The sequence below is a fragment of the Lutra lutra genome, chromosome 3, assembly GCF_902655055.1.
Source record: "Lutra lutra chromosome 3, mLutLut1.2, whole genome shotgun sequence".
NCBI classification, from domain to species: Eukaryota; Metazoa; Chordata; class Mammalia; order Carnivora; family Mustelidae; genus Lutra; species Lutra lutra.
The window spans coordinates 140,137,643-140,244,046 of record NC_062280.1 but is presented as its reverse complement, the minus strand read 5'-3'; the positions used below and the strand labels follow the sequence as shown (position 1 = coordinate 140,244,046).

The 106,404-nt window shown below is 40.0% G+C and overlaps 1 protein-coding gene and 2 long non-coding RNA genes across 7 annotated transcripts; all 3 read right to left on the bottom strand.

Moving 5' to 3' along the window:
* Nucleotides 1-2,977: 2,977 nt before the first annotated feature.
* Nucleotides 2,978-22,424, bottom strand: LOC125096405 (uncharacterized). 2 transcript variants are annotated; one of them, XR_007126174.1, is made up of 4 exons: nt 20,945-22,424; nt 17,805-18,087; nt 6,675-6,967; nt 2,978-3,171 (listed from the first exon to the last, which is right to left on the bottom strand). It is a non-coding gene; the product is annotated as an uncharacterized LOC125096405 (long non-coding RNA). The 2 variants fall into 2 exon arrangements; XR_007126175.1 differs by lacking the exons at nt 2,978-3,171; nt 6,675-6,967 and adding an exon at nt 16,489-17,714.
* An 11,942-nt stretch (nt 22,425-34,366) lies between these two features.
* Nucleotides 34,367-63,455, bottom strand: LOC125096404 (uncharacterized). Of its 3 annotated transcripts, none has more exons than XR_007126172.1 (4): nt 58,697-59,848; nt 54,054-54,183; nt 44,466-44,517; nt 34,367-34,971 (listed from the first exon to the last, which is right to left on the bottom strand). It is a non-coding gene; the product is annotated as an uncharacterized LOC125096404 (long non-coding RNA). The 3 variants fall into 3 exon arrangements; XR_007126173.1 differs by lacking the exon at nt 34,367-34,971 and adding an exon at nt 63,369-63,455 and having other exon boundaries at nt 44,253-44,517; nt 58,697-58,853; XR_007126171.1 differs by lacking the exon at nt 34,367-34,971 and having other exon boundaries at nt 44,253-44,517.
* A 13,478-nt stretch (nt 63,456-76,933) lies between these two features.
* SPRYD7 (SPRY domain containing 7) lies at nt 76,934-93,391 on the bottom strand. 2 transcript variants are annotated; one of them, XM_047723360.1, is made up of 6 exons: nt 93,259-93,391; nt 92,931-93,083; nt 92,549-92,665; nt 90,091-90,257; nt 82,797-82,899; nt 76,934-79,404 (listed from the first exon to the last, which is right to left on the bottom strand). In XM_047723360.1, exons 1-6 carry the CDS (start codon nt 93,362-93,364, stop codon nt 79,307-79,309), a joined length of 744 nt encoding a protein of 247 aa, XP_047579316.1. In that variant the 5' UTR covers nt 93,365-93,391; the 3' UTR covers nt 76,934-79,306. The 2 variants fall into 2 exon arrangements, with proteins under 2 accessions (XP_047579316.1, XP_047579317.1); XM_047723361.1 differs by lacking the exon at nt 92,931-93,083.
* Between the last annotated feature and the right edge of the window lie 13,013 nt (nt 93,392-106,404).

The following is a 106,404-nucleotide window of genomic DNA, read 5'->3' as shown; positions in this document are numbered from 1 at the left end:
AGTCAAGAGGCAAATTCTGGTGACATTCTTCAGCTCTAAATCAAACCTCACCTGAGATTGGAACACTCCATGAATTTTTCTATCTCTTTTTAATTATATGAATGAATTAATTCCTCTCTTAAAAATCTGTTTGAGCTTCAATAGAAGGACCCATAACCAATGTATCATCTTCTTCAATCACTACCATCCCCATTCAGCCAAAGGGATTTTCTCAGAGGTGTACCTGTGACCTGAGCCAGTCTATTCAGAGTGGATCTCAAAACTTCTGTAGTAGGACAAAAAAAGACGCTCTACTGGACTTGAAATTGGGGAGACATGAACTGGGAAATCCTATCCCCAAGGTTGCCAGAATCTACCATACAGAGTCCAGGGAACCTACTCAGCCAGGGGAAGGTAGGGCCAAGAGATGCAGAAGAACTGAAACCTATGACAGCATTTCAGTCCTGAATCCTTCTCCGTACCTTAAGTCAATAAATTCCACTTTTTGGTTAAGTTTTATCATTAGTGATTGAAAGTTCTAAACCACCCCTTTAATATTTCTCAATTCATTTTCTCCTCTCATCTTGTCTTAATTCTCGTTGACATCCCTTCTTTATGGGAAGCCCCAGTTATCCATTGTTGTCTTACAAAAACCCTAAAATGGAGTAGCTTAAAAACAGCAATGACTTATTAGTTCTCCTGATCCTGTGTGTTGCCCATGGGCCAGCACTGGGATTTATTAGTCGGCTTTCCCACAGTAACAAATGACTCCCTGAGTTGGCTCGTAACAACCAATGTTCCTCACTCTGCAATTGCATGTTCCCCACTACATCAGAGAAAGCTCTGCTTCTGCTCTCCATGTGTTTTCACATTCTGAGACCAAGCCTGCAGAAGTAGCTCCTATCTGAGACACCATTCCTATGGCAGAATGGAAGAAAGCAAGACAGTGGATGGAAAAACACACAATGGCCCATCCTGTCACACCTTACTGATCAAAGCAAGGCCCTGGCTTTGAGGGCTCCCCATTAGCTGTCAGGGTAAATTAGGTTGACACTCCAGGTTCTTTATGATAGGTTAAGTAAGATAAGATAAGGAGATACATGTACACACATAAACACAGAAAGGAGATTTTGTATGTATAGGTGTATACACATGTAGAGTATGTATACCACTTTTGAGATACACACACACATATGTTTGTAACTCTGGACTTCCACATGGAAGGTTGAATGTCAGTCTCAATCTGAGATCTGGGACCAGTCCTTTTCCAATCATGGAAAATTGGGGGAAGTCCCACCCAAACAAGTCAAGCTTCTCTTGAGCCTGCTAAGATTGTAGGTCTTTGTTCTAGTAACTAAGATTTAGCTTTTTTTTTTCTCTTTTCTTAATTGTAGTAAGAAACACATAACATGCAATTTACCATCTTAGCCATTTTTAAGTCTACAGGACAGTCGTGTTACACATACACTCTTGCACAACAAATCTCCTGAACTTCTTTGTCTCATATAACTGAAACTCTACACCCATGGAACAAGAACTCCTCATTTTCCCGTCCCTCCAGCCCTAGGATCCAGTCTTTTGCTCCATTTGCAGGATCACAGAAGCTCTGCTGGACTTTCCTGGCACCAACAGCCCACCTGCCAGGGATGCTTGGCTCCATGCTGTCTTCATACAACCCTCATCCCAGAGCTTCTTCTCAAAGTCTACTACTGGGTCTGCCCCCAAGTACAGCCCTACCCATGAGCCTCTAATTTCCACCTCCGTGCTGGCTACCAGTCAGGAGCAAGGTAATAATACTGGTAACATAAAATAATAATAGTATTTATCCTTTATGCATATGTCCTATGTCATTCTAGATGCCTGACAGATATGCTCTCTAATCCTTACATAACCTAGAAGTACTGCTATTCCCAGGTGTGTCTCTGTTTTCATCAGGCACCATTCTTGATGTAGATCTCAACCTTTGTTCAAATCCTCCAGAACAATCCACCAGCACCAGAAGTATTTGTAAGAAACTGTGGAATTTACTGAAGACTTCCCAGAGTGGAGCAGAGGTTTACACTGCATATCCAATAAAAGTTAAAATCCTCAACAGAAGTGACTTTTCTCTAATGTTCTCTTTTGCTGTGCTATCATCAAGCCTCCTCTTCCTCCCACCTCCAGGGTTTAGCCTCTTCAATTTTATGCTGAGTGTACAATAAAGAAACAGGTAACAGAATATGTAAGTAAATATAACTTAAACAATAAAGTTTATTATCTCTGGAGGTATCATTTTCAGGCTTGGTTAATTCAGAAGTGCAACGATGTCATCAAGCACCCAACTCAGGTATTTTCCGTCTTTCCCTCTTTGCCATCCACAGCCTGTAGGTTTTCATCCCGAGAGTTGTCCCTCATGGTTACAGGATGGTTGCCATAGCTCTAGGAATTATATCTGCAGGTAATTACACCTAAAGATCAGAAGAGGAGTGTTTCTCCTCACTCCCTGCCCACCCAACTCCTCCCACCACACACACACACACACACACACACCCCACAAAGGAAAATGTTTCCCAGAAATATTTCGGAACATTTACCTTTAAATTCATACTTGTGCCTTAATAAGACAAGCTAACATTGGCATCTTTCTTCTCTAGAGTTGGAAAGTAGGTTGTGGCAGCAAGGGTGAAGGGTGGGAAAAAAAGGGTTGTTGACAAAGAGCCACCAATGTCAGCCATACAGAGCACCTCGGTATCTTTGTGCTCTAATGCACACAGTCTAGCTCACAGCCATCTAATACTGCTCAGAGAGGCTTCTTAGAGCCCGACCCCTGCCCCTAAACCCTAGTGGGATTATCAAAACACAGGTTATGAAAACTCTTCCTTCAGAGGACATCTCGGAATCCCTTTACCACCATCTCTATACACACAGCAATTCTGCAGATAGAGCTATTACCTCATTTTACAGATTTGGAAACTGAGCAGAGAATTTAAGTGACTCACCCAAAGTCAAATAACTATCAAACTGTAGATCAGGGTTTGAACCTAGGGCTGTCTGTCTCCAGTGTCCTTGCTGCCAGTGAAAGCAGAACAAAGCACGGAAGAAGACCAAAGGGGCTGCAACTGACCAGAAGGGTAGTAAGGTTCTGGGCCCGGCGGTGACTGAAAACCATCACAAGGTTCTAAGGAGGAATGTCTTTTCGGTTCTCAGCTGTCTCTAAAAGATAAGACAGAGCAGTGCTATTAGCCCTTGGCTGAGGACATGGAGGCATTTGAAAGCATCTGAATGAACACAAGCCTTGCTTCTGAGTTCCTGGCACCCAATCCTTTAAGTGGGGCCTGGGGAGATCTTCATTCAACAGGAAGCATTTATTCAGGACCTGGCCCTTGCCCTGAGAAAGGAGGTAAACACATATTTTTGGCTCTGTGTGGTAAGTGCTATTATGGAAGGCTGTGGGGGAGCTGGTGGGGAAGAGGGGCAGGGAGGATGAATGTTAGAAAGCCCGAGATCATCATCCCCCTGACTGAGGTCATCCTGTGTTTGAGGACAGTGCAATCACTCGTGTTCAAAATAAAGACCCTGAGTCATAAGGAAAGACCTAAATTGGACTAGGTATATACACCGTTACACAAAGTGGGGCTGAGAAATGTTTTGGAAAGATTTCCTTTCAAAATGGTTTATCAGAAAACATTTTAGAATCCTGAATGTCAATTTCAGGGCTATGTTTGTTTTGAAGCTTGGTTTATGAGCATTTCACGTGGCTTATGTACATTACTTCATGAATGTAGTCAGTAATTTGCATACATTATCTTGTTTAAAGCTTACAGTAATCCTGTAAGGGACATAGTCCTATTTTCCCACTTGAAAATTCAAAACTAATTGTTTATACTTCCCACACTCTTTCAGGTGCAGAAACTAAGGATGAGAGGGGTTAAGAAACTTTCCAAGGACTCTCAGTTCCTAATTGCTAGAGCTCGATTCAGACCCTCCCTGCCACAAGACCAAGGTGCCTTCCAGAGATTTCACTCCCAGAGAACACATCTCATAGGAGAGGTAGTTACAGGTTAGTACACTGGATCCAAGTACAGAGTAGGTGTCCTGTAGAAAATCAGCTAATGTAGTGATCAAGGCTGAATGATCCATCAGTAGGAAGGAGAGGAGAATCATTTTTTCTTAAAGGGATATTATACAGTGCATATATATGCATACAGTACATATATTTCTGTAACAGTGCATTTATTAAGGAATTCAGCTTTAAGTAGAACAGTTTTGCCACTTTGATCATCTGCTCAGACTATATTTTCTATAACCTGGGCAGATTTACAAATGCACTCCAAAACATTGAATCTAAACCCTTGCCACTCAAAGAATTGTCCATCTCCTTATTGCTTTTCAGAAATGCAGATTCTTGGGCCATTCTGCCAACCCCTGCCCATCCACAAGGATCCTCCAGGTGGTTTGGTGCACTTAAAATTTGAGGAGGGTGCTGCTCCCAATAGAAACCTTTCCCTGACATTCTCCCACCCATCTTGGATAATGTTCTATGAGTCTATGAAAATCAAATGTAAGTAGGTCTAGGGCTCTAGAAGACAAATTTTATATCAAGGCAGCATTTGCTATCTTCTAACTGGATTTGTTTTTACTTTAACTTAATCTAAGAGCTTCTTTTGAATAGATTTTTAGAGAGCTCTCTGGTTGTGCAAGAGGAGGGGAAAAATAATGGGGAAAAGAAAATCATTGGGAAGGAAAATGAGGGTGCCTGCTGTGGTTTCCCAATGACATGGACTGATCATGCCAAACCCTTGATGTCTTACCAAGTTTCTACACAGGTCAGGTGCAAAGCCTATTACCTGAGGTGCCCGCTGGGTGGTCTGGATTATGAACAACAGCCCCTCCCAGCTAGAACCCTTTGCTATTTTGCAAATGTTTCAATGGCTCTGCTGAAAGCAGTGAAACAACAGCTGGTGAATAATCTCATTTTATATTAATAGAGCAGTGTTGCCCCATCCTGGTCCCTCAGTACTTTATAAACAGAACATCCTTTCTTTCCCAGGGCAAGGAAGGGAAGTCTCAACCTGTGTGCATTAGAGCACAAGTAGGGGCAGAAAGGGTCCTTTCCTCACAGACAGAACTCATTGCATCCTTTTCAGATGAAAATCAGGTTAGGGCAAGGAGGGTGGGAGAGAACACCTTCATTAAATCACCAGGTTTTACTTTTGCTGAGAAATAGCCACAAAGAAGTCTCTTGCCCCAACGCTGCCTCGGTTTTCTTTATGTGACGCTCTATCTATGGAAGCAAGGTAGAGATGGGAAGTTAGGTGACAACCCTGAAAGCTAAATCTGGGCTATTTTTAATGCCGGGGCTAGCTGGTGGCTTAATATTATCGGAGTCAAATAAAACAGAATGTGACAACACTACTGGTTAATCAGCGCTCCTGCCTGTGCCAGCAGCCTTTTCAACACTGTAGAGAATTGCAAAGGGATAAAATATAATCTGTGATTTCAAGGACTTCATTTGGCTGGAGGATTTATTCAAGAGAAATGACTAAAGGCAGGGTTGTAAGATATAAACAGTAAAGATACATCCCTTAGCTGGTTATATACTATCACTGATGTATATGGGGTGGGGGGTAAGCTAAAATGCTTTGAGATGAAGCAGCATTTCTGAGGATTTTGTGAAAACTTTCTTTTTCTCCAGGAGAAAAGTAATGCTTTCTTTAACATTATTTAACATTTACTAAAACCGAATTGGGAATTCATGCCCCAATTCTTTCAGTGTAGAATAGATGGAAGTTGCTAGAAGGGAGTTGTTAGGCAGATTTTCTACATGTCACCAAAATAAGTAAGCTATTCTAGGGCCAGGCACAGAAACTGGATGAGCACAGGACCTGACTAGAGAGAAGGAAGGAGGATGGTGGAAATTTTTAGGTGTAGTTCCTCATCTCTACCTTTTGTGTGGGTCGGGATTCCCGTGATGGTTAATTCTATTCATCAACCTGACTGGGCCATGTTGCCCAGATATATTCTCAAACATTATTCTGGATGTTTCTGTAAGGGGGTTTTTGACTGAGATTAACATTTAAGTAAGTGGACTTTGAGGAAAACATTGCCCTCCATAATGTGGGTGACATTCATCCAATCAGCTGAAGGCCTGAATCAAACAAAAGACTGACCTCCCCCAAGCAAGACGGAATTTTCCAGCCCAGCAGCCTTTGGACTTGAACTGCAGTACTGGCTCTTCTTAGGTCTCCAGACAGCCAGCTCTCCCTGAAGATTTTGGGCCTCTGTAAGCCATTTCCCTAAAATGTGTGTGTGTGTGTGTGTGTGTGTGTGTGTGTGTACACACACATCCTATTGGTTCTGTTTCTCTGGAGAACATTAAGTAATGTGACCCTTTTGTAAGTTTTTAGAAGGAATATTTATTGAATGCCTTCTATGTGCCGAACTGTGGACCCTCTTCCCAGAAAATTGTGCACAAACACAAATTTTACATAGGGTTTTCACGGAATTACCAATCTCTTGAAGGACATCATGGACCTTCTCCCTCAAATCAAAAACCCCTGAGCCTCTGGCTAGTAAGAGGAATATAACTGTATACTTCCCTCTCCAGTCTTCCTGTTCCCAAAGAACAATTACCACCTGGCAGGTGGAGAAAGGAGGGAGCTGCAGTTATACAAGCGCCAGCAGAGTGTCCCGCCAGAAATCTCCCTCTCCCTCACCTCTCTGAGGGACCATGGACTTCTACTGTCAGCATTCACCTTCTGCGGTGGAGGCTTATTAATGTAATTGGACTAAGGCATTGCTACCTCACATGGTGTAGCTGACACTAGCTGGTTATTCTTAAACATCAGCGTGGCCTTCCTTGGTCCTCTGCTCCTTGACTTGTTCTTGCTGATGGAATGTGGGTCAAGATGATCTGGGCCAGCTTGGGTTAGAAGCCATGGAGATGCCTTTTCACAGTTTGTTCCCTTGAAGTACACCCAGGGAAGGAATTGATGACAGAAGATGGAGTCTGCAAGAGCAAGAGGCAGATGCCTTTCTCCCCCACACTCATACTGGATTATGATGGAAGCAAGAAACAAACCTTCATATGGTTAAACTATGAGATCTGGCAGTTGAAAGCCTATCTTGACTAATACATATGGGAATATTATCATTGGGAGAAAGATACTAGCAGAAATACTAGAAAAATACCCATTTAAAAAACTGATATGATTTACACCATTATTACCCATTGACCTTAGCAGAGACTGAAAGCAGGGTACTGAGGAAATAGCCCTGGTTAAGACTAAGGAGCCCAAAGTAAGTGATGGCATTAGGTGACTAGGCTCCTGCTAAGGGCTTCCATGCTGCATAAGTCCAAGGCCACTATTCATACAGGCTCTCTATATCCCTGGAGTTGTGCAGTGCACAGCCTCCTCAGCTGGACAAAGTAGCCCTGCTCCTGGGAGTGGGAGAGCAGTAGGAAAGAGGCAGGAAGACCTGAGAGAGACAGTAGGATGGTGGTACAGAAGTATTGTATGTCTCTCTTGTGGTTTCTTCCTACACCCAAGCACTGGCCCTGGTCATTGCTGAGGTACCTGAAAAATCTACCCACACCTCAACTACTCACATTGAAGCTAAGCCCTTTTATTCATGAAAAGAAGCCTATCTTCCCTAGTTCTTTAGGGTCTCCTGTAAGTTATTGGTTAATAAAGGAGAAACTGTGCAAATGATGACTTATTTATTGGTCTTATAGTTAGAAAATAGGGATTATTATTTCCAGTTGTCATAGAAAATCTTTCTTAATGACTCCTGTGCACATGAGCATCTCCCCAACACACTCTTTTTTTTAAACTTTATATTTTGAAACATTTCAAACATACACAAAACAGAGAAAATAGTGTAATAGACCATCACCAAGCTTCAACAATTATCAACATATGAAAACTCCATTCCACGCATTCTCCCTGCCTTTACCCCACTGGGTTATATTGAGATAAGTCCCAGATGTCATATAATTTCATCCATACATTTTAGTATTATCATTTTAGTATTGTATCTCTAAAAGATAGGGACTTTAAAGAAAAACAAATGCATAAGCATAATGTTGTTATCATACCTTTAAGATTTTAAAAATATTATTAAATATTTAATCAGTGTCAAAATTTCCCCAATTTCTTCATAATTTTTTACAGGTTGTTTTTTTTTAAAGTTAGTATCTAAGCATGACCCACACATTGCAGTTGGTTACTGTATCTTCTACGTATCTTAATTTAAGGGCTCCCCTGCCTTCTTTTCTTTTTCCTTATAATGTATTTTTTGAGAAACTGTATCATTTGTCCCATAGAGTTTCCCACATTCTGCATTTTGCTGATTTTTAAAATGTGTCATCCAACATATTTCCCTAAGCCCTGTATTTCCTGAAAAGTGTCAGTTAGATCTTGAGTAATTCAGGTTCAGGAGGTGCCTGGCTGGCTCAGTTGGTAGAGCATGCGACTTGATCTCAGGATTGTACGTTCGAGCTCCATGTTGTGTGTAGAGATTACTTAAAAATCTTTAGTGGCACCCGGGTGGCTCAGTCAGCTAAGTGTCCCACTCTTGGTTTCAGCTCAGGTGGTGATCTCAGGGTTGTGAGATCAAGCCCCACACTGGGTTCAGGGCTCATCAAGGAGTCTGCTTGAGTTTCTCTCTTGCCCTCTGCCCCTCACCCCCCTCAAATAAATAAATAACTCTCAAAAAAAATCTTTTTAAAAAGTTCAGTTTCCATTTTTTGAGAAGGATACTTCAGAGATGGTTCTGTGGACTTCCTACTGCATCACATTAAGAACACATAATGTCTGATTGTCTCCTCTTTTGTGATGTTCAGATTGATTAATGGATTGAGACAAGGACAGCTTGATCCATTCATTTAAAGTTTCCCTACAAGCTAAAATTTAAAAAAATTAAAAAGAAAAAAAAATAAAATTAAAAAATAAAAATAATTTAAAAATAAAAAATAATACAATTTTTATAAAAGATCCTCATAAGCTCCCCCACATAGTTTTTTTTTCTTTTTTTAAGTAGGCTCTATGCCCAATGTGGGACTCAAACTCATGACCCTGAGATCCAGAGCCACGTGCTCTACCAACTGAGCTAGCCAGATGCCCCTCCCCTGATAGTTTTTAATAGCCATTGAGGTATCACAGATATATTATTTCATTAAGGATTACAAAATTATGATACCTTAGTTCTATCATTTCTCCATCTATTAGCTGGGACGCTTCTAAAAGAAGAACTTTTTCCTCAACAACAATTTAGCTATCCTGAGATACAGTTCATATAGAAAAGACAAGACAAATGCTCGATTCTTTCCCTTTTTAAACCAGTTTTCAGAGTAATGAGTTGGTTCCCTAGCAACCTGTAAAGGTGACCTATGAGGGTTTTTTTTTTTCTTGGTATAATTATAAACTCATGGGTTTTAACATATTTGATGCACTTCAATCCACTGCAGAGAGTCAGATTATTCCCGTCCTTGAACTTGGGGAGTCTCTTTACACTGGCTCTTAAGCTAATCTTTTGGACACAACCCATAGTCTTTGAAAGCTTCTTTGCCTTCTAGTATGACAGAATGTCCATTTCTTGCCCCAGCTCTGGGATCAGTGATTATCCAAAGCCCCACTTGAATTTAGAAAGCAGAATCTGAGTGCTGGGAGTATTTATTGTTCCAGGGATTGCTACAGTGTGTAAGCCTTCTCAGTGGCCAGAGCCAGACTGGCTCCCTTTCTGATCTCCTCTCCTCCTAGGGCCCTCTGTTCATTCCATTCCAGGCACACCCTCCTCCTTGCTTACTGTGCCTCTAACAGGAGCAGAGCAGGCAATCCCGGGAGGGCCAGAGTGAGGAGGGCATATCCTTGCCTTTGCAGTTCCCCATGCCAGCACCCACCGCCCCAGACACCACTGGCTCACTCCTCGTGTCTTTGTTCAAATGTGTTTGCTCATAGCAACCATCCCTGAACATCCTATCGGACTGTGAACACAGAACCGCCTTCTCTCCCAAATATTCTCTATCCTTCTTCCCTGCCTTAGATTTCTCAGCCTCTAATATTATGTAACTTACTTGTTGATATTTTGCTTGCCATCTGTTTACCCACTGGAATGTAAATTCCAAGAGAGGGGAGGCTTTTGCCTATTTCGTTTGGAGCTGTATCCCAGACACCTAGAACAGGGTCTGGCACAGACTTAACACCTCGGCAAATAGCTTGTTGAAGAAATTAATTGAGAGGGAATAGGCTATCGGAACTGACCTAAACCCACCTGGTCTTACAATGACTGGACTCTCTTTGCAAAGATCTGTACCTTCCAAAACGAGAAGCTTGTGGGGGATATAAGCCTCTACTTCCCCATTATTTCACTATCAAGCCTGGGACAGGACTAAATTCAGTCGCACATCCAGTTGCTAGACTCATAGGTCATTGTAATGACTGGTGTTTGGGCTGATCCAGAGATGGGCAGTGTGAAAGATGGGAGGGAAGGATGACTCTCCAGGGTCACATTGTTTTATGTTATTATTGTTGTTGTTATTGCTGAAGCCAAAACTTCTAGAAAGGAGTTGCCATTTACTGAAATGGGGAAGAAAATAAGAGCAAGAGGTTTTGAGGGGCCAGTCATGTTGGTTTTGAGAAGTTAGTGAGATATCGGAGCTGTCAAATGGGCAAGTAGAAGGGTTTTGAGTTCAGAGGAGAGATTCTGCCTGGGTAGATAAATGTGGGAGTCATCCATGTAGAGATGGTATTGAAAGCAGTGAGACAACAGAATGAGAAAAGACAGAAGGAGATGAGGTGTGATCCTTAGGTCCCTTAGACACCTAAAGGTCAGGAAGAAGAAGAGGAGCCAGCAAAGGAGGCTGAGAAAGAACAGCATGAAAGGAACAGGAGACCCCAGGAGGGGCTGGTGTCCTAAAAGTATTCCAAGGAGAACGGACTGAGCAACGTCCTTAGATGCAGCCAATGAGGCAAAGAACACGACCACCGAATTAAAGACAGTAACTAACCATCTGTAGGGTATAGATCAAAACCAATATACATATACATCTCACTCCCTAGGCTGCTTTATCTTAAAGTAAATCACAGAGAGTATGCTAAGATTTTTCCCGTGGATTTTACTGGATGGGATGGTGGGAGGGGCAATAGCATGGCCCCCTCTGACTTGGCCCAGAATGAGGACCATGCTGCCTAGTCTCTCCTTTCTTTAAGGTAACATTCAGGTCACTTCAGGCATTAGAAAACCAGAGCATTTCCTTCGGCAGGAGTTAGAGAAATGCCTTTCAGCCCTGGGAACCCCTGAGGGCAAAGGGGAGGTCAGGCAGCTTTAGAACAGCAGGTGAAGCAAAAGCTGCCTTAGGGTAGGGGTGTGGCCCTACCTGTCCTGGGGTGTGGCCCTACCTGTCCCGCTTGCACACTACACTCTCTGGAATCTGCCTGCACTTAATACCTCTCCTTTCCACTTTCTCATCCCCCCTCACCTCCACGCCCACCGCGTTTCTCCCTGGAGCCCTCCTCCTCACATCTTCATTTGATCCCACTTTTCCCTAACCCTTGACTGCCTCTGCCTCTGCCTCGCCACAGGGGAACAAAAGGTCAAGGGCTTAGAGGAAACTCATGATCACTGAAAACAATTATTTCCTTGATACAGGTAAAAATTGAGAAAAATCTCTCCGTTAGTGGAACACATTTAATTTCCCACCTGGATAACTTGCTCCCCTTTCCCTGGGCTGAAGTGTCTATAAGCTCCAAAAGTAAGGAGGAGGGGGCCCTGCCTTACTAGGAGAGAATATTCTTTCATGAGAGCTGTCTCCTTGAGCCTCTCATATAACTGTTTGTTATATGTTTCCAGACAAGCATTTTTGTCCTAAGGTTTTACTCATAAATCTACTGTAAGACTATAAGACAGTGGGACATATCATCTGAAGTCATGGTTTGGGAAGAGGCCTGGACCTCAACCCCAACTGGTCCATCCACACAATCCAATACTCTCCAGCCACAAAAACTTTTAGACAGATCCACCTGAAGAGACCCATCGCCTAGATACTAAGGTGAAAAACAGAGTATTATGTTACCATTTGTGTAGAAGGAAAAAAAGAAAGAGCTTAAATACACAGAGGACATTTCTGAATCTGCAACAGATGGGCACTGAGATAAAAGGGAGACATATTTCACTCTATACCTTTAGTAGTTTTGTAATTTTTAGAATGTACATAAATCATCTATTCAAAAAATTAATTAAGAAGAACTGAAGAAAGCACTTAGGAAATCAATACTATCCAATTGACTGATTGATTTTGGCTTTCCAAGGAGGATTAGTAGATGGGAATTGAAGAAGGGTGTGCTTAGGGGAATACATTCGTCTCCTAGGGAAGGTTTTAAAGCTGGAGGGGCTGGGGATGAGGAAAGTGGAAAAGGTGTCAATAGACACCCAGAGACAATTGTACTTGAAAGAACTTGTGAAGTATTTAAGTTTTCTGATGCTTAGATTACACCCTAGCTGTGATACCATTAGAAGATGTGAGAATGTGCTTGTTTAGAAAGCCCAGAGCCGTTTACTCCTGGTCCTGGAGACTGTCCAAGGAGGCTCTCTGCAGTCTTGAACAGTTGTGCCAACTCCATGCACATTTTCAACAGTGGCCATTTGTCTTTTCCTGGTAGGGGTGGGGAGGAGACTCAAAGGTTCAGAGGCCAGGCAAAGTGAGGAGATGTTGGGAGGGAATCTCTGGATCTGTGACACCTTATCTCCAGTATTTGCCATCTTGATGGGGAGTGGGAGATAGAGAAGAGTTTGGTTTATTCTGCAGATATGTCCTGTGGCTGTCCCACAGTGTCAGGTCAGCCTGAATTTGGGATTTTGTTCTGATAAAATTCTATTCCGGGAAGAAACCTCCCTCTAGTTGTTTCTTTTCTGGTTGTTCATTCTAGAATTGCTCTAACCATATAAAAACCAGGCTTGCCACTGGCTTCCAAAAAGGAGGGAAAGATATTCATTGGTTAAAGCCACTGATTGCTTACAGCCTGCCCTTCACCTTGCCCCTCCTTAGATTGGCTTCCCTGATCAACGGCATTTCTAAAGATGGCATTTTGGGGTGGGAAAGACCCAGGTTAGCATCCCAGCTCCTATATTAGTGGAACCACCATGGGAATTCACACAAACACTCTGAAGTAGTATCCTCCTTGGTAAAACAGGGGAGACTAATGGCTAGTTTTGTGTTATAGTTAGGATCATGAGAGCCTTTGTGCAATTCAATAAGCATTTTTTGAGTACCTATCCTGTGTTAGGAGGAGGAATAAACCTGTCCTTGTGCTAAAGGGCCTCAGTGGTGACCTGTGGACTAACAGCAAGGGGATGAGAAAAGGGTGGTTAAAAAAAAAAAAATTGGTGGGGGGAAGGGGCAGAAGGAGAGAGAGAAAATCCCAACCAGACTACACCAAGCATGGAGCCCGACATAGGGTTCCATCCCATGACCCCCAGACCATGACCCAGACAGAAACCAAGAGTTGGTAGCCCAACCAACTGAGCCACCCAGGTGCCCACAGGGGGGCAAGTTTGCAGAGAATCAAAAAAGTTTCTGTTACAGCAGTTAAAGCAGATTCTCAGATTCTCCCCACTCCTGTAACCCTCTACCATATTGCCCTACTTCAGCTTCTTCACAGCTCTTGTCATCATTTTGTTTTTATGCTAGGGCCAATCTCCTCCCGCTAGCATGAAATCTCCTACAGAGCTAGTGCTCTACCTCATTCCCCTCTAGATCTCCAGCACCTAGAGTGTCTCTCTTCCTTTTCTCTGCTCCCCTTTCTTTTGTTCTTTTTTTGTTTGTTAGTATCTTACTTGAATTTTAAAATTAAGATAACTTCATAAAATGTTTCAAGGATTTTTAGGGTTTTTTTCTGTTGTTGTTATCCTAATGAGCTAAAATAGTTTAAATAACATAGAAATTATACACTTACTAAAGCAATGCTACTCAAAACGTGATCTGTAGACATGAAAATGTAAATCAACCTTGTCACTAAATATATTGTTAAGTTCAGCTGACTTTCTCTCTTTCTTCTTTTTTTTTTGCCAGAAGAAAGTGATATTATTTATGAAACCATTGTGATAGTTCTGGAAGAGATAATGAGGGTAGTGGCGCAAGGAACGGACATATAGTTGTTTTCTATTATGATATTTACGGTATTTAAAAATTGAAGATACTCAAATTATTCACTAACATGGAACTGATTGAAAAAGTTATACTACATCCATCCAGTGGAATATAATTCAGTTATTATAAATGATGTAGATCAATTTTGACATGGAAAGTCATTCACATTTTTAAGTGAAAAAAAGCAGATTACAAAATAGTTTGTATACCATTTAATTTGGAGGATACCAACTGCCCCATGTCTGCACTGTATATTTATTTATACAAGAAAATTTCCTAGAAGTGTATATTCCAGAGTGCGTGACTCTGGGTGTGTAAATTAAAGGTGTTTTATCTATTTATGTTTTTAAAAGATTTTTTATTTATTCATTTGAGAGAGAGAGTACAAGAGCATGAGCCGGGGTCGGGGGGAGGGTCAGAAGGAGAGGGATAAGCAGACTCACTGTGAGCCAGGAGCCTGACAAAACATGGGGCTCTATTCTAGGACCCCAGGATCATGACTTGAGCTGAAGGCAGACTAACCAACAACTGAGCCACCCAGGCACTCTATAGGTGTTTTAAAAAAATATTCTTCACCCCAACCTATAACAATAGTAATACAAAACAAATTGAGACATATATCTGTCTCATCAGCTTAGGATATAAAAGGGCTACAAAATATTTAATACTCAAATATTCACTTCAAAATACATATCCCAAGGTGTCTGGGTGGCTCAGTTAGTTAAGTGTCTGCCTTTAGCTCAGGACGTGATCCCAGGGTCCTGGTATAGAGCCCTGCATTGGACTTCCTGCTCAGCTTCTCCCTCTCCCTCTGATCCTCTCCCTGCTTGTGCTTTCTCTCCCTCTCAAGTAAATAAATAAAATCATTAAAAAAAAAAAAGAAAATAAATATCCCAATACATGAAAAGTTCATTTTTCTCCCAAGGTTCTCTTCTCTGATATTTCCTTGGACCCGTAGGTTGACTTACTAAATCCAAAGGGTTCAGTTCAGGACACCATTAATAAAATCAGCTGGCTTTTTTTTTTTTTTAAAGCAAAACTTTATGAAGGAAGCAATATGTTGATTTATGTTCTAGTGTAAGCTCTTTACCTCTTGGCAGGCTGGTAATAAACAATTCCCTGACTGGCTACTTGAATAACACTGCATTGAAGGATAGAGTGAACACAGTCCCAGAGTCACCTGGGCCTGCTGCTTTTTCAAACATTAGATTTAAATTACTCTTCTAATCTCTTCGATGGGTATTGATCTGTTTAGCTTTTCTTCCTTTTCTTGAATCAATTTTGGTAAATTATATTTTACTGGGAAGCCATCGATTTCCTCCATATTTTTTAACGTAGCACTAGAGCACAGCACATATTTTCATCAAGTTCTCCAAACCTGTTCATATCTATTTTGATTCCTAAGGACAACATGGAGGAAGATGCAGTAGAAGAAACTGAGAAAAAGGGCTCAAAGATGAGAGGTGAACCAGGAGAAGTGAGTATTACTCTGGGCGCTGCAGATGCAAGGATACTCCAGTTCTCAGGGGTTTCATATTTTCTCTTGTAATTATTCTGAATTAGTTTCATTACTAATCACTATTTGAAGAAGTAGAGATTGCTCTTCTGCTTATGGAATAGTCTAGGTAGAAGTTGGTCAAAGGGTTTTTCACATGTTCTTGTTTGTCTTGTCAAAGCATTTTATTTATTTATTTAGAGGTGGGGGAGGGGTAGAGGGAGGGACAATATTCAGCAGTCTCCATGCTCAGTGCTTAGCACAGAGCCTGACACAGGGCTCGATCTCATGACCCTGAGACCATGACCTGAGCCAAAAATCAAGAGTCGGATGCTCTGAATGGATAAAAATATGGCATATACACAATGGAATACTATGTAGACATCAAAATAAATGAAATCTTGCCATTTGCAATGACGTGGATGGAACTAGAGGGCATTATGCTGAACGAAATAAGTCAATCAGAGAAAGACAATTATCATATGATCTCCCTGATATGAGGAATTTGAGAGGCAGGGTGGGAGGTTGTGGGGGGTAGGGAAGGAAAAAATGAAACAAGATGGGCTTGGGAGGGAGACCAACCATAAGAGACTCTTAATCTCACAAAACAAACTGAGGATTGCTGGGGGTTGGGGGGGTAGGGATAGAATGGCTGGATTATGGACATTCGGGAGGGTATGTGCTATGGTGAGTGCTGTGAAATGAGTAAGCCTGATGATTCACAGACCTGTACCCCTGAGGCAAACAATACATTATATGTTAATAAAAAAAAAAAAGAGTCAGATACTTAACCAACTAAGCCACCCTGGTGCTTTAAAAAAAATTCTTTTTTATTCAAAAAATGTTTAGGAAAGAATATAAATAAGGAAATTTCTTTTGCATTCAGAGAATGACCTTAAGATTTATAGAGTATCTTCAGTACTTATATATTACTAACTAATATTATTAATAACTTTAAGTTAGTTTTGGACCTAGAGAACAATTCATCAATTAGTTAATCCAGATATTACAATTACAGTTGACCATTGAACAATGTAGGGCTTAGGGGCACTGACCCACCTAGCTCAGGCAAAAATCTGCATATAATTTTCGGTTCCCCAAACACTTAACTACTAATAGCTTATCGTTGATGGGAAGCATTACTGACAACACAGACCATCAATTAACACGTATTTTGTTTGTATATATATTATATACTCTATTCTTACAATAAACTAAGCTAAAGAAAAGAAAATATTCCTAAGAAAGTTATAAGGAAGAGAAAATACATTTACAGTATTGTACTGTTTTTATAAAAAATAAATCTGCATATAAGTGGACCTGCACAGTTGAAAACCATGTGACTCCAGGGTCAACTGTACTCATTAAAGTTGGTTCAACTTGGATTTGTAAACATCTTATCAATCTTTAAGAGGCATTTCAAGTTCCATGTTTCCATAAGGCATTCATTAGCAGTTGTAGTCTGAGGTAATTTCTTTCCTCCCAAATATCTAGAACAATTATTATCTCTACAATTGGTCATTTAAGTGTATACTTCACTGGTGTATCTCTTTTCTCTTCTCTTCTTTTCTTTTCTCTTATCTTCTCCTTTCCTTTCTCTTTCCCTTCCTCCTTCCCTTCCTTCCTTCCTTTCTTCCTTCCTTCCTTCTCCAAGACAAATTTCAGCAAAGCGTAGTCCTTGAAAAGGGACACTTTCAAAGGAAAGTGAGTCTCCAATATCTAAAATGGAAACTAATGATGAGAAAACTAGGATGGGGATTTGAATCCACACAACCCAATAAAGTAAGTGTTGTCGTCGTCATCAGCATTATCATTGTTGTGGTCATCTTTATTTAAAGTTCATAATCAGGAGAACAAGTCCTCTACCCCAAATCTCTGAAGCCCCTGCCTCCAAATCCTGTGCTCCTTTGCAATCTGTCCAGTTTATATCCACTAATCATTGAAGATTTTCTTCTCGTTGGTAGAAGTTAGAACTGAGATATGCATTGCCCCTGATTTTGGTTTGTTACTGGCTCCTCTCATCTTTTCTTGCTCCCTTCTGTACTGCAGGGAGTTTCCTCATGCTTGGGAATTCACCTATAAATTCCTTCTCCTTTTTCCCGGATATCTGCAAATCTACAAAAGTTATATTGCAATAGAAAATGTTGCTGTTGTCGCTGGGAAAAACTTTGTAGAGTAACTTTAAATTCCAACCCTCCAGGTTACCTTGTCTTTACCTTTTTACTAATTGATGGTACGTCTTACTTCTTCCTCGGACTGCTTCTCAGTCCTCTGGAGCCTCTTGAGCTCTCATAAGCCATCCACCATTGGATCATAATTATATGACATAGTCATCAAGATGTAAACTGGAACTCTTACAAATTTGTTCACTCAGTAATATTTATCCCATAGGGGTTTCCATTTACAAACAGTTGTGTTAGATAACTTAGATAACAACTTCAAAGTACTGTCTTTCCCCTGTAGGACTTGCATATATAGGAGTCAAAGCCTTTTGGAGGGGCTAAAAAACAAAACAAAACCTGTCAAAGGTAGACTAGTAGGCAGAAAATAGGTAGCAAAAGCCTCTAGAGGGTATTAACAACCTTCCCGGTTTCTTTGAAATTATACTGATTTCCTACCCTGTGTATTCCTGGAAGGAGGGGCCCTAGATACTGTAGCTTGATGTGTCCACTGTATCCTCCTATGGGACAGTGCCCAAGGTCAAGACTTTCTCATTAATATAAAATCAATTCTATGTTTAGTTTATGAACATTCATATTCAGTAGTATGTTCTTTTTTTTTTTTAAGATTTTATTTATTTATTTAACAGACAGATATCACAAGTAGGCAGAGAGGCAGGCAGAGAGAGGAGGAGGAGGAAGCAGCTTCCTGCTAAGCAGAGAGCCCGATGTGGGGCTCTATCCCAGGACCCTGGGATCATGACCTGAGCTGAAGGCAGAGGCTTTAACCCACTGAGCCACCCAGGTGCCCCTCAGTTTGTTCTTGAGTTTACCCAAGTGTAAGAAGTACATCTCTAGGTTCTCATCCTATCTGCCACCGACTGCTAAGTAATTCTGGGTAAGTTACTCAGGCACTCTGAGCCATTAGACTTCTCTGGCCCTTCAATTTCAGTCTCTTTTGCTTTCTATTCTCTTTCCTATTCCTTTGTGCCAGTCCAGACCGGTTTGTCCTGAATCCCTTCTTGCCCGGCCCTATGCCCTGCCAACAGCAATCTGATCCCTAAAGGCTGCATTTCCTAGGTGCCCACCTCACCTGACTTCAGGCTGGATTCTGCCAACCAGAGGGTGGACGACAGCACTCAAGCAGCTGAGCATCTCCTCTATGGTTCCAGCTCCCGCTAGACAGGCCCCCTGTGATTCTTCCGTCTTCCAGGCTCTACTGGCATCACCTCTGTTCTTAGTCCCTCCTGCCTAGACGTCGGTGGCTTCTGACTGGTCTCTCTGCCCCTCTGTGGGCTTCTCACTTCTTATACTGCACATGTAACTACTCTGAATACATTCCTTCATTTTAAAATACTCAGTGCTTTCTAGTTACTTGGTTGGGCCTTGAAACTGAACTTATTGATAGTTTGTTTAGGAAATGACCCCAAAGAACAGGAGTAGTGTCTGGGTAAAAGTAGGAAGGAGGGAGAATGATTCCAAGGCTGGTACTTTTAAGCCAGTTGCGGTTCTGAGTACCTGGGAATTAATCCTGTTGGGGACTCTGAATTGGTGGGGAGAATGGACCTCAGAATTGCCCAGATGCCCCAAACATGGGCAACTCCCTAGTACTTCCAGGTTTTCACTCATATCTGAATAGCTCAATAGGTCCCCACAGGCATGCCATATTTTAGGCCACACAGTAAGCATCAATAATTGGAAATTATTTTTTATATATAAATATAAATCAAAAATTGGAAAATTCACAAATTTGCCAAAATTAAACACATTTTTAAATGCCCAATAAATCAAAAAAGAAATCACAAGAATCAGAAAATACTTAGACATGGATGAAAACTAAAACAAAACATACCAAAATGTATGGGGTGCAGGGCAAGCAATGATAAGGGGGAAGTTTATGGCTGTAAATGCTTACTTGAAAACCAAGAAAGATTTCAAATCAACAACCTAACTTTACAACTTCAGGAACTAGAAAAGCAACAAATTAAACCCAAAGGTAGCAAAAGGAGGAAATGATAAAGATTAGAGATAAATGAAATAAAGAAAAGAAAATTAAACCAAAGGTTGGTTCTTCACAAAGATCAACAAAGACTGGGAGTTGCACATATTATTTTTGTAATCCACTCTCTCAATCTTAATCCATGGCCACACCCAGCAACTAAGGAGGCTGAAAATGCAGTCTTTATTTTGGGATTCCTGGTGCCCAGATAAAACGTGTACTGTAGTGTGAGTCTATTGTAATGTGAGGGGAGAGGTGCTAGTGGGAGAACCAGCTCCTTCTCCTGCAGTGACCTTTCTGGATGCTTCTCTGGATCGTCATCCAGCTGTTCCTCACTCGAAAACATGCTGTCCATTTTGCCACGGTCCCCACCTTGTGATCATCTCACTCATGGATGTACCTGACTGGGCTCTTTAGGCATCTGAGGTTCCCACCCCCGTGCTAAGGAGATTACAGCTGTCCCAAGACAGAGGAGACTGGTCAGTGAACTGGGGGGTGGGGGGGGTTATGGTGGGGTGTTGCTGTTTATCTTGGTTCTCCTGTATTTGGCATAGGGTCTGACATGTAGGTGATTGAAAGGATTCAACCTCTTTCCCAGCATTTAACTTTGAAATGGGTCCTATGCATGTTTTCAGCATTCATTTGCTCTCCGGTGGCTTGAGAAACAATACCCTACATCTTTTGTCTTTTTTCTGCACCATATTTCTCCTAGCCTTATTTCTTTGGCTTGATTCTTTTTTTTTTTTTTTTTTAATGGGACCATTCATAAAGTCTTCCAATATTCAACATTGAAGGTTAAGTTCTACCATTCTAGAAACATAGTTTATCCACTTGGTTTGCAATATTGTAATACTGACTTTTTCCCAAAATTTTATTAGGGAAAATTTCAACTCTGCTCCAAAATTTTCAAATTAGAAAGGGAGACAGAGAATAATGAATCCCCCAACATGTGTGTCATCTATCATCAACAATGATTAACTTACAGCTAATCTTACTTCATTTATTCCTCCACCATCTCTTTCCTACCAACAGATTATTTTAAGCAAGTGCAAGACAATATAGAATGTCATCCCTAAATATTTCAGCATGTATCTCTGTACCCGTTATCTGCAAACTGCCCCAAAACATAGTGGCTTACAGCAACAGCCCTTTATTTGCTCACACTTCTGCAGTTAGGCTGGGCTTACCTGATGATTTGCAGTGGTCTCCGCTGTGGTGGTTCAAGCAGGCATCCAGTGGCCTGAGGGGGCTGGGCCAGTCTAGGATTGCCTTACTCACGTGTCTGGGGTCCCCGTGCTGGCTGTCAGCTGGGGCTCTCTCTCCACGTCATGTCTCTCCCTTCAGTAGTCTAATGCTTCTCCTTACATGGTGATGGCAGCCATGTAAGAAGAGGGTAAAAGTGGAAACTACCAGACTCCTTACTGTCTGGGCTTCAGAACCCAAGCAACCTTACTTCCATTTCATCCTCCTGGCCCAAAGAAATCACAGGGTCAGCCTAGGTCAAAAGGGTAGGAAAGGGGCACCTTCCCTTGATGAGAGGAATTGCGAAGTCCCGTGGTCAGGCATTTTAATCTATCACAATCTCTACAAGACAAGGACTCTTTTGAAACAGAATGATTCCAATGTCAAACCTAAGAAAAAAAGTAATAATATTAAATGATTTATGATCGACTTGTAACTCCAGAATTATAGAATACAAATAGTGTTAACACAAAACAGTGGTGTTTGTGGATAGTGTGTGTGTGTGTGTGTGTGTGTGTGTGTGTCTTGTGTTTTGGTAGATATTATTAATGGGGATTTGAACTTGAACGGAAACACAGTAATCTCCAGGATTTAGATTCTAATGTGTCTAACTGGCTCATTTAAAAATTATTTTTCTAACTTAAAAAAATTAAAGTGTTTTATGATTAAAGGAATAAGGAGCCTCTTCAGAGAAATTATGTATTTAATTCACTACAGTTTGCTATCTAATTTGCTGAATAATAATGCAAATGGACCATTAAAATGTTTCTCACATTGCAATTTCTGAGAGTTTGGAGATGGAGAGAAACTAACCAGGTCTGAATCCCTGACCTCCTCAACAGTGATCCTAAATGTTGCCTCTATGATAAGCCAGGGCAGCTGCAGACCCCAGCAGCTGCCAGTCTATCAGTGGCCCACAAATCCCGAACGCCAGGAAGTTGGCCAGGTACAGGCTCTGTCCAGCTCACAGGGCTCCCTCCAACTCTTTAAATTGTAGAGTCACTTTATTATCAGTCAAGGTCATGAGTACATAATTAGTCTTATGAAGGGCAAAAAGATTTTTAGAAATGGGATTTGGAGCTCATTTACCAAAAAAAGAGAAATAATTTACATATAAAGAAATAAAGTCTAAGGAGATTATGGGCTTTTTGGAGGGCAGAAATCCTCAAGGAACCTGGGAGGCAGTGCTGAATTGCAGGAATCATAAAGGTTAAGAACCCTGGCTTTAGAGTAGGCAGCTTGGCCTCATGTTACTGTGTGACATTAGACAAGTTACTTAATCTCTCTGAACTTGATCTTCCTCATAGTGTTGCTCTGAGAGTCAAATGAGATGATTTGTACAAAGTATTTAGTGGCAAGCCTGGCACATTTACGCATAAGATACATAATAATCATTATTGGGGGGCGCCTGGGTGGCTCAATGGGTTAAAGCCACTGCCTTCCACTCCGGTCATGATGCCAGGGTCCTGGGATCAAGCCCCACATCGGGCTCGCTGCCCGTCGGGGAACCTGCTTCCTCCTCTCTCTCTCTCTCTCTCTGCCTGCCTCTCTACCTACTTGTGATCTCTATCTGTCAAAAAAAAAAAGTTATTATTATTATTGGGAAGCATGTATCAGTCATCTTTATATTCCCAGATTTTACCAAAATGCTCCGTTCAATGTAGAAGTTCAATTAACACAAATGAACTGATTGTGATTGTGCTAAAGATGTGTGTTATCTCCTGACCAGTCACATTGTTTTCTTGCAAAACCTACTCCTGCCCCTTCTTTAGTCCATGTAGTCCCATGGCTGCCTGTTTAGATAAAACTGATTTGCCAGAGGGCACCTGTGTAGCTCAGTTGGTGAAGAATCTGCCTTCATTTGGCTCAGGTCATGATCTCAGTGTTCTGGGATAGAGCCCAGGGTGGGCTCCCTGCTCAGCAGGGAGTGTCCTTCTCCCTCTCCCTTTGCACCTCCCACCCACTGGTGCTCTCTCTCTCAAATAAGTAAATAAAATCTTTAAAAAACAAAAAACCAAAAACTCTGATTTGCCAGGAGTGGATCCCAGCCTCAGCCTTAGCTCACTAGAGCTACCGGGTGGTACTGGGTTCTGGAGGTCTGATAGGGCAGAGTATTGGGCTGTGAGGTCTTATAGGGCAGAGGTTGGCAAACCACAACCCTCCAGCCAAATCTAGCCCACTGTTGGATTTCATAAATACAATATTTATTAGAACATGGCCCTGGCCCTTCACGCAGACATTGCTCACAGATGCTTCTGCACTACAAAGGCAGAGTTGAGGTCAATAGTTGCAACAGAAAGCACAGAGCCTGCAAAGCCTCCGGTGCTTACCGCCTGTCCCTTTATAGAAAAGGTTGGCCAACTTCCTGTGCAGACCAACAGCTGGCAACCAGTTTTTACCATTTGAATATTAAAAAGCAAGCCATGGGGCACCTGGGTGGTACAGTCTCTTGAGTGTCCCACTCCTGGTTTCAGCTCAGGTCATGATCTCGGGCTCCATCCTCGACGTGGAGTCTGCTTAAGACTCTCTCTGCCCTCCCCTCTGTGTGCTCTCTCGTGCTCTCTCTGTAAAACAAATAAATCCTTAAAAAAATGAAAAGTTCTCTGCAGAGAGAAGGGGGAAAATGGCATAGGCAACAGAGCATTTGGCCACGGAAAACAAGGGAACAGACAAAGGCATGGCTGAGAAGAGAGAGACTTGATGAGGACTGGAGGAGCCATTTGGATGAGGGCTTGACCTTCTGGTTGGTAAGTCGTGCTGGCTGTGGGCGGGAAGCCTCGGTTCCTCCTTACCTGGACCTCAGAGATGGCCACTGGCTTCCCCCGGAGTGAGTGACCCAGAAGGGAGCAAGGGGGAAGCCACAGTGTCTTTTCTGACCTAGCTTCAGAAGCCACACACCATTGTTTCTGCAATCCTGTCAATTACACACAGATCAGGCCTATTCGGAGTGGGAGGCCCCACACCAAGAATATGTGGAGGGGAGCATCCCTGGAGGCCATCAGGAGACATTCCAGGGTCTCTGAGGTCCCTCTGATCTCCCCCCATGGGAATAAGTGAGATTCTTCTTACTCTTATGACAACTGTCTTCCTCTTCTTCACTTGAGATAACAAGAGCATTTTAGTATCCCCACAATTAATGAACCCTAAGAAAGTGATGAAAGGAGAAAAGGACACTGTTATTTGAGCCACTGCCTCTTATCAAAGTGGAGGTCTCTGAGGTCTTGCCCTCCTGAGGGCTTCCTTGGTAGCCTCATGTCTCTCCCTGGCTTGTGGCATTCCACACCAGCCCCTCCTCATCTACATAACAGGAGTAACTGTCAGGCCCTGGGGACAGGCCACAGACAAAATAGGAAAAGACCCTGCTCCCTGGAGATGACATTCCAGTGTGGGGAGACAGATAGCAAAGAAATAGACATGCCAGGGGCACCTGGTGGCTCAATTGGCTGAGTGTCTGCCTTTGGTTCAGGCCCTGATCTTGGGGTCCTGGGATCGAGCCCCACATCAGGCTCCCTGCTCAGCGAGGAGTCTGTTTCTTCCTCTTTCTCTGCCCCTCACCCCCAACATGCTCTCTCCCTCTCTTTCTCTCTCAAATAAATAAATAAATAATCTTAAAAAAAAAAAAGAAATAGACACACCAGATGGTAGAAAGTGTTACAAAGATAATTAAAGATAAAAGGGTGTGTGTGTGTGTGTGTGTGTGTGTGTGTGTGTGTGTGTTATTTTATAAAGGGTGGTCAGAGAAGGCCTCTCTGCTGAAGTGGCATCTGAGCAAAGGCTGGCAGGAAAGAGAGGAAGTGAGCCCTGAGAATCTGAGGAGAGAAGGCCCAGGAGTTCCCTGGGGAGTCAAGATGAGGACAGTCCACACAAGGGTGTCAGGATCAGGGGAGAGTCTTTTAAAATGGGACTAGGACAGGTCCTGGAGCCACAGAAATTCGTGATTCAGGGATGCAGGGGAGAGAGAGATAAGATCCAAAGGCTGAGGAAAGGCAACCACCCCCACCTGCTCGGACCGTAGCAGAAGGGAGAATGGGCTGTGATGCAGATGGGAGAAGGTTGAAGACGGGAAGATGACCAATGAATTTCTGGCAATGCAGAAAGTAAGCCACTTAGGGCAGGGCTTCAGAATCTTGAATATGGGATGAGTCACCTGATGACTTTGTTAAGATGCAGATCCTGGTTCAGTAAGTCTGAGTGGGGTCTGAGCATCTGCGTTTGTGACGAACTTCCTGGTGATGCCTGCACTACGGGCCCAGGACTACCTTTTCCACAGGAGGGGAGGTAGAGTCACAGAGGATTTATGGGCAGTGTGTAGGGACCTTTGAGGTTCATGGCCATTGATTGGAGTGCGAACAGACACCCCAGCTGGTGTTCTTCTCTCACTACTTGGGTGCAGGGATGGAGTCCGGGGGAGAGTTGGGTCTCTTCAAGGCTGAAGACAGAGCCAAGGAGTTAGTGATATTTGTGAGGAAGCACTTGTAATGATGGCCAATTTAACCTAGGCTGGGCCGAGTAGGAAGTGAAAAACAGGTATGACAGATGATGAAAACAAGGACAGGGCCGCTGAATTGTTGGAATGGGGACATTAGAGGCAGGAGCTAAACTGAGATGAGGCGGACAGGAAGTGAGGGGCTTCAAACTGAGGTTTAGAGGAGATGACAAGGTCAAACGTCAGACATCCAGACTGGGCAAGCTGAAGATCACTGGAGCTGAGGAAGTCAAGAAGCGGAGAGGCCCAAGTGTAAGAGGGATCATTCCCCAAATAGTGACAGACGTGGCTGCTAAAAATGAAGATTGTGAACCCAATACTCAAGTCATTAAGGAGCAAGGAGCAATAGGCTGGCAGATGAAGGTAGGGTTTTTTGTCTAATGGCATGAACTTTAAGAGAGTTTTATGCCAGACTCTGCCAGAAGCTGGGAACAGGAGACAGGCACAGTCTGTGTCTGATGTGCAATGGAGGCCAGGGAGGGTTTCAGACAAGTGCCACAGACTGAGTGTGCACCCTGCCCCCATCCTATGTTAAACTCCAGTGACCCAAGAGGGCAGATGGTATTAGGAGGCAGGACAGGTGCCCGGGGAGGTAACACTCTTTACAAAACATAATTACCACCTGCCATGGGCCACCACTTATCCCCACCATTTCATGTGACCAGTAGGCATCCTGGGCACCGATACTGCCATCTTCATACAGCAGATGAGGACACCGGGCCTGGAGACCCGTGATGGTCAGACCCACCCTTGCCTCTTGTCCTGCTTCCCTCTGAACACCGTACTCTCCCTGCTCTGCAGCTCTGATGGGCACCGAGGCTGGGGGAAGGGTCCTCAGCCAGAAATGGGGAGAAGGAAAGGGTGTAAGGTCTGAAGATTGGATTCTGTCAGCTTGACCCAAGGCACGGGAATTGTTCTGTATACTTTCTGCTCTTTTATTATGACTTTCATTGACAAGCACCTTTCAAGTGTCTTTACTCTCCATGACATCTGATAATATTAGATATTTGTGATGGCATGTTTGAACAGAGATGTTAGAAGAACAAAGGGCCCCAGGATGGCATCCCTCTGTCTACTGACCTAGAGAACAAATGTGCAAGGGGTGGGGGCAGGGAGGCTGTCTCGTCCCTGGGGTCTCTTTTCCAGGGGTCTCAATCCAGGTCATTTTGCACAAGGACAGCATTATGGCCAGTGAACGTTGGTGTGGGCAGCTGAGATATTAGAGGAGTTTCAAGGCTGCTGCAGTTGATGACACTGGATGAGGACAGGAGAGACTGGACAGAGCTGGAAAAGGAGCCGGTGTTCCTTATTTCACAAATACACAAGCCAATGGCCTGGTCCACAGGCTCAGCACTGGTTAGAGCAACAGAGAGGACAGGAATACCTGCCTCGCAGCTGTTTCTCTAATCTCTCTAATCCTCTTAAAAAGAATTGCTACAAAACCCGAACAAAAAAGAACTGGCAACTTTTGGATGAGCATGGCCTTCATTAATGAGAGTTTTTTCAGTATGTTCTTGGTGCCTTTTCTCCCATGAATCACAAATGTCTTGTGGGCAAAGCCCTGGCCAGGTACACCTGTCCGTGTCTTTGCATTGTAGACTCTGAACTGTCACAGGATAGATGGATGGGTGGATGGATGGATGGATGGGTGGGTGGGTGGGTAGGTGGCTGGATGGACAGGTGGGTGGATGGATGGTTGGTTGGTTGGGTAGGTGGGTAGATGGGTGGATGGATGGGTGGGTGGGTGGATGTATGGGTAGCTGGGTGTGTGAATGTATGGATGCCTGCAGGAAGGAGTTGGAGAATATTATCTGGACAGCTTCAGAGTACAAATTCTGTGACATAAAATGATAGAATTAACACTGGTTAGTTTTTCTGGCACAGAAGACTGTGTCTTGGTGGAAAAACTCTGCTGTTGCCTAGCAGTATAGATGTGAGTTACTAATTAATGAGTTATTAATTACATGTAGTCACTACTGTTTTTTTTTTTTTTAATGTGTCCTGACTCCCTCAATGGAGAGGCAGTAAATAATTAAAACACTTGCTCTTAAACAGTCCAAAATACTCATTTGGAGTGGCTGTGAAAATCACCATCCTGAGAGATAGAGAAGGAGAGAGAAGAATGAGAAGGAATTAACCCTTAGCACCTTCCCTTTCAGAATACATCAAGCAGTAAAAAAAATCACCAGTGGATGCCTAAAGTGATAATGTCTGTGGCTGTCAGGACAGCAGCAGGTTCCAGGGACAAAAAGGAAAGTATTAATAAAGGCTGTGTTGACTCTCATGCTCCTGGGTCTTCTGCTGGACATATGACTAGGTTTGCAAGTCACTAGGCTTGTCTGTGGAGGGCTGGACCCAAAGGTGTTTTGCTACTTTTGGAATAAGGCAGACCTGGGTGCTAATTTCCCCAGCTTTGTGACCCTCGACTAGTATACTTAACCTCCCTAAACCTTAATTGACTCATTTGTGATTAAGAACAAGATTGTCCAGATTAAGTGATGTAGCACCTGGGTGTCAGGGCGCGCTCAGGGAAGCGCTCACAATGCGGGTCTTCCCGCTCCCCGCTTGCTGCAGGAAGCGGTCACCGAGAGGAAGGACTGCAGGAGACCAGCCCTCCCAGCAGCTTCCTAACTCGCTCTCTGCGGTCCCTCTGCACGCAGACCAGTCCAGTCCCAGGTTCTGGAGACAGCACGCCCCCTAGAGGCCGACCTCAGGAACAAGGGTTCCTTCCAAGATAGGGCTGATTTGAAAAGCTTTGATGGCGCCCTAGGCTAATGCACAAGGTGGAAAGGGGGTTAATTAAAGAGAGCGCCGCTGTTGATTTAGTTTTCTGTAGACCTAGAGAGTTTCCTGTCCGTCCTAATATGCCTCCTCAGGCCGTCGAACTGACAACCACAGTTGGCTAAAGCTGAAAAAGCTATTTTGTTCAAGTGGCAAAGACTCAGTTTCAACAACATTTACTGAGCACCCACTATGTTTCAGTCTCTGGACTGGGTGCTTTCACTTACATTATCCTGTTTAAATTCAGCAACGCTTTGAGGGAGGGTTTATCCTCTGTTTTTCTGACCCAGTAACTGAAGCACTCTAAGAGGAATGATGTGCCGGTGGTTGAAACATGGCTACACCAGCATTTGTTTAGTTTGTTAGGGTTGCAGTCCCAGGCTGCCGCAAACTGGTGGCTTAAACAACAGAAACTTACTAATCACAGTTCTGGAGGCTAGGAGTCTGAAACAAGGTGATGGTAGGGTTGGTTCCTCTAAGCGCTGTAGGTGATGGTAGGGTTGGTCCCTCTAAGCGCTGTAAAGGTAGGATCTGTTTCGGACCCTTCTCTTTGGATTGTAGATAGCTGTTCTCACGGTCGCATGGAATTCAGTGTGTGCGCAGATCTGCCCCCAATTTCCGCTTTTTTATAAGGACACTAGTCATATTGGATTAGGGTCTACCCGAAGAACCTTGTTTTAACTTGAAGATATTTGTAAAGATTCTATCTCCAAATAAAGTCACTTTGTGAGGTGCTAGGTGTTAAAACTTTAACATATGGATTTTGGGGGACTCAATTCAACCATAATGGTATTTAACCCAGAACTGCTGATTCGAAGTCTAGAAGGGACTAGCATGGTTCTTATACTTGGGTGTACATTGGGTTTACCTAGAGAAGTTAAGAAAAGTTATTGATGCCTGGGTTCTATCCCCACAGATTATGATTTAATTGAGAGTGTGTGTCTGGACATTGGGATTTAGAAAATCTGCCCAGGTGGTTGGAGCAGCCATGCTTAGAACCACTGGCTTAGAGCCTCTTTCCATCATCATTTCTGGCAGCACTCTCTCCTTGCTCTGTGATCAGGGAAAAAAGGTCAAATTTGTCTTTAATGTCCCATATTAGGCCACACTTCTGTTTCCCCTTTTAATGTTTTAGGAACAGTTGGTTCTCATACCTGTCACAATCAGAACCTAGCACAGTGCCTGACACACAGCACATCTTAATAAATGTCTGAAGAAGTGTGGGAGGGGAAAGAATCATAAGGGAAGAAATGCAAAGAGATGGGATATAGAATTGAGAAATTCTTGAAAAAGAGATATTTCTGGATAAAGGATATTTCCTAGTACCCACTGAAGGAGAATGTCAGTACAAATAGTGACCAATGACAGATACTCTGTCAAGGATGTACCTCCCAGTGATATCAAACGAGGGCTTCAGGTCAGAGTCCCAACTTTAGATTTAATAGTTGTGCTTAAAGTGAGGATTAACTAACCTTGGGTTGTCAATTTTCCTTCCCCTGCATACCCCTCAAGGCTGGTGAATTACCATCCAAGAGGGTCTTCTCCTAATGTTGAATCTCCCTGGAAGACAAAGAATGAAATCCTGACTTCATTGTCTTGTGAAGTGGAGAGCAAGTGACCTGGTTTTCTTGTGCCCTGGCTACTTTCCCTACCCTGGGCTTAATCCATCCCCACCCTCTGGGCTAACTGGGGCCCGCTGAGAATGAACTAATTAGGACAGGTGTTCCCTTATATGCATTACCAGACAGAGTACCTACCTCCAGGGGAAAATGAATTCACATGTCAAAGTAACAGGAGATATTTGACAAGCACAACTACTTGAAATGAAAAATAATCTATTAGATTACAGAACCAAGTATATATACAAAAATAGATGAATCAATAATTGACCTAATGGCCAGTTTTGGCCTAATAAGCATACAAAAGAGATTTAAAAATATATGGCTATTAAAAAAGGAACAAGAAAACAAACCAATAAGAAATCTTAGGTATGAAAAATATAAAAGTTGAAATGAACACATCGGATAGATAAATAACAGAATGGATAGAGATGTAGAACAAGTTAGGAATTTGGGAGACCAGGTAGAAGAAACCTCTCAGAAGTAAGAAGGTAAGAACAAAGAAGTATAAAATATAAAGAAAAAAAATCAAGGTTATTTGGAAGATAGAAGTACTACCGTGTGGGTAAAAAGAGTTCTAAAAAGAGGGAAAATAAAAAGAAAGAGAAAGAAATGTTTGAAGGAAAACTGAGATAATTTTTTGTAATTATAAAAATATGAAAGATTGAAAGGGTTATAAAGGAGAGATAAGGAAAAAATCCACATCAGGACATTTTACATTAAGATTAAGAATTTCAAAGAAGCGGGTGCCTGGGTGGCTCAGTGGATTAAGCCTCTGCCTTCAGCTCAGGTCATGATCTCAGGGTCCTGGGATCAAGCCCCGCATCGGGCTCTCTGCTCAGCAAGGAGCCTGCTTCCTCCTCTCTCTCTGCCTGCCTCTCTGCCTACTTGTGATCTCTGCCAAATAAATAAATAAATCTTAAAAAAAAAAAAGAATTTCAAAGAAGCAAGGAGAATCTTTAAAAACTGCAGAGAGAGAGAGAGAGGATCATGAAAAGAACACAGAAGTCAGACTGACATCAGATTTTTCAACATGACCAACTGATTCAAGAATATAGTAGAGTGGAATTTTCAAAATATTGCAGGAAAAGAAATTAGAATCGTCCTCTATCCTTATGTCCAATCTGCCATTTAAAGGCAAGGACATCATAAAAAAAATTATCAGGCAGTGAAGTCTTCAGAAAACGTATCACACAAAGATTACACTGGAAACTGTTTTAGACAAAGGGCCTAAATAGGGAAGAGAAAAACCTAGTACTACATATTGCAAGGGATATGTGAAGTAAAGATGATCAAGTACATGGGTAGAATTTGTTTGACTTAAAAGAATAACTATGACTAAAGAAAAAGAGGACACATATCCACAATAAGCTGGCATTAAAATATAGGTAATAACATAAGGAGGTTTTGGGGAATAGAGATGAAGAGATATGAGTGTATAATAAAGTTTTGTTCTTATTAAGGGAAGGATATAGCTATTAGCTTAAAAAATGGGTAAATAACAACTATAAAAATGTAGGTCAAATAAAAAATAGGTGAAATAAAAAATTAAGATGGCAGAAAGAGTCCAAATATAAAAATAATTACAATAAATATACATGAACTAAATTTATCAAAGACAAAGAGTCACAAATTGGACTTTTAAAAACATATTTTAAAAGATTTATGTATTTATTTATTTGAGAGAGAAAGTGCACGAGCAGGGAGAGGGGCAGAGAGTGTGTGGGAGAGAGAATCTCAAGCAGACTCCCCCCTGAGCATGGATCCTGACACAGGGTTCCATCCCACAATCCTGAGATCATGACCTGAGCCAAACCCAAGAGTTGATTTAACTTACTGAGCCACCCAGGTGTCCCAACAAATTGGATTTGTTCAAAACTGTGTTACTAACAAGAAACACAAAGCAAAAGGAAGTAAAAAGGTTGTAAGTACATGTATGAAAAATGGTATATCAGTAAAACACTAATTGAAATAAAGCTTGTTTAAAAAAGTAATATTAGACAAAATGGACTTAATAACAAAAAGCAAGAAGATACATAGCATGTATGTAATGCATAAAACAAAAGGATACAAAATTTATGAAGCAAAAACAGTGGAGCAATAGACAGAAATGGGTAAATCCACTATCATAATGGGAGATTTCAACATTTTTCTTTCGTTTATTGACAGGTTGAGCAGACAACCAGACACGCTTTCTCTTTCCAAATATATTTAAAATTCACTGTAGAAAATAGAAGTAGACATAATTTAGATCTTGGGGTAGAGGAATATTGTAAAGAAGACACAAAAATGTTGACTATAAAAGATAAGATGGATAAATATCATTATATAAAATTAAGAACTTTTGTCCATCAAATGTACCTTAGAGAAAGTGAAAAGTTATATCTAGAAGATATCTGAAGTGCATAAAATTGGTAAAGAATTAGCATTAATATATAGATTAGTTAAAAAAAACAAGCATAAACAGCCAAGTAGAAAACTAAGGGAAAAAAATGGAAAAAAAATTTTTTCACAGAGGAGGAAAAACATGGCCTGTAAACACATGTAGAGGTATTTTACATAATTCGTATTCAGGAAGCATAAATCAAGACTATAATGACATAAAAATTTTATACACATTCGGTTGGTAAGAATTTAAATGGTCTGATAATACCAAGTCTTTAAAAAAGTTTTTTTTTAAATTTTATTTATTTATTTTGTAGGGTGGGGGAGAGCACAAGCAGGGGGTAAGCAGCAGAGGGAGAGGGAGAAGAAGGCTCCCTGCTTAATAGGAAGCCCGACGTGGGGCTGGATCTCAAGACCCCAGGATCATGACCTGAGAGAAATGCAGACACTTAATGGATGGAGCCACCCAGGCGCCCCCCACTCCAATAATACCAAGTCTTATTCGATACTGGTGGGAGTGTAAATTTTTGTAATTACCTGGAAAGCAGTTCAACATTTTTTCTAAATTTGGGCATTTATATACTGCTATGGGCTGAATTGTGTCCCTCAAAAAGATATGCCGAAGTCCTAACTCCTGGAAACTTATAGGGACTTCGCAGATGTAATTAGCTAGTTAAGATGGCATCATACAGAAGTAGGGTGGGTCCTAAGTCCCACATGACTGATGTTCTTAGGAGAAGAGAGGGGACAGAGACAGAAACACTCAGAGAAGAAGGCCTTTCTACAGGCCTAAGATTGGAATGCTGTAGCAGAAGCTAGGAGAGGAGCATGAAACAGATTTTTCTTCAGAGCCTCCAGTAGCAACCAACCCTGACAACACCATGATTTTGGATTTTTAGCCTCCCAAACTATGGGAGAGAATAAATTTCTGTTTTAAGCTACCGGTGTGTAATATTGTTACAACAGCCCACGGAAACTAATACACATAACCAAAACCCCAATAATTTTCCTCCTAGGTATAGACACAAGAGAAATGATTTCATATGTGCAGAAGTAACTATATAAGAAAGTTCACAGTATTTTTCAGAAGTCAAAATGAATGGACCATAGCAACACTCAAAAATATGGGTGAATCTTAGCAATGTATTAAGTAAGAGAAGTCAGTGCCCAAGGATAAGATACAGCATGATGCCCTTTTAAACAAAGCTCAAAGTGACTAAGATTCAAATATTTCCTTTTGATGAATATAAATAGATTTAATTAAACTACCTAAAAAGAAAGGCGGGAAAATGGTTAGCAAGGAATTCAGCATGATGGTTACCTTGAATGGGAAAGGCAGAGAGAGAAAATGGGAGAGGCAACCATATACTTAAATTTAGGTTATTGTCAAGATCTTAATTTTTCTTTTCCATGTTGCTTATCTACATCCATATCTCCATTTATATCTCTATTAATATAATCATTATCAATGGAAGAGGTTACTTAAGAACCACTGAGGAAAACATAACAGACACAGGATTACGATTTATCCTAATTCATTCCTGTGTACCTGAGGCTACTCAGTCCCCCAAATAGTTGGACTTGTCCAGATTGGTTCATGATTCTACAAATCTCCTTGGCTTATTTTACCAGCTGACTTAAATTTTCACAAGTGTCTGGAAGTTAGGACCATTTTCTCCAAGCTACCTCCTTTGATGAGCACCACGTTTTTGGCAATCCAGATCAGGTCTGGCTTGTTCACAATTTATTTTAATATTAGAAAGCATAACTGATTGAAATAAAGGAATCTAGACACTGAAACTCATTGAGTTAAGTGGAATCAGTTCAGTGGATGGGGAAAAAAGAAAAGAGAAAAACAATCAGTTCCTATGTAACAAAGAATGTAAGTTACAGGTGCGCCTGGGTGGCTCAGTGGGTTAAGCCTCGCCTTTGGTTCAGGTCATGGTCTCAGGGTCCTAGGATCTAGCCCTGCATCGGGCTCTCTGCTCAGCAGGGAGCCTGCTTCCCTTCCTCTCTCTCTCTCTCTCTGCCTGCCACTCTGCCTACTTGTGATCTCTGTCTGTCAAATAAGTAAATAAAATCTTAAAGGCAGAATGTAAGTTCCTGGGACCCTCTTAGATATGTAGAAATGGGAAGTGGTAGCCAAAAACATGAAACCACACCCTGAGAAAATGAGCATTAATCAGGGGTTACAGCAGGGAGAAAAAACAAAACAGGTGAAAGAGAATATGCAAATTGCCTCTGCCCATGGATCCGAATTCAATGTTTTGGCTTTGTTCTCTTGTTTTTGAAGTGATGGAGCTGCTTTTCCACTTTAAAAACAATGTATTATAGACACCTCAAGTACCCCATATTCTGCAGGCAAAAGTGAAGACAGAGTTAGTAGCACAAATGTGTTTCATTTGACTGCATGAGGGAGGTTCAGATTCTCCTTTAAAGGCCTGGCTTGTGCATTGTTCAGAAGCAGTGCTAACACAGGGGCCTGGGAGGCTTTGGGGGTACCCACATCCAGACAGTGGTTTGCCAAACAAGGAGCACTGAATTGTAATGGTGTAAATTTGCAAAACTTGATATCTTTTGTGATGTGACGTGGGTCTTGAATTTTAGGGCACAGTACATTTTCTTCTCATTGTAAGGAAAAGGATATGAGCAAAGATAAGATAGTATAAGTGTGTTTTTCCTATTTCTTCCCTCTTCTGCTCTGTAAATAAAAGGGCAAAGATATTATTGAGCAAATGTTCTGTAGAAAAATTTGATTTATTTTCGTGCTTAGAAATTTTGCTAAAGGGATAGTCACTGCTACCGTTTACATGAGACATTCCTACCGGGAAAACTGAACTCTGAAGTATTTACTATGCTTAGATAAATCACATATTTTTCCTTGTGAGTACAGCCTGTTCAGGTTTATACATACCATGTGTAATTCCCCAAGCACTTTTTCAGCTTAAAAGTATGATGTTAGATGCATTTGTGGAAGTTGATGTGAAAATTCTTTACTCTGAAATACTTGCTAACTGGCCTATTAAAAGTATGCCTTGTTACTGAATTTGGCTTTCATTGGTATTGGCCCCAAGAATACTGATAAAATAGGAAGGAAAAATCAGCTCCCCACGCCCTCCCACCCCGGAAGTTGAATGGAGAAGCCCAAGACTAAGGATGGGACATTTGTCATAAAAATAGCAAAATCCTATAAAGAAGAGATTCACAAATGAAAGCAGCTGAAGAACCCAGAGACTTCTCTGGTTTCTGCCATCATGAGGCTTTGACTCATGTAGTACTCTAATACCTTTCCGTACCTTCCCGTTGTGCCAGAAAATATCCAGACAGTCCACAGTATTAGGAAAAAAATTAGTCAGTTGTGAACAGAGGCCAGAAGATGGAATAAAACATTTCTTTACTGTTCTCATCATGTTATTATTCAGTCCTGCCACCCAACGACGCTGCACAGCAAGAACAGCACGACAGAACACCTCTCTCTCTCTAAAGCAACGGAGAAATGCATTAAGAGTGGAGCCCTTGCAAACTCTCTCAAAGGACAGTCCTGTGGCTGCTCTGCTTGACAGGCCAGGTGGAAGATATGGCCACTGACACAGCCTCCCCAAGCCCAGTGGTGATCATGGGACCTTACAGTGGAGGGGAGAGTGGCCACATTTAATCACTGGAGGTAGAGGGGGTACATCTACTGTGGAGGGTCATTAAAAGCCTTCACCTGATCTTTGATGGTGGTTAATTTCTCATGCTCCCAGAGTGAAAATAGATGAGCCATCTACTAGAGCTGCTTGATCTATATAAGAGGAAAACACTCGAAGTCTGGTAGCCAAACACCTGCCTTGAGCCACCACTGTGGGCAGTCATGGCCTTATACTGGTTTCTAGACTAAGTCAGTTTACAGACCCAAAGCTCCTTGATTACAGAAGAGGCAGGTTGGCTCCTACATAACCGGAATCCAGAGGTGGAAATGGGAGTGTCTCTTCCTAGTATTTTACCTAATAACTCACTTCCAGTTCGTGTTTGCTTCTCATCCTTGAGTTCTGCTGGTTTGGAGATCTTCGTCCCCAAAGAGGAAATCTTTCCACCAGGGAAAACAACAACGGTTCTATTAAATTGGAAAGTGAGACTTCCATCTGGCCTTTCTGGGCTGTTTACACTACTGAGCCAACAGACAGAAAAAAAGTCTGATGGCTGCAACAACTGATCTTAACTGCCAAGGGGAAGCTAAATTGCTGCTACACCTTAGGGTTGAGGAGAACTTTGTCTGGAACTCAGGGGATTTTCTGGGGTGTCTTTAGTATTTCCATGCCCAACGTTAAGGGTTAATGGAAACCATAGAAACAAACAAACAACAAATGCAAGATAACTGGCTACTCAGTCCTTCTGGGACTGAAGGTTTGTGTTAATCCACCAGATGAAGAATCCCCACCAACTGAAGTTCTGACTTAAGGTGGGAGAGATACAGGATGAGTAATAAAAGAAAGAAGCCATAGATATCAACTATAGCCTCATGGTCAAATAAAGAAATGGGGAGTATATTACTTTGCATATTTTCTCTTTGCTTGGTATATGTAGGTTTTTATTTGCATATATCAACCATTTTCTTCACCTTTTCCTTCTCATTTTTATTTTTAAATATAAGTTGTTGGAGGTTAGCTTTATAGCTTAGTCTTTAGGATAAGAGAATAGCAAATTGAATTGTGACAAAACTTGGGGATTAGTTAACATAACCATTGTTGGATACAGTGACTGTTTGGACCTTGCCTCTCTTCGTTTTGAGGAAAATGTGAGAACTTCTTCACTTGGAAGGATACCTCTATCTTATTAGTTAGAAATATAAAGTTGCAGGGTGTCTGGCTGTCTCTGTTGGTAGAGCATGTGACTCTCGATCTTGGGGTTGTGGGTCTGAGCCCCACATTCAATGTAGTAAAGTTTACTTAAAAAAAATTTTAAGGCACCTGGATGACTCAGCCAGTTAAGTGTCCGACTCTTGGTTTCCGATCAGGTCATGATTTCAGGGTCCTGGGATTGAGCCCTGCATCAGGCTCTGTGCTTAGCAGGAAACTGTTTGAGATTCTCCCTCTCCCCTGTCCCTCCTCTCTCTTTAAAATAAATAAATAGGGACACCTGGGTGGCTCAGTTGGTTAAGCTGCTGCCTTCCGCTCAGGTCATGATTCCCGGGGTCCTGGGATAGAGTCCCGCATTGGGCTCTTCGCTTGGCAGGGAGCCTGCTTCTCTCTCCTCTCTGCCCGCTTATGCACTTGCTCTCACTCTCTCTCTCTCTGACAAATAAATAAATAAATAAAATCTTTGATAAATAAATAAATAAATATTTAAAAAATAAAACCTAAAAAACCCCCATAAAGTTGCTTTGCTATTTTATATAACTTGCAATGTTTGTAGAAAGATGTATATGGAAACTGTGTAGCCAAAGCCAAAGGTACAAGTTGTGTCAATTATCAACTGATTGCCTCTCGGCTCCAACATCCATCCTTCATTGCCTGCTCTGTGATAATGGAGATGGACCCTATAAATATTTCTCCTTTGCCTGCTGAGATGATGCTTAGTGTTGTTAGTAAAGGGTACTGCAGAGGGGCGCCTGGGTGGCTCAGTGGGTTAAAGCCTCTGCCTTCGGCTCAGGTCATGATCCCAGGATCCTGGGATTGAGCCCCACATCGGGCTCTCTGCTCAGTAGGGAGCCTGCTTCCTCCTCTCTCTCTCTCTGCCTGCTGCTCTTGTGATCTCTGTCTGTCAAATAAATAAATAAAATCTTTAAAAAAAAAAGGTACTGTAGAAACACTGGAGGAGGGAGGGTTTTGATTACTGATTCTAACATGCTTACATAAAACTAGGCTCCTGCAGTGAGGGTGGCTGGTCAGGCTGGTCTGAGCACGCAGGGGTGGCCAGTGGCATATGGCACATCCCTATGGGCAGCTTCCCAACAGAATGATGCCACCATGGCACCTCCCTGGGAATAGCCAGGCCTTAGCACTCCGGAAAGCAGATTAAGGCAATTGAGAGACATGACACCTTCCTCCACACGACGTGCTCTGGCACCCAAACAACCCCTAGCCAGGAAATCTGGCTGGCACAGCACCCTAGCTACATAAGCCAAAGAACACCAAGGATTGTCAGAAACCACCAGAAGTTAGAAGAGGCAAGGAGGGATTCTTCCTTTAGAGCCTTTGGGAAGAGAATGACCCTGCTGACACCTTGATCTTGGACTTTCAGCCTCCAGAACTGAGAGGCTTCCCCCTACCCCAGGCTCCTGCCCGGTGTTCTCTTCCTTAGTCAGAGCATTACCTAGAGTCAGGGGTAGTGGGACAGAGTACATTACAGTGCATCACCTCTAGGAAGGGATAGCGTGACAAAGATTTTTTTTTTAAGATTTTATTTATTGGTTGTTTGTTTACTTATTTATTTAGAGAGTAAGTGGGTTGAGGGGCAGAAGGAGAGGGAGAGTGGAAATCTCAAGCCCAATGCGGGGCTCATTCTCAAAACCTTAAGATCATGACCTGAGTAAAAATCAAGAGTTGAGGGGCTCCTGGGTGGCTCAGTGGGTTAAGCCGCTGCCTTCGGCTCAGGTCATGATCTCGGGGTCCTGGGATCGAGTCCCGCATCGGGCTCTCTGCTCAGCAGGGAGCCTGCTTCCCTTCCTCTCTCTCTCTGCCTGCCTCTCTGCCTACTTGTGATCTCTCTCTGTCAAATAAAAAAAAAAAAAAATCAAGAGTTGAATGCTTAACCCACTGAGCCACCCAGGCACCCCATGACAAAGATTTTTAAATGTTTGTTTAAGATGCTCAAAGAGAAAAATTAAGGCATCGTAGCTATAAAAAAATGAATGGTGAGAAACTATTTATTATATCTTTAGTTTTGGGATGCCTGGGTGGCTCAGTCTTTAGGCGTCTGCCTTCGGCTCAGGTCATGATCCCAGGATCCTGGGATCGAGCCCCACATGGGGCTCCCTGCTCAGCAGGAAGCCTGCTTCTCCCTCTCCCACTTCCCCTGCTGTGTTCCCTCTCCTATTGTGTCTCTCTCTGTCAAATAAATGAAATACAAAAAAATCATTCAATCAATTAATCTTTAGTTTTTCTTATGGGACCTTACTGCATTTGCTAATTGGCAGGAAAACACCTTCAGGTTCGGATGCGTCCAACCCTCAGGTTCGGACTGCCAACAGACTGCTGATACTTGCGAAGGGCTCTCGGGTATCCATCAGGTTACCTACATAAGGCACGTATAAGATATTCTTGCCACATTAGAACTGGACTGGATACAACTTCCTCTTGCTTCATTGTCACTAATACTGCTCTTTTCTCATGTGTCCTGTCCCTGTGTTAAAGAAGAAAATACATTGCTACTAATAACCAAGATGTTAAATGGTGATTACAACGGACTAATAAGACTTTTTAAAAATATTATCTTTTTATATACAAAAATGTGTACATATTTGGAACTGATATGAGAATTCATGAGAAACTCCTCTGTACCCACTTAAATGATATTGCATAACAAACACAGGTAGCAACAGATTCCATTTTCATTTCCCTGTGATTTTTATTTAAGACAATGACCTATGTAGATTGGTTATTTTCCTACTTTGTTTTGCTGTTATCTACTTGGTAGATCCTGTGAGATGTTATTTGGCCTAAATGACCCGAGACTTGAAGTGATCTTTTGAGTTTCTGTGACTTGGCCAGAAGGCCTTTGGCACTGAATTAGTTTTAATTTTCCCTGGGGGTATTCTACCTCAGCATTAGTTTATATGACTTGATGCTGTGACATAAACTTTAAGGTATGTTTTGGAAATTTTGCTGATTGGTCTATGTTTTATTGCATAGTGTAGAACATGTAGAAAGCTTGGTTAACCTGTATATAGCTAGTATATATATATATATACATATATATGTATATATATATATACCAAGCTTTCTACATGTTCTACACTATGCAATAGTATATATACATACTATTATATATATAATAGTATATATATTAGTATATATTAGTATATATATATTAGTATATATTAGTATATATATAGTATATAGTATATATATAGTATATTATATATAATATACTATATATAAGTATACTATAGCTAGTATACTTAGGATTGCCTGTAATATTTAAGCTGCTTTTTGATGTGTATAGTGGTAGGAACTTATAATTTTGTACATGATGTTTTCTAAGATGTTGCCTTTTTTATTTTACAAATACTTATACAAATAGAATTCAAGTGTGCCTTTTGCTTCTGTGGGGACTAATTTGGAAAAGACTTAAATGACACTCCACTGATTTCAGATTTCTCTTGAAATTGACTTCAGTACATTGTCCTATATATTCCAAGAAACCCCAAAACTGAGAAATTATGAAAGACAAGCAGGCAGAAATTAAACAAGAAATAGTGGGTATCAAAAATAGTGAATGGGAGATAAAGAATAGAGGCAGCATGTGTAGACAGCTTTTTGGAGAGGTTTTACTGCGAAATTCACATTCATCAGAGATGAATGTAAATAATTGTGTGTGTGTGTGTGTTTACGTTGGAATGGGAGTATTTTAAAGGACAAGGGATGCTGGAGTTTTTCTTCTGATTGAAATACACGCCCTGTGATTCAGTGATTCTATTCCTAGGGGTAAAACTGACCAAAGGATTGCATGTACACACAAAAAAGTCATGCACAAGAATGTCAGAGCAGCATTACTGCAGTAGCTCTAACTAGAAACAACCCAAATGTCCATCAATAGAATGATTAAGTAAATTGTGAGATAGTAAAAAAAAAAAAAAAGGAGTATATACAACAGTGAAAATGAATGAATTATAGTTATATGCATAACATGGATAAATCTCACAAACATAAATTGGGACAAAAGAAGCCAGACACAAATAGTGGTTGCCCTTGGGCAGGATAGAGGGTTAGTAGTTGGTAGAGGGCATCAAGGGGGCTTTTGGAGTTGCTGGTCATTTTCTATTTTCTGCCCTGTGTGGTGATAACATGTGTGTATTCACTTTATGATAATTAATTGAGTTCCCTTTCTTTTAAAAGTTGAGGTAAAATTCACATAACATAAAATTGACCATTAGCTACTTTAAAGTGAACAATTTAGTGTCATTTTAGTATATTCATAGTTTTGCAACCAACACTTCTATCTAGTTCCAAGATGTTTTCATCACCCCCAAAGAACACCCTACACCCATTAAGCAGTCACTCTCCATCCCCAAGTTGTTCGTTTTTCTACACTTTTCTACAAGCATGTTTTACTTCAGTTAAGACAATTTTTTTAAAAGAGTGAAACCAGGGAAGTCCACGTGTGATTTTTCTCCAGTGACATTCAGCTTCTTAGATTCAGGCATGAAAGAGCTACTCCAGGGTTGAGGATCTGCCATGGAAGAAGAGAGACAGGCTGAGGGATGAAGTGGGTTGATAAGGAAGCAGCTATGGTGGGCCACGGGATCTAGGCTGGACAAGGAGAATGGAGTCATGAGGAAGCTAATGAGCATCCACCAGGGGTGCTGGGCATTAGAGATTTTGCTAAGTGTGAAGAAATACGGTACTGGATGCACTTGAACAAGTGACCTGGAAGGAAAGGTGTGGTACTTAGAGGGAAGAATGCTTAAAGAAAGATTTTAGTGGGGGGATCATTCCTGGTGGTCCTGAGATGTGACTGTGTGAGAGAGTCGCTGAGGAATGGAGGAAGAGGTCATTGGAAACATTGGTTTAAAGCCCAAGAGGTCAGAGTGTTGAATGATTCAACTACATGGCGTTAGGAGGTTCCAACTCATCAACGCTGAGGTCACAGAGAATGGTGAGAATGACATGAGCTAGGGAAGAAAGGAAGGCAGGAAGCTAAATGTTCACATCTCTCCTGCATAAAGAGGTATAGCCACGAGGTAATTAACAGCTTCAAGAAGGAAGTCAGAGATAAATGACCTGATCTTCAGAGGAACTAGTGTTCTGGAGGTGGGAGGAGGGATGGGAAGCTGTACTACAAGCCAAGAGGATACTGCCTGGGTACCACAGGGTCCTCAGGAATAGTTGGGTTTTGGTGAAAGTCAGAGAAGATGTGGTGGGGGTGGGAGAGTGTAGGATCATAGAGAAGAGTTCCTGAGAATACAGCAGGGTGTAGGGAGACGTGATGCTTGTGTCCAATGGGGGGACACACATGACAACACAAAGACGGGGCTGGTGGGGATGACCGGGAGGTCTGCCCTGCTGCCAGTGACTGGAAAATAGCATGGAGGCAGGATTCGACCTGAGGATTCTCTTGCGGTGAGGGTGGCACCCAAACCTGATGTGGTCTGTCCTGGCGATTTCTCCCCAGGGAACGCAAATGCTTTGGGTTAGAGCAACTGCCAGTCACATAGTGTTAATAGCTTATAAAAGTTTTTCTTTCTGATAAACTCTTGTCTTAACCACTGTTAGATTACCTCCTGAGGAGGCACGTGCTGCTATGATCAATGCAATAGTGGTTAATTAACTTATCTTTTAAATTATTTTATTTATTTGACAGGGAGAGAAAGAGAACGAGCACACAAGCAGGGGGAGCAGCAGACAGAAGGAGAGGGAGAAGCAGACTCCTTGCTGAGCAGGGAGCCTGATGCAGGACTCAATCCCAGGACCCTGAGATCATGACCTGAGCCAAAAGCAGACGCTTAACTGACTGAGCTACGCAGGTGTTCCCAGTAGGGATTAATTTAGAAAGATTATCCAATCACTGAGGACTTTGTATTAATTTTCTCAATTACCAAGATAATAAAGTCACAATTTTTATCATGGCTCTTAAGACTTTTCTTTAACATTAAAAAGTGCTCTACCAAGCATTTATTTGATGAAGGACCTGCATCTAGAATATACAAAGAACACTCAAAACACAATAATAAGAACACAACTCAATTAAAACAGTGGGTAAAAAGTTTGAATAATACTCCACCAAAAAAGGTATAGAAACTGCAAACAAGTATGTGAAACGACCTCAACATCATTAGTCATCAGGGAAATGTAAACTAAAACCACAATGAGATGTCACCACACACCGATCAGAACCGCTAAAATTAAAAAGGCTGACCCTGACAAATTTTGGTAGCAATGTGGAGGGACTGGAACTCCCATAAGTGGCTGGCAGGAATGGTACATGGCTGAATGTTGGAAAACAGTCTGGCTGTTAGGTAAAAATAAGGGTACACCAATCATATGATCCAACCGTTCCACTCATAAGTATTTACCCTGAGAAATGAAAGCGTATGTCCACACAATGACTTGTACACTGATGTTTACAGCAGCTTTATTTATAATAGCCCTAAACTAGAAACAACTCAAATATCCATCAGCAGGTGAACAGATGAAGAAATTGTAATACACCCATTCCAGATAATACTATTCAGCAGTAAAAAGGAATGAACTGTTGATACACACCATGACATGGACGATCTTAAAATAATTACGTTGATTGGAAGAAGTCAAATCTCATCCGCCCCCCCAAATGAATACATATAGTATAATTTGATTTATATAAGATTCTAGAAGATTGAAACTAATTTGTAGTGACACAGATCATTAGCTGTCTGTAGATGAAGAAAGTGGGACAGAAAGAGATGAAGAAAGGGATTACCAAGGGGCAGGAGGAAACTTTTCAGGGTGGTGGCTATATTCGTTAAATTGAGGGTGGTGATGGTTTCATGGGTGTATGCCCATGTCAAAACATGAAATTGTATGCTTTAAATATGTGTAATTTATCATATGTCAATTATACCTCAATAAAGCTGGAAAATTAATAAATAAAATGCATTGTTACTATATGTCAGGGATTGCACATGCTCTTTTAATTTTTTTCTCATTTAATTCTTATATAGCCCCTCTGAGTTAGGCATTATCACCTTCCATTTTACAGATAAAAAAAAAAAAAACAAGTTTTCTCCAAACAGTCCCTTTCTTTTCAATGGGACCTGCCAACTTCAGAGGATCCTAAAACTCTTTTGGGTGGAGGCTGAATTCCCTCTCACACCAAAATACCTCAGGGTCAGGAACTGGGGGTGGTGCCCCCTCTCTATCCATTTTACCCTTCCAGACTGTTACTCTTCATAAAACCAGTTTATCTGGGGTCAGTTTTTGAACAGAAGTCCATCAGATGTTACAGCACATGCTCTTTTCCCACCCTCTACCTGCGAAGTTGAGCCAGCAGTGGGGCCAACTCCAGTGCTTCTACCTCCCAGACAAATGTACCAGGCAAGTCCTGGAGCTCTCGAAGCTTCGCGCATCTGTAAAATGAAAGTATACCAGCTTTGTGTGAGTAAAAAGGGAAATGAATGTGAATGGGTCAGTTGCCAGGGAGGGTGTGTACATACTGATTAAGGAACCAAGCTCGACAATTAGAAAGATCAGAGTTCAAAGGCTGGCCATGACAATTCTTGGTTGTGTGACCTCGGGCAAGTTGCTCAACCACCCCACACTTGACTCTGCCTTTCTTTTGACCCAACATTTTACTATGAAAATCCTCAAACACATAGAAAAATTGAAATAATTATACAGTGAATGCTCATATACCTACCTTCTAGATTCTACAACCCACATTTTACTGCTATCTGCTTTACCCATATCTGTCCTTTCCTTCATCAATCTGTTACAAATGGAATATTTGTGTCTCCCCCAAGATTCATATATTGACGCCCTAATTCCCAGTGTGGCTGCATTTGGAGATGGGGCCTCTAAGGAAGTAATTAGGGTTAACTGAGGTCTTTAGGGTGGGGCCCTAATCTGATAGGATTAGTGTCCTGATGAGGAGAGATGCCAGAGAGCTTGCCCCTTGTCTCTCCACAAGAGGTCCTGTTGAGCACATGATGTGGTCACAGCTGCCTACAAGCCCAGAGAAGAGTCCTCAGAATGAATGAAACCTACCTTGTCAGCACCTTGACTTTGAACGTCCAGCCTTTATAACTGAGAAATCAATTTCTGTTGTTTAAGTCTCCCAGTCTGTGGCATTTTGTCATGGTAGCCCTAGCAGACTAATAAAACATCCACTGATCCAACTTACTATTTTGATGCATTTCAAGATAAGTTTACAGATATCAGTACACTTTACTCCTAAACATGTCAGCATGCACATCACTAATGGAGTTCAATGTTTATTTACATATTTCTTTAATCCTATTGAAAATAAATATATATTACTTAATTGTTAAAAATATATATGTTGTGTGTGCATATACACAAATATACAACACATATATTTTTAATGACTATATAATTACACATATTTGAATACACAGAAAGGATATCCACTAAATTATTAACCTCTGAAGAGAAAAGTGAGGGAAGCAGATGATACTTTTACCTTTTATTATTTAATAATTAGAAAACAATGAATTTTCGGGACGCCTGGGTGGCTCAGTTGGTTGGGCGGCTGCCTTTGGCTCAGGTCATGATCCCGGCGTCCTGGGATCGAGTCCCGCATCGGGCTCCTTGCTCATCAGGGAGCCTGCTTCTCCCTCTGCCTCTGCCTGCCATTCTGTCTGCCTGTGCTCGCTCTCTCTCCCTCTCTCTCTCTGACAAATAAATAGATAAAATCTTAAAAAAAAAAAAAAGAAAACAATTTTCAAAGATGGTGGTCATTATATGTACTATTATCCACCTATTGACAGTTTAATGTTCTTCCTATCATTTTTTTCTCTACATAAGTGTTCAAATTCTAATTATCTTTTCCATGTCAAAATGTTTTTTTATGACTTTAAAAAAATAAGGATTCAAATAAAGTCCACATGTCACAGTTAATTGTAAGTCTTTTAAATATATCTTTAAATTATATTTTCTTTTTTAGCTGTCTCTTTTTTCTTCTTTGCAATCTATATGTTGATGTTGGGTTATATGTCCTGTAGCATTTCCCATACGCTGGACTTTGCAGATGTATCCCTGTGGTGTTGGTGGATATACTCCTCTATTTTCAAAATTTCTGGCAAATTGGTAGTTAGGCCTAGAAGATTGATCAGATTCATGTTCAATATTTTTGACAAGATGACTCAAAGGTTCATGGTGTGTTTATTTGACAAACTTAAATTAAGAATTTACAGAGTGAAGAGCTTATATACAATAGAGATTTTTTTAAAACTTCAGTTGGAAGAAACAGAGCTTATTAGAACTACACTTGTTGGTTTTGACACTTTCTGGACATCATTAACAGCTGAAGCATGATTCTATGGAGTGGGAATTGAACTAAGGTCCAGAGACTGGATTATCATGCTGGCGTGGTCAGATCTTTACAAGTCCATCAACTAGAAAATTCTAATACCTAGGATGCTCCTTCACCTTTTCAACTTATTAAGTTCAGGTTCATTCACTCAGTTATTTAATTCATCGAGTAATTGGTTTTAAAGTCTCTGGGCCCCTCATTTGCATAGGCCCTTCTAAATCCTGGCAAAGACTCTTGCAACGTATTCACATGGTCATGTGTTTTCATAAAATTTACAAAAATAAGGAGGAGTCAAGATGGCGGAGAAGTAGCAGGCTGAGACTACTTCAGGTAGCGGGAGATCAGCTAGATAGCTTATCTAAAGATTGCAAACACCTACAAATCCAACGGGAGATCGAAGAGAAGAAGAACAGCAATTCTAGAAACAGAAAATCAACCACTTTCTGAAAGGTAGGACTGGCGGAGAAGTGAATCCAAAGCGACGGGAAGATAGACCGCGGGGGGAGGGGCTGGCTCCCGGCAAGCGGCGGAGCAACGGAGCACAAAATCAGGACTTTTAAAAGTCTGTTCTGCTGAGGGACATCGCTCCAGAGGCTTAACTGGGGTGAAGCCCACGCAGGGTCAGCGTGGCCTCAGGTCCCGCAGGGTCACAGAAGGATCGGGGGTGTCTGAGTGTCGCAGAGCTTACAGGTATTAGAACGGGGAAGCCGGCTACAGAGACAGAGCCGAGGAGTAAGCTCTAAGCTCGGGGTTACCTTGAACCAGTCGCAGCCTCGGTCAGCTCGGAGTGTGGCCGGAGGCCAGGGTGATGGGAGTAATTGGGCGCTATTCTCTGAGGGCGCACTGAGGAGTGGGGCCCCGGGCTCTCGGCTCCTCCGGGCTGGAGACTGGGAGGCCGCCATCTTCATTCCCGCCCTCCGGAACTCTACGGAAAGCGCTCAGGGAACAAAAGCTCCTGAAAGCAAACCCGAGCGGATTACTCAGCCCGGCCCCTGGTAAGGGCGGTGCAACTCCGCCGGGGGCAAAGACACTTGAGAATCACTACAACAGGCCCCTCCCCCAGAAGATCAACAAGAAACCCAGCCAGGACCAAGTTCACCTACCAAGGAGTGCAGTCTCAATACCAAGGAGAGCAGCGGAATTCCAGAGGAGGAGAAAGCAAAGCATGGAACTCATGGCTTCCTCCCCATGATTTTTTAGCCTTGCAGTTAATTTAATTTTTTTTTCTTTTTCAATTTTTTTCTCTACTGCTAAATTTATTTAACTTTTACCCTTTTCTTTTTTAACGTTTTTTAACTAGTTTATCTAATATATATATATATATTTTCCTTTTTTGTATTTTTTCTTTATTGGTTTTCTCTTTTTAATTGTTTCTTTTCTTTCTCTCTTTTTTTTTTTTTCTGAACCTCTTTTTATCCCCTTTCTCCCCCTTCACGATTTCGGATCTCTTCTGATTTGGCTAAAGCATATTTTCCTGGGGTTGTTGCCACCCTTTTAGTATTTTACTTGCTCCTTCATATACTCTTATCTGGACAAAATGAAAAGGCGGAAAAATTCACCACAAAAAAAAGAACAAGAGGCAGTACCAAAGGCTAGGGACCTAATCAATACAGACATTGGTAATATGTCAGATCTAGAGTTCAGAATGACGATTCTCAAGGTTCTAGCCGGGCTCGAAAAAGGCATGGAAGTTATTAGAGAAACCCTCTCGGGAGTATAAAAGCTCTTTCTGGAGAAATAAAAGAACTAAAATCTAACCAAGTTGAAATAAAAAAAGCTATTAATGAGGTGCAATAAAAAAATGGAGGCTCTCACTGCTAGGAAAATGAGGCAGAAGAAAGAATTAGCAATATAGAAGACCAAAAGACAGAGAACAAAGAAGCTGAGCAAAAGAGGGACAAACAGCTACTGGACCACGAGGGGAGAAGTTGAGAGATACGTGACACCATAAGACAAAACAACATTAGAATAATTGGGATTCCAGAAGAAGAAGAAAGAGAGAGGGGAGCAGAAGGTATATTGGAGAGAATTATTGGAGAGAATTTCCCCAATATGGCAAAGGGAACAAGCATCAAAATCCAGGAGGATCAGAGAACCCCCCTCAAAATCAATAAGAATAGGTCCATACCCCGTCACCTAATAGTCAAATTTACAAGTCTTAGTGACAAAGAGAAAATCCTGAAAGCAGCCCGGGAAAAGAAGTCTGTAACATACAATGGTAAAAATATTAGATTGGCAGCAGACTTATCCACAGAGACCTGGCAGGCCAGAAAGAGCTGGCATGATATATTCAGAGCACCAAATGAGAAAAACATGCAGCCAAGAATACTATATCCAGCTAGGCTATCATTGAAAATAGAAGGAGAGATTAAAAGCTTCCAGGACAAACAAAAACTGGAAGAATTTGCAAACACCAAACCAGCTCTACAGGAAATACTGAAAGGGGTCCTCTAAGCAAAGAGAGACCCTAAAAGTAGTAGACCAGAAAGGAACAGAAACAATATACAATAACAGTCACCTTACAGGCAATACAATGGCACTAAATTCATATCTCTCGATACTTACCCTGAATGTTAATGGGCTAAATGCCCTAATCAAAAGACACAGGATATCAGAATGGATAAAAAAACAAAACCCATCTATATGTTGCCTACAAGAAACTCATTTTAAACCCGAAGACACCTCCAGATTTAAGGTGAGGGGATGGAAAAGAATTTACCATGCTAATGGACATCAGAAGAAAGCAGGAGTGGCAATCCTTATATCAGATCAATTAGATTTTAAGCCAAAGACTATAATAAGAGATGAGGAAGGACACTATATCATACTCAAAGGATCTGTCCAACAAGAAGATCTAACAATTTTAAATATCTATGCCCCTAACGTGGGAGCAGCCAACTATATAAACCAATTAATAACAAAATCAAAGAAACACATCAACAATAATACAATAATATTAGGGGACTTTAACACTCCCCTCACTGAAATGGACAGATCATCCAAGCAAAAGATCAACAAGGAAATAAAGGCCTTAAATGACACACTGGACCAGATGGACATCACAGATATATTTAGAACATTTCATCCCAAAGCAGCAAAATACACATTCTTCTCTAGTGCACATGGAACATTCTCCAGAATAGATCACATCCTCGGTCCTAAATCAGGTCTCAACCGGTATCAAAAGATTGGGATCATTCCCTGCATATTTTCAGACCACAATGCTCTGAAGCTAAAACTCAATCACAAGAGGAAATTTGGAAAGAACCCAAATACATGGAGACTAAACAGCATCCTTCTAAAGAATGAATGGGTCAACCAGGAAATTAAAGAAGAATTGAAAAAATTCATGGAAACAAGTGATAATGAAAACACAACGGTTCAAAATCTGTGGGACACAACAAAGGCAGTCCTGAGAGGAAAATATATAGCGGTACAAGCCTTTCTCAAGAAACAAGAAAGGTCTCAGGTACACAACCTAACCCTACACCTAAAGGAGCTGGAGAAAGAATAAGAAAGAAACCCTAAACCCAGCAGGAGAAGAAATATCATAAAGATCAGAGCAGAAATCAATGAAATAGAAACCAAAAAAACAATAGAACAAATCAACAAAACTAGGAGCTGGTTCTTTGAAAGAATTAATAAGATTGATAAACCCCTGGCCAGACTTATCAAAAAGAAAAGAGAAAGGACCCAAATAAATAAAATCATGAATGAAAGAGGAGAGATCACAACGAACACCAAAGAAATACAGACAATTATAAGAACATACTATGAGCAACTCTACACCAACAAATTTGACAATCTGGAAGAAATGGATGCATTCCTAGAGACATATAAACTACCACAACTGAACCAGGAAGAAATAGAAAGCCTGAACAGACCCATAACTAGTAAGGAGATTGAAACAGTCATCGAAAATCTCCAAACAAACAAAAGCCCAGGGCCAGACGGCTTCCCGGGGGAATTCTACCAAACATTTAAAGAAGAACTAATTCCTATTCTCCTGAAACTGTTCCAAAAAATAGAAATGGAAGGAAAACTTCCAAACTCATTTTATGAGGCCAGCATCACCTTGATCCCAAAACCAGACAAGGATCCCATCAAAAAAGAGAACTACAGACCAATATCCTTGATGAACACAGATGCAAAAATTCTCACCAAAATACTAGCCAATAGGATTCAACAGTACATTAAAAGGATTATTCACCACGACCAAGTGGGATTTATTCCAGGGCTGCAAGGTTGGTTCAACATCTGCAAATCAATCAATGTGATACAACACATTAATAAAAGAAAGAACAAGAACCATATGATCCTCTCCATAGATGCTGAAAAAGCATTTGACAAAGTACAGCATCCCTTCCTGATCAAAACTCTTCAAAGTGTAGGGATAGAGGGCACATACCTCAATATTATCAAAGCCATCTATGAAAAACCCACCGCAAATATCATTCTCAATGGAGGAAAAACTGAAAGCTTTTCCGCTAAGGTCAGGAACACGGCAGGGATGTCCGTAATCACCACTGCTATTCAACATAGTACTAGAAGTCCTAGCCTCAGCAATCAGACAACAAAAAGAAATTAAAGGCATCCAAATCGGCAAAGAAGAAGTCAAACTCTCTCTCTTCGCAGATGATATGATACTATACATGGAAAACCCAAAAGACTCCACTCCAAAACTGCTAGAACTTGTACAGGAATTCAGTAAAGTGTCAGGATATAAAATCAATGCACAGAAGTCAGTTGCATTTCTCTACACCAACAACAAGACAGAAGAAAGAGAAATTAAGGAGTCCATCCCATTTACAATTGCACCCAAAACTATAAGATACCTAGGAATAAACCTAACCAAAGAGTTTAAGAATCGATACACAGAAAACTATAAAGTACTCATGAAAGAAATTGAGGAAGACACAAAGAAATGGAAAAATGTTCCATGCTCCTGGATTGGAAGAATAAATATTGTGAAAATGTCTATGCTACCTAAAGCAATCTACACATTTAATGCAATTCCTATCAAAGTACCATCCATTTTTTTCAAAGAAATGGAACAAATCATCCTAAAATTTATATGGAACCAGAAAAGACCTCGAATAGCCAAAGGAATATTGAAAAAGAAAGCCAAAGTTGGTGGCATCACAATTCCGGACTTCAAGCTCTATTACAAAGCTGTCATCATCAAGACAGCATGGTACTGGCACAAAAACAGACACATAGATCAATGGAACAGAATAGAGAGCCCAGAAATGGACCCTCAACTCTATGGTCAACTCATCTTCGACAAAGCAGGAAAGAATGTCCAATGGAACAAAGACAGCCTCTTCAATAAATGGTGTTGGGAAAATTGGACAGCCACATGCAGAAAAATGAAATTGGATCATTTCCTTACACCACACACGAAAATAGACTCAAAATGGATGAAGGGCCTCAATGTGAGAAAGGAATCCATCAAAATCATTGGGGAGAATACAGGCAGCAACCTCTTCGACGTCAGCCGCAGCAACATCTTCCTAGGAACATCACCAAAGGCAAGGGAAGCAAGGGCAAAAATGAACTTTTGGGATTTTATCAAGATCAAAAGCTTTTGCAGAGCAAAGGAAACAGTTAACAAAACCAAAAGACAACTGACAGAATGGGAGAAGATATCTGCAAATGACATATCAGATAAAGGGCTAGTGTCCAAAACCTATAAAGAACTTAACAAACTCAACACCCAAAGAACAAATAATCCAATCAAGAAATGGGCAGAAGACATGAACAGACATTTCTGCAAAGAAGATATCCAGATGGCCAACAGACACATGAAAAAGTGCTCCATATCACTCGGCATCAGGGAAATACAAATCAAAACCACAATGAGATACCACCTCACACCAGTCAGAATGGCTAAAATTAACAAGTCAGGAAATGACAGATGCTGGTGAGGATGCGGAGAAAGGGGAACCCTCCTACACTGTTGGTGGGAATGCAAGCTGGTGCAACCACTCTGGAAAACAGCATGGAGGTTCCTCAAAAAGTTGAAAATAGAACTACCCTATGACCCAGCAATTGCACTGCTGGGTATTTACCCTAAAGATACAAACGTAGTGATCCGAAGGGGCACGTGCACCAGAAAGTTTATAGCAGCAATGTCTACAATAGCCAAACTATGGAAAGAACCTAGATGTCCATCAACAGATGGATGGATAAAGAAGATGTGGTATATATACACAATGGAATACTATGCAGTCATCAAAAGAAATGAAATCTTGCCAATTGCGATGACGTGGATGGAACTAGAGGGTATCATGCTTAGCGAAATAAGTCAATTGGAGAAAGACAACTATCATATGATCTCCCTGATATGAGGGAGAGGAGATGCAACATGGGGGGTTAAGGGGGTAGGAGAAGAGTAAATGAAACAAGATGGGATTGGGAGGGAGACAAACCATAAGTGACTCTTAATCTCACAAAACAAATTGAGGGTCGATGGGGGGAGGGGGGGTTGGGAAAGGGGGGGTTGGGGTTATGGACATTGGGGAGGGTATGTGCTATGGTGAGTGCTGTGAAGTGTGTAAACCTGGTGATTCACAGACCTGTACCCCTGGGGATAAAAATATATTATATGTTTATAAAAAATAAAATTAAAAAAAATTTACAAAAATAAGAATTCTAACCACAACTGGCTAATGGCTATGTCTTTTCCACTCCAACCTCCTCTCTGTTGTGCTTCTCCTGTGCTGGGTGGTGTTGGAATGGCCATACGCACTTTGGGGATTTGGCTAAGAAGTGAATTGGGTTTCTTGGGAGGCATCTATGTGGTTCACAGTCATTTCATATGTAAAGTTACTGTGAGCTGTCCAGATGGAGGAGTGCCTCCAGACTTTCTCCATCTATGCTCTGTGTCAACTTACTGATACTCTGACATGAAGAAATATGGCCAGAGGTCATATTGCTTCATGAAATGTATTCACGGTGCCCACTACCAGAAGTATATGGGTATGAAAAGAGAAGGAAGGTTTGAAACACAGCACTGGAACCTAATCTGTGGAATACTCTGATCATCAAGATGAAAACTGTGGGTGGAGAATTTGGTTCTGTTGATTGGAAGGTTCTTTCCAACTAGGAGGAACATGCTTGATTGTGCCCTGAAATCTTACAGGGCACATGTGAAGAAACATGATAGGGTTTCTCCCAAATTCTATGACAACCCTAAACATTTGCGAGGCATTAGGAAACAATGAGTTGCGAAGCTGAAGGAAACTTTTCTAATTTACCAACAATAAAAAACAAATTTCAATCAATTATGCTAGAGAAAAGACTGAATACCTTTCTCTTTTCTCTATAAAAATGACAATTCAAATACTGTCATCATATAAACGGGTGATTAAAGACTATGTAGCCTAAAAATGTAGAGAAAAGTACTATAGAGGCTATTTAATCATTAACAAACACAAATTTATTTTTTCCCACAATTTATCATGTAGAGGTGATTTAGCTAGTAACTAATAAAAATATTATGTTATTTTTCTGAAATTTTGTAATATTTATAGTATTTGTAAGCTTTTAAAAATTGTATTTTTTTCGCATTCTTAATACTCACTTTCATGGCGAATGTTGTATACTTACTTGTAGTTTTGTATTATTTTTCTCAACAAGGGTGCCCCAGATCGAATAAGTTCTTCAGAAAGTCTTCAGAATGCTGGGTCTGTCCCTCAGAGTGAGCACCATGCAAGACAGTGACCTGGTCAGGCCATAGCTGTCAAGGAAAATGCAGAAAGAATTGTGAGATTTGATAGTCCCACTGGCATCAGTATTATTAATGGGTATTCAGTTTTTGTTCCAGCTGCATCCTTTTTCAAACCAGGCAGTGAAAGCTTCCCCATGCTAGCTTCAGTTTGCTGAGGGACTAGCCTGGCCTCTTCTGGCTCTAACGTGTTTGTTATTGTTGCTGCGGTTATGATGAGTGCTGTGTGCCAAATTCTGTGAAGCATATTACACACAAAACCTCATTAACTGTTCACAACAACCCAGGTAAGTATTAACTTCATTTTACAAAGTTAATTCATTCAAAAACATTTAACTGAGTACCCAGGCAAGCCAGGCATGGTGCTAGGCACTGGGGAAAGGTTTTTGGACAAAAACAGACATAGTCCCAGCAATCCTGGAGCTGAAATGTTAGTGAGGGAGGCAGACATTAAGAAGTAGGCAGTGAAATGTTCAGGAAACAAAGAGATTCAATCTGGTCTGTGGAACGAGGGAAGTTGTCCCTGAGAGGGTGAAAAGCAGACACCTTGTCCAGGTAGAAGACAGGCAGGCAAAGAGGGACAAAAGTCATCAAAGCTGGGTGATCAGCATATGCAGAGGCCCAGATTATACAGGTAAGGATGTCTAGGCTCATTTATTCATTCATGAGTTCAACCAATATTTACTGAGCACCTGTGATATGCCAGGCATTGATCTTGGTTCTCCAGAAACAGTGGTGAATCAAGGTTACTGCCTTCAAGGCACTTAAATTTCAAGGGAAAAAAATAAAAATAAAAGACAAAGAAGTCTGTGAATAACTATTATATAGTAGTAAATGCTATGGAGGAATAATATAAGACAATGTGTTTGGGGGTCTGTTTTTGATTAGTCTTCAGAGATGGTAGCTCAAAGGAATAACATTTCCTAGTGAGCTGTAACTTGAATGACAAAAGGGAGCTTTCATAACAAGACCTGAGGGAAAAGCAACCCAGGCAGAGGAAACAGCAAGTGCAAAGGCCCTGAGATGGGACCAACTGGGCATGTTGGAGGAACAGTCTGGTAGGGAGCAGAGTTGGAGAGGGAAGCAGGGGTCAGCTCCTGAAGAGCAGAGTTTCCTACCTGGACTTCCCACATGGTGGACCTAGTTCTCCAGCCAGTCTAGGGGACAGCCAGAGCTAAGTACAGCCTTATCTGTTCTCTCAGGGTTAGGAATTAGGAAGGGATTCTGGGGACTGCAGGAGGCCTTTGGAATGTCATATGCAGGGAGTAAACGGGGTTCTGACTTTTGAAGGCCACTGTGGCTGCTCTGTAGAGAACAGACGTTGAGGTAAATGGCAGTGGCCCAGAGCCCATTTACAAGCCTACTGTTGAAGAAGCTAGAGATGCTGACAGAAGTACAGACAGAGACATGAACAAATTTGGGACATTTTGGAGGTAAAGTGCATAAGTAATCTGTCCAAGCCTATACAGCCAGCAAGAAGCAGTGCCAGGATTTGTGACATCTGAGTTACATTCAGAGGGGTTCTCTACTGAAATGATTACTTAGACTGAGCAGAGACAGTGTTCATCACAGTTAAGGGCCAGGGCATGAACCTGACTCTGATGCCGGCCAGGTGTGACCTGGAAGAGGTGCTTAACCGTATTGTGCCTCTGTTTCTTCATCTGTAAATTGGGATGATAACAACAGCACCTCAGAGGATTATAGTGAGAACATAGAGCACGCAGAATACTTCCTGGCACATATAGACAGTGAATAAATGTTAGCTATGGGGAACCTGGGTGGCTCAGGTCATGATCCGAGGGTCCTGGGATCGAGTCCCGCATCGGGCTCTCTGCTCAGCGGGGAACCTGCTTCCCTCTCTCTCTCTCTGCCTGCCTCTCTGCATACTTGTGATCTGTCTGTCAAATAAATAAATAAAATCTTTTTTTAAAAAATGTTAGCTATTTTTTAGAAATGGACATAACATAAAATTTACCATTTTAGGTGTATGGTTCAGTGGCATTAATATATTCACAAGATGTACAAATATCACCACTCTCCATTTCCAGGACTAGTTCATCTTGCCAAACTGACATTCTGTACCCATTAAATAATGATTCCTCATTGCTTCTTCCCGGTCCCTAGTGTTCTGTATTCTGCTTTCTGTCGCTGTGAATTTGCCTAGTCTCAGTACCGCAGATAAGTGGAATCACATAATATCTGTCTTTTTGAGTCTGGTTTTAAGTCTGGTTTATTTCACTTATTATAATGTCTTCAAGGTTCATCCATGTTGTAACCTGTGTTTCATGACTTTGAAGGCTGAATGATATTCCATGTTTGTATATACCCCATTTATTTATCCATCATCTGATGATAGGCATTTAGATTATTTCTAAATTATTATTAGATTATTATTTTTTAAAATTTCTTTTCAGTGTAACAGAATTCATTGTTTTTGCACCACACCCAGTGCTCCATGCAATACGTGCCCTCTCTAATACCCACCACCAGGCGCCCCCACCCTCCCACCCCCCACCCCTTCAAAACCCTCGGATTGTTTTTCAGAGTCCATAGTCTCTCATGATTCATCTCCCCTTCCAATTTCCCCCAACTCACTTCTCCTCTCCATCTCCCCATGTCCTCCGTGTTATTTGTTATGCTCCACAAATAAGCGAAACCATATGATAATTGACTCTCTCTGCTTGACTTATTTCACTCAGCATAATCTCTTCCAGTCCCATCCATGTTGCTACAAAAGTTGGGTATTCATCCTTTCTGATGGAGGCATAATACTCTATAGTATATATGGACCACATCTTCCTTATCCATTCGTCCGTTGAAGGGCATCTTGGTTCTTTCCACAGTTTGGCGACCGTGGCCATTGCTGCTATGAACATTGGGGTACAGATGGCCCTTCTTTTCACTACATCTGTATCTTTGGGGTAAATACCCAGTGTGTAATTGCAGGGTCATAGGGAAGCTCTATTTTTAATTTCTTAAGGAATCTCCACACTGTTCTCCAAATTGGCTGCACCAGCTTGCATTCCCACCAACAGTGCAAGAGGGTTCCCCTTTCTCCACATCCTCTCCAACACACGTTGTTTCCTGTCTTGCTAATTTTGGCCATTCCAATTGGTGTAAGGTGGTATCTCAATGTGGTTTTAATTTGAATCTCCCTGATGGCTAATGATGATGAACATTTTTTCATGTATCTGATAGCCATTTGTATGTCTTCTTTGGAGAAGTATCTGTTCATGTCTTCTGCCCATTTTTTGACATGATTATCTGTTTTGTGTGTGTTGAGTTTGAGAAATTCTTTATAGATCCTGGATATCAGCCTTTTGTCTGTAGTGTCATTTGCAAATATCTTCTCCCATTCCATGGGTTGCCTCTTTGTTTTGTTGACTGTTTCCTTTGCTGTGCAGAAGCTTTTGATCTTGATAAAGTCCCAAAAGTTCATTTTCGCTTTTGTTTCCTTTGCCTTTGGAGACATATCTTGAAAGAAGTTGCTGTGGCTGATATCGAAGAGGTTACTGCCTATGTTCTCTTCTAGGATTCTGATGGATTCCTGTCTCACGTTGAGGTCTTTTATCCATTTCAAGTTTATCTTTGTGTACAGTGTACGAGAGTGGTCGAGTTTCATTCTTCTACATATAGCTGTCCAATTTTCCAGCACCATTTATTGAAGAGACTATCTTTTTTCCTGCTTTGTCGAAGATTATTTGACCATAGTGTTGAGGATCCATATCTGGGCTCTCTACTCTGATTTCAAGCTTTACTACAAAGCTGTGATCACCAAGACAGCATGGTACTGGCATAAAAACACCCATAGACCAGTAGAACAGAGTAGAGAGCCCAGATATAGACCCTCAACTCTATGGTCAAATTATTAGATTATTTTTGGCTATTATGAATAATGCTTCTATGAACATAAATCTATAAGTATCTGAGCCCCTGCTTTTACCTCCTTTGGGTGTATACCTAGAAGTGGAATTGCTGGATCATATAGTGATTCTATGCAATTTTAACTTTTTGAGGAACTGCCTAACAGTTTTTCAAGTGGCTGTATCATTTTACATTCAACAAACGATGCACAAGTGTTCCGACTTCTCTACATCCTGGCCAACGCCGATTATTTTCCAATTTTTTGATGATAGCCATCCTAATGAAGGGGAGGCAGAAAAATAATTTTTAAAGGAAAAAAATGAAATTTTCCCAAAAGATGTTTGCAACCTGGCTGTTGGCAGATGCCTTTTGTCTGGCATTGAAAGGTTTTTTAAACAAGAGCCAACATTTTAAAGTCAGATTTCCTTCTCTCTGTCTCTCTCTCTGCCTGTCTCTCTCTCTCTCTCTCTCTCACACACACACACACACACACACACACACACACACACACACACACACAGCTTCTCCCCAGACATCCCATAGACACAGGCCAGGACATGTGGACATGGTTGTTATATTTTTGCATATGTGTTCTGTGAATCTTCTTTTTTTTTTTAATTTATTTTTCTATGAACCTTCTTACTGGACTAACCCACTTTACCTTTATTTCCATACTGGATTTTTTCCTCTCCATGGTGGCGATGTGCAATCAATCTCTCTTTGCTGTCCACATCGCTTCTTCTGCCTGGCCACATTCTCCTGTTCAGCAAGGCCTCTGTTCTCACCTTTCCCGATGTCTTGGTTCTCTTCAGCTCCCTCTAGGTCAAGGAAAGAGGTGACTGGCAACACTGTTGGTTAGGGGGAGCACCAAATGTCCTAAGGGGTCCCTGAGCATAGCTGGAATGTGGTAAAGCCCACCAATTAGGGATTCTGAGTCAGTTTCTGATGATTACCCAAAAAGACTAGGCAGTAGCTTTGTGAAGTCTCCCAGCCCCCACTCCAGGACTACACTGACTAGTATCATTCATGAATCTCCTCCAGGTATTCTTCCCCTTCTATTATGTCTTCATTCATCCCTTGATCTAGTATGCATTCACTGAGCACCCATCATGTGCCAGACATAGGCTGTGAGGATACAAAGTTGGTTCCTGCTCTTCCCAAGGACTGATGGGGGAGCTCCTAGAACACTGAGACTAGTTGGGTCATTATTATTCATCACAGAAACCACCAGGAAAAGAGGAAAACCAACTGGTAGGATTGCTTGGGTTTATTCTAGCGCAGTGGTTCTCAAACTTGAGTTGTGCATCAGAATTACCTGGAGGGCCTGTTAGGACAGGTTGCTGGGATCCATCTTTGAGTTTCTAATTCAGTAGGTTTGGTGTGAGACCTTTGAATTTCCAACAAGTCCTTAGAGGGTGCTGATGCTGCTGGTTTAGGACACACCTTATAAATACTCTTCTATGAAAATTATGCCAGGGTTGTTCTAAGAAATTTCATATGATAACCATTGCTATTAAATGTTATGGGAGGACTGCTAAAATGACTGGCTGTTGTGATCACAATCCCAGATTTTAACTGTTGGGGCTAGAAATGAGCTATCCCCTTGGCTGGGCCCATGCTTGGGGAAAGGAATCTTACTTCAGGATAATGAACCAGTAACTTTCTGAGTTGTTACTTCGGCATGCCAGGGATCCTTAGAGAAGACTTTTAAGTCTCAACCTCGCTGAAGTCAGCTTTGAATCTTTCCCTGAAGGTGAAGCTACTGAGGCTGCTGTCACCAAGACCACTTACTAGAAATGGTGGCTTGCCCAACATAGTCACTTATCTCTGCAGAAACATCCGGAGTTCTAATCACTGGGGTTATCAAAGGGTCACTTATCTTCTCTTTTTCTGGGCCACGAGGCAGCTGTTACCTTGTTGATTCAAGAACTGAATTCTACAGTCTCCTTTTATTTAAATTTTTGCTAATCAAGAAACAAGCAGTTTTTTATGTATTCCCATAGTCTGTAATAAAAAAGGAGCAGAGAAGGAGAAATCCCTAATCGGCTGCCCTTTGAAAGTATAAGTTAGTATTTGCAGTGCATATGTCTCCAACTATGGTTCTCTTTTACTTTCAATTTGGATCTGTCCTATTTTGAGGGAAATCATTGCTTTCACAGTGGTAAAATCCTAAACAGTGTTCTACCTAGAGCTGTGGTTCTCAGGCTTGGCTGCACATTGGAATCACCTATGGAACTTTTTTTTTAAAGTAACATATAATGTATTATTTGTTTCAGGGGTACAGGTCTGTGAATCACCTATGGAAAATTTATGAAGTCTTGATTCCAATGGCCAAAGCTGGAACAATTTGAGCAACAAAATTAAGTAGTATTGGATTATAACCTAAAATAGAAAAAAAATATTCATGGGTCCATACTGACATATAAAAATGCCTGAATAAAAAGACAGGGAATATAGGCAAATCTTCCATGCAGAAGAATTCTAAATAAACTATATAGATAGTCTGTCCTCCAGGAGTCTTATCTCCAGGAGGTAAACTGCATCTGTTCCCTCCTACAACCAAAAAGGAGGCATAAAGCTTGGGGGCCTCTTTGGATTTTGGAAGCAACATATTTTTCACTTGAGTGTGTTATTCCAGCCCATTCACCAAGTGACCTAAAAAGCTGCTAGTTTTGAGTGGGGCCCAGTACAACGAAGGCTCTGCAACAAGTCTAGACTGATCTACAAGCTGTCCTACTGCTCAAGCCATATGATTTCAAACCCCAGATCCGATGGGGTTTGAAATGTCAGTGACAGATAAGGATGCTCTAGAAGCCTCTGGCAGGTCCTTATAGATGAACAGCAGCACATGCCCTTAGGATTTTGGACCAAAGCTCTGCCATCCTCTAGAAATAACTATGCTCCTTATGGGAAACAGCTCTCAGCTTGCAACTGGGCCTTAGCAGAGACTTAATGCTTAACTATGGGCCACCAAGTTAACATGAGACCTGAGCTTCCCATTGTGAACTGGGTGTTATATGACCCCCTCAAGCCATGCACAGCAGTGCTCCATCATCAAATGGAAGTGGTATATATGTAAGTATGCACAAGAAAGTTACATAAAAAACAGGACCAAATGCACTTGGTCTCATTCCTGGTACACCGTCTTCTCTCCCCAGCCTGCATTTATAGACTTATGAGGAGTTGCCGACAATCAGTTAAGCGAGGAGAAGACTTGGGCCTGGTTTACAAACAGTTCTGCACACTATGAAGGCACCACCTGCCAGTGGACAGCTGCAGAACGATAGCCCCTTCCTGGGATATCCCTGAAAGCAGTAGTGAAGGGAAACCCCCCAGGGTGACAGAACCTCAGATGGTGCAGCTGCTCGTTCACTTTGTTTGGAAGAAGAAATGGTCAGATGTGTGATTATAGATTGCTTCCTGGACCGTGGTCAATGGTTTGGTTAGAAGGTCAGGGAAGAAACTGATTGGAAACTCTGTGACAAGCTAACTTGGGGACGTGTATGTAAAAAGACATCTGTGAAGGGGGGAAACATGACTATACTCGTGTTCCATATGAATATTAACCAAAAGGTGAGCTTAGCAGAGGAAGATTTTGATTATCAAGTGGATAGGATGACTCATTCGGCTTTCCCCAGGGAGAGGCTCTGTCATCACCCAGAGGTCTCACAAATGAGTGGCTCTGGTGGTAGGGATGGAGGTTATGCATAGACTCAGCAACATGGACTTCCACTTACCAAGGCTGACCTGGCTATGGTCACCACTTTGTACCCCATCTGCCGGCAGCAGAGAACAACACTGAGCCCCCAGTATGGCATTATTTCCCAGGGTGATCAGCCAGCTACCTGGTGGCAGACTGATTACATTGGACTGGTTCCCTCATGGAAGGAGCAGTGTTTTGTTTTTACTGAACTGGAAGTTAAGACTGCTGCCCAGCCACTTTGAGCTCCTCATGCTTCTGAACCAACAAGCAAAGAAGGGAGCTATTATGTTGCCTGGAGTGACTGATCTTGCCTACCAAAGAGAAATTGGACTGCTACTCCATAGTGAATGTAAGGAAGATTATGTCTTGAATATAGGAGATCGCTTAGGGTGTCTCTCAGTATTACCATGTCCTATGATTAAGGTAAATGGAAATCTACAACCCAATCCAGGCTGGACTATTTATGGCCCAGATCCTTCAAGAATGAAGGTTTGGGTCACTCCATCAGGTAGAGAACCATGACCAGCTGAGGTACTTGTTGAGGGTAAAGGGAATACAGAATAGGCAGTGGAAGAAGATATTTATAAATACCAGCTACCACCATGTGACCAGTTAGAGAAACAAGGAGTATAATTTTTATGAGTTTTAAAGTTACAGCATATCAAGGAGGAGAGTAAACATTACTCAAGGACTTTATGTCCTCTTCTGGGTAAAGAGTTAGTGTGTTGTCTGCTGTATGCAAGCTAGTTGTATCATATTATGTGGAATTATGATTTTTCCACTGTCTTTATTTGGAGATTAAGTATGGTTTAAGAAGGTGCATATGGATGCCACATTTATAAGATATGGACTTGTGATGGTTAATTATGTTTCAACTTGCTGGGCCATAGGGTTCCTAGATACTTGGTAAAAATTTATTCTGGATGTTTCTATGAAGGTGCGTATGGGTGAAGTTAACATTTAAATTGGTAGTCTGGGTAAAGCAGACTGTACTCCCTAAGGTAGGAGGGATTCAACCAACCAGTTGAAGGTTGACCTTCCTCCAAGTAATAGAGAATTCTTCATATCTGACAGCCTTTGAACTGGGATATAGGCTTTTTCTTGCTTTCAGACTCAGACTGAAATAGTGGATCTTCCTTCTCACACCTTCAGACTCAGACTAGAACTATACCATCAGGTCTCCTGGGTCTCCAGTTGGCCATCTCACCTTGCAGAGCTTGGGACTTGCCAACTTCCATAATTTCCAATTCCTTATAATCTCTTCCTCTCTCTCTGTATGTATTTCTTTATATCATATCATACCTGCCTACTTATTGACTATTGTATCTGTTTCTCTGAAGAACACTAACTAATGCAGAGAGAATGAACATATCTCCCACGCAGAATTCCAAATCTATTCTGCTGACAAGGAGGTAGAACATAACTCCCCACTCCTAAGTGTGGGCTATGCATGGCAAATTCCTTCCAAAGAGTACAGTATGGAAGGTGAGGGGTGGTGGAAAGAGTAATGTTATAATGGAGAAAGCTGACAAACACTACTGCAGCTAGGTGACCAAGATCAACAACAACAGCAACAAGTACTGCTAATAGTATGTAACCTTGACATGATGTGATGAAAATGGCACTTTACCTCTGTGGTCTTACTTCCCAGGACCCATAACTCCATGGGTCCAACTTCAGGAGCAGGAGCAGAAGCATGGAGGAGTGGTGACTTGGGTCCCCCATGCTATCTCTTTCTTTTTTTTTTTTTTAAGATTTTATTCATTCATTTTACAGACAGAGATCACAAGTAGGTAGAGAAGCAGGCAGAGAAAGAGGAGGAAGCAGGCTCTGCGCTGAGCAGAGAGCCCGATGCGGGCTTGATCCCAGGACCCTGAGATCATGACCTGAGCTGGAGGCAGAGGCTTTAACCCACTGAGCCACCCAGGCACCCCCCCCCCCCCCCGGCCCACACCATGCTATCTCTTGGCACTGGGAAAGACTGCCCTCTACATCTATCAGCCTGGGAAGCATGGTCTCAAAGGGGATGGAGTGATCATCTGGAGAAAGAAGAGATAGATTGTTTAATACTACAGATTGGTGAAGAAGGTTATATTAGTTTTATTTATATTTTTCTCTCTTTCCATAATTAGTATGTAACATTTTTGCCATTTTATTGGTCACAACTTTATTGAAATTTAATTCATATACTATACCTCTTACTCATTTAAAGTGTACAATTCAATCGTTTTAAATTTACAGAGTTGGGGCGCCTGGGTGGCTCAGTGGGTTAAAGCCTCTGCTTTTGGCTCAGGTCATGATCCCAGGGTCCTGGGATAGAGCTCTGCATCGAGCTCTATGCTCAGCAGGGAGCCTGCTTCTTCCTCTCTCTCTGCCTGCCTCTCTGCCTACTTGTGATCTCTGTCTGTCAAATAAATAAATAAAATCTTTAAAAAAAAATTTACAGAGTTGTGTAACCATCAGTACAATCCATTTGAGAATATTTGCAACCCACCAGAAAGAAATGTTCCCTTTAATAGTCGCCACTCATTTCCTCCCTAGCACCAGGCAACCGCTAATCTGTCTCTGTAGATTTGCTTTCTCTGGACATTTCATATACATGAAATCATACAATGTGTAGTCTTTGATGTCTGACAGGCTTCTTTCCCTTAGTTTAATATTTTTAAGGTTCATCTCTCCTGTAGTATGTTGCCAAATAATATTCCACTGTAAGGATATGCCACATTTATTTATTCATTCATCAACTTATGGATTGCTATGGACTGACTGTTGTGTTCCCCTCAAATTCATAGGTGGAAGACTAATCTCCAATGTGTGGTGGTATTTGGAGGTGGGGTCTTTGGGAGGTAATTAGGTCATGAGGGTGGATTCCTCTTGATAGGATTAGTGGCCTTATAAAAAGAGACATACAAGAACTTCCTTCCTCTCTCAACACCCTAGAAGGATAGAATGAGAAGATGACCATCCGCAAACCAAGTAGAGGATTCTCATCAGAATCCAACCATGATTTTGGACTTCCAAACCTCCAGAACTCTGTGTAAAACACTCAGTTTTTGGTAATTTGTTATAGCAGCCCAAACCAGACATGGACCTTTGGGTTGTTCCATTTTTTTGACTATTATGAAAATGTGTCTATGGGCAGTCATGTACAGGTTTTTGTGTGCACATGTTTTCAATTCCTCTTGGGGTGGGTGGATTTGCTAGGTCATATGTTAGTTCTATGTTAACCTTTTGAGGAAACTTTTTCAAAGCAGAGCACCTTTTAATATCCAAAGCAGTGTTTGAGAGTTCCACTTTCTCCATACCTTTGCCAACACTTGTTACCATCTGTCTTTTTTTTTTTTTTTAAGATTTTATTTATTTGACAGAAAGAGAGACAGCGAGAGAGGGAACACAAGCAGGGGGAGTGGGAAAGGGAGAAGGAGGCCTCCTGTTGAACAGGGAGCCCAATGCAGGGCTTGATCATTGGTCTTTGGGATCATGACCAGAGCCAAAAGCAGACGCCCAACCACTGAGCCATCCAGGTGCCCCTATTATCTGTCTTTTTGATTATCGCCATCCTGTGGGTGTGAAGTAGGATCTCGTTGTTTTGATTCGCATTTCTCTGATGGCTGATTATATTAATTGTGAGTGTTCTTAGAAGTTATGGATAATAAATCTTTCTTTTAGTGAATTTTTTTAATAAAGCAGGTTGCAGGCCCTGTTACTCTTCTCTCACTTTCCAGGAATTAAGGCACTGACTTAGACTATTAACATCTCCAGGACGTTGGCCATAGCCTTCCATTGGTCTCCCTGCCTCTACTCTTACCCTACACCAAACCACCATCCACATGGCTGCTGGAATTATTTAACTATCCTTGTGTAAAACCCTTCTTAAGGATAATTACCTTAGCTGGAATGTAAGACTGGATTCAGCTACTGGATTCAGCTGCCCTTTGGCATTCCCCTGGTGCTGCTTGCTGTTCCCTGACCAGACCTGGTACCTGTGTCCATTGGCTCCTCCACTTGGAATGTTTCTCTCTCAAAACCCAATTTTCTTCCTCTTCCCACCCCAAGAAAGAAAAAAGTAACTGCTCTTCGCTGTATCCCCATTACACTTTTCTTTTACCTTCACACCATAATGATCTCTTTCTCAAGTCTCTAGTCCCAGTGACTCTGTAAGTAACTCTGAGGCAGAGAACATTACTTCTTATCAAGCTACTTATATATCCAGGACCAGCCCAGTGTCTCACACTTCCATGGTTGAGACTTAGCAAAAGCTTATGGTCAGACCAGCTGAAACAAATTCATGGAAATGTTTCTTTCTGGTAATAGCCAGAATCATGTTCACTTTTCTTAATCGATTGAGCCAAGTATGTATTATAGTCAATAGATTGAATTGAAACCTTAAAAGACATCAGATATTCATTTGTTTGTGCACTGGGCAGGTATGGGTATGACATCCAGTCAGGAGGCAACTGCAGTGATCTGGGAAGAGAGACAATGGTGATTTATTTTAGGAACCTTGAAATAGCAGGTGGATAAAGATGCTGAAGCATCCATATCTCTTCCTTGTATATGAGACAAAGTAAAGAACTCACCCCATCATTTCCATACTAAGTTCCTATGCTCTCTACACTGATGATAAAATGATTATTTGGTTTCCATCCATTAAGCCTATGACTCAGTGAGGAAAATGGACAATTATATTAACTGAGGGAAATTTTTCTTGGGATTTTTCTGTTTCTTTATGAAAAGCTCCGTTAAAAAACTTCCCTTTCGTGCACTCTCTGGAGCTGAGTCTTTAAGCAGAGGCTGAAAAAAATTATTTAGGAGCTCTCTGTTGGAGTCCTCCCCAACCCTCCACACCACAAATGTCAGCTTTTAAAGGACAAGAACCATGTGTCTCTTTTTATATCTCCTTGCAATGCTTAGCCCACTCAATAAATGTCAACAAATGATCACATTCTTACAGATAGATGGATATGGAAGAAGCCAGAAATCCTTTGTTTAATTCATTGGATTTAATTGTCAGATGAGAAAAGTATTCTATTGGAGAAAAACAGAAGAAATTCTATCTGATATGAGTTAACAGAAATCTCTAGAATCATCCCGAGACAATATAAAACCATACTTAGGAGTATGCAAAGCTTAAAAGCTTACATATTTAAGTAAACTGATAATGTTCTGATAACACCTTAGTGATGTAGCACTTCCTGAATTAGGAACAATCAACTTCCAATATCTGTACAATGAACTGCTGTCTTGTTTCTGCTGCTTGGCCACCACCACCTTCCTTCCTGCCTTTCTGGAAGTATCCCTTGTACTTTTTGCATGTTGAGATGAAAATTAGGTGATAGTCATGATCTTTTTGGAAGGTAAGAGAAAGAGGAGCACAAAGTATTATTTTATTTTGTAAAGCCAACTGCACCATCTCTGTCAATGGGACTTCAGGGGAAGAGATGAAACATCTGTTGAGATTCTTCCATGTGGCCAGGTAGAAGATGGGGAGGCAGAGTTATTTAGGTCACAGCTCTTGTCTGGTTTGGTGAGGGAAGGGGAGAGGAAACCTCAAAGGGGATGCACAGGGCCAGGATGTGAGTGGGGGCAGCATTCCAAAAATAGAAGAGCCTGCAGGTAGGGGGTGGTTAATAATGTGAAATGGGGGTGGAACAGGGAAGGGGCAAAGGGGAGATGGGATCTGCTCTAGATGACTGGTAGAGGTAAAAGGAAGGTGCTGAGGGCTTACTGGAGGATTTGTGGGGATGAATAAATAAGCATAAATAAGATAGCAGCATCAAATAGCAGAATAAGGCTTCAAAAATCTGTCAAGGAGTAAAGAAGGGAAAGTACAGTTAGGAGCTAATGCATGGATAAAGAGAGAGACCGAAGGTGAGGGGCAGCATTATAGGACTGAGATGGTTTTGAAAGAGAGATCCCTAGCCCAAATGTTCATCTTGAAGAAAGTCTGAGTTACTTAAAATGCACTTGAAGAGAATCACTGCCTGAGAAGACCCAAGATTGAAAGAAGACTGAAAGGAAATTATGTAAATGAGTGAAAAGACCAAATATCATAAAATGTCAATTCTTATATTAATTTAGAGTTTTAACACAATCAAAGCCCTAACAAATTTTTTGTTTTATTTTTGGAACATGACAAATTATTCTGCAGATTATCTAGAAAAATAAAAAAGTGATAATAGCTGTGAGAATCTAGGAAAAGAAGAGTAAAGTGGGTACAAGCCCTGCAAGGACAAGAGAACATTCTAAAAAGCAACAATAATTAATCCTGTTAACACTGGTGCAACATTAGATAGCTTTGGGAAGATCAGACCTATAACTGATTAGTTAAGAAGAGTGGGTTTGAGGGGCGCCTGGGTGGCTCAGTCCATTAAGCATCTGCCTTCAGCTGGGGTTATGATCCCAGGGTCCTGGGATTATGCCCCCGAGTCGGGCTCCTTGCTTGGCAGGGAGTCTGCTTTTCCCTATCCCTCTGTCTGCTGCTCCCCTTGCTTGTGCTTTTTCTCTGTGAAACAAACAACCAAACAAATAAATAAATAAAATCTTTTCTTAAAAAAGATTTTATTTATTTATTTGACAGAGATCACAAGTAGGCAGAGAGGCAGACAGAGAGAGAGGAAGGGAAGCAGGTTCCCTGCTGAGCAGAGAGCCCAATGCGGGGCTCGATTCTAGGACCCTGGGATCATGACCTGAACTGAAGGCGTAAGCTTTAACCCACTGAGCCACCCAGGCGCCCTTAAGTAAATAAAATCTTTAAAAATTTTTTAATTAAAAAAGAAAAATAAGAGTGGGCTTGAATTCTCCAGCCACTTCTTGGCCACATGAACTTGGACAGTTTCTGCATCTGTAAAATAAGGATGATTATAACTTGTTCATAAGGTCTTTCTGAATGTTAAACAAGAGAATGCACGTCAGGTTCTTAGAACAGTGGCTCACACATAATGCTCAATCCATTTTATCTTCTTTTGTGGTCCCTTGGAAATGCTGAAGGAAGTTATAATATTTATACCTACAAGCAACTTTTAATTATCTTCCTAAATAACCCAAATTTACCAGATGAGTACTGGCCAAAGTATTATGCAACACTCTGTTACTAAGAAAAGGAGTTCTTTGATTAAATGTTTAGGTAATGTTATACATTCTATCTCACTCTCTTGGTCACAAGCTAGTTCTCTAAAGTACGTAGTAAATAGACATGTTTCCTAAAGCAGTTTGGCCCTTGAATCATTTTTGCACAATATCCACTAACACCCTCGAGAACAGGTATTCTCTGAAACACACTTTGGAAAACTCTATGTTGACTAGATATAGATTAGTAGAAAAGCTTAACTACACATTATCTCAAAATAACAAATGGCCAATTTTAATGGCCAATAAAACTGATCAAAATACATTTGTATTAACATATTGAATCCATATTTTATTCCAAGGCATATCTACCAGACCTGAATCAGTAGTCATTTTTAAATAATCAATATGTAATGAAGATTGAAGCGGTTACTCAGATAATTAAAGCAAAGGTAGAGAAAGAAATTGTGCTTGTATAGAGCTGCCTTTTGTGGGCTTTAAATCTTTATTTTTTCCACTTTTTTAATGGCAAAAACACTTAAAAAGAACTGCTTCTGAAAAATTTATCTGCAGAAGGAACAAAAAAGTTCTTCAAAGTAAATATGGGGGTTAATGACACCACAGAAATACAAAGGATTGTAAGAGAATATTATGAAGAATTATGTGCCAACAAATTGAACAACCTAGAAGAAATGGATAAATTCCTAGAAACATAACCTACCAAAACTGAAGCAGGAAGAAATAGAAAATTTGAACAGACCAATTACCTACAATGAAACTGAATCAGTAATAAAAAAAAAAAAAAATTCCCAACAAATAAAAGTCCAGGACCAGATGGCTTCACAGGGGAAGTCTACCAAATGTTTAAAGAGGAGTTAATGACTATTCTTCTCAAACTTTTCCAAAAAATAGAAGAGGAAAGAAAGTTTCCAAATTCATTTCATGAGACCAGCATTACCTTGACTCCAAAATGAGATAAAGACATCACAAAAAAAGAGAACTATAGACCAATATCCCTGATGAACATAGATGCAAAAGTCCTCAATAAAATATCAGCAAACTGAATCCAACAATATACTAAAAAAAAAAAAAAATCATTCACCACAATTAAGTGGGATTTATTCCTGGGATGCAAGGATGGTTCAATACATGCAAATATATCACATCAATGAGAGTAAGGATAAAAACCATATGATCCTCTCATAGACACAGAAAAAGCATTTAAGAAAGTACAACATCCATTCATGATAAAAACCCTCAACAAAGTGGATTTAGAGAGAACATATCCCAACATAATGAAGGCCTTATATGAAAAACCCACAGTTAACATCATACTCAATGGTGGAAAACTGAGAGCTTTTTGCCTAAGGTCAGGGATAAGACAAGGATGTCCACTCTCACCACTTTTATTCGACATAGTACTAGAAGTCCAGCAATCAATAACAATCAATAAAAATAGCAATCAATAACAAAAAGAAATAAAAGGCATAAAAATTGGTAAGGAAGAAGTAAAACTCTCACTTTCTTATACCACACACAAAAATAAACTCAAAATGAATTAGAAGAGAGCACAGGCAGTAATTTTTCTCACACTGGCCATAACAATACCTTTCTAGATATCTCTCCTGAGGCAAGGAAAACAAAAGCAAAAATAAACTATTGGAACTGCATCAAAATAAAAAGCTTCTGTACAGCGAAGGAAACAACCAACAAAACTAAAAAATAAACTACCGATTGGGAGAAGATATTTGTAAATAACCTATCTAAAAAGGATTAGTATTCAAAATCTATAAAGAATTTATACAACTCAACTGAGGGTTGCCAGGGGGAGGGGGGTAGGGAGAGGGTGGTGGGGTTATGGACATTGGGGAGGGTACGTGCTATGGTGAGTGCTGTGAGGTGTGTAAACCTGGCGATTCACAGACCTGTACCCCTGGGGCTAATAATACATTATATATTTATCAAAAAATAAAAAAGTAAATAACATATCAGAAGAAAAAAAAAAGAATTTATACAACTCAACACCCCAAGACCAAATAATCCAATTTAAAAATGAGCAGGAGACATGAATAGACGTCTCTCCCAAGAAAATAGATATATGAAAGGGTGTTCAATGTCACTCATCAACAGGGGAATGCAAATCAAAACCACACTGAGATATCGTCTCACACCTGTCGGAATGGCTAAAATAAAAACTCAAGAAACAAGTGCTGGCGAGGATATGGGAAAAAAGGAACCCTTGTGCTCTGCTGCAGGAATGCAAACTGATGTAGCCACTGCGGAAGACAATGCGGAGTTTCCTCAAAAAATTAAAAATAGAACTACTCTATGATCCAGTAATCATACTATGGGTATTTACCCAAAGAATATGAAAACACAAATTCAAAGGAGTATATCCATCCCTGTGTTTATTGCAGCATTATTTACAATAGTTAAATTATGGAAGCAGCCTAAGTGTCCATCAATAGATGAATGGGTAAAGGTGATATATATATATATATATATATATATATATATACACACACACATATATATGCACACATATATATGTGAATATATATACACACACAATGTATGTATATATATGTATATGTATGTGTGTGTGTGTATGTATACAAACACACACACACAATGGAATATTATTCAGCCATAAAACAGAACAAAATCTTGCCATTTGCAACAACATGGATGAATCTAGAGAGTAGAATGCTAATAAGCCAGTCAAAGAAAGACAAATATCATGGAATGTCACTCATATGTACAATTTAAGAAACAAAACATATGATCAAAGAGAAAAAAAGAAGACAACCTAAAAAATAGACTTTTAATTATAGAGAACAAACAGAGGGTTACCAGAGGGGAGGTAGGTGGGGAGATGGGTGAAGTAGGTGAAGGGAATTAAAAGTACACTTAATCTCGATGATGACTGAGTAATATATGGAACTATTGAATCACTATATTGTACACCTGAAACTAATATAACACTGTATGTTAACTACACTAGAATTAAAATAATGAGTAAATGTATATATATATATTTATATATAGATATTGGTTAACAACCCAAATTTATCAAATAAAGATGTATAAAATAGGGCACCTGGGTGGCTCAGTGGGTTGGGCCCCTGCCTTCGGCTCAGGTCATGATCTCAGGGGTCCTGGGATCGAGTCCCGCATCGGCTCTCCGCTCAGCAGGGAACCTGCTTTCCCCTCTCTCTCTGCCTGCCTCTCTGCCTACTTGTGATTTCTCTCTGTCAAATAAATAAATAAAATCTTAAAAAAAAAGATGTATAAAATAAATCCTAAGGATTCTAGTCAACTGTTACCATGAAACATTTTCACCGTGATGCTGGTAAAAAGTCTATGTAAGTTTCCTTCTGTTACTGCTGCTAGAATAAAACTGCAGCAGCACCATGAGCACAGTCGAGCACTTCCTTGAAAGTGAAGACTGTTTTACTCATCTTTGCATCACCAGCCCAGCCTTGCGCTTGCCACATTATAGATGCTGAAACATGGTTATTGAACAAATAAGCTCAGTCCTATAAAAACAATCAAATTTACCGTATCATGAGATTTCAAGAGCTTACTCAGTTTCCACCATCATTTCTGAAAAGAGCTATGGATCACTTAAGTTATACTGTCTTGTTTTTCAAGATTCCTATCCAATAGGTAGGAACAGTTTTATTAGTGTGACAACTGCTTAAAGGAAGATAATATACTTCTAAAATGTTGGAAAATTGTTTTTGTGATGAGCTTAAACCTTTTCCTTGTAATTTATATTATTATATTTGCTTTAAAGTGTTCTTCAAAAGTAAAAATAAAAAGGAGCTTTAGAGTCTGAATCTTCATAAAATCTGAATCTATAAAATCTAGCTAATTTTATTTATTTTTTTAAAAGATTTTATTTATTTATTTGACAGAGATCACAAGTAGGTAGAGAAGCAGGCAGAGAGAGAGGAGGAAGCAATCTCCCCTGCTGAGCAGAGAACCCGATGCAGGGCTGGATCCCAGGACCCTGGAATCATGACCTGAGCCTAAGGCAGAGGCTTTAACCCGCTGAGCCACCCAGGCGCCCCCTAAAGATAATTTTTTTTTTTAAAGATTTTATTTGGGGGCGCCTGGGTGGGTCAGTGGGTTAAGCTGCTGCCTTCGGCTCAGGTCATGATCTCGGAGTCCTGGGATCGAGCCCCGCATCGGGCTCTCTGCTCTCTCAGGGAGCCTGCTTCCTCCTCTCTCTCTGCCTGCCTCTCTGCCTGCTTGTGATCTCTCTGTCAAATAAAAAAAGAAAAAAAAATCTTAAAAAAAAAAAAGATTTTATTTGTTTATTTGACAGAGAGAGATCACAAGTAGACAGAGAGGCAGGCAGAGAGAGAGAGAGAGAGAGGGAAGCAGGCTCCCCGCTGAGCAGAGAGCCCGATGCGGGACTCGATCCCAGGACCCCGAGATCATGACCTGAGCCGAAGGCAGCGGCTTACCCACTGAGCCACCCAGGCGCCCTAAAGATAATTTAAATAGGAGGAACAGGGTCTAGGAAAAAATTCAGAAATGACAAATACAGAAGATATATCATAGCTTACTTCATTAAAGCATTGTGGATTTTCCAAGCTTCCATGGACATATTCCAGTCTAATTACAAGAATATAACACAAGGGGCACCTGGGTGGCTCAGTGGGTTAAGCCTCTGCCTTCCACTCAGGTCATGGTCATGGTCTCAGATTGAGTCCTGTGTCGGGCTCTCTGCTCAGCAGGGAGCCTGCTTCCCTTCCTCTCTCTCTCTCTCTGCCTGCATCTCTGCCTACTTGTGATCTTTGTCTGTCAAATAAATAAATAAATCTTTAAAAAGAAAAAAAGAATATAACACAAGGAGAAGAGTCAAATGTTTCCTTGTTATCTGTCTTTGAGGCCACACCTCCATGTCTGCACAGGACCCAGGGATGAAAGTGAGTAAATCATTAACTGCTGTTTATTTATGCTAATGGAAATGTGTCACAAAGACAATACAAAAAGGTAGATATTTATTTCATCATTTCTCACAACCATTAAATAAGGGTAATCAAATGTCAATCTACCTAATGGTCTAGCCTGGTCTTTGTCTCAGACAGTTGTATCAGGGTATGTTTTGTAGGATTGCTAAACTGTCTTTCATGCTGTCAATGTTAAAAATGATATATTCCTAAATTTCTAGCTTCCATCAAAAACCCTTTAGAAACCTCTAGAAATTGTTAATGGATTAATCTAATCGCATGCCAGGGTAGAATGAACTTTGTACAGTGCCTGAGTGTTTACGTTTACGTAATGAATGTTGCATTACCTGGATTTTGCTAACTATGTCACCCTCCAGAACACCTAATTTCTCTTGGGTCACTTTGCCCATGTGGAAGTAAGAATTTGCACAAATGGCCTCCAGTCTGTCTGTTGCTTAACAACTCGGTTTCAAAACTATGTCTTCCTATAACACCTCTGGGTGGAATGATCCATTTCTTACATAGCATAAAGTTTTTCTGCCTCTGAGTATTTCTTTTTTAACTTTCAAGGGTTGCTACCTTATTTATTAGCACTTAGGAATCTGGTCAGTAAATCCAAGTTTAACCTACCCATCCATACTCACCCTGATTTTATAGATTTGGGTAATATTCATTCTCAGTCTTGACTTCCAGACTGACAGGCCTACTTGTCTAGTGGCTGGCCTTCTCTTGGTCACTTGTGACATTCTTCCTTGGGCTTTCTTCAACTTACCCGTTCATCTGCAATGCAGTACTAAATCATACATAGGTAAAGAGAGACAAATTTTGTTTTGTTTCTTATAATGGTAATATGCTCTGCTTAATTTTCAAAACCCTTCCTAATAGTAGCATTTTATAGACACTTTTGATTATGACCATACCCTGGACTGGTAGCTATAGAAATCTTTCTGAGCTTAAATAATATGTAGGAGACCATGATTGCCTTTCCTGAAATACATTTGTGAGAATCACACACATGAACCTACAGAACTTTTTGGCTTTATTTCTAGTCTCCTTTTTTCCTTTTTTTTTTTTTTTTTAAAGAGATTTTATCCATTCATTTGAGAGAGAAAGAGAGCACATGAGCAGAAGGGCAGAGGGAGAGGGAGAAGCAGACGCTCCCGAGTCCAGCCACAGGCCTCAATCCCAAGGATGACAGGATCATGACCTGAGCAAAGGCAGATGCTTAATCGACTGAGCCACCCAGGTGCCCCTCTAGTCTCCTCTTTATAATGATCAGCATTTCACAAATCACTGTGGTTTCAATAGCCCAGTGAAATGAGTATTTTCTCCTAACAGTCTCATAATCATTCATTCATTCAGCAGCCTGATAGCCTTCACTATTTTATCACCATCCTTTTAAACAACGTAGTGTTTACTAGAACTGGTCTACTCCGTATGTGGCTTCACCAGCACTAGTACTTTCCTGGGTCTAGGGATCAGGTTTATGCTGGTGCCTGTCAAGGGCATCAACTAATAACTTACCAGATAAATTTATCAATAAAAGATAATTCCCTGTAATCTTATTTCTAAGATATAATATTTATTATACAATTGTTTTTTAATGGTTTATATTAAACACTGAAATGTTTAACAATTTTTTTTCCATTTATCAATGTATCTTGGGAATTCTAGAGCCATACTTATGAATTGTAATTAGCGAGCTCCTTGAGAGCAGGGACTATCTTATTTAAGTATTTATGAAACACAATACACAGATGATACAATTACTGAATGACTGCATGGTAATGATTCCTATGTAAATACAGATTACACATTTCAGCCAATACTGAGACAATTTTTCCTTTAAATTTCTATAGAATTCTTGGATGGTGTGTGATTTCATTTATATTGTTAATTATATTTATCACTATTCTGTGTTATACCTACTTCAATAATTTTGTCCCAGTTATTTTAAAAGAGCAAGTTGAAGCGGAATCGTGTATCTTATTCAGCACGTGGAAGAACGACAGTTAATTGATTCTACTATTATGTTTCCACTCATTGACGTGAACAGACCAATTAGCTCCCAACAGTATTTCCTCCGCCAGGTTGCATAATTAATGCAAATTAAAGTGGTAGTTGATTATATCCCATGTATGAATACTATGTTTGGTTATATCTGTGTACAGGGAAATTCTAGTTTTGATGAGAGATTTCTTCTCACAATCATATCTAGTGTTTTTGCATTATCTAAAAGAAGTTGATTTAATGTATTTTATCAAAACTTGTCCAAGATCTCACTTGCATTTCCAGATATGCTTTTGCTGTCCCTAACTACTTATATTAGAAAATAAACATATACCAACAAATCATACATGTCTGTTAATGATTTAGAAAAGCCCTAATTCAAATTATTTTATACCATTCTGAAGTTAATGTGTAGTAGTCTGTAATCCAAGTTTAAAATATGTTCATATTATCTTAATGAATGAGCCAAAGGCAATTAAAAGCCAAATTTGCTTTTTCTGGCTTTTAAGATTTTATTTACTTGAGAGAGAGAGACAGAGAGAGATAGAGCATGAGCAGGGAGGAGAGGGACAAGGAGACCTCCCGCTGAAAAGGAAGCTCAATGCGGGGCTCAATCCCAGGACCTTGAGATCATGACCAGAGCCAAAGGCAGACGCTTAACCGATTGAGCTACCCAGGCATCCCTTTTTTCTGGCTTTTAATATGTAAACTGATCAAAAGATTTTCATTGGTTTCACATATCTAACATTACAAATCCTTTGCAATATTTATATCATTGAAATAACATGGATAATGAGTAATTTTGTCTAAGGAAAATTGCACTAGTATGAAAATATGGATTTTTGCAATATACAGAATCAAGACATCTGTCTCTTCAGCCAGGAACAAATGTAGGTCTTTGTGTGTTTTATGCCCTATCTAGGTCTGTATTTCCCTACCATGAACTATTTAAGGTATGGGTTTATACCGTACTAATATTCTTCATGACGAATTCATGATGACTTCATGATTTCATTTTTAAATTTCTCCTAGCTCAATGTAATTTTTTTAAATGTATTTAATCTCTACACCCAACGTGGGGCTCGAATTCACAATTGCAAGATCAAGAGTTGCATATTCTTCTGACTGAGACAGCCAGGTACCCCATCAATGAAATTTTTTAAGACTTTATTTTTTTGAATAGTTTAGATTTACAGAAGAATTGAATAGTACAGAATTTCCACATATTCTCTCTCCCAGTTTCTCCCATTATTAACATCTTAAGAGTAGGATACATTTGTTACAATAAATGAATATTGATACTTTATTATTAAAATCCACAGTCTATTCATACGTCCTTAGTTTTTACCTAATACCTTTTCTCTCTTCCTGGATGCCATATTACATTTACTTGTTATGTCCCCTTGGACTCAGTTCCTCTTGGGTATGATAGTTTCTCTGACGTTCTCTTTTTTTGATGACCTTGACAGTCTGGAGGAGTACTATTCAAGTGTGTTGTAGGATGCCCCTCTACTGGAATTTGTCTGTCTTCCTTAAGATTAGACTGAGGTTACAGGTTTAGGAAGGTAATTTTCCCAAGAGGATTAGATAACTTCGGATTAAAGACACATCTATACTTCATCAAACTGTTGTCACGGACATGGCACAACCCATGTATCATTTTAGTACTGTGCCTATTCCATAAGACTAGAGGCAGAAAAGATAGTCTTGAGTAAAGAACAGAATAATTTAAAAAAATTTGGCTTAAAAAAAAATAACTAAGAGGTAGATAACATTATAAAGACAGCAAACAGTAGTCATTTCAATTCGCTTTCCAAAGTAAGCATGTTCTTTACGAATTAAGATTCAGAAAGTCAGACAAAAATGCATAAATAATATCATTCAATTCTGTATCTTCAGAGGTAAATATGGGTTTTATGTAAATAAATTTACTCAAGTATATTTATGTTTTCAAAGCATATTGTCACATTTTCACCTACCAAACAAACAATAAACACTGCAGGATTCTCTTGCCTATGGGTCAAAAATAGTCTTAAATCCTTAGAAAATTTATAGTAGGCAATCATTCTCTCCTGAACAGTGGTTCTCAAACTTTAGCATGTATTACAACACCTGAAAGTCTTGTTCACAGCTTCCTGGGTGCTATCCCCAGCGGTTTCTGATTCAGTGGGTCTGGGGCGGGCCTAAGAATATGCATTTCTAACAAGTTTTTGAGGTGGCTGGTCTGAGGACCCTATGAAAACTACTGCTTAAGAGTCAACAAGGAAACTACATTCTTAAGTGCCTATGGTGATTCAGGTATTTTACATATATTACCTTATTTAACTAGTTACAGAATCTTACCAAGCAAATATGAGTATCCCTTTTATAAATGGTGAACTTGAACTCAGGGATGCTAAAGAACTCAGCTGAGGAGGTAACGGGATTAGAGGCCAAAATCACAATTCAGATTTCTGATTCTAATGCCCATGGTTTTCTAGTACAACATACTTCTCCTTGTTGACAAAGGAGTGAAACATACATATCCTTGGCTCACTAGCAAAGGAGACTCTACCAGAGTGTGTACAGTGATTAGTTCAGGTCAGTAGGGTATAGAAGAAATCTTTACTGAAGACTTGGCAGAGGCTCAGGGTCATGGAGAGGACTCACTTTCTCTGAACTTCTGAAATAATCAAGGATGAAGTGAATTTAATGTGTAATTAACAAAACAGGAAGAATATGTATTTAATATAGTACTAATTAGTTACTATTATTTTATTATTCCTTACAGAAAAACATACATTTAAATAAAAGTTCTTAAAAGAATAATCTCATTTACAATTAAGTTTAAAGCATCATACTATTCTAAATGTCTGCCAGTGTATACGACATTGACAATCAACCACTACTTACTCTGGTATTGAACTAACACAGCATGACGGTCTTCAACAAAACACTCTGACAGTTACCAAAACATTCACCTCCTTTCACAAAGCAAATTAAAAACAATGACATACAAAGTAAGCAATTTAAAGTTTATGAAAAGTGGTACACTTTACTGTAAATAAATCACCAAAAAAGAAGTTGCCAATAATATATTTTCTATCTCTTTGTTATACTCTATATAAAAAAGCACTCAGACACAAATTAGACTGCAGACTTAAAACAGTTAATGAGGTCTAAATTTCAGAATGAGAAAAACCCACGCAACTCTACATCTCTATTATAAAAACAAATATTTTATGTAAGAAAGATTCCCTTTTAAATATCTATATACATATTTCCACTTAATACTGTTAATCAAACCCATAGTTATATTTATTTAAATAAGAATTAAATAAACTGCCCCAAATGCTGATTTCATCTCACAAAACAGAAGTATTTCAAATCACAACTTCCAGATGGTATCTTGAATACACTGGTTCCTTGAACAATATTAACAAGCATATTTTTAAGAATATATTTTCATCTACAGGTCAGGTAAAGCTTTATTAAATGGTAAACACTCTTAAAAGTGCAGAAACACAAGTTTCAAAAACAAATACATTCAGAAGATCTGCTGTTCAAATAATATTTTTTCAAAACCAGGTGGAGGAGTATGATAAAATTCACTGAACTGGCAATCCAAAATTGCACTGTCATCAACTAAAGACAGAAAAAGAAAGAAAGAAATTAGAAGCTAACACCTTAATTCACAAGAATACATAATTATAAAAGACTGTTACCGTAATTCCATAGTATTAACAGACAAAAAGAATAAATACACCTGCTGCCCAGGTTATAAAACATCATCTTATTGGGTAAAAAGATACACAATAAAAAATTAAATTAAAAACACTGAAAGGATATAACATCAAAATATTACTAATAGATTGTGTGAATGTGAGTACTTTTAATTTTTTCCTTATTTGCCTACCTCTATTTTCTCAATTTTACATATTAAGATGTGTTACTTTTTAAAAATTGTTTTGAAAAATTACAGATTCAGATAAGGTTGCAAAAATAATAGCGTTCTCTATACTCTTCATGCACTTTCCCCTAGTGGTAACATCTTACATTAACCATAGCACTATATCAAAACTGGAAAACTGACATTGATAAAGTACAGTTTAATGAGACTGTAGGCCTTATTTAGCTTCTACATCTTTTTACCAGCATTTATCAAAGAGAAATAAATGCATATAACCAAACAAAGACCTGTACATAATGTTCACAGCAGCTTTATTTGTAATGGCCCCAAATTGGAAACAACTTAAATATCCATTAACAGGCAAAAGGAAAAACATTATGATAAAAGCAGACAATAAACCACACATACTACTTGGCAATAAAAATGAATGAATTATTGACACATTCTACAACATGATCAATCTTAAAATAATTATGCTGAGACATGCCACACAGAAAAAGAATACAAATTTTATGATTCAGATTATCTGTAGTGACAGAAAGCAGATCAGTGGTTGGTTGGGGCTGGGGTGGAGAAAGTGAGTAGGAAGGATTATAAGGCAACAGGAGGAAATTTTAGGGGTAATGAATATATCCATTATGTTGACTCTGGTAATGACATGAGTATTCATAGCTACTTGTTAAACTGCACACATATATTAAATGCACATCACCAAATATTTTATATTTCATAAATGCAGAAAAAAGTTAAGTACTGGATTTGACATTTATGAAAGCAGTAGAGATTTTAACAAGGGTGGTTTCAGTGAAGTGGTGGTAAACGCAGTGAGATGCGGCTGAAGAAAAACTGAACGATACAGTAAGTGGTACTATTAGTACTGCAGCTGGATAAAGAAGGGCAAACATAGGGCTACTGAGGCTAGGAGTTTCGTTGGGATAAGGATGATTCAGAACATTTATAGGCATTGAAGAGAGATGTTCCTTATGTGACATATAAGTGAAATAAGTGGCAAAGTGAAGTCCCAGAGTTCAGGAATTTGAAATCTAGACTGTAGTGTTTTTTTTTTTTTAACATGAAGGATACCACTTCGTCTAAGATGGGACAGAAAGAAGGCAGGATTGGATTTGATTGTGAAAAACTTCAGGAGGGCTGGGGTGAGAAGATGGAGTTCACTATTAACAGCCTGTTTCTTTATAGAGTAGAAGGTAAGGTCATCTGTGGAGGCTGAGGAGAGAACTCAAGAAGTATGGTGAAGGTCTGGAATGTGCAGAAATGTAAAAGAATTGCCACAAATGTTGAGAGCTTAGGTTGTAATAAGGCCTAACTTTGTGATGACACTTTTCTTCAGTGTGATATGGCTTTTTCTCTCCATAGTATGAGTCTAAGAACTGACAAAATGAATAACTGGATGGATCTAGGATTAGGGATGGGATGGAAGATAAAAGGTAAAGGAATTAAAGTTTATTTTTGTGCATGTATGTATATATGTAAGTATTTATTTATTAATAATCTCTATACCCAACATGGGGCTTGAACTCACTACCCCTAAGTAAAGACTTGGATGTCCTATTGACGAAGCCAGCCAGGCATCCCTTAACTTTAATTTTTATTTCTGATATTATTAGACCATTAAAATACTTGGCTTAATTTAACTGATTTATCAATGTCAATTTATGAAATATACTTTGTATAATTTACTGTCTATAACTTTACTACATTAAAAATTATGCTAAATCAAAGAAACAATCTGGAATAAAATTGTATTTCCTATACTCATTTGTATAATTTGATATTTATCTCATTTCTCAGACTAAATTATTTAGAATATTAAGCTACATTTCCATTTAAGTAGTTAAAGAAATTATTTTACCCAATATGGCAAAGAAACTAACCAAAATCAAACTTAAAAATGCACTTTTATATGCAAAGATAGTGGAAAACCACTGAAAAATAATTTTTGGGAGAAAAGACTAATGAAAACAACTAAAAAGTAAAGCATAAGCTTTAGTTGTTATTATCATATTATTATTTTTGTTTGTTATGTGTATAGTTTTCTGACATCGTAGCCTATCGCACTAACACTGCTACCTTTCTAGTAAATTACTATAAAAATTAATAATTAGTTCTTATAATGGCTTAAATCTAAGAACTTAAAGTAATTAAATGAGAAAATATTTTTAAATTACTAAAACCATAGGCAGAAAAACACAGCTGTTGATTTAAACTTGGTAACATAAAAAATAAAGCAGAATAGAGGGATAAAGACACTGCACTTATTTTTTTTTTAATAAAGAGACACCTTATTTTTTAGAGATACATATAAAATACTTATGAATAAAATGATATAACATCTGCCATTTGCTTCAAAACAATCCCAGGAGGGAAGGTGAAAAACAGAGGAGTAGTAGCATTAGGGGATAGATGAGACCTGACAGGCTCCAAGCTGATACCTGTTTGAAGCTTGGTGATGGGTACATGAGGGTTCCTTATACCATTCTCTTTACTTCTATACATGTCTGAATTTTTCTATAATAAAAATTACCATAATTAAATGGTATAGAGTCATCTCTTAAGTAACCCAATTCTTGGGAGGACGCACTTGTACAGAAATTATAGTACATACATATACATAACCACCAGAAGTAAAACTATCAATACGAAACTGTTCTAATTATAATTTCTCTCAGAAGTGTTTTAAAACTTAGGTAACTTTATAGAGATAACTAATGCTCAGTCTATATAAAATTCCCATCCCTAGCTCCAAAATATTCTTTACAATTACTTTTCCTGGTCACCTAAATCTCCCTAATAACTGGAAGAAAGAGCTCTGTAAACTCAGCAAAGCTCTTTGGAACTTTCTAGAATATAAGACTACATGATTAGAAAAGGGAGTATGGTTATTGCATATTTAAGTATAATCACTGTATTTGGAAAAAAATGTTTAATACATGGGGAATAAAAAACTTATTCCTGCAAAGTGAGATTCTAATATCCTACTGAGTACATTTCATATAAAAGAGGTCCTTATTAACTTGTCCAGATTTTTGAATGATAGAAAGTTAATGGAAATGTGAAGAAAAAAGTTAACAATCCAATAATAATAATATTTAGAAATATTTTAGCTTACCATAAACAACTGGATACACTGTCCCTCGTATACCTGATGCTGGACAATGCATATTTTTTCCATTCAAATATACATTTAATTCTACATGGTCATATGTAATACCCTAGGAAGGAAAGAAAATATTAAAAAATAAAATTATAAATGTTCCATAAAAATCTTAAATAGAAAGCACCCACTGAAAAGCATGGAAAAAACTTCATAATTATAATTGTGTCACAACAGCTTTCATTAAGGGTTTACAATTTGATGGAGTTCTGCTTGAACTGAGATTAAAAAAAAAAATTACTGGTGATTATGTCGGGGAAAGTCAGGTAAAGTTCCAAGAGTTCACATCAGAGTAAAACAAATGAGAATAGTCTGATGCCTAGCATTATATTCAGATAATATGAATTTTATTTTGTGAACATTAAGATAATATAAGTACTGCCTGTCATGTACAGAGAGACCTTTTTTTTTTTAACTTATTTGAGAGAGAGAGAGCAAGTGCACTGGGGGGAGGAGGAGAGGGAGAGAGAGAGAGAAAGAGAGAAGCAAACTCCCCACTGAGCGCAGAGCCCGGTGCAGGGCTTGAGACGTGGCTCGATCTCACAACCCTGAGATCATGACCTGAGCCGAAACCAAGAGTCAGACGCTTAGCTTAACCGACTGAACCACCTGGGCATCCCCAGAGAGACCTCTGAAAATCATACAGAAATCACAGCTCTCTACAGAATTTGATCTTAACGGGAAAAACAATGAGGTTTTCAGCATTGGGGCTTAATACCTGTCACTGTTATCAAGTTGTGAAGAAGTGTCTTCATAGAACTTATTTCTGAAAAGAAATACATTTCCATCTCTTTACCTTGCTTTCAAATTCATCAAATGTATTACACCAAGGTAAAGCTAGTGTTTACAATAGAATATAATTGTTAGCTAGTATCAAGTTGAAAAACAGAAAATAGCTCAAAAGAGTAAAAAAAAAAAAAGAATAAAAATAGATAAGTCTGTATATCTGAAAGTTATTAAAGGTGCAAAAGTCAAAACTAATAATAAAGTTATTATTATTAAAATGCTGGAAAATACTTTGAAAGCCTATATTATGTACCAAGCACTATTCTAAGTACTTCATATTTAGTCCTCACAACAAGATGGGTATTATTATTATTACTATTATCTCCATTTTACAGATGAGGTAGCTAAAGCACAAAAAGATTAAAATAATTTATGTAAGGTTACAGAACTAGGAAGTAGCAGAGCTGGGATTTAAACCCATGCAGTACGGCTTCAGAATACTACTCTATTTGCCATGCCATACTACCTCTCTTTAAAACTTTATATAATAGTTACTAACTACTGGCAGAAAGTCTTAATTTGAAGAATTAAGAATAGACAGCAGAGATCTTTCAATAGCGAAATCATCACAAACCAAGAACACCACTCCAAGGATTTCTGACTGTGGATATATTGTATCAACTTTAAAAACTTTTTAGAGGTAGATTAGGACATCTGGGTGGCTCAGTTGGTTAAACATCTGCCTTTGGCTCAGGTCATGATCCCATGGTCCTGGGACTGAGTCCTGCATCCGGTTCCCTGCTCAGCAAGGAGCCTGCTTCTCTCTCTGCCTGCCTGTACTGCTTGTACTTGTACTCCGGTGCTTTCTCCCTCTCTGGTAAATAAATAAAATCTCTGAAAAAAAAAGAAAAAGAAAATTTTAGAGGTAGAAAAAGATCTTACAGATGATCTAGTCTTAACTCCTTCACTTTCTCCTTAAAACAACAAAGGCACCCAGGCCCAGAAGAGTCAGTGTGTTAAGCGCTATAAAAGATTCTCCTGGGGCTCCTGGGTGTCTCAGGTGGTTAAGTCTCTTGCTTTCAGCTCAGGTCATGATCTCATGGGTCCTAGGATCAAGCTCTGCACTCTGGCAGGGAGTCTGGCTCTCTAAAACAAATAAATAAATCTTTTTAAAAACTCTCCTCAAATCTCAGTAAAGCCAGCGTTAAAGAATAATTTTTTAATAGTTAAGAAATATTGAGAGAGACATTGTTTCATTTCAGTTTATGTATTTAAATATAATAAAACTAACTGATGGCTGGGATTAGTTTTTGTAATGAAGAGGCTTTTTTTCATTTAAAAAAACAAAAACAAAATCAGACAAAAACAATGTGTCCTCTCTCTATAGGAACCACCTTACGGGGTGTCTAGCGCAGAGCCGAGGTTTGTTATCTGGCCACCCTTCACCACCTAGTGGCAGCATAACCTACTGCAAGCAAGCAGGTATTAAAAGCCCAATCTGCAGCACCATGGCAAAATCACAGCACTAAAGAAAGAAGTGAGAAAGGATGTAAGAACCCCCAATTCCTACTAGCAAAGTTTAGTTCAAGTATTTCTAACATAATCTGTCCTTTTATATGATCCAGAAACGGTTTCATTCTGCCACAATGATACCAAAATATCTGACACGTTCAAGGCATTTATCAATAATTGCTTGCATGTTCAGTGAAGAGAATCTGTAATTAAGCTGCCTGTATTATACTCCAGGATCCCTCCATAAAAGAAGTTACTTAACTTCTCCTAATCTATGAAATGGTAATAATAATACTATCTATTTTATAGGGTCATTACAGGGATTAAACCAACTAATTAATCCCTGCCAGGCATTTAAAACAGTGCCTGGCCCATAATAAATGTGAGAGAAGTGTTTGCTATGATGATGACGATGATGATGACGACGATGATGATGGTGTAGAATGTTAATAAAACTTCTCTGAAATTAAACTGAAAAATGCAATTTTAGACTATAATTTCCACTTCTCAAGACTATGTATAAAAGAAAAAAAATAAGCATAACCCAGGTATGCCTTCCTAGTGCTACAGTAGGCCCTGTGGGTACTATAGGATTACTGCATGAATATAATAATTTGGTCAGATGTTGAAAGCTTATTTTTCTTGTTTTCTCCTCAGGGAATGGTATATGACTGAAATTCCGCACATATGAGAATGTTTTTCCTGTCTTAAATCCATTCTACTTTTCCTATGCCACCGTCAGCAATTTGGTGAAATTTGTTCTCAAGTGTTTGAACTAGGAATATAAAGGTAATAAGGTAGGGTAATCTTTTATTTTTCTTGACTCTGGATATATTTCATCCTTTTAAAAGTCCTCCTTTTATCAGAATGGATATGAAAACTCAAGTTTAATTTAATAAAGCTGATCATTCTTAAATCTCTCAATTTGTGGTATCAGTTATCTCAATAAATGAGATAGAAAGACAAGAATAACACACATTAGAAGTTCAACAACAAAGAAAAACATTTGTTACTGATTATCCTTATGTCTGAATTTTATCTTCATGTAAACAGGCTGAGAGCATCGACTTGACTTCAAGACTCTCCTTCAAGAAATACCCATTTGAATAAAGGTGTTCCATATTATGGACATCTGGCAGTGATCTACAAATACAAAGCCAACTATTCAAAAAGAACAGGAAAAAGCAGATTTTAAAAATGGTTTATACCATTTGTCTCCTAAAACAACTTTTTTTTCTTTTCCCCTAAAACTCAACAATTTACCTATTTAAAAACTAGGGGAGCATGGATGGCTTAGTTGGTTAAGTGTCTGACTCTTGGTTTTGGCTCAGGTCATGATCTCAGTGTCGTGACATCAAGCCCCACATCGGACTCCATGCTGGGTGTGGAGCCTGCTTAAGATTCTCTCTCTCCCCGTCTCTAAACAAAACAAAACAAAACTAAACTAAACTAAACTAAACTAAATGTTCTTCATAGTTTTTAATTTGCAGAAAAGAAAAGAAAGATCACGGGCATCTGGGTGCCTCGGCTGGTTAAGCATCTGACTTGATTTTTTGCTCAGGTTATGATCTCAGGGTCATGGACTGAACCACCCATCTGACACTGTGCTCAGCAGGGAGTCTGCTTGAGGGTCTCTCTCTCCCTCTCACCCTCCCTCTAAATAGATAAATAAACCACCAGTCTCTTCCTAAAATAAATAAACCTTTAAGAAAAATCAAAAATCTTGGGGTGCCTGGGTGGCTCAGTGGGTTAAGCCTCTGCCTTCGGCTCGGGTCATGATCCCAGGGTCCTGGGATCGGGCCCCACATCGGGCTCTCTGCTCCGCGGGGAGCCTGCTTCCTCCTCTCTCTCTGCCTGCTGCTCTGCCTACTTGTGATCTCTGTCTGTCAAGTAAATAAATAAAATCTTAAAAAAAAAAAAAAAAAAAAGAATGACCTCACTTGGTCCCACCAAAAAAAAAAAAAAAATTCAAGGTCTGTGGCAACCATGTGTTGAACAAGTCTATTGGTGCCATTTTTCCAACAGTGTTTGCTCACATCAAGTCTCTGGGTCACATTTTGGTAGTTCTTGCAATACTTCAAAGTTCTTCATTATTTTGTTAAGATGACCTGTGTTCAGTGATCTTTCACGTTACTAGTGCAATTACTTTGGTGTGCCACAAACCATGCCCATATAAGATCATTCAATAAATGTGTGGGTTTTAACTGATCCACTGACTAGGTGTTCCCATCTCTCCCTGGCTCCTCTGGCCTTTTTATTCCCTTAGACACAATATTGAAATTGGGCCAATTAATAACCCTACAATGGCCTCTAAGTGTTCAAGGGAAAGGAAATCACATGTCTCTCCCTTTAAAACAAAAGTCCAAAATGATTAAGCTCAGTGAGGAAAGCATGTAGAAAGCCAAGACAGGCCAAAAGCTAGGCCTCTTGCACCAGACAATTAACTGAGTTGTGAATACAAAGGAAAACTTCTTGAAGAAAATTAAAGTGTTACTCCAGTGAATACACAAATAAGAAAGCAAAACAGACTTACTGTTGATACAGAGAAATTTTGATGGTCTGCTTAGAAGATCAAATCAGCCATAATATTCCCTTAACCCAAAGCCTAATCCAGAACAAGGCCCTAACTCTCTTCAATTTCTATGAAGGCTAAGAGAGGTGAGGAAGCTGCAGGAAAAAAAAAAACAAAACAAAACTGGAAGCTAACAGAGGCTGGTTCACGAGGTTTAAGGAAAGAGGCCATTCCCGTAACACAAAAGCCACAAGGTGAAGCAGCAAGTTATCCAGATCTAATCAAGTGAAGGTGGCTATGCTGAAAAACAGATGTTCAGTGTGGACAAAAATAGCCCTATCCTGGAAAAAGATGCCATCTAGGATTTTCAGAGCTAGATTCTAGAAGTCAATGCCTGGCTTCAAAGCTTCAAAGGACAGGCTGACTCTCATTAGGGGCTATGTAGCTGGTGACTTTAAGTTGAAGCCAATGCTCATTGACCATTCCAAAAATCCTAGGGCCCTTAAGAATGATGTTAAATCTGGGGCACCTGGGTGGCTCAGTGGGTTAGGGCCTCTGCCTTCGGCTCAGGTCATGATCTCAGGGTCCTGGGATCGAGCCCCGCATCGGGCTCTCTGCTCTGCGAGGAGCCTGCTTCCCTCTCTCTCTGCCTGCCTCTCTGCCTACTTGCGATCTCTCTCTGTCAAATAAATAAATAAAATCTTAAAAAAAAAAAAAAAAAGAATGATGTTAAATCTACTTTGTGTGCTCTATAAATGGAACAATAAAACCTGGACAACAGCACATTGTTTACAACATGGTTTACTGAGTATTTTAAGCCCACAGTTGAGACCTACTGCTCCAGAAAAAGGACTTTTTTCAAAATATGACTGTTCACTGACAATGCATCTATCTGTTCACCCAAAAGCTCTGATAGAGATATACAACGAGATTCATGCTGTTTTCATGCCTGCTAACACAGCATCCATTCTGTAGCCCAGGGATCAGGAGTAATTTCAACTTTCAAGTCTTAATTACTTAAGTTTCGTAAGGCTCTAGCTGCCATACACAGTGCTTCTTCTGAAGGATCTCAGCAAAGTAAACTGAAAATCTTCTGAAAAGGATTCACCATCTAGATGCCCTTAAGAACATTCATGATTCAGGGCGCCTGAGTGGCTCAGTCAGTTAAACATCCAACTCTTGGTCTCAGCTCAGGTCTTGATTTGCGGGGTTATGAGTTCAAGACCCGTGTTGGGTTCCATGCTGGGCATGGACGCTACTTAAGAAAAAAAAGGAATATTTATGATTCATGGGAAGAAGTCAAAATTTCAACATTAACAGGAGTCTCAAAGAAGTTGATTCAATCCTCATGAATGACTTTGAGGGTTTCAAGACCCCAGTAGAGGCATGAACTGCAGAGGTGGTGGAAACAGCAAGAGAACTAGAATTAGAAATGGAGCCTGAAGATGTGACTGAATTGCTGCAATCTCATGAGAAAACTTTAGTGGATGAAGAGGTGCTTCTTGTGAATGAGCAAAGAAAGTGGTTTCTTGGGATGGAATCTACTCCTGGTGAAGATGCTGTGAAGACTGTTGAAATGACAGCAAAGGATTTAAAATATTATATAAACTTAGTTGATGAGGGAGCAGCAGGGTTTGACAGAACTGACTCTAATTTTGAAAGAAGTTCTACTTCGGGCAAAATGCTATCAAAGAGCATCATATGCCATAGAGAAATTGTTAATGAAAAGAAGGGTCAATCTTTGCAGCAAAATGCACTGTTGTCTTCTTTTAAGAAATTGTGAGGGCCACCCTAACCTTCAGCAACCACCATCCTGCTCAGTCAGGAGCCATCAACATTCAGGCAAGACCCTCCATCAGCAAGATTATGACGCACTAAAAGTTCAGATGATGGTCAGCATTTTTTAGCAATAGAATATTTTAAAATTAAGGTACATCCATTTTTTTAAACATAATGCTATGTACACTTGAAAGACTACAATGCAGTGTAAACATATACACTCACTGGGAAACCAAAAACCTCATTTGACTTGCTTTACTGCAATATATGCTTTATTGCAGTGGTCTAGAAACAAACAACAGTATGTCCGAAGTATACTTGCAATAAATGTCAAAATTTTCTCTAAGAGATATTTAGCTGCAAAAATACCGAATATTTTCTAATATGAATGTCAGCAAAGTTTCAAAATTATGGGCCAAGATTTCTCTGATGTGAGAGAAGCAAGAAATGCTGATAAGCAGCCAACCTGTCAAAATTCTCCTGAATGGAAATAAGGGCTTATACTGATTTTCCTGGCCAGCAACAGCTCTAGAAAGGAGAGTAGTTAGGTAAGGTAGCAGAATCTACACCAAGTGCTCTCTTTGGAATATGTACCACCTCATTAGATCCAATCCCAGTGCCTTAGAATTCAAACCACAAACTCCCAGGCAAAACTATACACACTAAAAGCAGTTTAACTTTAATAATTTACAGTGGAAAACAACTCCACAGTAAACTTACCACCACATCTCCCTCCTGTGGAAGACTGTTTGCTGGCAGCCTATTTTTCTCCTCGTTGTTGTGGTATAAGGCTCCATCATTCCTCATCACCAGACTATGCACATCTCGGCCAAGAGGAATCTGATTCAAGTTAACTTTCTGAGTTGCAACGCCAATACCCCATATTCCTAAAAAAAATAATAGTTTAAATGCCCCCAAAATCTGAAGAATACAAATATGAAAGAAGGGATTGTTTTTAAGAGTGTAAGTTGTTTTTAAAAGAAATCGTGTACTTAATCACTAAACTATTTTTTATTAATTTTTTTAAAAACAAATCTTTTAAAAGTAGTTTGCGAACTACCCTATGTTCTCTACAGATGCAGTACAATGTAGGAGATAAGAGTGGGTTCTGAAGCTGCACAGCCTAGGTTAAACTCTGGCTTAACTAGGTGATCTGGGGCAAGGTATTTAACCTGTCTCTGCTTCCTCACCTGTGAACGTGAGGTTCTAACAGTACTTACTTCAAAGGGTTATTAAAAGATATAGCAAGGTCACTAATACTTGGAACAGTGTAAGTATTCCCCCCAAAATTGGTTAAGCAGAGCATTTTTAAAAAAGATGTTAGTGATTATCGTTACTATTCTCTAAAAGACATTTTGAAAAAGCACATAATTAAATGGCCTATGGTTCTAGTCAAGCACTACCTCAGAGAAGTGGGAAATTAGTTTTTGCATCTATAATGTGTGACAAATAACATAGATCTGGTCAATACTACAAAGAGGAGAAAACTAATGATGACGTATAAAATTATTTTCTTAAGGAAAAGTGAATTGGGGGAAATCAGAGGGGGACACGAACCACGAGAGACTGTGGACTCTGAGAAACAAACTGAGGGTTTTGAAGGGGAGGCAGGGGAGGGATTAGGTGAGCTTGGTGGTGGGTACTAAGGAAGGCACGTATTGCATGGAGCACTGGGTGTGGTGCATAAACAATGAATCTTGGAACACTGAAAAAATAAAATTAAATTAAAAAAAAAAGAAAAGAAAAGAAATTTTCTTACCCGTGCCTTAAATCAGTGAGTTTTTAAAACCTTTTGGTCTAAGCTGATTTTAAGCAGGCAGCTCTCCTCTTAACCTGCCAAACAGAATACCTAGAGCTCTGGATTTTGTTTCAAACTGTTTCCTTCTCAGTTTTTATCAAAATCAGTAAGGAGAAAATCTATAAATGGAAAGTTTGGAGATCATGTTGCCAATCAATTTTTCTGAATTAAGCAAAACTATCAGAAAGTTGCATTCTGGATATCACTGTCTGGGCTTCCTAAATAATCTTACAACATAATTTATCCTCCAGAGTGGGACAATTTTAAGAGTGACAGAAGGGGATAGTACTAATTTCATGAAACAACAGTTCTAGACAGGGTTACAGAGTCTCCTTACTCCTAAAGAACTGTGCATGCTGTGATACACTTTGGCATAACTGCCTCAAGCTTTCACTGAGAGATCAACTTACAAATTCCAACAATATATTTATTTGAGAGACGTCACTGAGAATGCCATCCTTTACAGAAAATCCACATAAAAATTTGTCCTGGATTTAAGGATCAAGAAAGTATTTGCTTCTCTTGAGAAAAGGTAGGCTGTACTTGAGAAGATTTTAGCTACCAGAGACATTTTGCAGCTAACTTATAAAAGAATGAAATGGAAGACAGTTTCATATCTATTCCATATACTTAAGAAAATCAGTATTTTAAATTAATTTAGAAAACAAGCCCCAGAAGGATGTTTTATATCAATCAAGCTTGTTGACTAAGAGTATGATTTACTTCCCTTTAGTTTTCCTATTCTACACCTATACTTAAATTATTCATGCTCTATTTCACTAGAAGTTTTTTTTATAACAAAGCTTTAAAAATACATTTCCCCACATTCAATCCAGCTACAAGTTAACTAATTGCTATTCTAACACTCAAGCAGAACTGTTGTAGGATTCAAAAAAACTCTGTAAATTTTTTAACGAGAAATACAGACATCAGAATTCTAAATGTGCTAACTGCTTCAGAAGACAACGAATTTGGGTATTTTAACAAGAGTTATGAGAAAACATTCAGGATAAGACTGGTTTTATCCCAAGATAAAATAGCAAGAATCTACACCTTTAATGCTTGGCCAAATGAAATGGAGCATCTAACAGCCCTTCATAACGCTAGTGTCTTACACTGATCGTGTAAAACGCACTCATAAGTATAACCAATGTGAAGGAGGAAAGGCAGTTCTTGCAACCCCATTTTATAGATAGCAAAATTGAACCTAAAATAACTCAATAACTAAATTAACTACTTTAGCCAGGATCACACAGGGGGAAAAAGTTCTTCCAAATAAGTTTGGTGCTTTTCTATTGCCTCGTTAATCTTTTTCACACACGAAAAATTGCTCTTAATATTTAATTAGTACTTTTAATAGTAAAGGACCATTATACCAACCTGTGGACTGGATTTTGAATTCAAAGTAGCTTTTGTTTTGATGTAAAGGGGCACTGGCTAAACAGCCTCCCGTTCCACATATTCTTCTTCCATTTTTTACAATGACAACATCTGTTCCTAAACAAAAAATGCAGAGACCGTGTAAAGTTTTTTATTTTCTTATCCAACAATCAAGGTCAATTTGTTTCACTTCTCTTAGTCAAAAAATAGCGATGCTGTATTTACTTTGAAATACAGAAATGCTGATAAAAACAATTTTTAGTTCACTATTTTTTCCCCTGAGAATGTTTATATTTGATATTAATTTGTGGCTAGAAATCTTGTTTAGAAACGCAATTTAGTAGTAATTCTGTAGGAGGAGCACCACAGGCGCTCCCCTCGCCTGGGGACAGCTGACCAGTCTCGGGAGGCGGCTGCTCCGAGATTCCGGTGAAAATGGGTGGGTAGGTGCACACAACCAGCTCCCGATGACAGGAGCAGACAGGGCTGCGTAGCCTTGAACACAGAACAGGGCCGAGGTGCAGCCGGCCGGCGTCTGAGAGAGATCCGCGAGACAAAACGGGGTCGAGGGCAGCACCTCAGAGCGAGGAGCGGGGGGCGGCGCCCGGAGGGGCAGGGCCGCGCGTGGTTCCTCCGACCTCGCACTGCCCGCGACCCGCCGCGCCACACCCGGCGGGGGCCGTTGGGTCTGGGGAAGGGAGGGCGCTTACCCATGTGCTGCGTGTCCAGCTGCACCGCCGGCATCTCCTTCAGAGGGATGTGTCCCGTCCCGCCGTCCCTGCAGCACCGCAGGCAGCAGAATACCGACGCCGCCATGGCGCCAAGACCCCCGACTCCGCCGCCGCTCGCAACCCGCCGCCTCTAGACCGCAGCGACTCCGCCCCCACGCCTCCGCTCCGCCTCCCGCCCCCGCCCGAGCGCCAGAGTCTGTGTGGAGCGCGCAGACCGGTACAGCGACGCCCCACGCCGGGAGGGCGCAATGCAGGCAGAGGCATATCCGACCCCGGATGGAAGATGTAGAGGCTGAGGCGGGGAGGGGCGGGGCCCAGGAGGGCGGGGCTAGAGGCGGAGCGGGGCGGAGGGCGTGACGTGCGGGCGGGTCGAGGACCTCGTTCTCTGGTGCGCGGGTCCTTTTTCTCTTGGCGAGTGTTCACGACCGAGTTCTCACGTTGAGCAGTTCGTAGGGAGTCGGCACTCTTCGGACACTGAGTAGTCGTAGAATGCTGAGTTTGAAAAACTGCTCCCCCCAACCTTGACATTACCTTTAGGGATGAATTGACAGAAGCAAGTCATGCTGGGGGAGTGAGAGCTGGTAAAGGACCCTGAGGTTTTCCACAACGCCCACCACCGTGCGCCCAAGGCTGAGAGAACTTTGCCTCCACCAAAAGCCTCTGTCCGCCAATGTGGCTGGTTTCTGAAGAATTTCCTCAAATTCTGAATAGACGCACAGGCCCCGAGAGTAATGGCTGTTAGTGATTTCACGTGAATGCGCACCTGAGGTTCTAAGTTGGCCCTGGTACATCTTAGGTGCATGGATGCGCGTTCCGTGGCCTTCGGAGCCGCGCAGTTGAGGAAGCCCAGGAGCGGGGGATACTAGTGTGGCGGGGCGGGAGGGCGATGTGCGACCCGCCTCTGCCAAGCTAACCGTCCCGGTGGACTGGGGGTTTCGAGGAGTGTGGAGGGAACTCCGGAGGCAACGAGGAGGTCGTCCGGCCTCCCGAGGGGAGCCCTCATTTCCTACCGCCTGCTCCTATTTGCTTCCAAGTAGGAGGCCCATAGTGTGGTCACCTGTCATCTCCTCCCCTACTTAGATCATCTGTCCCTGGTCGATTTTATTTAATACACCTTGGGGCCCGGAGATGGTCTTCGGTGACCTCTAAAATTAGGCTGGCTCAAACGTTTATTCCCAAATAAGGCTTCGCCCGGGTTCAGGTCCTGGGAAACCGACGCAAGACACCCACTTAATGTGTAATGGGTTTTCTACACATAACATTCTGGTGACCTCAGTGTAAATCTCCTTAATGGAGGATTTTTCCCCCCGACAGAATAAGAGAATTTTTTCAGGGTCCTGGATCTTTGCTGTCTATACAAATGGTGTTTTCATTACAATAGGGAAAACCTCCAAGTTCTGTACTTTATTTATTTAGTTACCAGAGAATTAATAACTAAGGTGATTTTTGAAGTGACTGAGGGTAGACTCTCAGTCTATAAAGTACTTTCTTGGTGATCATTTTACACATGACATTTTTCTTTTACTGAAAACCTCGACCTTTATTCTGAGAGTTCAGTTAGTGTTCGGTTCTCTTTCCACTGGGAGGGAAGGGGAAATTGAATAGAAGGTGGAGAGACAAAATTTCCTGTCCTTCCATGAAGTGGGCACTCTTTGACGTATGTATCTAATCAAATTCTTCAAAGTTTTAGGGTGGATATTGTCCTCATTTTATAGATGAAGAAATAGAGGTAGAGGGATTATATAACTGATGTAGCCTCAGATGACTAGGAAATAAACAAGGTAGGATGCCTAAGCCTGTATTTGCTCCACGAGATCATGCTGCCTCTCAAATTCCAGAGATTTAACTCTTGTGATAAATGCTGAGATTCTTTTAAAAGTGCTTTCAATTCAAAATGCAGATTTGCACTTTATTTTTGTATGTTTCATTAATCTCCATATTGGCTATCAGCTGCCATAACTCATGTACAGACAATAACATAAAATAGCAGTTGTTAAAAGGTAAAATATTTATTCAGAAATATTATCAAAAGCAGTACCTGTATTTAATATATAATAAATAATTAGGCCATTCAAGTCACTCACATCTTCAGTGAAAAGCTGGACTATGAGATGGCGTGCCTTCGCCATTACTGTAGAAGCAGAACTGCCACAGTCTTTCCTGGCTAGAAGAGTAACCTGTTGGGCAACAGCCCAGTGCACTTTGCCCCCAATGTAGCAACTCCAGTGCACTCAGCAGTATCAAGCAAGCAAAACCAGTTAGCTCCTAAAACAGACTTCCCTGTCTTGGCATGTGAATGCCATCCATGAGCTCACAGACCTTATCCTTCTTATATCTGGGATTCTATTAACCTTTCATTATTATTTTCAAAGGAATTATCCTTTCTTTTTGAAAAGCACAATGTTAAAGATATTTTGACAGTCTTTCACAGCTATCACTTTAAATAACAATCACAAATAAAGCCTACAAAAAGTTTCCTAATAGTTAGTTAGAAGGTCGTTTATCTAAGTCAAAAGCAATAAGAGAGAATGACTACTTGGAAAAAAGAAAAAAAAAAGTTGGCTTCAGCGACATGCCAGGAACTTGAGAACTGATAGGACAATAATGTAAAGCATGTGTTTCCGAGTTGAGTTTAACATCATGCTCAAGATTTTCTTTAATGGTTTTTATGCCAACCAGACATCTCCTGTTAGTGAACTTTACACTCTGTACTGGGTCACACGAAATGGTTTCTTTTTTAAAAATTCATTAATCAGTTATTAAGCCAAACTTTTTCCTTGGGGTAATCCAGACCACATTTGTGATCTTTCAAAAAATCAGAAACATTAAAAAAACCTTATACTTCTAAAAAACTAAAAATATTCCTGCGGCCTTGATCTATTCATTATTATAATTTTGAGTTATAGTAACTGACATTTATGTGCTGCTTACCATTGCCAGGCAAAAATAAGTGCTTTTTATAAACTATTTTAATCCCTGTATCAACCCCATGAGGTAAAAGTATCCTCTGCTGTCCACTGGAGGAAGCTGAGGCAAAGAAAAGGGAAGAAAGGTGCCCAAGGGGTGCCTTGGTGGCTCAGTTGGTTAAGCAGCCAACTCTTGATTTCTGCTCAGGTCGTGATCTTAGGGTCTTGGGATCAAGCCCGGCATTGGGTTCCATGCTCAGTGCAGAGTCTGCTTGAGAATCTCTCACTCTCCCTCCCCCTGCTTCTATCTCTGCTCCTGCCTTCTTGAACGCATGTTCTCTTTTTTAATTAAAACAAAGCAAAATAAAACAAAACTTAAAGAGAAAAGAAGGAAGGAAGGAAAGAAGGTGCCCAAAGTCACACAATCAAGTGACGAAGCTGCATTCAAACCCAGGTTCTAGGGTGTTTGTTTGTTTCTTAAGATTTATTTATTTATTTGTTTAAGGAAAAGATAGAGAGAGAGAGAGAGAACACACTCGGGGTGGGGAGGGGTAGAGGGAGAGGGGGGAGAATCCCAAGCAGATTCCACACTGAGTGTGGAGCCAAAGGCGGGGCTTGATCCCAGGACCCTGAAATCACTACCTGAGCGGAAAGGAAGATTTGGAAGCTTAACTCACTCCACCGCCCAGGTGCCCCTCCAGGGTCTTTGTTCTTAACCCCTATGTAAACTGCCTCCCTAGAGTACTACATTTAAGAATAGATTCCTAGTTTTTATTTACAATCTCTTCCCTTATCTCAGAAGCTGACATTTAAATTCAGCTGGCATTAATTGCACTCCTTTAATCCGGATTTACTGAATTCTAAAGTAACTTACCTATATTCAACAACAAAAGATAACATTGAGAACCTTCTTCTGGAACAGCTTCCCTTTGTTAGCAACACATTCCAGTGTTTTGTAAGGGTGTCCTTCATAGATAGGGTGTCTCTAAATGATCCAAAGAAAAGCATAGTTAGTACTTACAATTGCTAAATCAGGTAAACCAAGCTGGAGACTGGAAAAAGATAGAGATCTGTAGTAGAAGGAAAGAGAAGATGGGGTAAAGTAAAGGAATTTGATACAGAAAATATGATACAGAAAATTTGATACAGAAAAATAAGAATAATAGAGGATAAAGCAGAATAATTTTTAGTATTGAAGAGGAAGAAAAAGAAGCCAATAGCAAGTGCTCTATAAATGAGAACTTAGGGAATAAAAAATGTGATTTGCCAAGAACTTTCAACCTGGAAGGAGGGTGCCTTCATCTGCTTCCCTTCTGGAGAAGGTAAAGCAGACTGTTATAAACTGAGGGGAATTCTGTGATTTCTCCCCAACCTCAGCTTCTCTTATTCAAAGTGCGGGTATCCTAATGTACTTATACATACCATACATACCTTTCCTTATCACTTTAGATCCTAGGTACAACGGCTGCAATAATTAGAAGAAAGCTATATTGAAGATTAAAAAAGAAGAAGGAAGGAAGGCAAAGGGCACTATTGAGGTAGGTTTTGCCTTCCCAGAAGTTAAGGAAAATGAGAATGAGTAGTTAGTCCTGGGATCTACATTCCTTGTCTAGTAGTACAGAGGGTACTTAAACCAGCCACTTGTCTCCAAGGAGCTGATGATAAGTGTTTTGTGCAAAGTTTCTATGGCCAAAGATCAGGCTACATACAGAATCTGATGTTATGGAAAGGAGGTTGCAAAAACACTTAGTTGGCTGGGTCAAATACTTCAGTAAATGTTTCTCAAAGCATTTCAAACATTCAAATGATTCTGTCTTGGGACTGCAGTAAGGTTTGGGAACAAGAAGTCACCATCTCCAAATTATGAAACCAAAAGGCACTGGACATTTGCAAGAGGATCAGACAGAGAAAAAAATTACTTCTAGTTATATGTAATAGCTGTAAAAAAACCAAAATTATCTCACTGAAATTTTGAGAAAGATCTGAAAATATTCTAGGAACAAGGAAGGGAAAATAATTATTAGTTAAGATTTAGCTAACATTACTAATTTAAGATATATATAACTTCACATAGTGTCTATGGCTTTATTTTTGCAAGTGTAGAAATATTTATAAAGTTTTTCATAAGGTTTTACCTACAGTTACAATCCCTCTAAACCTATTTCCTCAGTAGTGGTTCTGCACATTAATGGTCCAAATGCAGGCATTCTCAGAACCTTGATTTTTGTGTTGAGAAGGAACTGTTATCTTTCCTTCCATTTAAACATGAGTGTCTGTGAATGTAGATGTGGTTCTGGGTAGGCCTAATTTCACTTTGGGCCATAACTGCTAGGCCATAAACTTTGCAGATCCTGGAAAATGAGTTACAGGGAATGTGAGACTATTTAAAATTGCTGGTAAAAGTTGCCGGTAAAACTCTGGAATATTTGAAAACTGCTTTAAAAAAAAAAACTCACTGTGAAATAAATGATTTTGAAATACCAACCGTGAGAGTTAGCTCCAAGGTTATGTTATGGCCAAGAGAACTTCAGTATAGGAAAATGGAACTGCTAAGAATTAAGCATATAAAAATACCATTTTCCCCTCTTATTTTGGCTGTTCCAAACTTTTATTTTATTTTTTTTAAGTAGGCACCACAGTGCAGAGCCCAACACAGGGCCTGAACTCACGCCCCGAGAGCAAGACCTAAGCAGAGATCATGAGTTGGATACTCAACCAACTGAGCCATCCACGTGCCTCGCTATTCCAAACCTTTAACCAAACCTTTAAAAATGATTCTATATCTTTTCTTTTAAACTTCCTGTTTGTATGTATCATGTCTAATATCTAACTCAGATCTCAGTTCATGCCAAACACTTAAAATATTCTATAAAAAGAGATATAAAGCTTTGGAAAGGAAGGAAATTTAAAAAGTTAGGAAGAGACTCAAATTTTCCCAAAATACCAGAAAAAAATAGTAAAATTCCACTTTATGTGTTCTTAATTCATCAGCATTCTATAAATGTTTGAAAGAACAGCAAACGAATAAAAGCCCTTAAAATAAATACATGTAATGTAATTACACTTCATCTAAAAACCAGAAAGTAGTGTATGTAAACTGAGTTCTTAGAAGCAGATATCTACATTAACTGCACTAAAGCAGGTTGTTGTATAAAGAAAATCTATATACAGAATTTAAAAAATAATAACAGCTTGGGGCGCCTGAGTGGCTCAGTGGGTTAAAACCTCTGCCTTCAGCTCAGGTCATGGTTCCAGTGTCCTGGGATGGAGCCCCGCATCTGGCTCTCTGCTCAGGGGGGAACCTGCTTCCTCCTCTCTCTCTCTCTGCCTGCCTCTCTGCCTACTTGTGACCTCTATCTGTCAAATAAATAAATAAAATCTTAAAAAAAAAATAACAGCTTTATTGAGCTGTTATAAATATTTATATTTGTAATACATATATTCTTATGTGAATTATGACAATGCCAACCTTTTAAAGTATATAATTCATCCTCATCAGACCTTATGCTTCCTTCTTACATGACTAATACTTTGTCCACTTTACTCTCCTGAAATGTAACTCATAGATATTACAGTGTATCTACATAGATAATTTCAGAAAATCAGTATAATGCCCTGATGATTAATTAATTAAAGGGGCATGCATTCACTTGTTTGTGCTTAACAATATCTTGGAGGTCATATGCTTTGATACAATCAGAGAATAGTGCCTGGACTGAGAACAAAAATTAGTGCAAAAGCCTACAAAGAAGTTGTATGGTATTCTTCTCAGGATAGTCTTAGATTAAGAGTGAAAAACAAGTCCAATAAGAACCTCTAAATAAATAAATAATTTCAATGAAAATGTTCTTATCATGACACTAAAAATTAAATATATATTAAATTAAATATATATTATATATGTAATGATGGTAGTATAAGATGAAATTCAATAAAATCCTTGCACAGTATCTCAACTAATTGTGTAATATTCGCTTTGAGCCTAATAATATGATACTGTAAACTTTTCTGTTATGTGTTTGCAGTTGGTTTTCTTGGTTTTGCAGTAATTGTGCTAGTGCACTGGGTCCCTTTTCAACTAGCTATATGGTTAGTAGTCCTTTCCAAGAAAGTAGGTATGAGCATTTTAGTTAGATCTAGAAGCCTGTGTAGTTAAACTGATTAGATTGCTCTTTGGCCTCAAAATCTTTATGTTTTCTTTTGTTAGTTTTTTATTATGTTTTATTAATTTCTGTTAAGTGGGCTAACAAGGTCCACATTCATTTCAAATGTACAAATAATCCAATTCAGTGCTTCAAATTAGAAAAAAAATCATCTTTTAAAATGATAGCCAAGTGAGAGCAATATTATTTCCAAATCAGTATCATTAAGCATATTTCTATCTATTAATTGCAAGGATGAAAATTTAAAAATCTTGAACAAAGGGTTATTTGTAAATGGTTCAAGTTTGCTAATAAATTCCATGATAATATCCTTCATGCTAATGAAATTGTTCTCATTTTCTTTCTGCTTAAAAAAGAGCTCTTTTAACTTTTCAAATATATTGAAAAGATATGTGATTTGATTTTGAAATATTTTAACTTTAATGTTTAATTTTTCATTAAATCAAAAAATTCTACAGTTGTATCAAATAGTGAACAAAGTCTTTTAAAATAATTTCCTATGGCAAAACTTCTTATTTCTGTGCTTAGAAAAGACATTCACATTTCAAATTCTTTTTCATTATTACTGTAATTTGTAAAACTATCATATATCATTCATCAATTTAATTTTTGTGTGTTTTCTTTAATTGAGGTAAAAAAAATACCATTATTCATACCTGTTAGGCAGAATACTGGGCTCCCCCTCAATGATATTCATGTCCTAAATCCCCAGAACCAGAGAATATGTTATTTTATATGTCAAAAGGGACTTTGCAAATGTGATTAATTTAAGGATATTGAGATGGGAAGATTATCTTGGATTATCCAGGTAGGCCAACTAGTCACAAGGCTTCTTGTAAGAGGGAAGCAGGAGGGTCTGACAGGGAAGGAGATGGAAGCAGAGCTTGGAGTGATGTGTGCCACAGAAAGCAAGTGTCCTCTAGAAGCTGGAAAAGCCTTGGAATGGATACTCCCTAGAACATCCTGAAGGAATGCAACCCTGCAGATCCATTTTAGATTAATCTCTAGAATTGTACCATAATAAATTTGTGTTGTTTTCAACAACAAAATGTGTGGTTACTTGTATAGCAACAATAGGAAACTAATACATGCAGTAAAATAAAGTGCACTGATATTAAGTGTATAGCTTGACCAGTTTTTATAAACATATAGACTCACACAACTATCCCTCACATGAACATCTAGCACATTTCTAGCATTTGTTTCCCTTTGCCCCTTCCTAGGCAACACCCTACACATCAAAGATATGTACTATTCTGACTTCTTTTCACCATTAATTGCGTGTTGTTGGACTTCTTATAAACAGAATCATACCATGTGTATTCTTTTGCGTATGACTTTTTACTCAACTTAAGTCTGTGAGATAAGTCTGTGAGAATTATCCACACTATTGCTATATGAGAAATTTGTTTTTTTTTTAAATGCTATGTACTTTTTGGTATTACCTAGCTCAGTTTATTTATCCATTTCTCATAGAATTTTATCCTTTAATTTTTAAAAATTTCTATTTAAATATTTTATTTATTTATTTGACAGAGAGATCACAAGCAGGCAGAGAGGCAGGCAGAGAGAGAGGAGGAAGCAGGCTCCCTGCTGAGCAGAGAGCCCGATGCGGGGCTCGATCCCAGGACTCTGAGATCATGACCTGAGCCGAAGGCAGCGGCTTAACCCACTGAGCCACCCAGGCGCCCCAAAAATTTCTATTTAAAAAAACAAAAAATATTTAAATTCAGTTAGAATCCTTTTTTTAAAAAGCATATTTTATTTATTTATTTGAGAGAGAGAAAGAGCAAGAGCACACAGAGGGAGGGCAGAAGGGGAGGGAGAGGGACAAGCAGATTCTGCACTGAGTGTGGAGCCTGATGCGGAATTTGATCTCACACCCCTGAGATCATAGCCTGCGAGAAAATCAAGAGCCCGATGCTCAATCAACTGAGTCAGCTCAAAGGTAGGCAAATCCTACCTTTATGCTTTAGAAAATTAAAAAAAAAAAAAAACTCATTCCAATCATAGTATGATGATTTTTTGACATTTCCCTTAAATATCAGAAATAAGATTTTTTTGTCAACTTTATCGGATTTCTCTATAAAATGTACACTTGATGGTTTCATTGCTTTACTAGAAGAGCAAATTGGCAGAATGTGTACTTTATTTGTGAACAAAGTTATGAAATACAACTTCAAAAAACGTTTGAATATTACCACATTTTTATGTTGGGCATTTGAAATAAGAGCTAAAGAAAAATCATATATTTACATATTTACCACATATATATGTGTGTGTATTTACATATATTATATATATACAAATATATATATTTACTGTGAAGGTGAGAGCACAAAGGTAAGCTGTTCCTGGTAAAGCAGTCCCTCCTTATCCATGGTTTCAGTTTGAAGAAGGTACTTAAAAGGTAGGGTCCCCTGAAATAAGGGGCCCAAAGAAGAGGCCCTCGCAGCCTACGTCAAAGGACTGAACTGATTTCAGGACAACCAATTAGTTGATGATTGAAAGTTCTCCTTTACCAAAGAATTACAATGGATAAATATAGGGAGAATGATACCATTTATTTATTTATTTATTTATTTATTTAAGATTTTATTTATTTATTTGACAGACAGAGATCACAAGGAGGCAGAGAGGCAGGCAGAGAGAGAGGGGGAAGCAGGCTCCCTGCCGAGCACAGAGCCCGATGCGGGGCTTGATCCTAGGACCTTGGGATCATGACCTGAGCCGAAGGCAGAGGCTTTAACCCACTGAGCCACCAGGCGCCCTGAATGATACCATTTAAATGTCACCCTTTAAAATCCACTAATGCAATAAGGGATCCAAGCAATGATCATCAACGAACGATGAGCTGAAATGTTGATGTAGAATTTAACGTCATACCGAAACCACCTAAATCCACTGACCAAGCTTAGTTTCACTAAAAATGGAAAACCTGACATTATGTCTCCTAATGTAGGGCAATAGGGAGAACATAGCATGGATAGTATATCTGCCTTTAAAGTTGAAACAGAATCTGACGAAAGTTCTAGACTTGGCTTCCCGTTTATAAGAAGTATGGACACAGAAAACAAGTTTGATGACTCTGTTGCAACACAATCAGCCAAATCGAAATGTAGGATTGTCAAGAGCTGAGCAAGGTGTGGAATTTTACCCTGCTTACAAGCTAACAAGTTAGCCTGTTCCTGTTTTGTGGATGCTGTCAGAAGACACAAGATTCCTGAGTCAGAGACAAAGGATTTTACTACTCACAGCAAAATTAGTATATTTGAAGTTTCACAGTCTTTTGTGTTGGCTTTCCATGTCCCCGAAGTCCCACAGAACTGACACAAAGGGCCATGATGGATGCCTGGGCACACAGTGAGTTGTATTAGAGAAAACACTGGGTTTAGGGGATTCATTGTTTGTATAGTAAGGGAAAACCAGCCTGCTCTTTTTCCAAAGAGGGAGACATTACCCCAGCCCAAGGTTGCTTGCTATAAACACAACCCGCTGAAATGGACCCTGTAAAGAATGGTTAAGGCTTTGCATTCATGGTGTACCCAGGAAGAACATGCAAGGACACTCAGGACCCATGGCAGATTGCCTCTCTCAACAATCCACCCCTCAGCCCACAATAACACATTCTTGGCCAAACTTGAAATTTTACATGAATGTGCCACTCCATCAGCCACTCTGATTAATTTGACCACAGAGGCTGGGAGCAAATTCATTTAATTTGTCTCATTCAGCATTTAATCAAAACTTTTATCAACGGGACTCCAAGCAGCAAGAGGAGGCCACCTTGTAGTCTTCACCTCAATCATACCCCTCCCTGCCAAGGGTGCAGACTCAGCCAACTGTGAATAAGTCCCAAAGGGGATCAGTAAGTCTTATTTCAGACAGCCAGGATGAGGTCCAAAGCAAAGCTATAATCCATTATGATTCCCACAAGGGAGTTTAAACTGACCTGCTGATCTACTGTGTCATTGCCAATAATTACAGAGTGTAAGAGTTGGGCCAAAAAGCAACTCCAACAGAGGGTTATTCTGTAGCCCGCACTTCCCCACATACAAAAATATAACCTGAAGAGCACAGGTCGCTCCACTTTGGGATTTGTTGTTCAACTTGGTTTGGATCACCATGACTTTGGTTAACCCACAAGTCAGTGTCACCAAGTAGTTATAGTCTAGATCACCATATAGGACATAATTCAGGCCACTTAGGCATCAGGAGAAACATGAATTTTTTTGTTGCTGTTCATTAGCTAGCAGTTTAAGCAACACATTCTGTAACTACAATTGAATAAAAATGTTAACAGAGGACCATCTGATCTATACTTTTTTATTAATTTGGTGTCATTTGTCTTTGGATTATTTTTTTTAAGATTTTATTTATTTATTTGACAGAGAGAGAGATCACAAGTAGGCAGAGAGGCAGGCAGAGAGAGAGGGTGAAGCAGGTTCCCCACCGAGCAGAGAGCCCAACAAGCAGGGAGCCCAACATAGGGCTTGATCCCAAACCCTGAGATCATGACCTGAGCTGAAGGCAGAGGCTCAACCCACTGAGCCAGGGAGGCGCCCCTTGTCTTTGGGTTCTTTTAATGATCCCTTATTACGAGAAAATGGATAAACTCCCTGAAGAAAAAACCCAAAAAACAAAAAGGCGGAGTCATCTTGCTCCATTTTATTCATCACTTTGTTTTAATGCAGGAAATAATGTATTCTAATTGCATATGAGAACTGCGGTTTCTGATGCTTCATTAATGTGGTTCTGGAATTCAGAAAGAAAAACTCCCTTATCCCAGACAAGTCATTTTGTGGATAACAACAAACTGATGGAGAGGCAAAATACCTAGAAGAGCCAACTCAATACTGAAGTAGAACAAAGTCAGAGGACTGACAGGACCCAACTTCAAAACTTGTTATGATGGCAAAGTAAGAAAGACAGTATCTTATTGGTGAAAGAATAGACAAATAGATCAATGGAACAGAATAAAACCCCCAAGAATAGGGGTGCCTGGGTGGCTCAGTGGGTTAAAGCTTCTGCCTTCGGCTCAGGTCATGATCCCAGGTCCTGGGTTCGAGCCCCACGTCGGGCTTTCTGCTCAGTAAGGAGCCTGCTTCCTCCTCTCTCTCTGCCTGCCTCTCTGCCTACTTGTGATCTCTGTCTGTCAAATAAATAAATAAAACCTTTAAAAAAAAAACCCCAAGAATAGAGACTCATAAATATGGTCAACTGAACTTTCACAAAGGAGTAAAAGTAAATAATGGAGCAAACATAAATGAACAAATGATGCTGGAACTACTAGATATCCACATGCAAAATAATATCTCTAGAAACAGACCTTACACCTATCACAACAATAAACTCAAATTGGATCATAGCCATAAATGTAAAAGGCAAATTTATAAAACTCCTTAAAAAAGATAACATAAAGAGAAAACCTAGATAACTTGAATATGGTGATGACTTTTTAGATCCAACACTAAAATTACAATGCATAAAAGAATGAATTGATGAGCTGGACTTCATTAAAATAAAAAACTTCTCCTCCGTGAAAGTCAATGTGAAGAGAATGAGAAAACAAGCCACAGACTGGGAGAAAATATTTGCAAAAGACACATCTGATAAAGAACTATTACCTAGGGGCACCTGGCTGGCTCAGTCAGAAGAGCATGAGATTCTTGATCTTGGGATTGTGAGTTTGAGCCCCTCATTGGGCACGGAGATTACTTAAATAAATAAACTTTTAAAAAAAGAGCTGTTATCTAAAATATACAGAGAACTCTTAAAACTCAACAAGTAGAAAACAACCTGATTTAAAAATGAGCCAAAGACCTTCTTAACAGACTGCTCTCCAAAGAAGATAGACGGCAAGTAAGCATATGGGAAGATGCTTCACATCGTATGTCATTAGGGAAATGCAAATTAAAACAATAATGAGATACCACCCCATGCCTATTAGAATGGCAAAAATCTAAAACAGACACCACCAAATTATAATGAGTATGTGGAGCAACAGGAACTCTCATTAATTGCCGGTAGGAATGCAAATGGTAAAGTCACTTTGG

What these genes read in the sequence shown, in the direction of transcription:
- SPRYD7 (XM_047723360.1), bottom strand. Translation starts at nt 93,364, where the DNA reads ATGGCGGCGTCGGTATTCTGCTGCCTGCGGTGCTGCAGGGACGGCGGG. An exon ending in GCTGGACACGCAGCACATGG is followed by an intron (nt 93,084 to 93,258) that starts GTAAGCGCCCTC and finishes GATCTCTCTCAG; the next exon opens with ACGCCGGCCGGCTGCACCTC. An exon ending in ATTCAAAATCCAGTCCACAG is followed by an intron (nt 90,258 to 92,548) that starts GTTGGTATAATG and finishes TATTTTTTTTAG; the next exon opens with GAATATGGGGTATTGGCGTT.